At 40.2% G+C, this 119,632-nt stretch overlaps 1 protein-coding gene across 1 annotated transcript; it reads left to right on the top strand.

Annotated features, from left to right (window-relative positions):
• Positions 1–12,765: 12,765 nt before the first annotated feature.
• On the top strand, positions 12,766–101,919 carry LOC115379103 (cadherin-7-like). Its single transcript, XM_030079793.1, has 12 exons — positions 12,766–12,934; positions 19,371–19,937; positions 50,561–50,855; positions 59,852–59,971; positions 72,703–72,870; positions 76,122–76,309; positions 77,098–77,351; positions 78,561–78,697; positions 80,217–80,338; positions 88,120–88,237; positions 92,219–92,467; positions 100,034–101,919. The coding sequence occupies exons 2-12, from the start codon at positions 19,701–19,703 to the stop codon at positions 100,546–100,548; spliced, it is 2,403 nt and encodes an 800-aa protein (XP_029935653.1). The 5' UTR covers positions 12,766–12,934; positions 19,371–19,700; the 3' UTR covers positions 100,549–101,919.
• The last annotated feature ends 17,713 nt before the right edge of the window (positions 101,920–119,632 follow it).

Raw genomic sequence — 119,632 nt, forward strand, 5'->3', positions numbered from 1 at the left:
ACCCCGGGGTCAGAAGAAAATAAATCTAACCTGTGGGAACCACCACATCACTCACACGATCATGCATTTCTAAGGCGATACATGCTGGAATCAAGGGAAGGCACCAACCAAGAAGAATAGAGCAAACAATATGCATTTGATGTCCATGCTGAAAGCTCACACAATTTATCGATGTGGATTCCATTTTAAGGCTACATTAGGTAACGTCACACATCGATGGCTCCAAATGGCAATGAGTGGTAACTTTGAGAAGAAAAGGCTAAAACGGAGCACTGCTGGTGGAAAAACATCAAACCATAGAAAGGTGCACTTTAGTAGCGGGGTTATAAAACACGTCTCACAAAGAAATAAAGAAAAGACCAAAGCATTGTTGTTTGCTGAATTAAAAATGCCTTTAATAGAGTGGCATAGCTCTGCTGAACAAAATAAGTACAAATTCCATCAAGGGGTCATGAAGGCATGCGGCTGAAATGCATTAGGGGTGTTTATATGTTTTTTAATGTTCAATAGAAGTTCGGCAGTCAATTAATAAAGACATTTTCAACCTGTGGTTTGTTTTGAATGGGAAGTAAATGATTGAAAAAGTCAGATTTTGCTAATACTCAGATATCATACAACTAAATCTCCCACAGTAAGCTCATTTTTACCAGTCTTGCCAGTCCGTGATGCTTTACATCAAAAGACAGGGGCGGTAGGAAATAGTTACATTTACTCACATTACTATAAGTGAATGGGTTTTTGTGTACTTGTAGTTTTTGTCGGATTGGTCAGTAATTTTACTTTTATGTGTGTATGTGTTTTAGTGTGTGCGTGTATAGGTATAAAACTCAGTACATTTTAGTCAAATGCAATCAGCAAAGTAACAGTACTTCAACTTGAGTACTAATTTCCACTGCTCTTGCAACCAAGGGGACGAGAGAGGCAAAGACCTAATGTTTGTGAGAGTCGCTCTTTCCAGCCAGAGAGCTGCTCACTGCTGTTTAGGAGACAGTTTGTATTCTGTTTCCATTTGTCACATCCTGTGGGAGGAGACGTGTCCTGACCCATCACCGGAGTTTCATCAGGCAAATAAGAAGGGGTTTATTTTTATGTAACAGTATTGCCAAGTGCAGCTTAAAGTTTAAAAAGCCAATTTTGTCAAATTACATCTGACATGAATTAAGAACAGTGGAGTGGAAGGAGATCTTCCCCTCATTTTGTCACCATTCATCTCCGTGGTACATCAACAAATTACTGCAGGAGGTTGTGACTGGCTGTGTATACTCATCTCAGAGCAGCTGATCTACCTCATTGCCAGGCAGGGAGTGTTTGAGTGGTGTGAGTGGTCTTGCCTGGTTCAGCAGTGGGCATGCGGGTGCTAGATGAGCCATTGATCCTCCCCAGCAGGCTCTTCCACCAGGCGATTCCTCCACTCAGACACACCCCTCCCCCTCAGCATTGACTTTCTGCCATGACATACCGCTGTCACGGCAGGACCTGACATTTAATGATCCTCTGATGGAGTAACGTCACATTTATCACTTGCCGGCAGATGTGACGGAGCGGAATCTGAGGGGCAAGCACAGGCCAAAGCAAAAAACAAACAATAAGCCAGGGAGAGGAGCTGCACTCTGACTGACAGCAGGAGTAATTCAGGAGTAAAGTCCCCAAAATGACTGTGCAGCAATGTCTTCTGCAGGCGCCAAAAATAGGACAGATTTAGCCAGGACAGCCAGGAATTGCCCTCTTCGGGGGAAAAAGTCAAACCCTTGCAGTGAATACCTGGCATGTATTTCATGATGACACATTTTCTTCTTCTTCCTCTTCCTTTTCATTTCCATCATTATTTATTTTTGATTTTTTTTTTGCCCCACTGTCAGGCAGGTGCTAGGGATGGCTGTGTCGGCTAGTGCATCCTCCTGTTCAACACTCCAAGGCAACATATTTTCCAATATAATGGGCAGATTTCCATCAGATTTGGTGAGCAAATTCATGCTCCCCAGAGGATGGACCCTGTCGATTTTCTGTGTCCTTGTGCACTTCCACCAGGGAAATTTTTGGCTTGTATACAATATCTCTGTTTGGACAGATTGCCATGAAATTTGGTTAGGACATTTATATTTCCCAGAAAATGAACTCTTTCAGATTTGATGTGCCCATGACCTGTTGTACACAAGCTATCATGAAATGAAATCTAATTATTGGATTACCATATTGGTGAGTGTATTTATCCTCCCCAAATAATGATTCCTCTTGATTGTGGTGATTCTGTGACCGCTTTTCTCTAGAGCTACTTTTAAGCCAAAATGTCAAATTTGATATTTCAAAAATGTATTAATAAATATGATGTCATGTGGACCTTCATGCTACCCAGAGGATGAACCCTGGCAACTTTAGTGACATCATCAGAATCACAATCACACATTGATCCCTGACAGGAAAATGGGTCAGTTGTAGTTGCTCAAACTCCAGAGGGAAAAAAAAAAAAATCTCTATTAGCATGTCAAATTATGAGAAAAAGAAAAAGAAAAAAAAAAAACATGCATTAAGAATATGTGCATTAGAATTTGTGGGGAAAAGGGTGCATTATATCAAAAGATCATTACACTAGTGCCACCTTCAGGCCAAAATGTACAAATCCCCATTCTCCCACTACTTGTACTTGTACTAAGCCAGCAGGCACCAGAAGCGGTGAGTCTGCATTTGTTTTCAGTCGACTGATGCCATCGATAGCTTTTGAAATTAGAACATTTTAAACTACACAAAATTTTCAGCTAAACCTTGGCAGTCTAGGACCTAGCATGAAAGCACTTACACGGGCCTCACCTAAGTGCAGTCTGTGGGAATGGCAAAAGAGAGAATATTCAATAATAGATATGCTGAGTTCTTTTTTGAGAGAGATCTGTGTCTCTGAACACGAAGGCTGAAAAGATACATGCAGAGATACTTCAAGGATATTCCACTGTACCATCCAACTGAGATGAACTTAGCCCTGTTTCCTCAACCAAAATGCTGGACTGTCCAGAATGAAGCCCAGGTTTCTGGCACTAGGTGTGCTGAATATTAGAAATAAAAAAGGCTTATATTTTAAAGTGATAGCCTTACCCGTTGGTGAGTATAAATGCATCCCATGTGCACTTTTGCCTTAAGCACATGGTTGGACTTAGATCTGAAGGGAAAAACTGCGTTGTAAGTTAAAACAGCGACTCTGAGGTCGAGTAATTATGCGTCCCTCTCTGTGACATATCGCCGCACAAAAACTGCTTAACTAATTTTAACCCGTAAAAAAAAAAAAAAAAAAAAAAAGGCAACGAAGGGCACTGAAAGAGATGTGTTACAAAAGGCTTGAGGAAGACTTAATTAAGCCAGCTGCAGGAGTGGAGAAAGTGCTGAGTCCTGGAGACACAAAATATTTATTCATCAGCCCATTAATGTTTAATTCCTCTTTTTTTCCCCCTATTTTTAAAATGGGGGAGAATGGAGAAAGCTTTGAACATTTGACCTTATATGTAAAAGTGTAGGGTGAGACTGAGGTGCCTCAGGGATTGTCTTAATCATTAAGAACCAGCAGGGAAGGCATTCACCTACATTTACTGCAGAAATACCTGAACTAATCTCTCAGTGCTCTATTGAAATGGGCTGAGGCGCATGCAAATCTTATTTTTGCGGCATTCGCCATTTCCGTTTTTGGTAAAAAAAATTAGGGTTAAGCCAGGACATTCGTGGCGATCGAGTGAAACAACAGATATGTGAAATGAACCCTAAATTTGCATTTCCAAACCCACATGCGCAAGTGACGTCTTTCGACCAGATTAATGATTGCTTGACACAAATTAATACATTAAAGAACGCCGAGAGATTAAAGCTGCTCAACCCCAAGCAATATGCTCGTACAAATTATGCACTGTAAGGTTTACCAAATATCCTTCATGTCATACATAACGTTGCAATGTCGGTGGTGTTCCTCCAACCCAGCGAGACATGTCTGATGAAAGGATGGGGCCTAGTTGAGGAGGAAACAGTAGTGTGTTTGATTTGTCTGTAGCCTAATTACATGGCAACAAACGAGTTGCCAATCATGAGAATGCATTGTCTGGTTTTATCTCAGGAACTCATCAAGTCAACCCAATTAAAAGCTGCAATGAGGAAGACATCAGCAGTGAACAGGGCTCTCATTCAGTTAATTCATGATTGCCAATTAAAATAGAATACCGCGCAAAGTTGTAAAGCTGTCAGGAGGGCCAAGCTAAATTACCCTTTTCCACTTTGAATGATGGATGCTTTCATTGCTCTCCCTTATCTTATTTATTCTCTGGATAGAGGGGGGAACAAAAGCAGGAAACAGTTTAAAGAGTGTGGCGCTAATGAAGAAGGTGCCAGCTCTCTGAATATCGAGATCTGCCTGTGGAAGATTGTTTTGCTTTTCTAAAATCTTCACCTCTCAAACAGATTGGTTCTCTTAATTAAATTACATGCAGTGTCCAAGATCCAGCCTGCATTTTTTTTTTTTTTTTTTTTTTTTTGCTGCTCACAATCAAATGTAAAAATTAGATCCAAAGACTGGAGATTGCATTGGTTTGCAATGGATTCTCAGCGTTGCCGGTACTGATATTGATATTCCTCGCCATCATCTTACTTACATTCAGGTGCATTACAGTGTTCAGTTCAATAAAATATCATTGGACAGCAGCAGCAAAAGGGGTAAAAATGAAATAAATCAAACTATTATTTAGAAACTGCCTTCCTTAGGTGTGATTATCCTCTCTGTTTGCATCAATATGTTGCTTTAAATGCCATAAATGTTATCTGTCCACAAAAGTGAAAGTGAAGCAAGGTAACTTATCCTGGTAGTGTCTGCCGCACCATTAGCCACTGTTGCCATACTATTGATGGCCTAATTAAAATGTGTCAGCCTGAAATATGTCACATTTTTTAAAGGCTGAAATTGATAGCTCACATTAATTTCCACTTTCTCAAAATGACCTTTAATTTCACTGGCCAAATGTGGGCTTGTGTCTACACTGGCACACCCTCCTGTTCTAGGTCCTGAAACAATATGTCAAACCACTTTGACAACAACGGCTCTGCTCTCACAGAGCTAGCCAACCATTCCTCAGTGCGGGGCGTCTCAAAGCTCCAATTGAATTCAGCCTCGGTTTTCAAATATCCATGGGAAAATTATATGCCAACGCTTGAAACCTCCCTATAGAGCAATGGTCTCCAACTATTTTTTTTTTTCTCCGTGGTCCTTGTAACTCATCACTGATAACCCTCACAGCCCCCTTCCTCTTGCAATTTGCTCACTTTTGCTCTTTTCTGGTAGCCCGGCTTTTATATTATCCCCACGGGATTCTCTCTTTGTGAAAGGAAAACAACCCCTAGATCCAAAAGTGTCACTGTGGCAAGGTTTCCTTGAAGCAGCCAAGAAGAGAGTGATATTTTCCATTTGGGCTCCAGTGGCCAAGAGTTTGTACTCATTCCCAGGAGAGGTGCTCCAGAGGTCAAGCTCTTTGCAACAGATTAAAAGAGAGTGTCACTAATGTCACCCACCCGGGGAATCAATGGCACAGCGTACGAAATGAAAGCTGTGACGGACGCGGACGACCACATCAGCTCCTGTCACCGTGTGTCTGCTCAGAGCATTCTCTTCATCCTGGCAGCTGCCCAGACCTGAGGGGGGCCCTGTCAGACGAAGCCAGCATGGCCCCAGCACACTCCTGAACCATGGAGAACCCAGGGGGCTTTCTCAAAAAGGCTTACAGGGCCACAGACACCCAGACCCTGGCCATGGGCTCAATCAACTCCTGCCACTCTGGACTGCACTTTTGCTGCTGCACCACTAGAGAAGAGAGCTGACGGAATCAAAGGGGAACCCAAAGAGCGAATTAACTTTTCTCTTGTCAAAAGTTGATTTGATCTCACATGAGAAATCAAAGTGTTAAAGTTTGAAGTGGGGGAAAATTAAGCGAAAGAGAGAAGGGGAATCAGTGAGTGGGTAGGGTAGGGAATGTTCATTATGTGATGTGAGTTACCAGGCATGTTCATTATTCAGAGAAAATGTTGCTTTGCTCATATTGATAATCAACATAGCTCATAATTGCTTAATCTTTATTTCATATACTGATTGCAGCCATTTTTCAGACCAGGGATTTAATCACCATTTGTCATCCTTCTCCAAGCCTTTCTCTTTCCCCTTCATTCTCTCCCTGTGGTTTGCATAGATTCTCATAAAATCAAATCATAGTTTAGTACATTTATTGTCATTTCCATAGTGATGAATGTAAATGTTGACACGGGGACTGAGAGTATGTGACAGCTAGTCTTTAAATGCCTCTAAAGCTGTTTGTAAAATCATTGACAATTTGGGACAAATACAGTCTGAGAGGCACATGGGAAAAAAAAAAAAATCTCAAGGTAGACATGACACTTTATAATTATACTGTTACTCCTGAATGCTTATTCCATTATAAGCAGCATTAAGAAACATCATCGGTGTAACAAATTCAGGTATTCAGTGGTTGAGGATATATATTCAGCCTTGTTTTTCCATTTTGAACACAAGCTCTTGCACTTTCCATAATGTCTTTCATGTCGAGTTTTTTTTTTTTTTTTTTTACCTCGCGCCTTTTTTAAGCGATTTATTACTTTATATTCACTTTCCCTGCTCAAGAAGTACTTTTAGAAAAATGATTGGTAATGTATTTCGTTCTCTTCGCCCTCGACCCACTGACTCAGCAAGTGTTCTTGGCTCATACAATCCCATTCACATAAAAGAAGGGCGAAAAAAATTAACAGATGGAAAAGAAACTCCTGGAGTTAATGAGAAGCATTTGAAATATGCTCGATAAGAATAAAAGCACCCATACAGGAAGAGGAGCTGTTGTACTTTTCAGAGTTTTCCATTGCCTTCAATTACCGTGTGTACTGTCAACCCAGCTCATCTTTGCAGTTGTAATCCTATTTGACACTTGTTGGCTGATTGCGTCCATTAGATGATCTCTAATCACTTCCTTTTGTCCAGACCGGTTATTCATTTTTGCCACCCAGACAGACTTCTAGCACCGCAGGTGGACTGGATTCAGTTTGACAGGAGTGCATTTAATTTTCAGGATGCTTTGTGTGACACAAACACCACCTGGGCTGCTGGCCATGCTGTTTGTTTTCACCTGTGTCTTGCTAGAAGAATGAAAGGCGCTGCTTGTTTCCTTGTTACATGGTGGCCAGGAAACACGGTGGTTTGCTGAAGCAAACAGAATGCAGATGCTAGAGGTGTGGGAAAAAGGGATGGGGAAGGTAGAGGAGCAAGCAGATGAGGGGATGTGGGGATAACAAGCTCTTTGCCAACCAGGCAACCATGAGTGCTATTGCTCTGTTGGAGTGAATGCAACAGGCCTGAGTTTTTCAGCCTGACTACTGGAGCATGTGAACACACATCTCTCCCCCCATGGGAGAGGAGACTGTCATGACAAAGCCAATGCAATGCCTCAGTTTTTCTCTTTCTTTTTCACTGTCCCTACCCACTCCCCGTCTAGGTCCCCGTCTCTGTCTCGCTACCCAATCCTCATTGCTTTTCCTCTCATTTCTATCTTGTTTGTGCTTTCTCTCCCCCTTTTGCTCTCTTCCTCCCTCTCTCTGTCTTATAGTATGTAACACAAGGTGACATTCTTTTCCTCGTCTTTAAAATGGAAGAAAAGGCATCTGGGTGATATGTAGTCAAGGCTCGCTGTCAAAACCTTGCAGCATTTGTCACCTTTCAGACAAATCCAAATTGAAAACCCTGGTTCTTGAGGTAGAACAAATGAATTAAAATGAACACAGACACGTGCTGTTATGCAACTTCAAGCGTAATTGTTGTTGAAAAGCGCACGGTTTCCTTGTGAAGAAACTTATTTGGAAAAGGAGACTCAGGAGAGAGAGGGCTCGAGTTGCAAGCTGAGTTGTTCTTTTTTTTTCTAGTCCTAAGAGAGCCATAGCCCAAAAATGGAAAAAAAAAAAAAAAAAAAAAAAGATTAATTAAAATCATTTGGCAGTTAACGTACCACCCCCTCATCCCCATTCAAGCACAGCTATATCGAGGAAATATTGTGATGTACCACTCTGCCCTTTGCAATGTTGCCATAAAGTTGAAATGAAATATTTTCTAAACCTTTTGGGTAGATGGGAAGTTAATGGCAGCCACCAGCCAAACTCTGGTAAATTGTGGCCATGGCTGGTGAATTTATCTGTCAGAAGCCTTGGCAGGTAACGGGCCATCAGCACCATGAAGCCATGTGGACAACAGCTTGGCCGCATGCAGAACGCCTGCTCTACAAAATACTTATTAGCCTTGCAGATGTGATAGTATGGACTTTAACACCTGGTCTGCAATGACACGCCCCTATAGCACATGAGTATATTGTACTGACAGACTGGAAGGATGTTTCCTGGCAGCCCTACTCCCTTTTGTACAGATTTTGTGGGTGCAGATCCGCATGTGAATTGAGTGTGTACCCCAGGCTGCCATGGTTCTCCCGCTCAGTGACACACAGGCCACTGATGCTAGCAAGTTGGTGCGTCATTAGGATTCGGATCAGGATCCTGTCTCAGTCGACACAAACTGAGGTGAATGAACATGTCTGTCTGCAGCGAGACGTTTCTTTTTCACAACCTGCTGTGACAAGTCTGGAGGGGAATTGCTGAGAATGACCTCTGTACTTCTCTGTTATCTACACCCCTTCTCAATCTCGAGTATTTGCCTATAGTCCCCCTCCCCCTTAAAGGTTTTCCGTGCTGCTATTTCCAGAGGAAGAATGAATCAGAATCTCCATTTACTCATGGATGCGCTGTGCAGGAGTGATACTGCCTGATGGTATACAAAAGATGCCATGAATTCATGATAAACTTCCAGTAACATTGATTATTCACACAGATGCAGAGGATTGTCCTTGAAGAATGACTGTCTCTGCAGTCCTGGCAGCGAGTGTCACCAATCACCAAGTCATAATTTTGCTTGCATGCAAAATTGCATCGGCAAGCATGTCAACATTTTCAACACACTATATGTCAAGGAGGATAAAGATAATTTATATACAGGGAGGCTGCGGCCGGAGCAACTGTATAGGATGTTGCATTATCGCAACACAAGAAAATATGAGGAAAAAAGTAAAATATCTAAAAGGGACGAAGCTTTATAAAACCTGTTAGAGTAAATTATTCCAAGTCTAACCCTCTGGAAGTCAAGTTCTAAGCTGCAATTCAGCAAGATTGCCATTCCTCCCCCGTAATCTATTTAACCCTCGGGGGAACAGGAGAGGTATGGGCTAAATTAGTGTAATCTGAATGAGGGTTTCTTGAATATGGTGCTTCAGCCAGTGAGGGATTGTATCCGCCTCCAGCTTCTGTGGCCTGACAGACAATGAGGATATGACCATCAGAATCGATACAGCCAATCCCCCATGATTAGGTCATCCATTAGTTCACTTGATCTTTCGACCCTCTTACATTGCATCTGATGAAAATGTAATCGCTCAATACTTGCTGGATGATTAGTCTAAATCCCTGTTTCTCAAAGAGGAGGACCAGGACTGTTTTGATGCAGCTTATGCAAATGAGCTGGCTTTTGTATTGTGGTCATGGTGCCATCGTCAGAGGGACGTCAACTCTCCCTGGCCTTGTCCCTTCAACATCAAGGCCCCGCGCTCCCTCTGATCCCCGGCTGCCTATGAACTATAGACTCATGTTTTCATCTTGTGCTATGTAAAGCCACACTGGTCGAGCCTGGCTGTGGACACAGTTACTACTTTTATGTGTCTGAGCTCAATAATAACAACAATAATAATAAATAAATAAAAAAAAAAAAACAATTAATATATAAAACAAAATAAAAACAATTACAGGTTCTGTTTAACTTGTGTGCAAATGTCTTTTGCAATTAGGAAGCAGAGGAGCCGGGGATGAATTAGAACAAGCAGGAAATGGAATTCAGTTTGCTGATAAATCAAGATCGCCCTGTCAAGATCACGGTGTAAAAAAGGTCACTAGTGTTGAATCATTGCTCTGTGAGCCGTGACGCATGTGAAGGCCAGTGCGTTGCAGCAAAATCCACTCTCCAAAACGCAAAACCCTGGGCCAAAATCACACTGCTATATAAAGCAAGAATGTTTCATAATTATGGTAGCGTTCTTGTTTGCAATGTGACCGATTCACTGCTGTTAGGTTAGTGTTTTTACAGCCATGTTCTAAAAAGGTAACAGAGATTATGACAGCTCTTTTGCTATGAGCGACATGCTGCCTTCAAATGTCGATCTGGGAAATCAATATGTTGTTTAGAGCTGAAATTGGTCAGTCAATGTTACAATCACCGGTTTCCAGTGACAGTGAATGCTAAGTACTGGAAAAAATGATGTCAACTTTCATTTATCAGGCTTTAGATTGCTGGTGTATTTCAGCAATTAACATTACCGATCTATTTATCTATTTATCTTGTCGCTGCAAGTCCACAGATAATCTCACATAATCCATGCACTGCGGCAATAGCCAGTGACGTAAACACACCGTATAGTACCTACTGATATGTTAAATGTCACATTGTCCTCAAGGTTCTTATTTCATTATTGTTCCATAGGCTGGTGCTGTTTTTCTAGTTAGGCTGTGAACAAAAAGACCCATCAAGCGGTGTGTCATGGGGGAGCAGATAACTGTAGCCCAGGTGACTGGAGGTCAGAGCGTCTAGATGGGGGGTGCTGGAAGGGTGGAGAGGATGTAATGGAGGCAGGGCAGTAAATGCAGGGCTTGCCACGGGCTCCAGAGGGAGCAGGACGCGGGCCACATCACCTCAGGCATCTCCTGACCGCGTGTGATTGATGGGGAAGAGCTGACGAGCAGAGCTCCCAATGTCACTCTCCAATTAAATAACTCTCACCGCTGAACTGCAGCCTCCCCCTTCTGTGATAAACCTCCCTCTCCTCCTCCTCCCTTTCACCTCTCCCTCTCTATTAACACACACACACACACACACACCCTCTCCTGCACATAGTGTGTGGTTTCTTTAAGTCTCAAACTATCCTTTTAGTCCCCTGTTCTTATTCAATCCAGCTTTCAATGCCCTCCTTTCTTTGATCCGTTCTGCTTGTTGCCAATATTCGCCTTTAATTTTTCTGCCTTTTAGCTCTTTTCCTCCCTGCTCGAGTCTCAAACAACATTATTCTTTCCCTTTCCTCTCAGTTTACTGTAGCTTCTTCTTAACTTCCCTGTCCTGCACGTTGTGCCCTGTCTCTAATTTCAGCCTCTCTAACTGCTTTTCCAGGTATGACAGACAGAGGCTGCTCTTTCTATTAGTTTGGGTCATTGCTCCTTTCTTTATATGACAGCTCATAGAAGACAAAGAGCTTGGCAGATATTATGTATTCTAACCATCTCAAAAATGCAAATGACACATTGAAAAATACAGGCACGATAATCCACCAGTGATTCTTTACAATTGCTATGTTTGTAGTGAAATGTAATAGATATTTCCTTAGTTTAGCCACAATAAGAAGCTTGCAACTTTCATGCAAGAGGTGAATTACCCCTTGCATATTTTGAGAAATGTCCTCTTTGGTTACTCAGAGCATTTCTCTAATAAATTGAGATTTCAAACTGCTTTTATAACATTATGTGTAGTTAACAGTACACATTACATGCAGAAAACACAGTACACTTAGACACAAATATCTGAGTTTGAATTGTACTGTTAAAACTCAGATAGGCTTGGAGATAATAATTTTCTATTCTGCGCAAATGTATTATCAAGCCATGTTTTAATTGGAGACGGTGGAGCATACATTCACTGACACTAATTAGGAGTGTAGCTAATATTGGTTGGTTTCAAAGGTCTGTGAGCACAAACGTGCTGCACTTCAGAGGGGTCAGCCTCATGCTGCATTCTTTGTCGCCTAAGGAGCTCAGTTTGCACCTAATTGGATGAAAAACAAAACTTTGAAAAGAAGACCAAATATCTATGGGTCATTGTACAAGAGAATGGGGTATTTAAAAATTCAATTTAAACCATCTGAAATATGCATGGGAAACAAAATGAAGAAGCAATCAAAGTAAGTCATTATTTTATGATGCCAGTGATTAACGGTCTTGGGAAAATCACAAATCATCTTATTCTGACACTACAGCAGCATGTACTTCTCAGCACAAGGCTTAAATTTAATAACCAGGAGGACAAACCATTCATTTCCCAGCATTTTAACATTTGGCTTGAAATGAGTTGGTTCAACAGGTTAGGGGGCAGCCCTAAATTCCTCCTTATTGACTGTAGCAATATCAGATATTTTATTATTAGTCTCTTTTTTGTCCGTCTCCAGACAGGCAATCATATCACAGTGGAAATACCATCTGCTGTCAAAAACTTGGCAAGTAATACATGTTGGTTCTTCATTCTCTCTGCCAAATGCTGCATGTGTTTTTGGCTTGATCCATGCCAACTTATTTTGGTCAAACTATTTCGATAGGCTCTCTTCACTCGAGTTAGCAAGGGTTTGGCTCAGATGAGAGCATTTCCTGCCTCGTTTGGTATCCTTATTCCTGTGTGCTGCGAGTCTCTGATGCCTATGTAGAGAGCATACCCAAACCCTGCAGCTGGGGTTCCCTGCACAGAGCCAGCACTGCGCAGAATACGGAGAGAGAGAGAGAGAGAGAGAGAGAGAGAGAGAGAGAGAGAGAGAGAGAGAGAGAGAGAGAGAGAGAAAGAGGAGATCGGACTTGGGTGCTCACGCCGCATCACTGCCAAGGGTGCGCATTTACGCGCGATTCGATAGCCGAATTCCAGCCATCCCGGTTTGCGACGAGGACTAATTTCACCATGAAAACTTTTCAACTCCACCTTTTCACCATGGCCGTTTTGCGCTGTGTGATGCGCGGGGAAAACCTCAACTTTTGACATAAAACACCAGCGACATAGGCAGTGAAGTTATTCCATCCTCTTTCGGTGAGTAATTCCAATAGATTTCAACGCGCACTGAGTTGGTGCTGGGGACAGTTTCAGTGCTGTGTCGGCTCTATTCCCACAGTGCATCTCTGATAATTTATGGTCTACTTGGGTATTCTGTGCATTTATGTCCCGTCGCTAATTCTGTAATTAGTATTCCATGGACACGGGTTTCCTGCGGCGGTCGCTCACAGAGATGTTTACTGTCGGTTTTTTCATGTTGTGCGATTGCCATCATGTGCTGGATTTTCCACTCTCTCCCTGCGTGCCTTTTCCCGATTTATTTCTCAAAAGGCGAAGTTGAAAGGATGCAAAATCAATGTGTGTTAATGAGTCGTGCTGCTGCTATTTGGAAACAGCCTCTGTCGATTTTGGGAACAGGTGCGTCCTGCTAACTTTTTATCCGCATTTTGCTGTTGACAGCTAATGTACCGTGATAGTGATGATGAGACCAACAGGAGGGTCACGGGAGTCAGGGCTCCACGGGAACCCACGGCAGGCGATATGTGCTCTGCAAATAACATCCATTTTAGCAATGCAGTCAATTAACATATTGAGTGTTAAAATCTCAACAAGTGGAAAAATACTGCTTGGCTGAAGAGAAAATCGCTTCTCTAGTAAAGTTCTCTCAAGGATTTTCTAAGATCAGGTGCAAGTTTTTGTGTGAAGCTTTGCTCTGCCGGGTCACATTTGATAAAAGAGAAAAAATCATGAAGTGAAGCTGCATTGGATGAAGGTGGTGTTATCTATGTGTCAACTGAAAAATTAAGATTTTACGCATAGCAAAATGACTTCTTATGATTCCCTGGCAGGGTGCTTTGTTTTGCGCCGCGCAAGTGTCCGCAAAAACAAGCACCTTTTCAATTAAGCCTATTAGGGGAAATAGCTTCAGATTGCCCGCAAATCGATAAACTCCGCTCTTCTTAGTTAGGTGCACTTGCATTTCAGAAGCGTACGAGTCGAGTCACCGCAGACTAGGTTGGAGAAGTGAGTGGGATTCATGACTGAGCATTGTGTCAGACTCCGCTGTGAATTTCTTGGGAGATTATTCCGCCGCTGCAGGGACTGTGGAAGTGGGTATATTTGTGGCGGGGAATTCCACGTGGAATAACTTCTGGTCTGCGTTTAAGATTTCCCTTTTTTCATTTACTCCAGTGATAATTGAAAGAAACCCCATTAAACAGAGGCAATTAATGAGGACCGGTTTTCATTATGGGAACGTGAATTAAATGAATGATTGTCGCGTGAGATAGGGGGGTTCTCCTCGTGGCATGCATCAGCTGTTTCCTTTTTAGTAAATTAATCATTCATTTGCTGTTTGGGAGACAGGCACGGTTTAATTCTGCAAGTCCAGTGTGTTTTCAGAATTTTAATAAACACATTGCTGACATTGTGAATATATAGCCCACAGTGCTCACTCACTAATTACTATAAACCTGTGAATCATGCTGCCTCCTGTCTTGACAGACACTTAAAGATGGAGCTAGATGCCTCTTTACAGTTGCTCTCTCCCTTTTCCATGTGAAAGCTACACAGCGTTACTCAGCTTCACATCTGCCAGGATGCGAGGTGAATTCAAATTAACGCAAGGTGAGGTTTAAGAAGATGTGCAGGCGTGCATGCAGGGCAGTGGTTTAGTTGTGGTGAGGCGGGTGACCACCTCTTCATCCAGGAGGCTTGATCCCGGGTTCAAGCCTTCATGTCTGGCCAGCCGAAAAGGTCCTTGAGCAAGACAGTGAATCCTGTCCAGCTCCAGGGCTGCTGTTCACAAGCTGACCCTGTGCTCTGCTTGCCCCGAGGGAGGACAAACAAAAAGGGCATTTCCCCGCCAAGATCAATTTAGTGTCATGCTATCATTTGCAGTTGCAGATAAGTTGATATCTATGAAACCTGCTCATGTGGACCTGCACTTTCACAAGACTGAACTGGAGCCTCAGATGGATTTTGGCATATGAAGACTGCTATTCTGAAACACTATTTATCCATTTTAGGAAACAAAAGCATGTGAAGCCCATCATTCAGTGTCTCCCAAATATAAAAACATCGAGTCAGTACAATCCTTTAAAATGTATCATTGTGTGATCCATCATTTTCAGTCAGTCAACACAGTGTCAGTTTTCTGTACTTTGTTGCAAATGGTGGGTGTCTCATTTTGGAAAAGGAGAGGAAGAAGAGGGGAAAAAAAACTTCTTATATAGCCTGACACCCGGCGCCTGAGTCAGCCTTAATCTATGCGCTTCACATTGGAGAGCATCTTTTCATAAACATGCCTGTCTCTCTATGGATTCGACAGGATGGGCGGCTTATCAGCATATAACTTAAAATCTAGGCCGATGTGTCATCAGGAAAAAAAGTATGGGCCTATATATATACGTATTTCTGAACCACTCTATAAACAGGCTTGATGAAGTGGTTCAAGCAGTAATTGAAGTCGGTTCTAAAATTGTTTTTCGTTGACACCGTGTTCTGCCCTGTGAACGCTCTGTGAACCTACATAGTGACTGTGGAGAATATGGGAGAAAGGAAGCGTGTGATTGGTCACTAAGCACTGTAGCAGTGGTAATCCTGTTGTGAAACTGTCAAATGGGATTAAAATCCTCTGTGTGTAAAAGAGAGAGAGCGACACGGGGCGGGGGGTATCTTTACATCCTCATGTTTAAGGTACACTGTCACTTTATTCAGTGCCATCAAACTGACACTCTCCCCCACAATGGTGAGAGTATATACTTTCCTGCAGGATGGCCAATAATTGAATAAAGGATAATTTGAATTTTCCCAGGATAGGTTTTCAAAAGCCGGTGCTGATATTTTTGGACTGAAGTTAACAGAGGCTGATGTGTTGGTGCTGAAGTTTGATATCTTTAAATGTGAATCCACCCCTTGCCCAAAACAAATTCAAGCACTCAGTGTTTCCCCTTGAATTTTATTTTCGGCAGGGTGGAAAAGCCTCTGAAAACAGCATTTGGACTGTGGGACACCAAAACATTGAAAGCCAGACGAATGAAAGTCTGAAGTGGGTTAGCAGCTGCTTAAGGCAAGGTGACCCACCCCACCTATTCGGTGATAGAGGCAACTTTTGAATGCATTTCTGCCTTTGAATGAAGAACTGATTTTCCAAAAGAAGAAAAAGAAAGAAGAACAGTTTTATCGAAGAAAATACAAATCTAATTGCAGGATTTAGAGACTTTGTGGAGCTCTGGTCAGAGTGGAACCTCTTTCCTCTTGGAGGTGGACAGCTCTGACCAGTCAACATCTATATTTCATGGATGCTGGATGTTTTTTTTTTTTTTTTTTTTTTTTTTTTTTTGTCATTTTTTTGCCCCAGCCATCTAGGTCACTGCTTTCCTTTACATTATTCCTGCTTGTTCTGCACAGATCCAGCATAGTTGGAGATGTCAAGGCTCATTTTAACCCCTTCAGAGGACAACCATTTGCTTCTAGGATGATAAGCAACTTCCACAGACTTGAAAATCTGAGCCAGATAATCCATCCAGCCTCAAGTTTTCCTTCACTGTGCCTGAGCTGAGTCATGTTGTTGTTGTTGTTGTTGTCATATTCAAGAATTCGTGTGCAGTGTCTTCGTGACCTGTGTGTCCATTTTGCCTCCTGTTAATCATCTGACACCCACAGTAGGAGGGGGAAATAGATGTCTCTGCTGGGAAATAATCCCTGAAAAACATGTAGGCTTCCAGACTTTATCGTCACCTCTATGCTCTTTTACTTGGTATAGAGCAGTTAAAGGAAACTTCCACCCTAAAACATCAACATTAACATGATTTAAAACCCTGGATTAGTGTTTTCCATTGCGTTTCTGGTGCTGTTTTGCTATTGTTTATGTATTATTCTGCAGCTGACTAACCAAAAATGAATTCACTGACATCACTGGGTGATCTTTTCATCACAGCTGCAGTGATGTTTAGCAGGAGCAAAATTTCAGCAATCAAAAGCAAGTGTTAGCTGTCAGGTTTCAATGTCAAAATAAATGAGCAAAGGCGTCTTTGCAGTACTCACTAATTTGTGGCGATCCTCAACAAACATATAGGGAGTAATCCAGCATAGAAGAGGGGGAGCTTTCCTCTTTCTCCCATTGAAGCTCCATTGTGGCTGCAGCTGCTCTGTGTGCATTGTGTTTGTTTATTTTGCGGTACAATGAAATTACATCCTAAAACAACAAAATGGTGCCTGAAATACAGTGTAAGACATCAGTCCCTCTTTTAATACTGTGTTAATCTGTTGTTGGTCAGAATTTCCATTGAATTTCAAGGCAAGTTTGACATTGTGAGTATGGATTTCAAAAACTCCTCAACACTGGCAAATGATTAGAGGAAATGTAAACTGGATGTAAACGTGGGTTATAGCTGGAAATGACACCAATATCCTCTGTTAATAAAAGGCCAATACCAGCCTTTTCACACTGATAAACTGGCAAACGGCTGTACCTTGCTTTTGTATTGATGCTAACAACATTAATGTTCCCTTCACTGGCTGCATCCGACTCCCATCTCTCCTCTAGCGTTCAGGGTTAAGCAAAATGAGAAGCATTAATTTGGCTGCTTGGCTCAACCTGACCCTGCGCCGATCCTCTCTTCCCACAATACCACCGCTGCAACCTGCCTCCACAACTCGCACTGCCCTGCGGCCAGATCTGCTCCACTTTCCACCTCTACCATTAAATTGTCATGCAGAGGCAGTGACTTTGAATCAGTTTCTGTGTGTAAACGCGTGTGTGTTCATGTGTGTGCACGTATGCGTGCGCGCGATCATGTGTTCTAGCGTTTGTGCGTATGCTCAGTGTATTCCAGGTCATATTCAGAACACATGACGGTAAACAATGAATGTTCTCCGCGGCCTCATGGCTTCCTGTATAAAGGTTTGCCTGGTGGGGGTTCCAGTGCTTTCTGCACCTTGACTGGCAACAGAGAAAGCAAATAATTTCAGTAATTTTAGAAAGATCCCACTGAGACGCTGAATATTGGAAAGTAAAGCAGACTATCCTCATGAATTTTCATGAGTTTAACATGCTTATCACAAACAAAGTAAATTGTTGAATAAAAACTGTTATGAGGTGACACCGCTGTGGTTTATTTCTGTGCTAATTATCAACACTTGATAATGACTTTATTAAGGCAAAGTATAGCAAATCACTTCCAGGGGATGCAATGTTTGCTGTTTTTATTTTATATATATTTTTTTTTGTTTGCCAGGGGGTACAGAAAGGAAGTAAAATGAGAACTGGAGAGTCTGTGTGGGAAGAAAGAGGTCACTGTGTGCCAAAGCAATTATCTTCCTAGTCCAGGGCCCTGCCAATACTCTGCGTAGAGGAGAGAGAAAGAGAGGTCAGTCAGGAAATAAATATACGTGGTCAAGCTCTCGGTTTTTCAAGCGCTTGCCTTCTGAGGACCTCCAGGGGTTTTAGTGGCGTTTCTGACTCAGCATCATTCTGATAAAAAGGTATGATTTTGCTGCCGCACTCGTGCCTGCTCTTGTATGAATGACACACTCCTGTTTAAATGTTCCCCAAGCTTAATTATTTAATTATTTAATTAATTGATTGATTGGATTCTTAGCACCAGTCAAGTTAGACACATTATGCCAGTGATATAATGAAGTTTGTAGTTATTGCTAAACTCCTCAAGGCTGCCAGGATGTGTTGTGACATGAAGAACATTATCTGTCATAAGCTGATGCTTTTCTCCACTTTGACAAGTCTTCATGTTCTGGCATCTTGGGGAATCTGTCACAGCATGACGATGGCAGGGAGACAGATCCTCTTGCATGTGCTCAGCCGCGGCAAACAGACTGCTTGGAGTAGAGGTCAGGAGCACACGGGCCATCATGCTGCTGACAGCTCAGATTTATTTTTAATCTTGGTGATGAGAGCTTGCCACACAGATCATGTGGCTTGTTAGTGTTGAGTGGCGAGCCTTGCCACCGTTACTCTGTGCTCTTATACAAAGAAAATGTGACAAAATAATGACCTTGGTGAGGTAAAGCCCAGATAATTGGAAGGCAGCTGAACGGCGTTTGATTGTTATTCCGCACACCCACCGTTGTTTCGTTCAGTGTGAAATCTCTTTGCTTATGTGCATTGCAAAGCCAGGTCATTTTCCCCTCATTCTTGCTCTTATTAACATTTTGACCTTAGCCAGTTTTCCCTCACCATGTGTGTAGGTGTGAGTGTGTGTGCATGTGTACATACAGTTAGGGGTCCTGAAGGACATTATGTTGATTGCATTTACCATATTTACTGTCTTTTCATTTTTGACCAATTTCTTTATCATTGGTGAAAAATGTCATTATCATTGCATCAGCAAGCACATTACTTGCTGTCTAAAGTGACTGCGGTCACAGAGGCAATTTTGCTGACGGCACTCTCTCTCTCTTCTCCTCTCTGTCTTTCTCTCTCTTTTCTCTCGCTCTCTCTGTGTTCTGATAGGTGCCAATTATACAACCTCTGTGTTGAGGGCTCCTCTGTCGCCATTGACCCCTTTCACCGGCTTTAATGTCAACTCCCTGGCTCCAAAGTGGAGGGAATTACCCAACTTTTCGTCTACAATCAAGACAAAGGAAGAGCAACACAGCTAAACGCAGAGCTTGACTCTCTTTTCAGCCTGAGCACTCTTTTCAGGGTCTGTCTGCTCTTGTTTTCTGGTGAAACACAGGGTCAGGACTGTGTGGATAAAACCCTGAGGGTTTTGACATTTCCGCCTTTCTGTTTTTTATTTTGCTCCTCTTCTGGCCTCAGTGCCTTTTGGAGGGGGCCCAGATGATGGGGTGGTGTTGTTCAGGCGTGTGCAGAGCCGTGACTCTCCTGGCACTGCTGCTTCCCTTGTGGGAGAGGGGCTGCCGGGCGTTGAATCCCAGCTCTGGGGACCTGGAGAAGTCCCCACACTCTGATCCAGGCCCCTGGGAGGTCCTACACAGGCACAAACGCAGCTGGGTATGGAACCAGTTCTTTGTACTGGAGGAGTACACAGGCAATGAACCTCTCTATGTTGGCAAGGTAAGTGATATGTGACCGTTAATGTGTTCATATTAGCAGGGCTTAAGAATGTGTTATAATTACTTGTGCAAGGCAGTGCATTGCCATCAACAGCATTTTCCAAGGCTTGGTTGCCCTTATGCCCGCTGAAAATGCAAAAACAAGAAGTGATAAACAGACTCCCCCATCAATAAATACAGATGTTTTTCCTCTATTTTAGTGTTTCTGGTGCTCACTTTATTACAACCTTATATTAATAAACATACCCGCAACTCCTTTAACCATAGGGGCCTCCTAGGATCAGTGAGGCTCCAGCTTTTATAGCAACAACAGTGTTTTTCAGAGACCTACATAAGATCTATACAAACAGTTTAAACGACAGATTATGGACTGCACAGTGTGAGAATGCATTTCACATTTTATTATAGCCATGCAAAAATTTTGCCCTTTTTTCCCTCTTAGCTAAGCTACAGCTGATCGATCAAAAGAACACTGTAGAAAACTATGTACTTTGGCAGGCAAATATGGGGCCAAACCCTCTCCATAACATTTAGGCATCGTTGATATAAAATTACATGGCCAAAATGGCTCTGTGTCACACATTTTGCAACGCAAGATTGAGTAAAATGTACGTGAAATTTTTATATCCAGTACTCAATTACTTTAATCATACAAGCTGAAACCCTGGATATGCAAGAGCTTTTTTATTTTCTTGAATCAGATACAAATCTGTTAAGTTCCCCATTGTGCAATAGATGCTGTTAACAAATGCTTCTTCAAACTCAGCTCACATTAATGATATCACTGTACATTAGAACATTTAATGAAACAGCTAATTGTAATTCCCTGCTTTCAGCACCATTGTGTAAGTGGACAGCTCCTGCTCGGCGAACAGCTCTAGCATGTTCAGCGCAGGCCAGATGGGTCTCGGATGGGTCTCTAGATCCCTGTTATCTTACAGAATTTTCTGGTCTTATTATTAAATCAGTTTTCATCTTTCCGCTCATCTGCAGGATAATCATTCTCATCTGCATGTATTTGCTGGGTCTGCTCTCACAAGCCCATTTCCTTGCTGTCTCTGAACTGGATTAGTGTCTCCAGCTGGAATTAGGATACATTTGACTGTCCTATTGTTCTCCTATCTGTTTTGCCAGAGGGATGCTGGAGGAAAGCATCTAAATCAGAATGACCATATTTGTGACACAATTGGAGTTGAACTAAAGGTCATCTCTTGTCCAAGCGTACACAATATCTCAAAATAATGTTTTGTCTCATCTGTGTGTCTGTTAAATTTGTCTGCTAGGGAGCAACATATTTTTGTCTCTAAACATCGTTAGTCAGTTTCAGATGTTTTGTACTCGACCTGTGCTGACTTTTGCAACTTTAAAGAACATGGGTCAGCAGAACAGTTTACTCAGGGGTTTGGAATGTGAAGATTTCGCACATATATATATTTTTTTTAAATGCCTGTTTCTGATTGCTTTTATTGTTAGCGAGTCCTGAAAAACCTGACTGATGGATTACTTATTCATCTGAGTGCAGAGGTCTACCTATCTACATGAAATGCTGTCTGGAGATTATACAAACTCGTTGCCCCATTCTAACAGGTAGCCTTGCTGTTTAAAGTATATTTCCATTCATGCATATATTTATTTATTGATTTTTTTTTCTTTTCACCTGCCTCTATAGTGGTAGTTGCAGGCATCTCAGTCCTCTTGGGAAAAGGAAACAGTGCAACTGGCATGTAAATAGTCCGACTTTTATGATGGCTACATCTTTACATCTGACCTTATGTCCACGTTCAGTCTAACCCTTTCAGAAATGTGAAAAATCAGATTCATTTATTCCCCGTGGGCAATGCCTGCTGCCTGGGAGCTTGAGAAGCTGTCACATTATTTGTTCTCTGAGATCATAGTTGTCACATAGTGTGTTTGTTTGGTATCACAAGGGCATGCAGCTGTGAAGCCTGGGCGGGACACTCTGACCTCATGACTTAGTGTGAGCGACGTGCAAGGTCTTGCCATGTCATGAAGCTGACCTTTCTGGAAATGAACACTTTATGGAGCCTCTATAAAAAGAGATTTAGAGACATTGGACGCCTGTTTTTTTCATATTTGGGTCTACATTTTCCAGTTGGTTACAGATAAAAACACCAGAGCGGCATGGCCAGTAATTGCTTTTGTCAGATATACCGAGCCAGCTAATGTATAACAAACAATACAAATCTGTGTCCAAACAATGGCACAGTCACTGCACAATTTGGTCATTTGTTTGGCTGGAAGGAAAGGAAATATGATATAGTTGGTAGGAAATGGGAAGTCATCACTTTGGCCTGGCTGCTCCCTTTGCATCTGCAGTCTGCTTGGCTTTAATGCATTCTGTCAGATTCTGAATTTCACAACCAAATGTCTCATTATGCCTTGGCACTCTGCCTCGGGTAAGTGTACTGGCCTGAAATCAGCTGCAGTCACATCAAGCCAGTGGAAACATACATTAAAGAACCTCAAACTACACTGCCTCCACCGCAAATTGGTGACGTGCATATTTAAACAAGCGAAATGCTAGAGCAAGTCATCCACTTAACAAACACTTACTGGTAAACATGATGTGATTAACATTTTCTGCAGGGTATTCATGTGACTAAATATTTGCAAGTGTTGAAAAGTACCAATCTGTAGCTCGTGCTGAATTAGTGATGTAGTAGGCGTGCAAATTTGTATCACTTTCAGGAACAATTCAACTGTCATGTTCGAGTCTCCCTCGCTCTTCATTTTTTTTGTTTATCTGCCACTTCTCTTCACTTTATACTTGGGAATGACATTTTTCCCACTATTTGATAACTTTTATAGATTACATAACACATCTCCAGGAAGTGCTAATATTCTGCTAGGGACGTACGGTCTCTTTTTATGTGTTAGTTTATGTTTCAGTGACTCCAGAAAGTCACCCATCAGCCTCTGGGGCAGAGCGCTGCTTCATGTCATGGGATGTAGAGGCGCACAGCAGACAGAACCCTTGTGCTGAATCGCACTTATTTATAGAGATGTCTCCAAAATTGGCAGCCTGACTAACCATCCAAGTAATGGATGGACTTATTTTGCCTTATAATTCAGGCAGCATTCAGCCAGCATTAGCCTGAGCTGTGCCGCTACACTCACACGGGGATTTCTTCCAATACAACTGCAGTACCTTGATGGCAATGGAAAGCATCTCTTGAAGAAAGTCACTTAAGTTGCTGTCAAACCTTCAAATGTAACTGAAAGGTGTTCAGCTGCCTCAAACATTATAGCAGGAAGTTTGCATTATAGCATCAATTCACTATTTTGGATGTGTTACAGATTGTATCGCAGGATCGTGTAAGCATTATGTAACCGTATCATTTGTGACCCAGAGGCAAACGCCTGGTGTTCAATATGATAGTTATTCAGCAGGATATTTAGCTGGAAAATCATCCAACAACATGCATCACGGGCATCAGCAGTCCCACAGATAATTACACTCCAACGGACACGGACACAACACGCTACTACACGAGCTAATTCATTAGCATTCTGTTAGATGTTCACTGTCAAATGGGTTAGCATCGTAGTGCACAGGGCGCTACTGCAAAGGTCAGTCTGAATAGCATCCACTCGCTCTCACTGGTGCCGCAAACAGATAGACGCAGCTGGGGAGCAGTGAGAGCAGCATGTTTAGCCGGAGAAGAGGGTGATGCAAGCTGACAGGGGGGACATCATACACACGGTACCCAGGGAGAAGAGCTCAGAGAGGGGGGAGCTCATCAGGCATCCTGGGGGCCTCTGAGGTGGTGGGAAAGCCTTTATCTGATCCAGGGAATCAACGTGGATGAAAACAGCAGCATATACTAGACTCGAGGGTAGTTATCAGTGGTCTAGGGGAAAGGACAGAACAGAAACATTCTCTGCGCTTGTGTCCCTCAGTATCTCAAACAGAGACACAGTGTACAGTGCCGGGGCTGTAGTCAAGACAAGCTTATTGGAAACCAAGTCGTTTCCAGCAGCAGGTCCAGCTGAATTTGAGCGAAGATCCAAAGGGGATTGAGACCGACTGAAGACTTAGGCCAGAGCAAATTAAGATCTATACAGCCCTGACTGAACGAGTGTGTGCATTTCTTCTAATATAATGATGAAGGAATCTCTCAGGGATCACCACATGTGTTGATCTATCTGCTGTGCGCTACACCCTTCAACATCCAGTGAATAATTGCTTAGGAACTGCCTGCATAATACAGATCAGTACAGTGCAATGCAGACACGTAGGAAGCCTGTTACAGTCCATGAGATGAAATCTTCTATATTGCTGGTGGTTTTGGGTTAAAAAAAGAAACAAAACATCAAGAAAAGCAGCTGCTCCTTTGGCCCAAGCGATTGGGGCGCCGTAATTCAACTTAAAAATCGACAACATTTTGAGGAATGATGCATTTTGGCACTATGTTCTGGCCTTTAAAAGCATTACACTAATAGAGCTGGCACATAGCATCCCAGAAGTAAAAATTCCCATTCATATTTGCCATAGCAAATGTAAGAATTGACCATAAAATGTTAACCGTTTAAGGTACACTTTATACACATTATATGATAGTATATGCATCTCCAGAAGCGATTATTTTATTATGAGAGAGCTTTTCCCATGGTGACAAGAATGGCGTTGAGTGTGACGGTCTATACAGAGATGTTTTTGGTTTGTCACTGTTAGCATGGTTTTGAGTCAGATATTTTTGTTTCTTTTAGGTATGAGGAGAGGAGTATCAGCAGGGGGGAGGTTAAGAACGACTAGTTTTTTTGTCTCTTAAAATACGATATGTACACATTCTTGTCCCAAATATTCTTTTTTTCTTTTTGTTCAAATTCAATTTAAGTAATGTCATGATCCATCTGGTAGGGGGCTGGTGCCGCTCAAGCTGTGATGTTCTTGAAATACTGATTTTTCCAAAAGTCTGTGGGAGAAATTAACAGGAAAGCCAACTGTGTAACCTTAATGGGGGCCTTGCAATTAAAAGTCAAAATTTCTATCTTTGAAAGGCTCTTAGTCTAACACTCCGTGTAGCATTGACGCAAAACATACTACACACCCGTGTGTCCTTACAAATTACACTTATTAGTGGTACTTTGATTAAAGGAGGGGTCGATGGAGTTGGAAGCATGTGCAATGTACGCCCATCCTCCACTGTGCCTCCACAGGCACGACGTGCACTATTTCACTGTCAGGCTGCTGCCTGCTTCGAGTCTTGTCTCCTCCACATAATCCCTTTGTGGTGGGGAAATGTGTTTTTCCTCACATTTTATCCATGGAGCATGTATTTGCATTTTAAGTCGTCGTGTTCGTTTCATGAAATTTCGGGAGACCAGGCTGAAAAATACACACACACTGATTGGCCTGATGAGGACACTATAATTAAACGTCAGAATTTCAAACTTTAAAAAAGCCACAGCGGCGAGGCCAGTGGTCTGATTTCAATGAAATGTGGAGGGATGATGCATTACATTACTGCCTCCCCCAAGGGTAGCTATGCATGGAGACGGCTTGTTTACTTGATTAAATTTTTATACAGGTGGCAGGAGGCGCTGACATCCAGCAGTGACCGAGACCAAGACATGCCTGAGATGTCAAAAAAGTGGTTTCGGCTCTGTAATATTCTGCACTTTATGTAGAGTATTATAAGAACAATTTCCTCCGCTGAACCTAAAAGTTATTTCTCACAAGTGTATAGTCATAACAAGAGCTATTTCTCTCTTAGCTCTCCTAAAGTTATTATTTAGTGCTTACGTTTCTTAACTCTTCCTCTTTCCGCGACCACTAACCTCTTGGCTAGTTTCTTGAAATTTACAATGGTGATTTGGATGTACTATACATTGCGGATCTATAATACTCTTTTGCATGATGTAGCGATGTTTTAGCTCACTTAAGTATGGAGCTCTATGGGGAGTTGCGAAATTGTTAGAGTCTGTGTGTTGCTTTTATCTCCTTTTTTGTGTGTGTTTTTTTTTTTATCTGGATGTGGGTTGTTGAAGTTTACTGAAGTGCTGATGTATCGACTGTTAGACACCCCCAACAGGTCAGATCTTGAATAATTCAGGAGGGCTCCTAAGACTATGCTGAGCGTATAGACTTACTACGAATAACACCAAAGTTTTTAGATCTCTGCATTGTTCCGCTGCAAAATGGTTAACAGGTTTGGCCTGGAGACTTTTTGCAGGCTGTAACCGCGGCATCAAGCATTTCTTTCCATCTCAATGAATAATGTAAACCTGCACAACTCGGCTGCACAGCACATGTATTTGGAAGTGATCGATGAAATTTCTGCCATTTGTTCTTCTCAACCAAAAAAAAAAAAATAAAAGAAAGAAAAAAAGCTTTAAAGGAGAGTAGGCCGCCCATTCACCTTTAGCGATTTTGTATAACTTTATTTAGACAGCAAGATGGAACGCACAGAGACAGGGTCGGAAAGGCACAGGAGAGAAAGTTATGGCATCTATACAGACGCAATGGACTCACCCACTTTGGTGCATTTTTATCAAAATGTAATGAAGCATTATCGAACGGTGGTCATTTTTCTTGGACGGGACTAATTGCATTTCACATGGATTTAGTTTGTAATAAAAGCAGTTTGATCTAGGTGTATCAGGTTTTTATAGCGCCTGATACACCGCTAGATTGGAGGCTTGAGGCACTACAAATGTTTCCTTAAAGGAACATTTCAGGCTCATGGAGCTTTGCTGTCTTTATTATTTCCCTGCTCCACACGCACTAAGAGTGCTGCTCGCTGCATCGAGCGCGTTGTGAGATATTAACTCAAAACGTTGCCTGCTGCTTATAGGACCCCGTTCAGTTTTTACTTTAATCAAAACTCAATCAAAAATCACTCTGACAGACATTTTTGGCGATCTAAAGCAGTGGTTGAATTGCAGCTCTGGTCAGCCTGAAGCTCCCCCCACACACACATACACACACAAACACATACACCACTTTTTTTTTTTTTTTTTTTTGCCTCACCAACCCCCACATTTTCCTCCAGACATTTGCCATCCAGCGGATAAGGGGGACCCTCATATGTAAAACCAGGGACGCATTGGCCACCTCTTACTGTAATTAAATTCAGCCATAATGAATCATAGCCCCTAATCCTAAAACAGGCTATATTTCCGTTGGGAGGCAAAATGACCTACATGCGGTAGAGAGGCTATTGCTATCGCTGTCTTACCTTGCTTACACCCTGAAGCCGTATCAAACACACCCACAACCTCATTTTGAGCAGCACTGAGAGCACTTGATTAGTGCGGCATGCAAATTTTTGCCCATCATTCTTATTCATCTGTATGTATCACAAAGGACATAGCTCTGTTTACCAGAAGCTTATATTCACTGTTGCCCCCATCCAAGAATAATTCAGCCACCTCCTTCGAATAATCCTGTGCTTCCCTTATTTGTGAATTAAGCCTTGTTGCCTCACCTACGAAAGATTCATAGCATCGGTCGTGTCAAAGTTTGCGGCCACTTAGTAATGTGGTCAGGTCCTCACGTTGAACTTTTTCTGTTTTATTGTTTTCTCAGCTTATGTTTTGTGGCTAGTAAATTAGACGTGCAATAGCTCATTCCTCTGTGGAAACATGGAAAAGATACTGGGCATAGTAATACGATGCAATTAGGGGTATTGTATGAGCCAGTCACTAGACTAATGTAGGTGATCCACTATAGTCCCTCTGTACCTTTGCACTCCAAGGTGTAGTTTATCACATGGAGAGCATGTTGGCCGCGGCCCAACATACTGTCACCAGTTTATTGTGTGCAGCAGGAGAACGCCGAGGTAATGTTTACTTTGTTTTCCTTTTTGAATGGCAACAGATACAGAGGGACTAGTGCACCGGGTGCGATGAATTTCCCACACTGCATTTTGAATTGTGTGAAAGAGTTGGTTAATTAAGATTTTTATCTTCCTATCCCATGTTTGAAACATTATGTGGAATTCATTATGTGTGGTCTTTTTTTTTTATTTCCATACACAGAGTCACTCTAATTGTATCATAGAATGTAAGATTCCAGCTTTTAATTCCAGCTATTATAATTCTAGCTGTTAATCACAGGCCCCACTATCAATCATTTGGCACTGGAACACACAGATTTTTCACAGTTGACGGGACAGAAATTGCTCAGTGTTTCTTGGGTGCTTATTCTGTCTTGGAGCTTCAAAAAAAAAAAAAAAAAAAAAAATACATATACATATACATAAATAGATATATAGATACATACAGATATAGATATATAGATATGGCAATTTTATTATGTGGCCTTTAGAGCACACATGCAGATTGTTTTTGTGAATGATGAAAGCTGGTTTCAGTGCAGGCCAAGGAAACTAGGGTGTATCATTTTGTGTAATTGTATTTCATTCAAAGCACACGTCCTACGACTAACTGCTTTGGTAATTAATCTGAATGCAAGCAGTGACCTTAAGTGCTCACTCTGCTCATATGAGAAATAGACATAGCTCAACCAACATAATTGCTTGATTCAGAAATGGGATGCTCCACTGAGAAGAAAACCTGCCACCCTGATTACTGACTCCAGATAACTGAGTTTGGATACTGTGGCTAAGTTTGATCTAGTCAGGATCAGGACTGTTTGAGCCCAAGGCTAATTCATGGAAATATACCACAGTAACGGCATTGGAAAGAGCTTGTGGCTGAATCAATTCATTTGCTTTTCTTTTTTTATCCCCTAAAGCACTCATTCAATCTCAGGGACAACAGGGAGAAGCAGAATGTATGTTGTGCAGAAAATGTTCGGCAATATGTTTACTGTTGTGTGGGCTTGTGAAAGAAAATTCATGTTATTCACATAAAATATGAGCATGGCCATGACTAACCACAAAACCCATTTTGTCTTTTCCCATATAAGCATCTAATGATACATGATCTGAAAAATCACATTATTTAAGTAAATGTGGTGTAAAAAATGATTGTCCTGTCTCTTTGTCCTTTCTTTTCTCGCTCCTTTTTTTAAAATTTGTTTAGCCTATTGAATTTAACTGAACTAAACTTAATCTTAAAAATATTCTCTCACTAAGATGGGAGAGATATTAAGACGTACATATCCACTTTCCACAAGAAAATGTTTTTGTGGACAGCACATTGTGGTGGCTTTTTCCACCGCTTTCTCGTTTTAATAAGCTATCTCAGCTGCAAATAGTGAACCTAAGAACTTCAGCCTAAAGGTGACAATTGGTTACAGTCAGTGTTTAATACAAACTACAGGTGTAAGACCAATTATTTTTCTTTGCGTTCAGACCAAAATTCATTCCTTTTCATTCCTCTGCCAGTGGATATTACTTTGACACAGCCTAAATTCGGTTGAATGCAGGGCTCCAAAGAAGTTGGAGAGATTTCTGTGCAGATATCCTGTTCTTGGAACCAAGCCCATTCATTTTCTATGGAGGAGATGAGTTCATAGTCTGACAGTATTAAATTATGCCAAGGGGCTAAGGCTATGCAAAGACTATGGGATGATTCAGAAATGGATTGGGCTATGATCTAAGGTTGTTATTGAGTTCGGCTCCCGATATCCCTCAGAATGAAGAATGAAGTCAGGAGAGTGATTTGCTCTTTTTCTTGGGCAAGACTAAATATATTCACTACTGGAGGGATTGTGTACACATCAAAAGTCTTCCTTCCCAAAGGCCCTCTCATGTTGGGGTTTAATAAGGTATTTTATTGTTTGAAGTAGTACTGCTTGTTTGAGTTGTTTATAATCCCTTTGGATCGTAGCAGCACAGTTGGCAGTGTGAAAGAGATGGCATTATCCTCATGTTTTCTTTTCTGTTTCACAGGCGCTAGGCTTCAGTAACATTGTATATTCCAGGTGTGCTTTTTATATAGTTCTCCCCCCCCAAAGAACTAAATGGAGGCTGGAGTCAGAGGGTTCAGGATTCGTATTATATACTTCAGTGTCAGGGGTGGGCTGTGGACATTGTTGTCTGTTATGGCATGTGGTTTTTGCACAAAGCGCTTTCCATGAAAATAACAAGAATTCCGGGTGAAGGTAAAGACCTGTTTCTTCAGCTGGAATGTGTAAACAGTTCTCTTGTAATGAAGAGCTCACCAAGGCCTACAAGTAATTAAGTGGAAGATCACGTTTACTGGAACAATTTTTGCAGTCCAACTGTGATAGCATGTATTTGTCACTCTGGATTTTATGTAAGCCCAACATATTTTATGTGTTTGATTTATTGTGACAGTGATTTTTTCCATTTACTATCGGATAAATAGGTTATATAATGAAACTGGGGATGCATTATTTACTAGGACTGCAGCTAGAGTTTACCAAAATTACTAATGAATACCTTTCAATAGCCCTACAGCGAAAAATTTGGCATTGATACAAGAATCATTCCACTCTCGTCAAAGTCCAACAGAGCAATGTGTCAAATTTTTCAAGTAAACTCACAACACATCTTGTACTTCACTGCGTGGTGAGTTGAAAAATGGTTCACCTTTCAAACGGAATGACAGTTGACAAGCGCGCACAGCGGGGAAGATGTGGTCCAGCTCTGGATGTGCAGACGTTTTGTCCACAGCTAAAACTTTTGAGTCAAAATTTAAGGCAAATTGAACAATGAGTCTTTTACCTCAGAAACTGTGTGATGTGGATAGATCTTTGTTAGAAAGAAGGAAAAAAAAAAGACTTAGAGCTAAGTGATAATTTAATATTCTTCTTTACCATTTTTCAGAGGAATCATACTGTGATAATATTAGATATAGTCACTGTATGAGATATAGTAACACACATAATGCTGTCTAAATTACGCACCAAAACTCTGGAACACCTTACCCAAAGACATTAGAGAGGCAGTCTCTCCTGAAATCTTTAAACAACGCCTAAAAACGTATCTTTTTAACCATGCCTTTTTATAGTATGACTTTTACACAACATTTTAATCAATTTTAAGGCATTTGTATTCTTATTCATGTCTGATTTTTAGCTGCGTTTCCTATGTTTTAATGTAACACACTACCTCTTATTTTTCTCGTTTTTCCCCTTTTATTCCTGCTGTTGATGTCCTCAATTATTTATTATTTATTTGTTATTTGTTGTTTTTATCTATCAGAGTGTATGTATGTGTATATATATATATATATATGTATACATATCTTATTTTTATTCTTTTTATGTCAAGCACTTTGAGCTGCATTCTGTATGAAAAGTGCTAAATAAATAAAGTTTATTATTATTATTATTATTATTATTATTATTATTATTAAACTGATGATAACACCAACACTTTTATTTGAAAATGCACAAAATTACACATTAAGTATTTTTAGCAATATTTCTTTAAAATTTTGAGTTTTGTTTGACATTACACCCTACCTTACCATTCAGTTCAATAGGGGATTGAGCATTCATTTCATCATTTATTATCCTGGAAGTCTGCCATCACGTGGAGGCAGCAAGATGTGCTAAGGCTGTGACTCAGGCTAAACAGGGTCAGTGGATGAAATGGGAGAGCAGCATGGAGAAAAGGTTGAATCAGCTTCCTGCTCAGAGCAACACTACAACATCCTTCCCTCACCCGAAAACCTCCTGAGTGAAGATCCGTCCTGCCCACTATGCTCAACTCCAACTACCCTCAGACACACTGGTTGTAAAGTGAGCCTCTCCCAAGGCAGGTATACGTGGAGACACAACCAATTACTCAAACGCCTGGCAACAACAACTAAAAGAAAGAGCTATGAGCAATGCCTTGCCCTCCAACACATCAAGCGCACTTCTAAGGATGCCTTTTGTCTGAGAAGGGGAACAGGGACAGCGAGGACCTCCTCCCCTGACCGGGAGTGGTCACCTAGAGCAAGCCCGGGACTGGGAAACACTGATGGATGTAGGTCAGCGGCTTATAGCCCTATCCCACATTGTCACCACCACCCTATGATCAGACCTGGTACTCCGTTCCAACACCCTGCACGCCGTCTACCTTGTGGAGTTAACACTACCCAGGGAGGATGCTGTTGACGAAGCAAATTAGAGGAAGAGATGGAATTTGAGGCAGAATAGAGAGGATGGAAAGCAATGGTTTGCCCTGTGGAGGTTGGCTGCAGGGGTTTTATTTCAACATCCACCATCAGGCTGCTCAGAGAGCTGGGAATCCACGGACAAGCCCCGTGCCAGACCATGAAAGAGACATCACAGACTTCAGAACGCCGCAGCCAATGGCTCTGGATCAGGAGGAAAGATCCCAACTGGGCCCCAAGATGTTAGGGACCATACACCCGGGTGTGATCAGCCTGTGGCGGGCCTGCCTTAGAAGAGGGTGTCTTGTGAATAAAAAGCCAAAACACCTGTTGACGCTAAGGCACACAACTGAAGATATGTCCCTAACGTCTGATGGAGGTCACCACTATCCACTAACATCTACCGGTGGCTGTCTTCACTCGTGAAAAAAAGAAATCCTTGCATATCACGATTGTGATTCCATATCGAGACCTACTTTGACTCATGTGTTTGTAGAAAACATTCTACGGAGAATTACTTGCTATTTTGCAAGTCGGATTTCTCGAAACAGCTGCAAAGAATGCGTGAAGGCCAGCTGTAGGGGTGACAACAATAGCAATATCTATTGAATATTGGCTGAAATAGGTAGTGCATGTCACACTATGGAATTGATTTTCAGTTCTTTTCTATAAGGTTGTTGTATGTTTCTTATGGAGAAGAGACGGAATAATGCATTACATGTATGAGGATTGCTGTGTATACGCATTAGCAAGTGCTGACTGTAAGCGGCAGGCTGAGGAGGCCTTTGTCTCTTTTTTTCCACATAAATGATCAGATGCTTTTTACATTACCCTCCGTCAGTAATTGCAGAATACAGTCTCCTGCCTGCCAGTAGTTATGAGAGGATTAAAATATTCTACACTTCATTAAAGCACATTCACCAGACAAATATCAACATGTACAGTTGGCTTATGCAAACCGTGGTCTGGGGTTACTGCATGCTCGAGAGAAAAAGCTAAAAAGCGCCTCTGGTTTCTCAGTTTTTATGAATTTCTGACATTCATACTGGGTCTGATACTGAGCATACACAATGTAGGTGAAATTTTTCACCCTGTGGAGGTTGGCTAACTACAAAAAACTACAAAAAACTACAAAATAACTACAAAAAAAAAAAATATTTGTAGTTATTTCTATAAACAATGTGTTTTGTCTAGATAATATCAATCAGAATGTCACATTAATGGGCTAATGCTTTGGTGATGTTGGCTTCTGTGACAAAATTTTGAATTTTGGATTCAGGAAATATGTTATGTGAGGCATTACATACAACACTCATTTTTTTTTTTTTTTTGGGGGGGGGGGGGGGGGCTGCCTAGAAGCATGGGCCTATACGGCAATCTGTCTGTCAGAGGTTAAGTTTCAGTGACCCTATGACCTTCCTTCTTTTGCCACCAGATTTTTCAGGAATGACATTTATCTGGTTTTGTAAGGGCTCTATTTTTGTGCTGATATTAAAACAGTATTAGGCACCAATGAGGCTTAACACTGGCGAGTTGCATTTCAGTTCTGAGTAGCAATTTCATCTGGCGTTAAAACTTTTTTTTTTTTTTTGCCATTTTCACTGTTTTGTGATCTTCATGGTCAAAACTGAAGTTGGCAACACTGTGATGAGTGGAGTGGCACTGCTGGCAGTGTTTCTTATGCAAATAAGTGGCACTGTGCAATTTTGGTGTCACTTTGGTATTAATTCTCACCTTTACCTTCGCCAGCCAAAAGCAGGTCTTAGCAAAAGCAAAGCACGCTATGACAGAGGCGCAGTGGCGCAGACCTCTCCAAAATCCACAAATGACCCACTTCATGAATGATATGCTTGCTTGTTTCCCACTGATGTAAACTCTCCAAGCAAGAGAAATGACTACTTGCTTGTCAAAACTATGATTTTAATTTGATAAAGGCGATAATAACAGTAAAGCTGGAATGATTGCTTGGTATTATAGGTGTTGAAAATTGCAAAAATAATTTGGGCACACCCCGGAGAGGATATTGCCTAATGTATCATGAAAATAAAGCTGTTGGCAATGTAGCTGCATTTTTAGGCCTGTTTTGTGTGGCGTTTTCCTTATTCCTGCAGATATACGGCCAGACACAGAGATTGAGATGTCATGTTGCAATATTTTGAGTGCAGATACAATAGTGTTTAACAGCAGAAAAACTCTCAAAGATTGCTAACATGAACTGTAAATGTCAAGTCCCTCAAAATAAGAGAGAGTGTTTCTCTTGACTCACCATTTTGGAGCAACATTCAGCAATCAATAGTCGTACAAGAATAAATGCATTGTAGAAGAGGCAGCGATTCAGAATAAGCTCCTCCAAAAAAACAGATTGTGTTTTTAGCAAACTCCATCCCTTGCTCAGAATATAGCTACCACCATAACTACTGCTGCTGCTCTCCACCTCCAAAAAAAAAAAAAAAAAAACAGCTGAATGTTGTAAGCTTAGGCACATCTTTTTTTTTTTTTTTGCAGATGTCAAAACGCATTTTGAGAAATTTAGGGACTCAGTAACTGAAGCAGAAGTAGATGGGGCAAGTTGAGAGAAAGTGGATATACACCCAAAAAAAAAAAAAAAAGTAAATTGCAACAATTCATCACAAAATAATTCTGAAATGCACTGTACACAGATTGATGGTTTACAATGGCGCAAGAGTGTGTGAGTGAGAGAGGAATTTTCCTTTAAGTGTTTTAAAGTTGTGCCTTCTGAGGCCGCCTGTCTCTCAGCTGATGGGACTGATAAATTGCTTTATTAACCCGCCACCACAGTGTGTCTTAGCGGCCCCGAAGACGAGGAAACTTCACAGCCTCATCAGAAAACCTCCACACGCCTTAGCTATGACTTTTACTAAAGGCCACTTTCAATAAATGTCAGGCCCCAAACATTGGTAAACAGTTTTAGCTCTGATCAAATTCCAGAGGGGTGGCATACATGGTGAGGTTGCCATGCCTGTAGGATTACAAGGGTTTCACTTCGGAAAATGGCACATTAAACAAATGGAGCGTTTCCCACCGGTGACGGTAGTATTTATTCCCCACCACTGAGGAGTCCTGCCCTTTCGCTCCTCATCCCGCCACTGAAGAGTCCTTGTCTTCTCCGTGTCGAGGACTCCTGCCTTTTCCACTCCGCGTGCCGGCGCTAATGAACACTGATTTTTCATTCCAATCACAAACAGCAACTCCACAAACGGCCATGTCAACTAAGCAAGGAGCATGAGCTTCTCACAAGAGACTGAGGCGGTGATTTTGCATGCTCCCAAAGCGAGTGAAGCCCAATTGTCTCCCTACTATTACTTTAGTAGTGTCTCTACTTTATCGTATAGTAATATTGTAGTATTGTGGTAGTATAGCCAGCACTCGTATTGAAGTTTTTACAAAATCCTTTCCCACAGGGATTTTTTTTTTTTTTATCCCAACACAATCTCAAAAAGATGTGAAATTAGCACAATCTCCACAAATGCAGATTACGTTTTGTGGACAGGAATTGTGGGAAGATTATGTTCCCCCACTACAAAAAAAGATTGTGTGACAATAGCACAGATTGGACACAGCGTTTCACGGCATTGCCTGGTGAACAGGCACGTGCACTGTTTCTCAAAGTGGGACACACGGGGTTCCTCGAGGGGCAAAATGAGGAATGGTTTAATTTCAGTTGACTTTAATTCGATAGAAACTGTTAGAATGCGATAAATAAATGAGTAAATAATGTTTTTACTCTCACCGTGTTGAATCTATTTATCAGTGCTCTAGTATGACAATCTCAATCACTCAATCGTTTAATACTTACCGACCAAAATGTCTTTTTGTATCAGTAAAATCACTTCAAATGAGGCTCTGCAGCTCAATGAAAGCCAATTTGAACATCCACAGCATTAGAAAGGTTGAGATCTCCTGGGTTAGCTAACAGCAAGGTTTAGGCAAGTACAACAGCTTTGGCTATGATTAAATGTAAGCAAAATTTTGGCATCAGCATGCATTAAAGCAACAGATGAGAGGCATTTTGAGTCACTACACGAGCAAATCTGCACTAAATTTTGTAGGAGAAAAGAGAAACTAACATAAAACCAACGAGAATCACCGGGCTCCAAGTCTGTCTCTCATTTACTGCCATTATTTTTCTCCCCTGTCGGCTCCACTGTAACTGTCAGTCTTTGCTCGTACATCACTTTTTGTCAGTAACTCTTATTCTATAAGTGAAAGTAGGAATTTAAACATGGTGCTGTCTGTGTCCGAGAAACTCTTGACTTCAGAAAAGAACATCCATTTTTCTCAAGTTGACACCGCGAGCAGCTCTGAAATTTACAAGTCGGAAATGCTAAATAAAACCTGTTAGGGAGCACGGTCTGTAACCGCTTTTTTGGACGGACAATTTCAAGATGAATTTGACTGTGCTGTGAGTTTCCTGTTTTCAGAAAGGACATTTATCATGATTTTTTTTAAGGCCAGAAGTAGGTACTTGGGAGGAGTGTGTTGAAAGCAGCACAGTTGTACAAAGTTGAGCTGTAGACTCACAAGAAATGACCTAAAAGCTCAAGTCAGTAATGCAGAAAGTAAGGGCCTCTTGTCGCCAACGACAGGGGTGGGAAAACAGTATGCATTGTTTATGTGGGGGTCGCAGTTAAAAAAAAATCATACATGTGCTATATATATTTATAGGTCACCCTTTGACGCCTATGCACTCAACCTCCAAACCCTTCCTTCCCACTGTGTTGCAACTCTTGTCTCCACCACATAAATCTTCTTTTTTTTTATTATTATTATTATCATTTCACTTTTCGTGTGGAGTGTATGTTATTTGCAATTCACAAAGTTTCGTGAAACTGGGCTGAGTTTTTCACCTCTTCACCTTCTTCGCAGTGGCACTCATTTGTTATTTCTTGCGTGTCTCAGAAGTGGTGACTTTATGCAGACTTAACTCTGAGTGGGTAGATAGCACAAGGATCCCCTTAATGTCTTTTTGAGCCAAGTGAATGCAGGCAGTTGGCTTTACACACTTTGCTGTGTTAACATAAACAGTCTTGATTTGGACAGGATAAGCTTTATTTTAGACAGTCATGGTGGAGAGAGACAGGAACGACAGAGAGGGAGAGAGAGACAGGATGACATGCACACAAGGGTCTGGGCCACTGTGGCTTATAGCCTTAATATTACATGGTACGCGCTCTACACAGTGAGGCACAGGATGCGTTTTCAGGCCCCATTTGCACGGGACGAGTGTTACCTGGGGACCTCGTGATGTAGAACCCCCCCCCCCCCCCCCCCCCCCCCCATCTCTGAGTTTTGCACGGGATAAGCAAAATCTGTTCTTTACTTCAATTTACTGGCATTTTCCTCCAGGATGTGATTGAAAATTAAGGTGCTCCACATCACTGAAGGCATTTGTAGTGAGCCTGTTAGAAAGATGAGAAAAATGTCCCTTGCTGCATGCTGCCGCATATGGCCTCCATCTCGGCGTCTTTCGAGATTTCGCTCCTCTGATGGGCTCGCCCTCGCTCTTTCTCCGAATGGGTGTCCGAATTTGAATTTCCACCCAAATTTGCACCCAGAACTTTCATTTGTAATTTCCACCGCAGGCTCCGTTATTCTCGATCGGGAAATTGGCAGAAAAATGATGCAGGGAAAAGTAAAAAACTAAAGCTAAACAATGATAATTACGTCCCCAAATTACTGAGATGTCACTTTGCACAGGGACTAAAATTATTAATTACAAAGTACGAATATGGCCAGTTCGCACAGGATTAAGATCACAGATGACGTCTCCAATTAATACAAATTTTTTGAGGTCTCCAGGTAACACTAGTCCCATGCGAACAGGGCTAATGTCTGTAAAGTAGTAATTATCACACAACCTCTGTAATGCATATGGCGTCTTCAGACAGGATAAATCTCAGTAAAAACAGATATGTTATGTGGTTACTGTTATTCCATTAGTTACACAGTATAATATATGCATTAATAAAACAATTACAGCAATTTATACAGATATGGAGAAACTTTTTAGCCATAGTCCTCCTGTTGCCAAGTATGAAAATAATGAGCCTATTGCCTGCTAGAGGAAATGAAAATATGCTCTGACAATCTGACAAGTTGATCGATTTATGAGCATCTTTTGATGGCCTAGATTTATCGACAGCTGGATCATATTTATGAACTTGGGCTGAGAAGAAGCTCCACAAGTTCCTCCTCCACTGTCATTTTAATATTAAACAGTAAAAAGTTAGAAGTGGTGCGATATTTTATGAGGATTCGCACAGGATTTGTATTAACTGGAGTTATTTTTACAGAGCGTTTGCCAGGTAAAAGACGCCGGCATTTTTACTGACCCGGGAGCGCGCGGTCCGTAAAAGTCACTGAGATGGGGAATTCGGACGGGACTCGAGTAGCGGAGACCCTCCGGTAATTACCCCTCTTCCCCCCGTGCAAACTAATCCCATCTCAATAGAGCTTTAGAGTCTTACGCGGTTTAGTGGTGCAAGTCCCTCGCTCTTCTTTTTTTTTGTGTGTGTGTGAATTGCATGTGATGTTGTAATAAAACCATAATTAAAGTTTTGATTTGCATGCTCAATATTTGCACTGTTCATTCTCCTGTTTTTTTTTTTTTTTTTTTTTGTTAGTCACCTTAATGTGTGCATGTTAGGTGACTGAAGCTGGAGGAGGAATTACTGATACCATCTTCGTCAAGTGGTCACTTGAATGTGCCTAGAAATAAGAGCACCCTTCAATGAACAGGGTTTTTAATCAGAATAATGTGTGTCAAGCTCTACTGGCTAAACCTGTTTGATGTAGAGAGCACTTAAAAAAAAAAGAAAAAGTATAAACAAAACATAAGCGATTGTATTTCCCTGTGTTCCATTCATAAATACGTTAATTATGTGGAAATAATGTTCATCAAAAACACTTTAGGATGAGAAGGGAATAGAGGAGCTGAAGTGGTGATGAGTGTGTGTGTGTGTGTGATTTGCATTGTTTCTCTTCTTTCACTTGAGGTATTTGTTATGGAGGTACTGTAACCTTGCCTTTATATTAATGGGAACAGATAAACCATAACATGAGCGGTGAGGATCTGGAACATAACGGCAATTTGTCTGCAGTATGTTCTAAGTCTGTCAGGGGAGATTGTTTGTTGACGCAAAAACTCAAAAAACACGCAGGTTTTCATATTTCATATTTCTCAGCTGTTTGAAGTTACTAGATACTTGACTGTGTTCCACTGAAAAAAAAAAAAAAAAAAAAAAAAAAAAACACGACCTGCATTTCTTCAGCCGATTTTATTGCATAGAGACCGTTCCACAGAAGTAGAGGGGAAATTATTATTATACTATTATGCTGTCTTGAAAACCGGTGATTATTTAATCTTATCTGGGTTGAAAATGTATGTGTGTGAGTGCATAGTGGCCTTATTGCTGGTACGTATCCTCTATGGAAAAAATACTGGTTTCATTTTGTCCTCCAGAGAACAGTCGTGGGGTGTGTTCTCACTATTCTGCTCTTTTCAAAGTGCCAGAGCTTTTTTTTTTTTTTTTTTTTTTTTACATTAAAGCCAATGGGGAGCGGCTGCAAGACAGATGGAAAGCAGCCACTTTGGAAGGGCCTGGCATCTTTTTTGGCAGAGGAGAGCGCTTTCTAAAGTTGAGAGCAGTTCAACTCTTTAGAGGAGACCACACAATGTGGACCGCTGTTTTTTGTTGGTTGACTAATCGTGAGGAAGAGGAGGCCGGGCTTCGCCGTACGTAGGCAGCCGAAGGTTTATGACAGCAACAGCAACCACAATGAAAATGCACAAAATGGCAAAAAAAAAAAAAAAAAAAAAAAAGAGCTGGTTGTGGTTATTGTTCTGAGCGAGCAGGGAGCTCAGTGACTCTGCTGATATTTTCTGCTACTTTTTTATTCTAATTTTTTTTTTTTTTTTTTTTGACAGTTGGGCATGAGTACCTTTTCCTGATAGTGGCAGCCGATCATTACGGAAACAAAGTGTGTGCTTCATTTTAAATTGTTCCCAAAAAAAAAAAAAAAACTTGGCCAAGTCACCATTTCCTATAAAAGGCAGCGTTGTGCGAGTGAACCGCTCATTTAGAGTCAAATTTCAAAAGTGTCAAAAATCACTGCCAGTCCAAATTTCATTCAGAATCATTTAATAAGCGAATGCACACGGCACCTTGGATGAATCACTGAATCCTGGACTTTGAAAAGGACTCGATGTGCTTTCTGAGCTTCGACAGGCTTCAGTGTTACTCATAATGTGAGACAGGGCCGTTTGAAGGCAACAAGAATTACAGGCAAATTGCCATTGAGGCATAACTTGAAATGTTTTGGTTAAATTTCTTTTCATTTTTCACGTTATTTATGTTTGTGCACAAACTACTAATTTCAAAATCATTGAGTGTCCATTTTGTGAACAGTAAAAAATACTAATGATAAACTATGTCTTGTTTTTTTTTTTTTTTTTTTTTTTTTTTTTGTCAAATTATGCCTGATACAAGCCTTAAAAGTACAATCTGTATGCCAACCAGGACCTCAAGTTAATTAGTACCCAGGTACCATAATTTTAATTTATCATTTTAATTCTCCACTGTCTTGTCATTTTGTATTATTGCCTTATACTGAGCCTCTTAATTATTTGTTATATTGACCAGACCCAGCAATTAAAGTGGAAAAAAATAACATAAAATAAAATAAAATAAATAAATACATAAATACATAAATAAGTGCAGTGAGCAGGTGAACATAAGGAATGGCAAAAGTAAGTGTTTCATTTTGAGTTTCTTTTTGTCCCTGAGGGGAGTCTAAAGACCTAAATTCCCCATATTTGCATTTGGCCATTGAATGGATCATTTATCTTTCAAAGAAAGTGCACACACACACACACATACACACACTCACACAAACACACAAGAACACATGACCGACTATTTTTGCCTCACAGCATAAATATATATCACACTGACACTATTTTGTTGATCTGCAGCCCAACATGAACTTTGAAATACAATTCAAATTAGACCTGATTAAAAAAAATGTACATATTTCAGTTCTGGCACAATCAGACTCTTTTTGGAGTCATCCTTGACACACATGTTAATTAAAGACATGCAGGAGTGCCTCCCAAGCCTTTCAATCTGGTGCTCCCCTACCTTTTCTGGTTTGCCAGCCTTGCCACCATGCCGATTTGTCATCCACATCAATGAAAGTAATCAAGCTAGCAATCAGCTTTCACTTTTTATTTTGTGTGTGCAGGAGCGTGTGTGTGTGCGTGGCATGCAGCTGCCCTCATCATGGAGATGCACACAAATGGAAGACAGGAATAGGCATCCCTTTCAAAGTATTATGGGGGAGGGAATCAAAGCTCTTTTCTCACAAACAGACTCCTTAGATTCAATCGTTGCGACGACCTTTTTTTCATGTGCAAGTGCACACAGCTGAGAACTGACAGCTCATTGACAGACACTTCAGAGTGAAAAAGTGTACTGTGAGAGAGGACCTTTATTTCCATATGTGGCATACAAGAAGCTTTCATTGCATATTACACCTGCACTTATGTACAGGCATTACCCCTCATGACCGCAGGTTAAACTGTAGTTAAGACAGAAAAGCACGGCATAGCGGACAAATCATCATCATATTGAGAAAACCATGAACCCCTTGTCTCATCCTTTGACTAAGACTCATGTTTCAATCAGGGCTGCAATTTCACATTCATGTGAATGCAATACCTCTCCAGCTAATATCATATTCTGCCCACGAGGAAACGCAAGCTCCGGTGTGAATTGTGTTATCCTTTTGTCTTTGTTCAAAATTCAGTGAGGAATTCAATAAAAATAAGTATTAAGACCATAAAATTATGCATTTGAAATTTTAAAAAAGCAAATCAGAATCGGAATCCCTTTATTGCACTGCAAAACATCTCCATCGTAACAAGTCATTTAATATTGCATTCTGTTAGAGTCTTGTTTTTAATAAAACAAGGATGAAAATATGCCAGCGGGATGAGAAAACCTCACTTGTTTCCAATGGTAATCAACATGTTTCCAGAATTTGCATGAATCAAGTGTCATTTTTTTTTTATACCAGTGGACTGCCTTTTTCTGCCTTGTTTCAGCATATTTGTACCTGTTCCCAGAAAAAAATCATGAAAAAAGTGAAACTGCAGCGAAAACAGATGGAAATATGTCACCCCACTGGCAGAGATTTGCACTTGTTTTAAGAAAAGCAGGATTTTAAAGCTGATTATGAGACTTGTTGAAATAGAGTTGTGTTGCTGCTGCTGCTGCTGTTGTTGTTGTTGTTGTTGTTGTTGTTGTTGTTGTTGTTGTTGTTTTTGGCTTTGTACTGTAACTCCACAAGACTTTGTTTTGCTGACATTGGTGCAGACACATAGTGACAACCCATAATGAGCAAAGCTAATACAAACCTGGTAAGACCTCATGTTAAATGCAAGGGGAAAGTACAGCTCACATAACAGGCGACGGGCTATAAATATCCCTTTACACACGCACGCAAGCATACAAGCATTTTTTTTTCTGCATTAGCAATTTCGACTGAAAATATTAAAGCCTATTGTTGTGGTTTTTCACATTCATTTTCTCCATAATGGCAAGGGGGCTGCATCCCTGCGGTATTACTGTATGACACAGCCAAGGCAGCTGCAGGTATGAGGAGCTGTCTGATGGAGACAAAGTGTATAAATGGCAATCAGAATTCTGAAAATCATTTCTGACTTTGATTGAAAGCCGATTCGCTCGTGTGAACAGCAGCCGTGCGAGAGAGAGAGAGAGAGAGCAGTGAACCTTGCCTTATCCCCGCCAAAGCTGCCTCTATGTACTGTATTTTCCTATTTATCCTCTAAAAAGAGCCATCTCCACATGCTTTGTACCGACTGTCAAGCCATTATACACACGGTACACTATTCGCATCGACTCACCGGTCTACTAAACTGCCTTTTAACTCAATTTGGATTGGCTTATTCAGAGCAGAAAATAGAATTTCTCCTTACTTAATTCAGTGCAATGAATTACAAAACACAGCATGCTGTGAGTGTTTGAAATTTGAGTTGTTTCTCTTGTGTTTACTGCTCTGTCTCTATGTATACAGCACACTATAGCACTACAGTGTGGCGTAAAGTGAGAGTGTAAATGAAAAATAAAATTAAAAATGTCAACGCTGCATGATGTGGAATATGGTGGACATATTCAGCTTTTTGTGAACGGTGAATCAGAGATGTAGCAGTGTCAAAAATATCCACCTTAATAAGTCGTTGAGTTCCGTATTCAGTGTTAAAATATAAGTTTCTAGACAAGTGAAAAAAAAAAAAAAATCTGACACGAGAGTGGGAAAGTCCGACTTGTTTCTAGTGCTAGTCAACGTGTTTCCTCTCATTTCTTGAAGCAAGTGTCATTTTCTTGATACTATCTCGGTGCTATTGATACTCATCAACTTATGCTGCCATGCTTCAACATTTTTATATTTATTCCCAGAAAAAAAAGAAAAAAAAAAAAGAAAAAAAAACTCCTGAAACCTTGGAAACAAGATGGATTATTTTAATTATGAATGGATTATTATAATTCTTATAACCGACATATTTTTTTTTCCCTTCTTGTAAGAAAAACAACATTTTAAGGCTGAGGTATGAGACTTACTAAGAGGTTTTGTTTGCACTGTATACATTACTGCACAACATGAACAGCATAAAACTGACGCGCACCACTCAATTATTGACTTTGAAATCATCACTTGTTGCAAATGATCTGCTACCATAATTCGCTCCTCAGTGTAGTCATAACAGAAACTGATTAGCATAATGCTTCGAGTCCCAGAATACCGCACTTGTCTCCGGTAATGACAGGTTTCTCCGGAATGTGTTCTGAAATACACAAATGACATATTGACATTAGACGCGCATTGCAGTAAAGCTATAAAAGAAAATATCCCTGTCTACCTGCGTCTCATATCTGTCTGTCTTTGTTATTTTTTTAAATATTTGACACATTATCTGTCTTGCAGTCATTATATTGAAATAGGGTGATTAGGAGCAAACCAGTCAGCAAACAATACAGTGTAATAGGCTTTGTGGAATAGCTGGAGACAAAGTGCACTTCACTGGAAACATCCATGTTACAGTAAATCTTCTAATTTGCTTCACCAATTGTGGGATGTGGTTTATATAAATGTGTTTTATACTCATTATGCCTTTAAACCCTCTCCGGGATCTGCCTCGTCACAGGTCATTTTCCTGAAGCATTAACTTAATTTAACACGGTGTTATAATTCCACCTAAAGAAAGCTGCGCTCATTTGCTTGCCATGTAAGCAGGGCGTGTGTGTGTGTGTGTGTGTGTGTGTGTGTGTGTGTGTGTGTGTGCACGCATAGGCGCAGTGTTGCATTTCACAGAGTGCATAGGCTCCCATGCATCCGCGCACACACACGCCGCATAATATGGTGGAGTGAGCGCGACTGTTGCTCTGCATAGCAAATGAGACAGGATGGTGGTCACTAATCCCACACCTCCCAATTTGAAATGAAAGAGGAGAGGCAGGCGCGCCGAGCAGAGCACCAGGGCTACTCACCAGAACATGGCCAAGTGAATAGATGAAAAGCCAAGCATATCGGCCGCTGATGTCTGTGGCAGCTGCACTGAAGGCCCTGACTACGTTTTTAGCTCTTTTTTTTTGTAGCAGAATGACCTGTCTTCCCCGCCTGTGCTGTCGTTCCTTCATGTATGTTTTATGCTACAAGTTGGGCAGTCTATGAATTTCCACTGATATCCTTAGGCACTGACTGTCAAATGAACGCTTTGTATGCAATATATGCATTTATATAATGCATACAGAATATATTTATATATAGCGTTATTGTTTTTTTTTTTTTTTACCCTGTGAAGAGGATTATTCCGTGTGGGTTTCTCTTACATCGAAAACAGGAAACAGTGTCAGAGTGCACAGGCCTCTTTCCTTTAGATTTTATTTTTGGGGATGTTTGTGATACATGCTATCATCCCAGTGGAAACTCCATTACGCTCGTCTGTTCGAACTGCACTGTGAAATATCTCGAAGGCGATTGTTGATTAAGGGCTCTTGAGCAGCAGTAGAGGCTGTTTGGGGGTTGTGGATCCAGTATTGCTCACAGGTTGCCTGTAGGTATGGACTTTGGTATCCAAGTTGGACTGTGCACAGTCCATTGAATAGATTTTTTTTTCTTCATATATATATAAATATATATTCTTTTCAAGAGAGAGGAAAATACAAAGCTTGAAACATGTGTCTTGGGGTTCATGTCTTTTTTGTATTCTTTTTCTTTCATTTTCTTTATTTCATTTGAGGCCTCTAGTATTTTTCTACTTTCAGTGTTGAACAGAGCCAAGCCAAAATGGATGTAAAGAGGCACAGAATAGAATTACACACTTTCCAATACGATTTTCCACGTTGCACAGAATGGCGAAAATGAGAATTCACACACAAGACCCATTTGAAAAATTGTGTGGTAGTTACTGTGATAGGACAAGCCTGTATTAGTAGGCATGTGATGGGTTTTTTTATGCTTTTTACTCATATAGTTTTGCTGCTTTTTCTCTTGCTACAAGGTAAACAAGCAAACACAAAGCTAACAGGCTGGTCCCCGGAGAACTGTCTGCATACAAAGTGATGATAAGTGTCAGCATTGATTTCAGAAGGGTTTATGCTCAGATACCACACCCCTTCTCATACCCTGGGTGTGCCTTTAAGACACACTGCTGTGCGACGCTGTGCTGCACGCTGTGTTCTTCTCACCTCAAGGGAAGCAGAGAAAAGAATTATAGAAGAGTATTTACATTTTTGCAAGAGAAGCAACTATGGTGCTCTGTAAAAGTAATAAGACCAGAAACTTCAAATACCACCTGAAAATGAGCAGTGACGGTTTTAAAATGGGTTAGATTAATGAGAGAAAAAAGTATTTGACTAGGGTATACTTTTAATAAGCCCTGCCAAGCCATACATATTTTATGTAGTCCTTGGTGTTGATTAGATTTGGAAATGAAATATGGGAAGAAAGTTGCTTCACTGTAGTGTGTCCCTCCTCTGCCAGGCAGAGAGCAGGGAATGGTGTAAGCCAAACAGTTCAGTGAAAAGACTACATAGTGCGCTCGACCCCTGACCCTGCCTTGCATGTTTTGTCGACTGCCAGCTTTGTCCTTCCTGTCCATGGTATTTACCGGAAACAAACTGCCACGGATGGCTTGCTCAAGATTAAATGTTGACTTTCACTCTCGCTGACAATTTACCTCAAGTTTGCTCCTGACAGCAGGAGATGGTGAATAAACATGGAGAGCTCCTTAAGAGTGGCAGCATATGCATGCAGAGGCATGAGGATGCAACCGATGCAATCATTATGCGCCCAACTTGGCATTCATCAACCGACTGATGGATTCAATTAATAAAAGACCTCTGGTGTTGTAGTCTCTGTTCAATACATACTGCTTAGACACAATCCAACACAATATCGTGGCAATCATTCCCCACCCCTGCTGCATTGACTTGGAAATTGAAATAACATTGGTATTTATCCCATGATGGGTTGTTGACATTTGCAGATACAATGGAAAAAGTGTTTCACAAGTACAAAAATAAATGGCTTATAATACGCTTTGTCAACGCTCCACACAATGGCCATCAATAGAGACCAGTATTTAAGTGTATAGCAGAGAATATAATGCTCACAGACTCATTTATCCCTTCTGTGCACGCATTCAAGACAGGGAAAAAAAAATCTTGTTCAAACATTTGTGCATGCTTATTTCCTTGGTAAACATTTTCTGCACAGGGAAAAACTGTCAGTCAGAGCAGTTGTACTATTTCTGTCAGCCTTGGTTTAGAGTTAAGGATATTAATAGGGATGTACCAGAAGTTGGTAACATAGGGTTTGACAACACATAAATTTGACTAAATGCATCATGTAGTTCAGACTCAGCTGCAAAAATAAAAAAAATAAAATAACATAAAATCTAAGAAATGACATTCAGACCGGTATTTTCTTTGTCACTTTGTTTGAACAGTAGAGAGCACAAGGCTAGCAAGTTTTAGTTCGGGTCATCAGCCCTAGCTGAACTGGAGTAGGCAGCAAAATAGACTCAGGCAAAACATAATGATTATGTGGAGATATTGAACTGTAAACCGAATATTTTGTATGAACTGTGAGCTGAATGTTTCTTTACATCCCTGACTGTTAACCAATCTTAACAGCATATTATACAACTGGAAAAAGTCCTGCTCTGACAAAACAGCAGTTTATCTATAGAGCAGTTTCCAAACAAAAACTGGACCGCTGGCGTTTTGAAATCCCTTTTATTGCTTTTACACTACATTAAATGCATCAAGGCTGTGTGATATTGTTGTTCCTGCGCATTATATTCCCCAATAGCTTTTGCATACATACCTATGACCCATACATCTGATGCACAGACAGCCATACACCCTACACACACACACACACGTATACCATCACATATAGTAAAGGAACCCCAACCTTGGACTTTCTGGTTAAAATAACTCAGAAATAGCATCAGAATTAGCTTTTTGTGTTGAAATTGGAACCATACAAGTTATCTGTAAGTCCATTTTCAAGTGGGGAAACTATAATGGTGACCAAAATGTGTCCATCCAAATTTTGTTGTAATTGCACCAGTGGCAGCGATTTTGAAAATATTATGCTGGGTAAGGAGTTAAAATTTCTACCTTTGAGACAGAAGTATTTACTTTTGTGAATCAATAATAGTTTGGAAATGTTTTTTTTTTATGTCTCATCTGTCTAAAACATGATGACATACTGTAAATGAGAACCTTCCCATCAGTTGCATGGCGGTTTTTGTGATCACTCCAATTATGCAGCACATTGATGTGATGGACGGCCATCAGAAAGCTGTGACCTTAAATGGGAACATTCGGAGCTGTTAAACTGTCATGGTGACGTGAAGGGCCCAGAGAGCTTCAAGTGTTCTTTCTCTCTTCAGGGTTGTTCAAGGATTCTTTTCAGGAGTCACACTTTGAGCACAGGTCTTAGAGTCAACTTCAAAACCCACTTTTAACTTGTGATTTGCACTTTCTAGGCTAAGACTCTGTCATATAAGTGGAGTTCTTGCGGTGACAGCAAAGGTTCAGTGGAAGATTTTCCTCTTATTTGTTTGTCAGGCTGTATATCCATCTGTATGGTACATTATAACAACACGTTAAAATATGAGCTTTTTTTTTTTTTTTTTTTAAGACCATCCCAGTAACTAAACCCCATTAGCATAGTGGGAGCCCAAACTGTTTCAGCTGAAAAAGATACAGGTTTGAGCTCTACCACTATTTGGGTCCAGTGCTGGTGCCAGACAGGGAAGGATGGCAGGTGTGGCCATCAGTCAGGTTTGGCATCATGTGGGATTTGACTAGGGCTGCAGGGCTGCCTCCTGAAAGTCAACAATTTAAATCATCTATCACAGACCCCCTGCGGTCGACTGAGAACTTTGTGGCGAGCAGTCATTTAGTTTTCCTTTTTTTTTTTTTCTGTTCTCTTTTTCTTTTAAAGCCGGTCAGTGTGTATTGCCGTACCACAGTAAAACAGATAAAATATAGCCTATTGTGACAAATCACAACATGTGGTCACGGTCAGAGCACAAACAGACACACTGCAGGGTTCCTATACCTGTAGGTGTTGAAACAGCAAAAGGCTATATTGTCTTAATAAGGAATGCTATGCTCAGCAGGTGACCATAGTATTCCTAATTATAAATAGTGATTCTATAGTTTTTCAGTGGCATTGCACCTGTTGAAAATAAGAGCATGCAAGAGGAAAAAAAATCTCAGGGAAAAACTGAAAAGACTGTGAATTTAGAGCTGTTTTTGGGCCTATGCTGTTTCATTTGCTTAATAATTTGTTTGCATTTTCTGATGTTCATTTGACCAGGCTAGACCAGACTATTTATTTGACCCACTAGCAATTAATATCTTTGTACAGCTGTCTTAGATTTTATAGATTTTAAATGCTTTAATATGTTTGTATGACCCTGTTGCGTTTGATTATGACTGTGATTGCCTCAGTTAATATTAACAAAGTGGATCAACACTGAAACTTGTGCCAGTACATTTTTTGACTGCCAGAAAGACTAAGAAATTGAATAAATTACCTAATAAATAACTAATTACTAAATACAGAGCAGGGGAGGTGAGGGCTGGGCTGACATGGGCTCTTGGTATTCATCTTCAGTAGCCAGTAAGCTCATTTGGTATAGAAAAAAAATGCATAAATTTGGTTTCCCCAAATGATAGCAAGAGGTAACTTTGAAATATTTGAGCTTCAATACCCAGAAATCATACAAGGTGTCGTCAGCAAACTGCACTCAGCATGCTCATGTTTACCAACTCGACAAGTCTATGATGCCTTATACCAAAGGATACCAAAGGGATGAGAGAAGCAAATAATCTAATCCATGGGGAGTCCAGCCTTCTTTGGCAGCATAAACTTGCTGCTATTTTAGACACAAATATTCGTCCTTAAAGGGGAATTCCACCTTAACCTTGTTCAAAAATGGGGATAGGTGACTTGCATTGCGCTTGTGATGCCTTTTTAGTGATTATGCTCTTTTTCCGTTCATGAACTTACCACATGCACATAGTCAACAGCTGCAGCTACAGTGGATCTCACTGGAAGACAGATCTTCTTTATTGAATTTATCCCTGAATGTTTGTGTAACAACAGTGAGTCAACAAAGAAGCCCTTGCTCATTTATTTTTGGGTCTTTACATTGAAACCTGACAGCTAACACTTGTTTTCTTAATTACTTTTTCCCCTCGTTTACATGCCACTGTAACTGTGCTGAGAATATCTCCCAGTGATATCTGTGGATTAACTTCTGGCTAGTTAGCCATGGAATAACAACGATTTAATATCAAACCAGAAGATCACCCTCAGTAGAACGCAGATCTCCCCCTTTTCTGGACTACAGGCTACCCTGTGTATTGAGCAAAACTCAGGAGACTCAGCAATTGTGCTGTCAAATAGATTTCAGATTACAAAATAAATTGCTGTATGATTCAAATGTAATACGCTTGTTGACAGATTACATCAGCCTCTGACACTTTTTACAGTGTTTTTCTCCCATGTGTCTGCTCGGTGTTCTGTTGATTGTCTTCATCAGCAGTGTATTTTATAAACTCGCTCAAAAAACACAAACACACATCCCAGAGCGAACAAGGCCACAGTTGGATAAATATTAGGCTGATAGGCTCAGTTGTTTTCAGTCACTGCAACAGCATGAGGTTCTTCATCATACAGTCATAACTCTGCACAAAATATTTTAGGCTGATATGCCAGGTAGTTTGCAAGATTAGCTGGGGACAGACACACAGACATGACCAAACACATCATCTCCTCCACCAACAAAATGACACTTTTTAAATGATTTTAAGCCTAAAAGTTTCCTTTAAGTTCTGGTTCATCCCTCTTGCTGTGAGCAGAATAGTGTCCAGACCTGACACCACAACTGTTTGGGCAGATATGGCAAATATATGAGGTCTCAAGTAGGGGAGAAGGAATGCTCTTCTCTGTTGACGTCTTTCACAACGATATGATCTATTTCCCTCCCAGCTACACTCAGATGTCGACAAAGGAGATGGCAAGGTGAAGTACGTCTTATCTGGAGAGGGCGCCACATCCATCTTCACCATCGACGAGAACACAGGAGACATCCACGCCACGAAGCGCCTCGACAGGGAGGCGCAGGCCTACTACACCCTCCAAGCTCAAGCTGTAGACCGGCTCACCAATTTACCTGTAGAGCCCAAGTCTGAGTTTGTGGTCAAGGTCCAGGACATCAACGATAACGAGCCAAAATTTCTGGATGGACCATACTTGGCGGGCGTACCAGAGATGTCACCCCTAGGTAAGCCTGTCTTGCATCTAACCCCACAATCTGATCCTTTTTTTTCTGTTTCTGTCCATCTCCTTCCTTTCTCAATATATTCATCATCTTTCTCTCTTACTATCACTTTTCCCTAACATACCCACCGCTCTCACATCTGCACTTGATAATTTTCCATCTCACTGAATTTGTCTTCATCTCTTCCACTCTTTAGGTCATCGGGGAAATTGTGAAGTTTGCAATATTAATTTGAATCTAGCATGTTCATTTTGTAAGACTAAAGAGTTACTAATCACATAGGGTCACATTGAGACTGTGTAAAGTTGCATGGGACCTACACTGACATTGGAGCAATTCCTATTCCAACTTGGACTACTTAGATGTTGGGAATCCCTTTACCTGGGCATAGATCTATTCAAAAGTTTTGATTTTGTTTGTTTGTTTTTTCCCCTTCCTGCTGGTACAATGGTTGAATTGTTCTCCATTTCATCTCTTTCTGCAGAGGTTATACTTTTGGATACATTCAGTTCAGTTTTGTGTAGGATGATGGTGCCCAAATATTGAATTGGCAAACACTCTTGGGAGATTAATTGAATAATATACTTGGCAACATTTGAAATAACTCTAGCTATATTTTTGCTGTAGTAATTCACTTAAGTAAATTTTGTGGTGTTTAGCTTGTTTACCTAATTGTGGAGCATCCTCAAATTGCTTTTAATTAAATTATTATGGTCAAACTAGTGTTGCGGTCTAAATCATACTCATATGGCTTTGGAATTAAGAGAATGAGGTGTATTGGAGGGTTTTGCATGCATAAGGAAAGGATGCAGAGAATGGGTGGAAAGATGGACTTAGTTTCCCATTTCTGTAATGTTCAAAGTGGAATTCAACAATGAAGTCAAACTTTTGAGTGTGTATTTTCCACATATATCTGTTTTGTATATGCTCCTGGAGGAAGACATTGCATCAGAACCCATCTTTAACCGGCTGCTTCTTGCTGCACGGTGGTCAAAACTTCCTCCAAGGTTTTGAATGGGTCCTGCTTGAGCTCAGAAAGCAAGTAAATGCAGATTAGTTACAGCAACATCCAGAGGCCATTTGGGCTGAGGTGTGCGTGAGCAGGTGCATGAGAGAGATTGAACTTTACATTTGGAGTTTGAAAAGTGGTATTTAAAATATCTCAGGCTTGTCACAGTAGATAATGCAGCCTTTTCACACCGGAGCATGCAGTCAACAGATGTATAGAGGACCATAGGTTGAAAAGAATGTTCTGCACATTGTGTTTTGCAATGTCGCTTGCAATAAAACTGTATTCACTGGTTTCAGTTCAAGGACCCTGATCAAGTTATCTTCCATGAGGTTATCTAGAAGGTCCTTGCACTAAAATGCTGTTGCCAATATATACAGTTTTATTGGACGTGTAGTAGACAGTGTGCAGGGGGTTTGACACAATAACCAACAAGAAATGGGTGGTGCAAGGCGTGATGACAAGGCCTTGCCCCCTCAACCCTTTGAGAGAATGAAAACCATAGCATGCTTCTCCTGGCTGAATGAAAATCAGTACAACGGGGTCTTTAAGTCACAATCTGTATATCATTGTGTTAAGGTAGATATAATTTAATATACATATTCATCACCCCAAGTATCCTAGCAGATCTCTCCAGAGTCAGAAACAAGGTTTGAATCGTGCCTATAGGCCATAGAGCCGTTTTTTTTTTTGTTTTTTTTAACAACATACACTGAGTCCTTCGTCCCGGTAGCCAGTTCTTGGAGGTAATTGCCCACCAAAAATGTCTGTCTGGATTCTTTTCGACACAGTTGCCAGTGGAAGGATACAGACAAACAAGTATCTATCCATCCATATTTGTGTGGCTTATCTGGGTCAGAGCTGCGGTGACAACAGGACGGCTGCAGCCCAGAGGTCTTTTTTACTTAGAAAGTTCCCTCAGCTCCTCCTGGGGGATCCCAAGGCACTTCTAGGCATGCTGGGAGATGAAGTCCCTCCAGGGTTGCTGTAACTGATGAAATGGAGGAGATAGAGCCAAAGGAAACTTGAGTTGTCAGCAGGCACAAAAACTCCATTCACCCTTTCCATTTGATTAAAATGTACCAATTTAAAAATGCCCACATTTTTTTTTTTTTTTTTTTTTTTCAGGCTAAAAATTTTACAAGATGTATTTTCTTCTTCTGCGAGCTTTGTGAGCTGAGCTTCTGCAATCAAGTAAAATGCAGTATGACAAATTACGCTGTCTTCAAGGAAATTAAAGTTAGGTTAAAACTGAGTCATGATCCAGGGTGCTTATCTCGCAGTTGTGGATTTTTGATGTAGACGCAAGAGGAGAAAAGAAAAGAAAGGAAAGGAAAAGACGAAAAGAAATGAAAATAAAACAACTCAGATCATGTATTCTAATGACGTTCTTGCATTTTTCTTGATATTACAAAATCATGACTAAAAAGTCATAAAAAAGAGATGTTATGCCATGATAACTGAATAATACGTACTGGCAGTTTGGAGTCTGGCAGCCCATCCTGTCAGAATGGGAGATGTAGATTAATCCTCAATTTATCAACTTAAAATTCATGTTCAAATATGCAAGGGAGCGAATAACAGCCGTCACACAGCACGTGGCTGACATTGTCTTCCAGTTTCAGGATTAAGAAATACGACAGTCGTAAGCACATTACACCTCAGAACATCCATCAACATCAGGAACTGAAACTGTTTCCACATCTCAGCGTCATCACCTCGGTACCTGGAAGGTGCAAGACACCTCCAGAGATGCAAATTAGAGAAAACATGGGTGTGTGTCGGCTTTTTTTTTTTTTTTTTTCTTGATACCTTGCTAGTTGAAATGAAAATTACACCAGGCATACAGGGGCAATGGGAGTCTTTCCAGGCCAAGCAGTGCTTTGCTCACAACATAGACACAGAGATCTCCGAAGGATTATGCAGCCTACAGTCAACGGGGGGTACAGAGCTCAGGCTTAAGGAACCAGAGGATTAGAGTACAAGGGCTTGGAGTCTCGTGTCCAACCAGAGATAAGACAGAAACTCCACACATCAACCACAGAGGAGGATGCGTTCACACCATGAGCACCGAGCAGAAGCAGGGTCACCCTTGCCAGTTTATTTACTCAGCCAGCTTCTCTGAAGGTCTTCCTCTCAAGTTGCACGAACAACATGTGAATAATGCATCCCTTTCTTTGTAAATATCTGCTTAGAGCAATTATCAATGCAGTAAAGAACAGGGAAGGGCCAAGCACCTCTTGTCCCCAATAATTCCTTTATAGATGTCTTTAAATCATTAATGGTCACAGCCCTGCACCGCTGATGAATGGGTTCAATTTAGAGGAAATCATGAATTTAATTAATTAAAGTAATTAGAGGCAGTGCTCGTCCGTATACATGGAGACCTTATGGCCCGGGGATCTCTGAAGGCTTTTGTCTTAATCACAGCGAGGATGTCAAATAAAAGACAAGGGAGCTTGAGGACAGTCGGAGGTGTGACAATCCTGAGCTTTGGCTCTCTCCCCCTGCACAGAGCGGGGCCCAAGGAGCAGATTGAGGCCTCATTACAAGCATAGAGAATGTAATGTCAACCCAAGGCCACCACTCTTGAATTTACTACTCACCAGTCCTTTATCCAGCTGTCATTGTTCTTGTCTAATTCATGAGCCCTGAGATCAAGGATGGAATAGTCATTTAATTCTGGAAATGAAAAAGGTGCTTCAGCTTAAGTGATAGCCCCAAAAAGACTTATGCCGTTGAGAAACAATTGATCTAAATTATTTTTTTTTTCTTCTTCAGTGTTCAGTTATGAAATGAGTAAAAAAAAAAAAAAAAAAAAAAAAAAAGAAGAAATCTGGAGTGCAGCTTTGAGTTAAGTTGATTTGTTTGTATCACAGAAAGTCACATTTCCACAGCAAACACAGCAGGCAGTCTGTCTGTGAGCAAGATATCTCAAAAAGTTTTGAACGGATTTACATGAAACTTTGCGGAAAGGTTGGTCCTGCGCCAAGGAAGAGTTGATTAAATTTTCATGACAATCAGCCAAAAGATACAACGAGGAGAAACAGAAATGCGGCTATGACCATGTGTGCACTTTGCCTCATTCACCTCAGCACCATGTTTTGGTTAGCTGACGCCAACAACTGCCATAGACACCCATGTTAAAACTCCACCATAAAAATACTATTTCCGTAGCGCTGAATAAAATGACATACAGGTTGCACTTTAATAATTTCAAAGCCGTTATTAGAAGACTTAAAACGCATTTCATTGTCACTGTTTACATGACATAAAATAAAATGAATGGAGGCGAATGGCGTCTCTGCCGAGCGCACCGACCCGTCTCGTTGTCGCAGACGTAACACAGCCAGCACAGGTGGCTCGGCTGATTTTCATGTGAGCATATCAGATCCGAACGGAGACGTACCGCGCCGTGGCGACACGTCTACTGAGCGAGCGCATCTTCGAGTAAACTTTTTTTTTCCTTGCATAAAGTTTTGATGTTCATTTTCACTTTGCAATTAAAAATAAATTGGAATTCAACTTGAAGTAATAATCCCTGCTTATCTGAGACGGGGGGGAGCAGGTGTGACTGCATGTGAATATAATCAACTTAATCAAGAGTGGCAACGTTGAATACTCATCAAGGTGTTGCAGAGTTAGTGGGTTTAAATGCAAGACTTTTAATATTGCTTTTTATAGATATGCACAGTTGTTAGCCATGCATGTACAATGCATTTAATTTTCATTTCAGCTGAAAGTAAATCACAGACTTGGTTTAGAAAAAAATATCCAAATAGCCATGATTTTTTCATTTCAAAGCATGTGTAATTTATCATAGAACAAAAGTGGTAAACTGGGAATTTGAATTCATGAAAAAAAAAAAAAAAAAAAAAAACTGTTTAAATTTTGAATGTGCATGCTGAGATGCATATTGTTCTTGACAGGTGGATGCAGCTTGTATATGCAAGTGGCTGAAGAATACGTGTCTCCCATTCGGATTAGGCACGCCATATTTATTTTCATTACCGCCAGATGACAGTTGCTCACCCAAGATACAGAATTGATTAGGAAATCCTGTTTTGTACGTATCTGCCGGGAATAAATAAAAATGTGAAAATTTGATCCATCACATCAATGAAGATGGACAAATATTGAAGTGACAGGGACAGGACAAATTGAGCAGCAGACGACAGCCTCGTGGAGCAGAAAGAACCTGTTCACATTTCAGGATGTTCATCAATTTCCTGACACGCAGCTCTTGGCGCCTGCCTGGTATTATTTGTGACCTTTCATTTTGAAAATGTTGTTGAAAACAGAGTATTTCTTGGAATAATGTTAGATCGCCAAAGTGGCTGATGATAACCTGTTGAGAGCAACCAAGAAATAATAAATATTAAAGATTAAAATCTGCACTGCATCCAGTTCTTCATTGAATGACAAACTACAGCCTAGGCTACTGAGCCCTTGTGTAAAGTGATTTTAACTATCATCCTGTAATAGAGATTTAGTAGTCGCCTGAGTTCTCTTTCATATGGAGTCATCCTTTGACCTTGGTGGTTTAAACTACCTGTAATATAACCTGTCATGACTAAGAGGTGATGATATAATCTAGGAGTCCTTCTAAAACCAGCCTGGTGATAACTTCTCCAGCTCCACCATGCTATTTTTCTATTACATTGTTCACATCCAGGGCCAGAGCCTGTTAATTCTGCTTTATGGCTGGAATGGAGGACTCTAATCTTCAATTTCCATGATCACTTCATTCTGTAAAAGCCTGTAAAATACATCTCATGCTAGAAAGTGAGAATTTTATTAGGGTGTTTGCCTCAAAGTAAAATATTGCCTACTTGTAAGACAGCACTTTCCCTCATATGCTACAGTATAAGCTCAAGCTTAGCCAGAGATGTGTAGCTAGCAATTAAAGTGAAATATTCAAGCATAAACCAACTATTCATCTGACTATGCTCAACTGGAAAAGGCACACTCATGGAAAATGATGTTTTTCATTTCAAGGTTACTTCAACAACGTCTATTGATAGTGGTGATGGTCCAAGTGCGAGACTACTGTGGGCGTCAGCTTTAAGACCAACACTGACGTATAGTCTAACACAAAAGAGAGAGAGAAAAAAACTCTCATCCATAATGGATGTTTGCAATGATCTCAATGTTTATTGAGGTGTTCATTTTGCCTACAATGCTAGAATGGCCTTCCCTCTCTTAACCGACTGATGTATTTTCTTTCCTTTGCCACAGCTCAAATTAGCTGGCCGGCAAGAAATTATGCATCTTTTCAATGAACCCAGATGGAGCAACCAGGCGGTGCGGTGCCCCTACTATCATGAAATACATACTGAAAGAGAAAATTGTGTGATTGGCTCTGATTGCTAAATAACGTCTCACTAAAATATCTAAACGCTGGCTTTCCTGCCTCACCTTCCAAGACACAGCTATCAGCTTAAGCCACATCAAACATGATCACTCTGCAAATGGAGTAAAATGTAAATAAGGCCGACAATGGTAGGTGACTAGCTGGAGGCAAAAAACTGGGGATGGGACGGTATCATCACATGGAGCGATAACTGGTGAACCTCTTCCATACCAAACAAGGCAGTGTGCATGCATTTTACCCTCAGTTCTGGGCTCACTTCTGATGTCGGCTTCTTTTTTTTTTGCCTTGGAGGAAGAGTGGGAGAGGACAATACTGTACTGCACTGCAGATGACAGGAAATTATGTGTTCAAGAAGCATATAATTATCAATCAGTCCAAAAATTTAAAAAATAAAAAAAAGTAATGACTCACTGAAAAAGTGTGGGTGCTGGCACGGTTGTCAGTAAATTTACATCCCAATTTAAAAAAAAAAAAAAAAAAAAAAAAAAATTAAAAAAAATATGGCGCATGTGTAACATAGCAATATTATCAAAGACGACAGGCTTGACTGTGATTTGGGCTGTGAGGTTGACCTGTGAATAAGGTATTTGTGGTAAGCATCACTGCACTGTAAATAACATTAAAGAAACCAACGTATTGTGACCTTTATACATATATTCTGGCTTTCCTCTTCGTCTTCGTGTTTTATGGCAGTTGGCATCCAGCTTATGCGTGCATTACCACCACTATTATATCTTTTATACAGCTATTATACATATACGATTGTTTTTATACAATATTCTCTGTAATATGAGACTCCTTAGTTACTTACTTATATATTTGTTTATTGCAGGGCTATTCTGAGCCTTGATCTGCAGAGGATATTTTGGTGTAAAGACTTATTCTATGGATATGTATATTCTGCAAAATAGCAAACAAACAAACACACAAATAAATACATAACTGCTGTTTCTGGTATAATAAGACTTGACTTTTCTCTGGCTTTGGTCATGACTTAATCTGGACCTCATTTGGCTTGGAGTTTTCCTGTTTTTTTTTTGTTTTTTTTTGCTCGACTAATGTGGTGGTATTTTAGAAAAACAGTCGAAACCGTTGCACTACACTAACGGTCCCGGTCCATTTTCTTACAGTGTAGCAGAAAATATAATCGAGACAAAAGCTACCGAGAGGGAAATTGGACTGAACTCCGCTTGGAACAAACTTTATCAGCATTCGAGTCGCAGCACCTCATAGTTCTCTGTTAATGTGGATGTAACTGATCTCTACAAATTGCTCTTTACTTTTTCAGCTATAATGAAATGCTTTGCTAGAATTTGAATTTCTAGAAAAACAAAAACAAAAAAAAAACGTTTATTGTTTTTACCTGTTGGATTTTTTTTTTTTTTCTTTTTCTTCCCAAACAGTTCATTAAACCCAAGCAATTTGGCACACACCGTGTACTGGCACTTAAAGTTAAACAACACTTCAAGTGGTTTATTCCAGAGATACTGCCACAAGATTAAAATTCTTACTCATGCCTTCAGACATCATTTTTGTTTTCATTGTTTGCGGTTTTCCTCCTACAGATCACTTATCAACAGCTTTTCTGCTAACTTTAGCCCGTGGACCCTAAATCAGTGGCTGATTGGGTTGCCATCTGTGCATGCAAAAGAGGCACTTCACTGAAAATATATATAGATATATATAAATAATGAAATAATAAGACGAATATTTTTATAAAAGGGACTAACTTTGATCCTCCCAACAGTATACTTCACAGAAACTTTGGGTCATAATATGCTTTAATCTACATTATTTTACTGAGCTCTAATTAGCACAACACAAAGATTCAGTGTCCTCCAATGACATCGCTGGAGGACAAATTCAAACTCATTGACTCTTGATAACTCTAAAACCAAATGGAGTTGGGCAAAAAATGTTTATAGTTTTGGGATGAGTGTGAGATGAGATACATAATAATTCAGCTTTGTCTCTGTTTTTTTTTTTTTTTTTTTCCCTTTTGGTGAAGTGCCTGTTTAACATGCACAGATGGGTTGCAGAACCCATTCGACTGCTGAATTAGGATCAACAGATTGATGTTACCGGAAAAGATGCTGCTAACTGATCTGCAGGAGGAAAATGAAAACAATGAAAACGAAATGATCTCTGAAGGCAAGAAGTTGCATTTTAATCTTCGTGCGCCATGCCTACAAATTATGGCAACAACTAAAAGCGTTGTTTGTTTAGGAGCGTCTGAGGCTGAGAGCCAGTACACAGCACATGTCAGATCTTCTGGCGCCTCTGAAGGTTTCAGGGAGCTGTTTGGGAAAATAGCTTAAAACCTGATGAGTTCTTTCATATACGCTTTATATGAAATTCAAGCGAAACTAAAACATTGCAACCACATATGAAGCAATCTAGAGCCCAGCACCAATAAACAAAACAGTGCAATTACTAACGATTAATAAGGTTATATTTACATCACATTTTCCTTGCATTTCTCACACTTTTTTTTTTCTGTTTGAGTGGAATCGGTCACACGTTCTGTTGATATGCTGACTGTTTCTATAATTAGCTCGCTTTGGCTTGGATTGTGGATGTTGTCTTGGAAACTAATGAAAGGACGCCTGCTTACAGGAACCATGGTAGTGCAAGTGGCAGCCACAGATGCAGATGACCCCACATACGGGAACAGCGCCAGGGTGGTCTACAGCATCATCCACGGCCAGCCCTACTTTTCAGTGGAGCCAAAGACAGGTAGGTACAACAGGTACATCACCAAGAGACCGTCACTCTCCCCTATTTTCACACTCCATAGTGCAGTCTGTCTATTTACATAGTATATGTGTGATTTATGTAGCTTTCCAGTCATCGACACACTGTAGCCACCCTCAAGGAGTACAAATCAGTGGTGTATAGATGCATTTTGCCAGTATTCTTCAGAAGGAAATAGTTCCTAATGAAACTCTTCGCCCCTGAGGGCTGTGGATTATGCCGGGTATCTGTATCATTGTTTTTGGAAAGAACTGCTGCTATGGAGTTTTTTTTTTTTTTGTTTTTGTTTTTTTTGCATGTCCATTTTATGATTGTTTTAGCTCCATACAACCATACCCATACAGCGCTTTTGTACCCAGGAGCTGGGAGACGAGCAAACCTTTCAAAATCACACAAAAACTATCTGGATCGCACTCAGGCTAAGTGGGAAAATATATTTTTGCTTGTGTTTGGGGTGAACTATTCCTTTAATGTATGGCTATTTTTACAGTAGAATCTCCTTCAAGTTGAATCTTCAATATTTTTTTTTATTGATTTGATGCCGGGTTAGTAAAGATAGCATCCACAGAATGCAGCTGACTTCTAAACTGTCATGTGGTGCAATGTAGATAACAGTAATAGAATTAGAAAGCAGAGTAAAATACCCTGAGCAGAGGGCTGAAATGAGGTGCGAGATAAGATGTGAGTTAGTTTGTTGACTTGTAGAGTGTTGTGTACTGAGAAATGCAGCTACATCTTCATCGCTGGCTCATTAGCCACTGCCCTGCTGAGGCTCGACTACTCCATGCAAAGCGCTCTCGGAAGAAAACAGAAAATATGGGCCATCCCATAATATTGGGCTTCATTCTCCATTTTGAGAGCAACACATACCCACATGCTGAGACTTTATGAATGTGGTTCTAATTCCTGAACTGGAAAGAGCCACTGCAGTGCAGTCAGTTATTTTTCACACTCAGACAGCCACTAAAATAAGAGGGGTGTTCGACAACAAAAACATTACAGTGACCTGTAAGGTTTGCCATAAACATTCAATAAGCCTAACCACTGGAAGAAATTGGAGCACTCTAGAAAAAAAATGAATTCATATGACAAGAAAGGAATTACTTCATACCGCATTGACTTTATTGCTGTGGTGTCTGTGGAGCCGCAGGAAAGGTGTCATGGACATCGAAATTTCAGCACACTTAGCTCTAAAGCCTGCACAATATTCTGAGATTCCTCTGTTGTTTCTCGTTTTCTGGAGACTTTTCCAGTTTTCTGCAAATGACAACTTTTACCAAAGATTTCATTGGTGAACATTTACATGTTTGGGTGAACGTTTGCATGTTTTATCCACAGTAAATGAAGAAGTGCTTCATGTACGCCCTGCCAGCTCCAAAGGGACTACTCAGAGGCTGCAGAATCTTTGATTTAAGTGGAGAGTTCCTCCTGGTTCTTCAGAAGCAAAACTTCTGGGGGCTCATTAACGTGTTAAAAGACTCGTATCACCTTACTTAAGATGAGATCTTCCAGAGTGAGCATGCACATCTTTGAAGCAATTACCCTGAATTATTATTCCGCTTTTAACTTGTGAATTTGTGTCTGTTTCCGTTCCTCTGAACTTTTAAACACCAGGCAAGATTTTTATGTAATAATCCAGTCGTTTTATGAGCCTTAATCACAAAGTGGGGCTGCAGCAGAGAGCAGCACCCATTCCCTTAATTAAGACCCTGAATACACCCTGTTTGATCAAAAATTTAATTCTGGTGTCAAGTATGCGCACTCCTATAATCAGAAGTGACAAATTAATAATAAAATTGAGTAGTGTCAGCTAAACAGCTTTGTGGGGGCTGCACTCACCATCATGTTTTGTGCCGTTCTCATGCCTTCTAGGGTCTAACTTATATTATTTTTGTTTGTTTGTTTGTTTGTTTTAATGACCAATTCTGACTCTGACTGACGCTGACAACAGCTGATATTTGGTGCCATATTCAATAACTTCAAAAGTGAAAGTTGCCATGCAACACAAGTAAGCAAACAAAGTATTATTAGAGCAAATCTCTTTAATGAAATGGTTGAATAAACAAATTGAACAAAGAGAATAATGCAAACGCAAAATAAAAAGATTAGAGCGATACTGTCAAACAATATTAAAAGTGTAAAAAAAAAAGAACTAGTGAGTAATGTCTTTCATATGAGCAAAGGCATGACATGCTGATATTGGATGTTAAAAAAAAAAGGCAGATTTTGGCCCAATATATCAGTGAACCTGTAAATCTGTCTAACCCATAGTTCAGGGCGTCTCAATGTTTTGATGGCTGAGGGCCAATTTAGGGACCCGACACTGGATTGAGGGCTGCCCAAGAAAAAATAAAACACAAAGTAATTCTAAAACAAATCTTTTCTTTTTAGCCTATTCAAGACTAAAAGTCATGCAATTGTGAATCATCATCATCTGTGTTTTCCAGTGGAGATAAATAATATTTTCTATTATCCTATTTTGTCTGTTTGTAGATGTTTTAATGAAAAACGCGCATGCATGGAAATGGTTTGCAGCCAGTAAAGTAAAATAGACACAATTTATAGATAAAGAGGCTAAAACAGATTTGTGAAAACTAACTACTATACCGGGCCATGTAGTTTTGTGCTCCGTGAACAAATGAACTTTTATGACTGGTATCATCACAGTGTTTTATTTTAACTTCCTTGTGCATTCCATCCACCTGCTTGCAAATCAGGCAGATCACTTTATCTAAACCATGAGGTACAACAAAATAAGAGTTGCTCCATTTCTCCTGAAACTTCCTCTTCACCTCACTAACACAACTTTTTTTTTTCTGCATGGTGGCCCTGGCTCCTCTATCTCACTAACCAGCTAAAATACCTGCAACGATGACGAAATCTGTCTCACAAGTTGCCTAGTTTGCCTTGCAACCATGCCTAACTTGACAGCTTAGTATGGGGACACAGTTTTTCCATTCTTAAAAGCAAAGTACTCTGTGATGTAGGATGCACAAACTGCATGGGATTAACATAAGGTGGGCATGTCTGCAAAGAGGAGACCTGTGGGTGCCCATAGGACCTATTTCATGCAGATATCTGGAGGTCAAAGGTCAAGAGCCCCCTTTGAAAATGTAGTATATCGTTTGATGTGGCCCCAGTATCTTCACTCAGCATTTTCACTCTCTGTTGGCCGAGGTGGAGTTGAAGAGGTTAACTCATCGCAGGTTAACCCACGGGCAACAATTTGTGAGCACCTGCCCTAGTTCCTTCAGGGTAAAATTATAATGGTTTGCCAAATTTTTCTGCAAGAAATTTCAAACAATCACCTCTTGTTAATGTTTGCAACTATCAGTGTGCAAAGTTGCCAAGTGTACTTTTAATACTTCCAAGCACACAGGTGGAGTCAGTCCTCTTGCTGTAGAACAGTGGTTAGTTTATTAACCTGTCAAACAAGCAGGAACACACACAGACACACCACACAGCCTCCGGGCTGTCGATATAACCCCTCTGCCCGTCTCTGCCGGACCACAACTGATTATGCCGGGCTCCCTTGCCAGCCACGTACAGGGTGATTGGATCTCATGGTTATGAAATGCAATATTGGTGTCAAAATGAAATGGCATGGATGGCCATCAGAGAGGTGTGACTCCACGTGGGATTTGATGCAGGGAAGCGTGAAGACATGCTCTTTGGCAGGGGCGGCCCAAATAACCCCCTGACAACTCACTGTAAGAGGAGGGCTTATAAAACAGTAACCTGCGTGTCAGGGGAAGAAAGTCTTTACTGTCGACAAGTCCCTGTCGCTTCAGAGTTTCTTGAGAATGTCTAAACAGTGGTTTCTCTTATCTTTTTATTGAAAGACTATGGGTCAGAGTACTAACTGAGATAAATCTGAGGTTGTGTTCACTTGATTACCTGAACACTATGACTGTCCTGATACTGATCGCTATATTATTGTATTCCAAGCCATAAGAGCAATATTATGCCAACTGATAATACTAAATATTCAATAATTTCTGTTTGTATATACTGTATTTCACCTACAAGGGACAGTTGGCCTTTGTGGACACATTTTAAATACAGTTTAGTGGAATCTTAAAAAACAGCAAAAAAAAAAAAAAACAAAAAAAAAAAAAAACAAGCAAATGTCTCACAAAATCAGTGAAATTGAGAAGCAGTGTTTTTCCTGTCAGTTTACACCCGTAGCCGTTCAAAAGCAACTGCCTAAGGGAATTGAAATCTGTGCCACTGTTGATTTGTTTCTATTGGTTTCTTGTAAAACCAACATCTTGTTCTGTTGTCAGCATTAGCACGGTAGCACCTTAGTACCTTATTTGTTTGCATTCATTCTTCTGTGCTTCAGATGCCGTTTTTGGACTGAAAAATGGAAGCCAAAGACAATGCAGCTGTGCATCTGTAATTAGGTGTTGTACTGAGTGCCAGTTATTCACTGAGTCGTTCACAAGCGACTTATTCCATTTAACTACATTTATTCGCTATTGTCAGATAGTTAAAGCAGCCTGTTCAGTGTGTATCAACTCTTACTTTTGCGGCTTTATATATTTAAAGAAAGTAAGGCTGTAACATTAAGAAGCAACATCAAAAAGAGAAGAACTAACAGCAAAGCCTACATTTATCATGAGGTGTCTGCGAAACGATTCAAAGACTGAGTCGAGCACAGGACTGATGGAAATTTCACTGCTTGCCTCTGGCCGCTCAATGATCTTAAACAAACTTTGTGAGATCGCTTGAACCCATCAATGAGTCTCAAGTGAGACTTCATGACACCAATACTAATCAGAGCGAGAGCAGACATTTACTTAAGTGATGTTCAACCAGCATGTCTGTCCCTCAGAGCCCCCCCATTCATCTCATAGCATGTTTTTTTCGTCTTTTTTTAATATATAAATACAAGGGCCATCCAGCTCAATGAATTGAGCTCATACTTTTACAACATCGAATGACTTGTTTTTCATTAGCTAAGTGGACTATTTGAATCCCAAGGTTGACTTTTCAAAAGCTTTAATGGGTTATGATTGCTTAAGTGGCCTGTAGTAGGCCTACTGTGCTGCATGATATCCTGTGCATACTGTTCATACTGAGAAAATCAAAGTTATCTTGATCAGCACGGTAGAAAAGAGAGAGCACAATAGGTTTTGTCATATTTCTTAAGACATCCATGTGCTAAAAGGGTTCATGGCATCCTTAGATCCTCAGTGACAGGCCGTTAGATGAAGACATCGTGGCACCACTTTACTTTTGCTCATTTCCTGTTACAAAACAGTTCAGTGAGGTGCACAGGCGACTGGGCTGAAAAACACCAAATACAGCAATACACAGGGGCCAAACAAACTGTGTACCCTTCAAGATTTGTAAAATGTCTTGCTGGATCACACACGAGGTGTTCAATTTGCTTGTGTTGCTGTAGTTTCTGGTGCGTTTGTGTGTATGTGTTTATTTATTGCTTTGTATTGGGGGGATTATGAATTGGTTTCCTTCTGTTCACCCTCCCGTTTGTTTATTCAGTTATTTGTCCATTTGGTCATGAATCCTAAACAATATATTAAGACACAGCAGATCGGATTTTCACAGAACTTGGAGGGACAATGCCTCACTCTACTGTCATGCTACATTTTCAATATGACATTGACCGGCCCTAAGGGGGCGCTACATTGTTTGTTTAATCGTCCCTGTGTCACATGTAATATCTCTGACACCAGCAGTGGGATGTTGACAAAACTTGGAGATATTATTGCTGTGCTCTTGGAGACTTTTCCAAATTACAAATTACAATGACTTTTCCAAATTACATTGGCCCCAGAGCTGCAAAACAAGGGGACTTATTTCATACTGATTGGCCGTGAGGGAGCCTGCACCATTTCTAGGGGATTACATGTTTACTGCCGCCTTTTGCATGCTGTCAGTACCGTGCATCTTGCAGAGCACACCAATGCAGTGAAGCGCTACCTTTTCGACAGCAGCCCAGGATTGAGCGTTGTGGGATGAGTGTTGTGGTTCTGTCTTTGTAAGTTACTAATTAGTCCCATTTGCTACACAAGCCTGGGCCATAGGAGAGGGTGACTTTGACAAAGTGCCTGGGCTGAAATACACTCTCCAAGCTCTGCACTGCAATACTGCACTGGCGATTAAGTGGCAGAGGGCTAATGGTCAGGGGGTGGGGGAGTGTGGGAGTGGGGATGTGTGTGACCTGGTGTTAGGGGGGTTGCATCCTGGCTTACTTTAGTATAACAAGTCTCTTTACTCTGGTTCTTAATCCCAAATTGAATCTACAAGGTGCCCTTGGGAAAAGTACTTAATCCTGAATAGCTCCAATAACATCCAAGCAATGCATAATGTCGGCAAAATACATAAGTTGCTGCGCTTAAAGGTGCTCAGTTAAGACAGCATTTTGTAATATATCTTGACTGATAGCATGTAGTTTAGTTTGAAGGTGAAGCCGAAATGGTAATGCAGTAAGGAGTGTGTTCTAATTGATGGCAGGCTCAAGGAGGTTTGAACAGCTGCCTCAAGCCCCGCACACCTTGGCGATATGGCAAGTCTTTCAGAAACAATCACTCGCACGCATTAGCGCTGCTCAGCATGCATGCGTACTCGCACACAAAGTCTGGAATAATAAGGGAAGAATTTAGTTCACGGAAAATGCCAGGTGCCTGAATGGAGGAATAATTACATTCTGAAGGGAGTATTTAAGATGTGACACCGCGTGCCTCTGCGTGTGACACGGATATGACACCTGAATACGACAGGCTCTTGTGGACAGACTGAACTTTGTCTATTCTTGCTCCCCTGGTCACGCGGAGGGGAAATCTAATTAAAGTTGAAATACTCAAATAACGGAAAAGGCCAAGTCCAATCCTTGTGTACTGTAAAGCTGCTCTTGTCACTCATCCTGTGTGATACTGAGATGCCGAGGTCAGGGGGAGATGGGTTTCGCTGTGATCTGCCTCTGATTAAGATATTAGCATGACCTTTTGAAAGCCTTGCGTCTTCTCCTAATCTGCACTGATCAACATGTTTTTTTTTTTTTTTTTTTACTCTGCCCGCTGCTGTAAAAGTGTGTATTGTTCCCCTGTATAAGCTTCTTCTTGTGTTGACTGCACTGACTAGAGAACATTACAGCTGAAGGCTACATATAAATCTGGCTGCCTCCTGCTGTTCAGGCAGGTAATATAGAGATGGCTGTTCTATATATATATTTTTTTTATTCTAATAGGAAACAGCACATACACTTATGCACACACAATCACACACACAGAGACACACACACACACACGTGCACACCTCCCTTAAGCTTAGTATAATAAATGGATGGACCCTGTGTACCATAACATGTTCGATGCTTTCTTTTTTGTTGTGTGCTCTAACGGTAATGTCCTAATGATGCATTTCAGCAACACAGGCTCAATAATATGGCAGGCAGAAAGGCTCACAAACACCGTGCAACATATTCTATACACATGGTATTTCTATACTACACATGTTCTTCTGTTTTTCTATACTATATGCTTTTCGTCTGTGCTATAATTTTCTTCTGTATGCTTGTGTCTGTGCTGTGTACTGCAAAAATCTTTAACCGGACAAATCAACAACAACAATCTCCTATTAAACGCTAAAATCTTGCTTTCTCTTAAAACAAGGGAGGAAATCTGCCAGTTGGATGAAATAATCCCACTTGTTTCCAGCACTAATCAATTTGTTTCCAGAATTTTCTTGAAGCAAGTGTGATGTTCTTGATACGAGTGGGCTGATCTGCCTTATTCTGCCTTGTTGTGCCATGTGCTTCCCAGGAAAAGCCCTGAAACAAAATGAAGATGCATTGTAAACAAATGGATCACTTTACGTTATCCCATAAGTTATCTCATTCTCCTGAAATAATTTTTCACTTTAAAAAAAAAAAAAATACATTTTTGCAGTGTTTATTTTGGTGTTGTTCATGTGTATGCTTTCGTTTTTGTCATTTTGACAAATTCATAAACTTGTGCATATGACTCAAATCTGCTTTTACATTGCACTATCTGTTATTATCCAGCTGGGAAGCCGGATTTGACTCCTCTGCTGGTCTGACTAGTCAACCGGAGGACTGTAGTCAAACCTAAGTTCCCCACTGCCAAATAATGAATGGTGCAGTGCTTTTGAATTTATATACATTTAAGCACATGTAACAGCAGATGTGTGTTGCATGTAGAAATTTATGAGCGTGTTGAAGTAGAACAAAATATGAGCAAAATGTATAGCCCAGACCAGCACTGCTCAACTGGTCTAGTTTCAGGTTGCACATTTGTTCTTAGTCATCAAGTTACGGTCCGTGCAAAGCCAAACGTATGGGACCCATTAAACTGTAGTTTCTAAAATGAAAACTGCAGTAGTCCACAGTGCTTATAAAATTAAAAAAAGGCCATTACAACAGCATATAGAGATTAATTCAGACCTCCAAAACTCAATTTTATATTTTCAGAGGCATACTACTGTTGTGAATCTTGCCAGCTTCCTCTCCATCAGTGAAGCTAGTATTGCTTATATTGTTGCAGTGTGGAATGATGCATCAAAATAAAAGCGCTGCACTGGATATTAGTTATAATTCAAGTTTTTGTTTGTTTGTTTTTTTTTGAAAAAGTGGACTTACCCACGGTCCACTCAGAAACAACCTGTGATCCACTGTTGGACTGCAGCCCACAACTTCAGAACCACTGGCATAGACATAAGCAAACACAAACACACAAATATAGAATGTAGCTTAGACATTAATGTGCAGATAAACATAAAAAATGTTTTTGAGCATCGCAGAGCGTATTCACTCCAGTGAATCTTTCTGCTATATGTGACCTGTGTTTGGAGCATGATGCTTGAAAGTCACCCAGTATAAACTACCTGTGCTGGAGATTTTATTCCCTGATGGTATGGCCTGTTTTGTGTTATGGGATCCATTCCCTGTGAGTAGAATGCCTGGAGGTTTAGCAAATCACATACTGCACCATTCATGTTTAAGTGTTCATCACCTTCGTCATTACCTCTCATAGCTGCGTGTAGGGCCAGAGGCTTCTTTCAAAGTCCACAATTTTATTTCCTCTTCCCAAGACAAATGTCAAGGATCTGGGCTTTAGCAGGCTGTGTGGCCCACCCGTCTGCCGCCAGTGGTGTGGAGACAGCTAGATAAATGCATGGCTACGATGCGTCTGGCTTGCACCGGAGGCAAGGAGTCACGGCGTGATGCGAGGCCGTGCCGTGATAGCGACAGAAGGATTTTAATCATTGCCTCTCCCCAGGAATGACACCAGCGCCGCGCGGGGTAACAGAGATAGAGAGCGAGGGGGGCTGGCACCCAGCAGACAAACAACAGCCTCGCAACATAGCCGCGTGGATTAGCTGTGTCGCTCTGTGAGAAATATGTGTGCTCCTGGCCAGGCGAGAGGAGAAACACATCGCTGTTTTTTAGTGTGCCGGAATAAGGATTCATGGCATCATTAACCACAGCCAATATCTCTCAGGCTCCAACACACCAAGCTGATATTAAATAAGTATATCAATTGTGTGTGAAGCCTATCTATGGTTTAGTGAGAGTATTCATTTGTCTCACTGCTGGCTGCACAAACTTAACATCTTTCCTAGTGGGTTTATTTTACCTTTTAGAAGCCGTCCGTTGTAACTGTTTTTTTTAACGCAACCATTACCCAACTTTCTCCTCGGCTTTACTTTTCCCCTATGTTTAAAGGTGGCTCTTTCAAGTCTAGACCTGCTTGTTTTGTCCCTATGTTGATGTCGTACGGAGTAGAGAGCAGGAAAGTTTTATTTTGTTTGTGCCTAGCTAGTATTAAGGGACCCCTGTTGGATTGAAGGCTTGAAGTAAGCTTTCTGGTGTAAGTCAGTAAACAGGGTTCACAGGTGTCACAACAGCAGACACTGGAGCAGCGCTGATGCTCTTTAATTGGCTACAAGGTTACACTGTGGGAGAAGCAGCAGAAAGCTGATGAATGGATAGATGGAGAAAGGATACAGGGAGCAGATGGATGAATACTCACATACACAGCACGGAGATGGATGGTTACATTTTCCACATGAAGGCATCAGGCTTTAAAAAAAAATGAGCTGACATGTTTTGACTTTATTGTTGAGGCTTAACTAAAGGAGAGAGAAGGCAGCAGTGCTTTTCCCCAATGGCACATGACAACGTCCCACTGTTCATTATTTAGTGCAGTACCAAAATGGCATGTTTTGTCGAGCAACCGCAAAAGATTATTGCTTTATTGACCACCGTCATCCCACTGTAAGCCCACTGGCAGGGACTTTGGATAAAGAAGTGGACAGCTCAGTATAATTTGACTAACTGAGCCGTTTAGTTAGACCAGCCAATAACAGTTTTCAGCAAGAGGGGCTTCAATGGCACTGATAAAGAAAGGCGCACAGAAACAATTAAATACTTAATGGGACTATTTATTTTCAAGTACAACATGTTGACAGTCAAAAGACATTTTGGCATATTCCTTCATTTTTCTCTTGAAGTCTTTTGACCCACTTTTCTCAATCTGTCCTCCTGCCTTTGTTCCTGAATTGAGCTTAATTGCAAACTCTTGTGTGTCTGGGTTGTGTGTGTGTGTGTGTGTGAGTGTTGGGGGAGTATGTGCATGTGTGTGCTTGTGCTTTTATCCTTGTCATTTGATCCTGCTTGAGTTGTTAGACCTTCGGTGTGAGGTTTTGAGCATTTTTTCGGAGCAGAGGTGATTTGGGCTGGTTTATTGTCTTCAGAGGGCTTGTTTAGGATTCAAATTCAGATTTAGGTTAGTGTAAACGTTTAAGTTAGGCATGTAATGACAAGGGTTAAGGTAAGAGTTAGGGTTTAGGGACTTAATTTACTTGGTGGAAGGTGTTCATAAGCAGCGGATGTGTGTGGAATTTAGTATAAAAATAGCACACACCCAGTGAGGAACAAACTGGTGATGTGGATTTGTTCATGACTGCCAAAAAACAGATGTGCACTTCATCCAAAAAAAAAAAAAAAAAAAAAAAAAAAAAAAAAAAAAACAGGTATTCACAGTAATTAAAAAATGGTTGGCATACAGTTCATGCATTGTAATCTATTGTATTTATTTATTTATTTATTTATTATTTGCTGTTTTCATTTTTACCCTACTTCAAATGAGCCTTTGAAGACTGCAAACATTCTTGGTAATTCAGGGTCTCAAACAACACAGTCCCTGTCAAGGGCAAAGCTTCCTGAAAATTCCACAATTCATGTAATGAGCAAATAAGTACATTTTTTTTCCCGTGCCCCCTGAGATCGGACCTCAATTACATGTCAAATTCCTGTGTAATTTAAAGGATTATAAGAAAATTTTCAGGTGCCAACTATAACCAAGAGCCCCTCTTTGATCTGCTTCATCAGGCTGTGAATGCGATAAAGCAACTAAAAGTGATTCATTTATTCAAGAACTATGTGCTGTGGCTTTGCAGGGTCCTTAATGAGTAATCTTCCATGTTCTGTAGGAATCATTAATAAGTGCTTTTTAATGAATGAAACACATTGTGTGGCAAGTCATTAACTTTGAAAGCAACAGTGATTGCCTTTGAAGGATTAGGCCACTTTTCTTTGCATTTAAATGTGTTGTGTTAATTTTTTCTGGAATTATCACCTTTTGTAGTCAAGAGATAAAGTTGTGATTATAAAAAATGCCATTAATTGGGAAAATCTGCTGCAAGCAATTTTGTGATTATGCAGCAACTTGACACAAGCTGTGGCATAGTGTAACACAGGTGTAAACTGACTGCTGGAGACATATAGCAATCACTAATATATGATAGTCGGTGTTGTTACACATGGATCAATTATGACAGGGGGACAGACAGGTAATGGCTTCCCTGACAGCCAGCATGTTGCTTTATTTGCAATCAGTTTTCTGACAGTGTCTTAACATTAACCGCATCATGTGTCAGGGTATCAAAACTATTTGTCGTGACAGCACAACAATTTAGAGGGCATGTCAGGCTGTTATGTAAGTGAGATACCAGTCTTTTTGCACACACTGCACGAATCATAGATGATACAATCAAGATTCAAAAGATTAGTTCACCCAAAGTGCAAATAAGATATTTCCCCACTTACCCATAGTGCAATCTCTCCATCCCAGGCGACTGGTGAGGCTTCCAGTCTGCCGCGATCTTCCCTGTTTCTCTTCACTCCCAGTGAAATGGAGCTGGATAGGTATTTGTTTATGGTGCTCAAACTGTCAAAAATGTATGTGGAAAAATTCAACAGCAACAGCTTTTTCCAAAAACAATGAGTCGGGTACCTGACATAATCCACAGCCATCTGGGGCAACAAGTTTTGTTGGGAACTATTTCCTGCCAAAGAACACCGGCGGTGTATGTATCTATCCGCCTCTAATTTGTACTTGCTGAAAAACTCCGCAGCTGCAGCACACTTTTTGACATGTAGAATTTTTATGATTTGAGCTCCACAAATGAGAACATATCTAGCCTCATTGTATTGGGGTGAAGGAGGACAGGTACGATCACAGCACACTCAAAACCTCACCAAATCAAACAGAAACTATTTAGACGGATAGACTGCACAAGGGATACGAAAATAATTTTTCTTGGATATTGGCTGAACTGTTGCACTGAATTGATATTGCTACTTAAAAGACAGAATAGTACTTATGAAACACATTTTTCACTTGTCACCCTAAGCATCTCTCTCTCTCTCTCTCTGTTTCCAGGCATCATCAGAACAGCGCTGCCCAACATGGACCGGGAGACCAGGGACCAGTATGTTCTGGTCATCCAGGCCAAAGACATGGTCGGCCAGATGGGAGGCCTCTCCGGCACGACCTCTGTCACTGTTACGCTCACCGACGTTAATGACAACCCGCCGCGCTTCACTCACAGTAAGGCTTCATTCCATTTACCCCTCAGGAGATAGATTGAACTGTATGTTCCCTGTGCAGCTACTCAGCAATCAAAGAAGACCCTCTCTGTCTTGTCAGTGCTTCTTTGTGTGGAAAGTGGGGTTTTGAAGGACCATTACCATCTGAAGAACCACTTGAACCCAGGAAAACCCAGGATATACTAATGTTGTCAGTGAAGTCTTTTTTTTTTTTTTCATGTCATTGCTCTGGCAACAGCAGTGGCCAGAGGCATTATGTCTTCGGGTTGTTCCGAAGTCCCTCCCACTGTCCGTCCGTCCGCCCGTCCGCCTGTATGTCCATACATGCATCCGTCCATCCATCCATCTATACATCCCATTCTTGGGAGCTTGATATCTCAGGACTGCTTTGAGGGATTTGGCACTCTCAAATTTGGCACACATGTCCAGTTGGACTCAAGGATGAGCTGAGATTTTGGTGGTCAAAAGTCAAAGGTCAAGCTCACTGTGAACCCATTCTTGTAAACGCGATATCTCAGAAACGCCTGAAGGGAATCTCTTTGCATCTGGCACAAATGTCCACTCGGACTCAAGGATAATGGTCAATGGTCAAGGTCACTGTGACCTCACAAAACACATTTTTGGCCATTACTCAAGAATTCATATGCCAAGATATTAAGCTTCAGGTGATTATCATTGCACCATGTGATGAATCTCTCTGTCCTCTGTAAAATCCTTTGTTTAATCTCTAAGTGAAGACAACATGTTTCTCACTGGAAATTATTCACTGGAATCACACATCATTATGGTGAAAATTTCCTTTTAGCCCAAAAATACACATAATACTTATTTAATACTTAATTAAATTCCTTCAAATGAGTCTTGACAGATATGAACATGGACATATATATCTACCTTGAAAATAATTGGCCTCAGTCTAGTAGTATAGTCCATGTTTTTCATAAAACAGAAGCAAAACATATTCATCAATAATCCTCATCACTCAACCACCTCCCACCAATTTACCAAGGTTATCGTAGCCTCATTCCTAACCTTGTTAACATTATTCTCTGCACATTTACTGCATTGGTATTTTCAGCAAATATTTTGACTTTTATGGTGAAATTAAAATACAGCTTTCCTGCAAGGTGTGCACCTCCCTGCTTTGCTCCTCATCAGAGCTGGGGGCTGCTATGGTGGTGGATACCAGGATCAATCAGGCTCCGTTTTTTGTTGTCAGCCTATTTCACGGGCTGCTAATGGGTTCCAGGCCGAGCTTTAGGATTCAAAGGCATGCAGTGCTTCTCATGATAATCTGAAGCTCCGGCAATCGGTTTACCGCTGATAGCCTAGCCACTGCCCGGCCGTTGCACTCACCACTGGACTGCCATGAAGTCAAGTCAATTTGCCGGCCCCCAGGGGAGAGAGAGGTTCAAGTTTGCACAACAAGTCATCAATGCCGTTTTAACCCAGTGCTGTCATGCTGGGAAGAAAGAGACTTTGGAGGAGTTCTTGGCTTTGCCCCTGCTGTCGCCCTCGCCGGGTCATGGGTCAGAATCGATAGACCATTACAGAGCATCAGAGCTGATAGAGTCCAGAAGCTATAGCTAGTCCTTGGAAGGGAGGAAGGGAAAGGAGCCAAGGTTAGATGCATGAGTGGAGAGGTTGGGGGAGAGGGGCGGGGGGAAAGATGTGGGTGCAGGGGCGAAAGGGAGGGAGGAAAGCAATTTTTTGGTCTTTTAAAGAGCTGCTATTCCACGGCAAATTAAAAAGCCATTACAAAGATTACACGGCAGCAAACAATGTCAGGCAGATTAGCATTTAGACGGCGGTTGAGGGAGACACTAGGGTGAGGAACACAGAAAGGTCTGGTAATGAGCTCTGCCATGGTGATTGGGGAGATTATGATTATGAATATGATTCCCTTCTTTATTCTTATAAGAGTTTTTTAAATCCGAAGGTTCAGACAAAAGCTCAGGGAACACAATGGAGAGTTTCTGAGTAATAGAATCTTTGAGTGGACATTTCATCCCGTGAAGTGTACCATGGGGATCTAAGCCCGACTCTTGTTCGCTTTGGTCAAGCCATAACCCCGCTACATCCAGAGAATGTTCGGGAAGCAGCATACATTATAATCCCTCTGCAAATCCATCAGAGTTATCAAATATATTCTTTCACCCGTAAAACAAATACTCTAAATTCACTATCAAACAGAATTGAAGAGCATCTTGCTTCCATAATTTAATGTATTTCCTGCTATAATAGGATACTGGGGCGGGACATAATGTGGAAGAAATCATTGAGAAGTGCAAGCTAATAGGATATCAGGGAGAGAAAGGCAGTTTTATTTGATGGAGGGGACAGAGGGTGAAGATAGTTGCAAAATTTGTGATGGTGTAATTAGTTGGAATTTTCATATTCACCTAGTGGTAAGTTATCAGCTCATCACTAGCGGTGCATAGTTTCCATCAACTGAGGGTGATGAGATTTATGGGTCAGACCAGGCTCCAACCAAAGCATCAATGGAAGCTAGAAAATGGCTAGACCAATCAGAAAACCGAGAAGCTGCAGTGTGCTGAATTGGAAACCAGAAACAACAGAGCACCAACAGCCATTTTCCTTACAAAAACAGCAACAAGAATCATGTGCCGACATGCTAACAAGCAAGCGATATGCTTACCAATACCCTTGCTTAGTTTCACCATAACAGTTGCTGCTGTTTGTCTGGTTGTATGAGAGCTCTGACACTCTCATACTGCATCATATGTTTCATTCATCTGGCTGCTGCTGCTTTTCCAAACAATTTGAACCGGATAGTGCTCAAGAGTACAGCGGCAAGAAAATCAGAGTATGGCTCTGTGAGGCTATAAAAATACAATAAAAATGGAATTTTTCATGTTGTTTATTATGATTTAAAAAATAAGCTGATGTGGCAAAAAGTCTGTTTTCATTTCTTTATGACTTTAAAGTACAGGAAAGTGAAGAGTGCAGTCGTTCTTTAATGCACTGATGTTATCTTAATTGCATATTACATGTGTCCACTGCAGATTCCACAGACTAAACTGCAGTATGCAGCACTATCTAATGGCTTTTTCTTCCATGTGTGTCACTGCTGCTGCCTGTCTCTGTAATGCAACATGAAGTTATTGAGGAACCACAGAGTCAAATCAAAGCTGCGGTGTACAACAAAGCCCAGCTTCATGAAGGTGAGCTGGTACAGAAATAAGCACATCCATTATTACTATCCGCTCCTGTCCTACCTTCTTTTTGCAGAGAATTATCAGTACACAGTGCTGGAGTCGCTGCCGGTACAGTCTGTGGTGGCCAGAATCAAAGCGGCTGACGCTGACATAGGCTCCAACGCAGAGATGGACTACAGGATCATGGATGGTGATGGGCCTGGCATGTTCAATATCACAACAGATGAAGACACACAAGAGGGTGTCATCATCCTTCTCAAGGTACAACACCAAGAAAAGAGGGGGGAGTAGGTGCCAAATATGCCATAGATTTATTAATAACTTTAATTAAAGAGCAGATCTTATTTTTGATGTACAAGGGCTAAGAGCAAATGTTCTACATTTCAGGATTTTTAGAGAATTTGAAATGGTCTCCTCACTCCGGAGAGGTGTGACAGCTTGTTGCTGTGGTTCTTTTGTTGGCCACAAGCCGTACTTTGTCAGATGGTACAATTTGATCTTTTGTTAGTTTTGCACCAACCTCAGACAATTACAACAAAGAAGAGAGCCATCGACGATGAAAGTGTCACATCAATGTTCTTCTGCTGTATATTACAGGTTACAATGGGGAGTTCAATAAGCCAGACAAAGTGGCATGTTTCAAAAGCATTAATTTTAGAATTGGCTTTCACCATGTTGGCCGCCTTTCTTAAAATCAATAATATTGCTTTTGCAGCAAGAAGTCAATATAAAAACATCAACAAATGATTTTGTTTAAGTCTGTGTGTCAAGTTATACAGGGTCTTAGAAATCCACGGCCATCACTGCTTTCAGCCTCTCAGCAATGACCAAGGCTAGCATGAATAACCCCACACATGCTGCACACATATGTTTAGCTTTGCATTTACAGTGCTACACATGTGGAAAAGCCATTGAGTGTTGAAAGTTGAAATGGAAGGTCAGAGTTTTGATTGCTGTGCAGCACCTCACAGTGTAACTCTTTGTGTCACGAGGAAAGTGGCAAGAATCTCTCACATCGGTTTTGTGCTCTCCCTGTCTCCCTACACTAGCCTTTAGACTTTGAAACAAAGGGCAGCTTCTCTCTGAGAATTGAAGCCACCAACAGGAATATTGACTCCAACTTCTTGAGTGCGGGCCCATTTAGCGATACAGCGTCGGTCAAGGTGACAGTGGAGGATGTGAATGAGCCGCCGGTCTTTTCCACACCACTCAGCAAGATGGTTGTGTCTGAGGACGCCAAAGTGGGCACCTCCATTGGGAGAGTCTCTGCTCATGATCCAGACACTTCCAACAGCGCCATCAGGTACTGATAATTTGTTCACCGACCATAATGTTACAAGCAATAAATCTTGTTGTTGCCTCAGCCACTTACACAAGTGGCTAATCTCTCAAATAGCCCCTGCGCTGTTAATTCACTTTACATTCAGCAAAATGGAGAAATCAAATTTACCAGAGCCGTGTGTTAAAGTAGAAATGTACTGTGAGATTCTCAAAGGAGCCAAATAAAGCCTCCAAACTCCTTAGTGAAGACTTATAAGTTTATCAGCAGGTTAATACATTCATCTACTCCACATTATCTACAAACACCCAGAAACTGTAGACTCTCGAAAATGGCCACTTCCCATGTGGCTGTGACACAGACGGTGCCAGATGGTGGGAGTGCTAAGGAGTGCAGCATTTGCAAAAGTGAAATGCCATCTTGAACAAGAGAAGGGCATTCCTGCAGGAGGGTCAAGGCTCAATACTAGTGCCATGGCATTTATGACTCAAAACAAGCACTCAGATTGCCAATCTGTGTGGTGTCGTTCCTGAGATCCCCACTCATTATGCATTAATTGAATGAATACTGTATGGTATTCATGGTTGGTCTGTTAGGATTGTTAGTAATCTTAATCAGAAAATCAAATTACTGCACCATTGTGGTTGTAAATTGCCTCTTTTTGCTGCTGTGACTGTTATCAGCGTCTGCAATATATTGCACTACATCTGTTGAAATTAAAATTATTGTGGAACTAATGCAACCACAAGAGTCAAATTACATTGCAATAATACCCTTTGGATGTAGGCTAATTGAAGTCGTGTTTTTTCAACAGAAATATGAGTTGCTGTGTATACTGAAAGGGCTTCTTTGTCTTTGCTAAGAGAAAAGTGGACAGCCTCCTATTTTATCAAAGTTTAATAGGGATTATTTTCAATCAAGCTGAAAAGTTTAACTAATGCACATTTCTGTTGCATTTTTAATTTAAAAATAATTATTCTTATTCCGTTAATTATATGTGTGCTATTCAGACATCTAGTTCAAAAATGCTGTATGAATAATGAAATGTGTACAAACACAATTCATTAATGGCTGATTGAAGCTTTCATGAATTGTAAATCTTCAGTGGGAGACAAAACCATGACAACATTTCTACACAAATGCCACAAAAGAAATACTAAAATGCCATATCACTGCCAGTGTCCTTTTTTCTAAATATTCATTGGTTCTGTCTGGCTCTGTGTTTGTGTCCAGGTACTCCATAGACAGAAACACAGACTTGGAGCGCTTTTTTAACGTGGACGCTCTAAGTGGGGTCATCAGCACAGCCAAGCCTCTGGACAGAGAGGCCAACTCTGTCCATAACCTCACTATCTTTGCCATCGAGAGCCGTAAGTACACTGTAGCACCCACTCAGACCTGCCTGTCCCGCTCAGAATTAGCTTTTCAGTGTCATTGTTAGGATGAATTTGTATATGAAGCATTATCGTCCTTTCTGGCCTGTCATCTGGATGAATCACCACCGCCACTCCCCTTTCCATCAGCCCCCTGTGCTATGCCAACAATACAGTGAGGAGTTGTTGGGGTCGTGGTAGGGCTGTTGGGGAATGTTAATTCACATGCAGGGTGGTCGCTGTGACCTCCAGGTCTCCCTGAGTGAGGGGACGAGGTGCTGACTAAGGTAAGGTGCTCTCACCCACGGGTGAACTATGTAAATGTGATGTGGAGAGGTGCCGCATTTGTTTTGTTCATCTCTTGGCGGCACCAAGGACATGATCCTGTTTTTTTTTTTTTTTCTTTTTTTTCTTTTTTCTTTCTCCTCTCTATCATTGTACAGTCAAACACAGTGGACAACAGTCATTGGCACACAATCCACAGAGCGCTCGAGACAGCTGCATCACATCACATATGTTCAAAAAGACCACATGTCAGCCTGGCAGTTCCTCTCCTATCACATCTTCAAACGGCGTATAGAAGTGTATTCTTCTTCTTTTTTATTTTTTTCAAAAGCTTTTTTTATCACTCTTTACTTCAAAAGATGCGTTTTTATTTACATGTAGCAGCATACACACACGCTATTTGGTTGATTTAAGCGTGCACTTGCTAGATATAGCAACAAAAGAAGGCAGCATATAATAATAACCATATCAAATGTCACAACAGTCCCTCATGCATGAGGTACTGGCTTCTGACACATAGTGACACTTTGGCTCTGTTTTTTAGCTGAAAACATCTTTTGAGTCTGTGGACTGGCAACAAAAATCCACTGCCCCATATGCCTTATGACAGTATTTATAGTAAATGGGTTCTTTGTGACTAAAGAGGGTGCACAGTCTCTTTGGTTGAGGGATGTTGTGCATTTGAGCTGCAGTCACTCACATTTCATCCACTCTGCACAGACCACGCCAGTGACAACAAGTCTGTGGCCCAAGGCACCATGCGTCCTTTTTATCACCATCAAATCAGCCGGCCCGAATGTCAGCACGTCATCTCTCGTCAGCATGGCGGCAATGCCAGGCTAAATCATCATCTTGTACTCAGACGCAGCCATTTAGCCATCAGTGTGTGTCAGGCAGACAGAGGCGCGAAGCCCGCTGTGCAAGATGGCTTGTTCGTACACGTAGCCTTTCCCCACAACAGCCCCTGCACCAAGTGTAATCACTTTGGCTGATCCCTGCCAGAGTGGGTAAGGATGCCAGCTGTTGGGAGAGTGTTGCATATTTCATTACAGCAGCACTTTTTGCTCCACCTTTGTGATTAATTAAAAACATATGAGACAGATCAATATTCCATAAATTGGCTGAGTGCATAAACACAAAAGTTAAAGTCGAATTAAAGTGTTTAAAAGAAAGTTTGCTTGAAAGCCATGACACCGATGGTCTCTATCTCTCTTTCTCTCTCTTTTTTCAGAGGACCCAGCCCAAATTGGAAAAGGCATCACTCTCATTACCGTGCTGGACATAAATGACAATGCCCCGGTCTTTGCCATAGACTATGAAACGCTGCTTTGTGAAAACGCCATGCCAGGACAGGTAAGTTCCAGAAATGGCTCTGCAGTTGGTCCAACTTCATTTCCCTTTTCTTTCTCTACACTCGCTTGAAGAGTGCCTCACAAAGGCAGCCTGCTGTCTCTCAAAGCCATTAAAAGTCTTTCTTGTGCCTCAAAACAATTCCACAATGCACCTCTCCACTTCAGAGCTTGAGGTCATTCCAGGGAGATAGCCTCATTAGTATGAGTCACATCCTCAAGATTTAATAGCAGGTATTGTAGGTGTTATCGTTCATTAGAGATGTTACTCTCATTCCATACTGTCAATGCCAACTAAATTAATGGCAGTGCTTGACTCTGCCTGTGGTCTTACTCCACAATAATATAATAGGCTAATATGATATTTCATGCTGGGATGGAGTGGTTGTCTGCACCAGTCTGATTCTTCATTTTGAAGCCCTGTGTAATTAGACGATCACCGTGGAGGGCACTGGTGCAGAAAATGCATCACAATATCATGCAAACAGAACAAGAGAGATTTCAGGGCTTGGGAAATTTGGTTCAGGAGAGGCGTGTCAGAAGCTGTAGCCATGCATTGCATATTCCCTGTGTTTAGCATTTGGCCTCATTGTTGCTAAATGACTTGTGTGTCTGCAGTGGCGATTCGTCTACTCTTGGCATTTGGAAAATACAATCAGAGGCGAAGGGTAAAGCAGGCGTGCAGAACTGAATAAGTACAATTGATCAGAATGATGCATTGTATTGGAAATGGCTATTAGGCCCTTTTAAATATGTTATTTGCATTCACATTTCTGAGTTGTTTGTCACTGTGCTCCTTGGAGGGTGTACAAGAATAGCAAACGATTTCATTTGCAAAAATGAGAGTGTATATTTCATGTATGTTTTTTTTTTTTTTTTTTTTTCTTTGTGCATTAGGCTTGACCAGAGTGTGGCTCTTTGTTCGGTAAGGTTACAGAGCCTCACAGGTATATAGCACCTCTGCTGCATTGGGTGTTAGTGGTATTTTTATCTTTCTTATGCCTTTTGTTTGGAGCTACCCAAGGTGAACTACTGTGTATATGCAGCATGTTGGTTGTATGCAAGTTCATCTGAAATGAAACATCCCACATTTTATGGGATTATTCATAGTTTATCTATCACATATTGGACTTGAGGCGCACAATATCTGCTTAAGTAAACTTTTTTTTTTCCTATATTTAATTCCACTGTTAGTGGAAACATTGCTAGTATAGGGATGGTACTATTGTTTAATGTCTATTTTTGGGTCTGGACACAGCCAGTTATCCTCCGATGATTGTTGAAGCCCAGTGATATTGAATTTACAGAACTCCTTGCATCTAGCCCATCATCCATCAATATAACCTGACTCTGAAATCCAACAGATAATTTGTACATTTCTTCCCAGTAGCGCCTGATAAATTATGGCACAGAGACAATGGCAATACTGAAACAAAGTCATTCCCTACAATCAAACTAGTCCGCAGGGCATAGCAACAGCCATGGCCCATGACAGCATCATCAGCAGGAAAAGGTACCGCAAATCTGTAATTACTCAGCCGAACCAGACAGATTGCTTACTCAATGCCAGTGATAGCTGAGCTGTTAGCTTCCCCAAGGTGTAGCTAGGAGCTACTGTGCTATAAAGTTAGGAGCTGCCGGTGACGAAGGCCTCTGTCCTTTCAGTCGGCCCACAGACACACAGGATTCAAATTCTGTTCATCGTCCTGAGGGAGAGCAAGGATAAAATGAGTTGCTATGGCTAGGAGCTAGTGCTAACATGCAAATAGCCAAGCCGTGATCAGCATTTTAAAAAGGTTGTGCGTGTGTGTGTGTGTGTGTGTGTGTGCGTGTGCATGCAGATGTTTTCACTTCATAATTTTATTCAACTGAAATGCTCTTTATAAAGAATTTCTGGATGAGAACATTAGACCCATTGCCTTTCTCTCTCATGCTTAAGAGTTTCATGCAGGCATTTAGCCAATTCAATCATGCCTTTGTTTTTATTACAGGGTGAAATTAGTTTGCTTTCACATGTTGCCATCTCCCTTATCTTATTGTTAGAGTGAATGACTACTAGAGACTCGCAGTACTTCCCAACTCATCTTATTTGGATGTTTTACTAATTTCAATTTCTATTGAATGCGGGTCGAATATAGCCTTCTGTTTAGGCATCACTGAAGACGACCACAGGGATTGCAGTTTCAGACTGAATAATGAAGTCGGGCAAAATGGAAATTTCATGATGAAATTTACACCCCAAAACACATACAGAGCAAAGGAAAGGAGAAAGGTTGACATTTGAATGCGAAAACACCATTTGAATTACAACTAGCTGTCAGCTGTCTGTTAGCAGACAGACTCAGCGGACTCATAACCTGTCAGATGTACACGCCATCCCACCGCCTCCCTGATTCCTAATTAAAATGTTCCTGTTATATATGTCCAGGAGTAGCAATCAACAACAACTGGTTGCTCTAACTGCATCAGCTCACAAGCAGCCTCTTCCCAGTGAGCGTTGTTAAAATCTTAGGCCGCCCACTGGCTGTCTCACCCATTGGCTTATTCACAGATGCGACAAAGATGAAATAATAACATTTGCCAGTTGGGGCCAGGGTTGACTCTGTGGCTCTGTAGCATAGATTAACAGGGAGCATAGGGTTGGAATAACCTGCCATTTTTCAGGCCTAATTAAGGCCGTCTCGTGGCACTGGCTCTCTCCAGAGACGCCACTTGTTACGGATCATCGGTGTGTCTGTCTTCTGCCATAACATTAATTGATATTATGATGGGGTAGAGGGGGCATGGGCGAGAAAAGGGGGGGGCACTTTCTACAATCACTTTAGTGTAACCATTACATCCATGAGTGGAGTTGGCATTCTGCTGCCCCGAGCCTGCTACCCTGCCCCTCCCCTCCTTCATCCAGCATCCCCAGAGAGACTCAGCATCACCAAGAGATTTGTGAACATTCGGTACCTCAAGAAAAGTGTAGTAGTTTAAACTGACTTGTATAAAAGCAGATATTACACTCCTTTACTCAGTACCACCTTCTCTATTGCCACTAACTCGATTGGAAAAATGGCTATTAATCTTAAAAACAGCAACCAAAAATGTTTTCACAACTTCAGCCCTACTCCCAATTATCAGTTTATTATGGGTGTTGCATCAAGGTGGAAGATGAAAACAAATATATCAAGACACCGGGGATGCATGTGGCAATGTAAGCGATAAAAAGACGGCACAGGGAAGAAATTTAATCTCGAATCTCACCAGGAAATCACTTTAGCCCCAGCAATTGAGGCTTGTCAGGATCACACCGGCAGAAAGGCTCGGCACAACGAGAAATCTCAGCCACTGTTTTAGATAATCGATACACAATGAGGGAACTGACATATAGAAGAGAAAAGAGAATGAAAGATGACATTTGTTGGATGGTACAAATTGATTGCCATCAAAATTAACGTGTTTTGTGTGTGTGTGTGTTGTGTGTGTGCATGTGGAGATGATGTGCCAGCGGGCGATGTTGATCTGTGGGAATACGTAGGTGCCAGTGTCATTGATGGAAGTGATGTTTTGGGTGTTGATGTCATAGGAAGCACAAGTCGAAGGGGTGAAGGGTGTGAAAACTGCAGACTCTACCACTTCCCTTGTCAACAAAACCCCTGGTGAAAACTGTCATATCACCATAGCAATGGCAAGTGCCACCAATTTGGTACCACAGTTATTTATACTTTTGGTTCGACTGTCTCTTGCTGGCTTGATCTCACTGTGTGACTCATCTGCCAATTGAGTATCAAGGGGCTCATGTAAAAATATAGCAGTGAAATCTTTAGAATGATGTTTCTCACCAACACGTAAAGTTAGATCACTTTGTCATTATTTTACAGTAACCTTTTGTGCAAATGATATATTATATACCTAGTTGTTTTTGTACCAATCCCTTAGCTTTCTATAAACTAAGTAAAGGTCTATCCAGTTAAATTTCCCAATTTGACCGGGGTAACTGGGATAACTAGTTAATCTGCCAGCGTTTTTCAAAATAATCAAAATGGCAGCTGAAACCTCATGGCAGACATTGTGAGTCCTACAGAGGCAAAACTGTTCAGCGTGACCAGAGGCGTATTAGAGGCAGGTCTCACATCTCATTAACGCAATCGGGCTAAGCCTTAGATTTTAAAGGGAATATATTGAATTATTATAGCGCCCCCTCCAAAGCAATCAGTATCATTCTTTGTGTCCATGCAGCAACTAACCAGGACTAACTATGTGCCAAATGAGAAAAAAAAAAGTTAATGCCAGCTGAATGCATAATATCAATAATGACAATAATAACAAGAAGTAGAGTCAAAACTGACAGTTTTCATTGTTAATTAATCTTTTGATTGTTTTTTTGATTAATCAATTAATCATGTCAAAAGTGTAAGCATCAAAAATAATTACAAATATCTATTACAAGTTACCATATACAATACCATACTGTCCTCTGACCAGCAGCCAAATCCTCAGTTTTCATTTTATAATGATATGAAACTAAGAAAGACAAGCAAGCATTTGTGAGGCTCTAGCCAGCAGTTGTTGTTTTTTATTTATTTATTTTTTTTATTTATTTATTTTTTTTTTTTAGTGGATAAAGTACTGAAATGATAAATTAATTATCAAAAGCAAAATAAGCAGTGGTAAATCAGTGAATGGCTTCAGCCACTGAGCCTATCAGAGCAGAGTTGAAGAGCTTGACTCCTACCTAGTGCAGTCAAGCTGTTCAACTTTGCTCTGAAAAGATAGTTTTATTCAGTTTTATTGAATAAAATGCCCATAGTGCCTCAGCCTCTGTGATCTTTGTTGTATTTTTTCATTGTATTTTATTTATTTTACTTATTTATTTATTTATTTATTTATTTTACTGCACTTTTTTAGTCTGTTTTTAATGTGGTTTTATTGTTTTATCGTGTTATGTGTGGCTGTTTTATGTGGTACTATGGTATTGCACTTTCCCTATGGGGATTAATAAAGTTTATATCTATCTGTCTATCTATTTATCTATCATATGAGGTTGTGGTGAGAAATAATGCAGCTGATTGTCTGTAATGATATATTAGACACTTTGGACAATGCATTGCTTATAAAGAGATTGAACGTTTGAGGATCACAGCTGAGCATGGCAAAGCAAATCAATAAATAAATAGATAAATTAAAAAATTACTGAGCTTAGGTATTTCTCAGATATTGTTGAGATTATAAAGAAATGCCCTCACAGTTTTTGCAATACCAATGTAATGTGCGTGCGTGTGTGTGTGTGTGTGTGTGTGTGTTTGTGTGTGTGTGTGTGTGTGTGTGTGTGTGTGTGGTGTGTCACACTGTGCTCTAAAGCCACAAATAGAGACGCCTTCGTCCTTTTATATCCTTTTGATCTGACATGTAGGCGAAGGTGAACTGGAAAAAAAAGAACTCAATTCTGTGATTCATAGGACTCTTCAGTCTTGCTTGCGACAGGCTCCGTTCTGCTGCTGCTGCTGCTGTTAATGTCTTTCGGAGAGAATTTATGTCTACATCCATGCCTCTCTCCTCCTGTCTCCTACTCAACCCATTAGAGAATTTCCCACCGAAGATTCTCTGGAACGCCTTGCATCAGAGCCACACTAATGAAAGGCATTATACATTACAAAGTGTTTGATTTAAGGATGATTTACAGGCCTTTCCACAGCAGCGAGGAATGGGAACCTTCCCAGAGATAAGCTTAGGATCCATCTGCAATATTGAAAGGACATCAAAGGGTTCAAATTGTGTATAGGAATCATCGTCCGTGTAGAAACCACTAAGAAACCACTAAGAAACATCTCTATTTCACATCTCAGATCTGAAATTTGCAGCAGAGCAGAAAAGGCATGCGTGTTATTGTGATGTGAGAATAAATGGCAGCCTCCATGATATGCCCCAGACTCCAGAGCATGCATACATGTTTAGGTGCTCAGTTGTTGCTCCACCTGTCTGATGCTGTCTGAAGCTGTGTGATCTGTCTGCATACATGACATACAGCCAAAGTGCTCCTGAACTAAGACAGATTACCTTTGCATTGCACGGTTTCCGTCCCTCATATAGACTCCACTTGCACTGGATACCAAATAACCGGAAATAAAAGTACCTTACGATTAGTTTCGCCAAAACAGAGGAGCCAGTGTTTTCATTTTGTTAAGAAATGGAGTAAAATATTCATGAATTTTCACTCTGTCTGCCAGTTTAGATAATTGGCAGGACGTCGTTTACCACCTACACCAACTCCTAATACCTGACAGCTTGTAACCAGCAGCATTTAATCACAGTTGACAACTGATAATCCATGTCTCAGTACTGATGGATCATTGGCTTTTATTTTTTCTCCCCTTTTTTCCCACTTTGTTTTTGTCTTGATGTTAGATGCAGAGCCGGTGGGGGCTGGGATATGTGATAATTTAGTGTGAATTGCTTTTAAGAATCTCTTGGATCCCGTCCATGGGTGTGAGTTGTCACAGGGTTGAGTTTTTAGATTGCCTACAAAGGATTCAGAAGGCTTGATCTAAATTTATAAGGACATCGCTGCAGTAACACCCACTTTGATGGCCGTCGCCGTGGCTATCATTTGTCGTCCATATGGCATGTTTGTGTGTGATATGTTTCTCCTGTACAGTATGTCCTGAGAGACAGAGTGTTTTTTTTTTCTTTCTTTCTCTTGCTGCAGCTAACTGCTGCTGCTCGGAGGACCCTGGAATTAACGCTAAATGTTTTCCATATAGCCCTGACTAGAGATAACTTGATTTTCAGATACTGCACATTTGCATAAATATTACGTGCGTTGATACAGTATATGCTAGTGGGTGTAAATAAATTGGTTTATTTGGTAATGCAATTCCATGTGTTTTCTTACATTTGTCAACACTGCCATACAATAGAGGGAATATGGGGCTGTTCTCTAGTCTTGGCTTCACAGGCAAAATAAAGTGGGCTAAACAAATAGCATTCACTTGTTAAACTCAGAAATATGAATGCTTGTCTTGCATTGCCCCAGGCAAGCTATGAGCACTTCTTATCACGAGTCATTTTCATACTTTGAATAATGAAGCGGTAATGCCTGACTGCATAGCCAATGCATTGATTTTGAACAGCATCAGCTTAACAATATATTCAGTGAACTGACCTGACTCTGCATTGATTTGTTTTTGACGTGATAGTCTTTGACTCTTTGCAGGCAGGTATATGAGATTGAGCTGTTAATATTGGAGGAAGAGGAATGCATCTATGCATTAATACAATATTGACAGTTATTGCTCGGTGTGTTCTGGCCTTAGCGCTGGGACAGAGAGCATATGACAACAGGACAATGATTTGCTTCACACAGAAACCACTTCCCAGTGCCTTTTTAAGTGCTGTATGTGAAACAAAATCTCATCCCTAAAAGGCTGCCAAGCTCTTGCCAAATAAGCACTTACATCAAGTGATAAGTGATGTAAAACCATAGCCAGCATTATAAAACAAATCTTTTCTATAAATCAGAATCAAGTTGGTTTTCTCCATTTTACTTTCACCATTGCGTGGCCTGTTAAGACAGATTTATGCTAGCATGTAAATACATCCACGCCAGAGTAAAAGCGATACATTCACATGAGGTTTGAGGGCAATGTTTTCCTATATATGGATATGGTAAGACACAAAACAGCGTTTGGTTATTTCATGCACACAGTTTAAAGCTTGAATTAACTCTGAATCAGCCAGTGAGTTTGGATGAAAAGCAAGTAAACCAATTGTAAATGCCTTTTTGTCTCCGATTGCCCGCAGGTGATCCAGACCATCAGTGCCGTGGACAAGGACGAACCTCCGAGCGGTCATCGCTTCTATTTCGCCCTGGCTGCACCTGTCGCCGGCAACCTCAACTTCACTCTGCGAGATAACAAGGGTGCGACTCTCTTGCTCCTCTACGACTGCCTTTGATTCCTTGTAAAAAGAACAGAAGCTTCGAATAGGAGCTTCCACTTACCTGACCTTGTTGTAGTCCAACCCTTTGGTTGCGACACAGCAGTGGGTTGAAATATCAGTCTTTATAGTTATTGAAAGCCATGTCGAATCTTTCCAGCCCACATTCATTCATCCATTCATTCATTCACTGATTTCATGTATTTATTTTCCACTCAATAGATGTACTGCTTTCAGTCAAATGCACGTGGATACACCCATCAATTAGTCATCTATTCACTTGGCTATAATCATAAATGTCTATAGTCCTGTCGAGCTCTAAATCTTAGATCAAGCCACTTGCATGGAAGTGTTATCTAAAAATGTAGAATTCCTTTGAGAGCCATGTTGGTATCTTGAATTAGAAGACATCATACCAGATGAAGTCTGAGACTGGGTTTAATTCAGTTATTTTATACATTATATGCATTTTAGCTAAAACTTCTATTCAACATTGACAAGAAGTGCAATAGATGTCACAGCACTCTTGCAGCCCTGACCCAAGTGTTTTTTTCACCCAAGATAACCGGTCACTTGTCTTCAGGACCCTATCAGTGGCAATGGATTTGGAATTGGAACCTAAAGCCAATTCAGCAGTCTTTAGCATTGTTCCAAATGACCATCCACTTATCAAATTACTGCATCCAGATAGAAGGACATCATCACCTTGCTTGTCAGCGAATTTGGTTACACTGAAAATCTTCAAAGCCACTGGAAATTTGCCTGTGGATGAGTGAGTTTTTTCTCTACCTCAAACAGGAAAAACTTAAACTCACACTCAGAGGATCCACTTAGCTCTTTTACTCCACCTGGAGCCCAGAAATTCTTTGTCTTGAAAATTTAAAATCCCTACTTGATAATCCATGAATTTTGATACAGAAAAAAACACACTTGTCACAGCCCTGCAAATTATTCTAGCAGTTTATTAACCTCTTTATTTTTCAGTTTATTACTGTCATTATTAATGTTTTCCCCCTTTTAGATTATGATTATGATCCATTGTGCTGTTTGGAGGGGTGGGGAGGATGGAGTGGGTCAGGAATAGTTGAACGCCAATGCCACACTGAAACTACTGGTGGCGCTAGAGGGAAGGTCACATAGAACCAGGTTTCATCTGCTAGCCAACATGAATGTTGTCAACAAATTTCACAGTGATCAACCAAACAGATTTTGAGATATGCTTTATGGAACAGAACACACGGAGGAAAGTGAAAAACAAAAGAAGGAAACAAACACAACAGACGAGAAGAAAAGGAGTGCCGATAGTAATAATGATAATAATAATGGCAAGACAGACCCACAGAGACTTCAGATGACTCTTGGAAATCTCACTTGTTGGGGAGAATCAGATGGTGGGAGGGAGATAATTCAAAAAATTAAAATTCATACAAAACAACTTTAACTTAACTTAAAAGTTTGCAGCCATCCAGGATTTGATGTTTTAAGACAATTATTGAAGTCAGCTAGTTTGTTGTAGTTATTAGGCTCTAGGATGAAGTAGATCTGTGTGAAAATAAACAGTGAAAAGTGAATAATGTGGCCTAGTGAAAGCAAATAGATGGAGAAGAGGATTGGACCCAGTATGGAGCCTTGGGGGACACCACAAGAGATGGGGGCTGAGGAAGAAGAAGAGCAGCCATAGAGAATGCTGAAAGATCTGTGGGCTAAATATGAAGAAAAACAGTTTAAGGCAGAACCAGAGAGCGTTATTCTCAGTAATGCAAGTTCAGTTCTGTGCAGAGCTCTGAAACCAGACTGGAATTCCGCAAAAATGCAGTTTTGAGCCAGATGGGACAAAAATGTCTTTTTTCAAGGATTTTAGAAAGAAAGGGGAGGTTGGAGATTGGTCTGTAATTATTGAGGACTGAATGATCTAGATTCTGTTTTTCGGTGTCTGGACAACTCCATGTTTGAAAGGCTTGGGAACATGGCTGGTTTCCAGGGAACTATTGATAATTAAAGTAATGCTGGGGCCAGTGATGCCTATAACTTATTTGAAGAGTTCAGTTGGAATAATGTCAAGAGAACATTATGAATATTTGTCACCATTTTTCAGTTTTTTTTTGTTTTTTGTTTTTTTAATAAAATGGGAGGACAAAAAGAGAGAAAAGGGAATCTCTAAAAGGTGTTTGTCAGAGTTTGGTATGGACTATTTGCTGAATACTTTCTTCTAATTTTAGCCCAGCAGCAATGTAATTGACACTCTGGCCATGGCTCACTCGGGCTCTCTCTATCAGCCCTGTATCTGGACACAATCTACTTGGCAATCTGACTCAGAAAAAGTGAGAATATGATGCCCCTGACCATGCTGAATGTGATGAAAACCCAGTGTAAATCCTATTTTGCAGCTGTTCATTAATACTGAAAACAAAAACAAGCTGCCTTTCCCCTGCAAATGGTGCATATCTGGGGTAATTCAACCTGAGCAGCAGTCTAATATTCCTAACTCTGGTTGGTGTGATGTGTTTAGATTGTGTTAGTTCATGCAATAACATTAACTTCAAAACAAAGACTGAAAATTACTTTTCTACCATAATTATTGGAGCACCCATGGCAATGAGTAGATGAAGAAAATTAGCTTCCCCTACACATGTGCATATGCCTTTGCATATCGTGTTCAAACACACAGTAATTGCTCTGTCGTCCGTTACCTCAGTGAATTTCTGCTGCTTTTAAAAACTTGTCCAGTGTTCACACGCTGGATAAATAATGACTTGCGATGAAGTATGTTCTGTTTGCTGGAGCTCAGCTAAGGCTGTTAAATCTCAGCAACATCAAAAGCCAGGTTGTGCCACAGCTCTCTGTGTAGATGTACACGGTGAACAGGATGTCTAATGTAACTTTTATTTTTTTTCCCAGGTTAAGGGCAACTTGGCCAGAAAACATTTTTGATAGCTTTGTCAAAGAAAAGATTCTCTGTGAACGTACCATGTATTTGTGCTTAATGGTTTGCTTTGCTTTGTGATATTTAGAAGGGTGCCTGCCCTGAGAATAGTCGGGAAACTGTGTGAAACAATCTGAAGTGCAGCGAAGTTCATATATGATGGACTTGCTCCCCTGTGTCCCTACATCTTTGGCTGTTTGTTGCACTTTACATGCTTCACTCAAGTGTCCTATTTGGAACAAATACCTTGGACCATTACTGCCAAGTAATAGACACAACCACATTTCAAAATGGACAAAGGCATATCTATTTAGCATTTGAAAGGTGTTGTTTTAAAGTGATTTTTTCCACTCTATTTTCTTCAACGCATGTTTTTTTTAGTTTTTTGTTTTTTTGTTTTTTTTGTCAAAACATTCCCCTGAAATTGATCATGTAGCAATTACAAGTGAATCCAAGCTTGTATTCATTTTTCACATGGTTCTTAGACGGTTCTCAGAAGGAACAGTAATTTGAATATCACCTGAAAAAAGGGAGTTATCCTTCAAGGCTAAAGCTACATTTCAATTGGTACTGCTCCGTTTGAAAGTGCAATTCAATCCATTGATGTACTTGTCTTAAAACGGCTTTTTAGCTGGCATAATAGCACATTGTTCTTCTCTCCCTCTCACCCGCTCTCCCTCTCCCTCTCTCTCATAAACTCACATTTCATGTAAGATTTCACCATCAAACCAAAGCTGTTATTAGCCAACAGGTGGTCCAGACCAGGGAGCGATACCATAGCGTGTGATATAATGAATTGTGTTAATGACACCATCTGTTGATGTTCCTACTTTTAATATTTTAAATTCACTTTAAACGGCACAACCAAAGCACAGCAGTCATCACAGAACAGAAATAAATAAACTCGTATTTCATGTATAGGCAATTTATTACTCGTTTGAAGCTAGTCAACTTGATGTGCAAATGAAATCTTAGCATTTTTATAGAACTTTGCCACCACGTTCTTCCATGTCTGACTGAAGTGCATGTAATGTTTTGCAGACAACACGGCGTCCATACTGACAAAGCGAGGTGGTTTCCGGAGACGGGAGCAGCCTGTGTACCGGCTGCCCGTGCTGATAGTGGACAGCGGCAGCCCGGCTCTCAGCAGCACAAACACACTGTCAGTGCGCGTGTGTGACTGTGACTCTGATGGTGTGGCCTTGTCTTGTGGAGCAGTCGCCTACACAGCAACCGGCCTGAGCACCGGCGCCCTCTTGGCTATTCTGGGCTGCATTCTCACACTTCTGGGTAAGATCCACCATGACCCCGGTGTCAGCAGTATAAGTGCTTCCAACAACAAGTGGAATGAAGCTACTAGAGGAGGTTGGAACAGGGGCCAGACTGATACATCGGGCTCGCCTCGTGTTTTAATGAAAATTGGATACAGACCCTGTCAATACTGCAGTTTGTTGATTACATAATTTGCAGATATAAATGAGCAACTCTGCATCGATTTTCTATGGGAAGGCATTAACGTGAATTGATTTTAATGTGACAGTTTGATTGGATTTTGCACATGTACGCATGGATGTTTTATTATAATTAAACATTGAATTTTTTTTATAATTATTTTAAATACCTGAATACATGACGATTGCCATAAAATATGGGTTATTGGCAGCTTCTCTCTGAATATGTTGTACACTGCAAAAAAAAAAAAAAAAGAAAAAAAAAAAGAAAATCCCCAGAAGTCATTTGTCTCTTAATCAGTGTTAACATCTTGTTGTGAAAAAAATATGCCAGTGAGATGAGATAATCACACTTTTCTCACATAATGGTATCACATAATTAACTTGTTTCTGTATTCTGCTTTGTTTCAAGATATTTATACTTGTAATAAGAATAAAATAAGAATTAAAAAATGAAATAAGTGAAACTGCACTGGAAGCTAGTTCATGCATTTGAAACTTTTTTTTTTTTTAAGAAAAAAGATTTTAACACTGAATATGAGACTAAACATCCATATCTATTTTCTTATTTTCTTCCTTCTTCTCCTTAAATGGATGTATCCAAGTACTTTTTTTTTTTTTTTTTTTTTAACGGGTAGAACAATGGCCAGGTTTGCATGGATGGAAGAGAAAGAGGGCACAACAGATAGATATAAATGTAAAAAAAAAAAAAAAAAAAAGTTTTCTGTTTATTCTCTATATTTTGATGTGTTAAATGTGAAACGGTGTGAAAAATGAATATTTGTCAAACATTAGTTGGCACGCTGATGTGTGTGTGTGTGTGTGTGTGTGTGTGTGTGTGTGTGTGTGTGTGTGTGTGTGTGTGTGTGTGTGTGTGTGTGTGTATGTGTGTGTGTGTGTGATTTTGATCGTAATTGGACTAACAAGGTGGGCTATTTCTGCCGTTCAGAGCCAAGTCCATGTCGGGTGGATGTAGTGCAATAGCAAAACCGTGCCTCAGTATTCCCAGCTTGTTCACATTTATCTCTGATGTTATGCATTCCTTAGGCAGTTGCATGCGCGAGTGCAGCTTCACTAAAACAGACGAGTATCCTGACTTTGTTCTTGAGTCAGGTGTTTCACCGCTCAGATCTGACGAGAAACATCTTTGCCTTCACGGCTGTCTCGCGGTGAACACAGTCGTGTAACTTAGCTCGCCCCGACTCTGAAACTGCAGTTTAAAATGTGCAGAAATGAAATCCGTGAGAGAGGCCCGCAGTGTTTCTCCTGAAGTACTGTAATGAAGTACAATTAAAGCGCCTGTGTTTAATTTGAGCGCGCATTCCACTAAACCTGAAAGGAAGATCCTATTTAGACCTGTTACGTTGAAGGAAAACGTTTGGAGCACAAAATGTGATCAGCCCATGAACATGCCGAATTGAATTAGACAACTTTAAGATAAACCAATTAAAACGAGTGGAGCAGTGTCCACAGACCACTGAATCCCTCCACTTGAAGCCCCAATCTGTAATTACAGTACAGCGGTCTTTGTTGAAACACTGTCGGGCGATTACTGGCTTTGTTCACAAACTGATTCATGCGAGGACACCGAAGACATTTTTCGCACTCTCCGTCTGATTCACCAGGCCTTTGATCCAGGGATTAACCGGATATGAGCACTATAGATTTTTGCATTTACTTCATAGCTGTAATTTTTTGATTATATTTGCCCAGCTCTTAAGGAATATGTGTGATCATCTCCAAAGTGTATTTGCCCGAAAACACCTCTAAAACGCAACAACGTGAGGACTTCACTGTGAATTCAGCGTTTTTTGGTTTTTTGTTCATACTTAATGTTTAATATGAAAAATTTGACTTGACTAGAAACATGAATGAGAGACTTTTGCCATTTTAACATAACCATCAGGGTATTCCTGCTTTTTCTTTTCCTTTTTTTAAACTATTTAATATTTATGTTGAAGTCTCCAACAAGTTTTTCAAACAGCACATCTCCACTATGATTTCTTTGCTGTTTGAATTTCTGTGGCAGTCAGCTCCTCCGGCATTTGAGCACAGAGGAGAAAAAAAAGAAAGAAAAAACAGTGTCATAATATGGATTTTCATTGAGAGAAAAAACAATGCCTGGAGGCAGTCTGAGAAGGTGATTAGATTTTAGATTTAGATATTTTCTAAAGGGCATATCATAATACTTTTCAGCCAATTTAACGATTAATTACAATACCTAGTGAAGTCATAGAAACCAAAAAGTATGAGCTACTTTATCTCAAGGACACAGGCTTACAATGCATTTGTTCTTTGTTTCTCTTCAAGTATTATAGTGTGTGGTAAGATACCTGTAAATGAGAATTCATTATCATATACTAAATATGATGCAGCACTGAACCGTCACCAACAGTCTGCATTATTGCTCATAAAAATCCACATACAAAGCATTACCCTATCAGGGCAGAATAACAGTTTCATGCTTTGGTGATCTTCACTGAAAGTTGAGCAGGATCCAAATAGTATATACAATAACCGAGATTAGTTTTTTTAATGGGGTCATACTTTGCTTTTTATTCCAATCCCCTTGAAGTTTGCCTCCTTTTATTGTGAAAGAGAATACTTTCTGTGATAAATGAAAACTTCAAAACGCAACAGGGGGGGAAACATGGCCGCGCAACCCTGACCTCAGCTTCGCAAATGAAAGCTGGCTCTATCCTGCACGGCATGGCCTCAGGCCACAGGCTTAGAACAAATGGCCTCTAGTTCAATATACCTCCAAGCCGCCTTGTGTGTCTGTTTATGTGTGTGTGTGAGTGTCCCTGGCTGTCTCTATCAGTCTGTTTTGCTCAACTGGACCAGCCTCTTTCCTCCCTTCCTGTGCTGTCTCCTTTTGTTCTGTCTCCCGGTGCTTTCTCGCTGAACATATCCTTGCCCTGTCTAGGAGCCCCTCCTTCTATCTTTGCATTAACAGCCAATGCACAATCGCTCTGCCCATTCCTTTATTCTGATCTTCCTTGATGGTCTTCCATCAAGACCTCTTTCAATCTGCAGGTAGCAATTTGGGCTGTGATTGTGCATGATTGTATTGTTTTGGATGAGAAAAGAGCCAGAATAAGACCTATGGTGTGTCTCTGTGCTGTCACTTTCAGAAATCCTCCAGCCTCAATCCTCTCTCTCTCTCTCTCTCTCTCTCCATCTCTCTCTCTCTCATCAGGTTAGAGGAACAGACACTTCCTTCAGCACCACTGATTCTAGTTATCTGTCGTCATCACCGAGTCTAATAACTCTATTGCATATTTTGCATCGAGAGCACTTCAGAGTACCACTACTCCACCAAGTCTTATTATTCATCAGTTGTGCCCAAGAAATTCACTCCGCAGGGTTTATACACAGTCTACTCTATTCACCTCTCCTCCACCTGCCTGCCGTCCCACCAGCCGGCTTTTTAGCCATGCAGTGTGTTTGTAGCCGAGGCGATTTATGCACATTAACTGTGGCTCCATGTATTCATAAGCTAAGTGGTCATTAATCATGGGTTGATATTTTTAGATTTAATTGAACTTGTCCTCTATTCCTTGCAGTAAAATGCCTGGGCAACGAAAAAAAAATGTTTTATTTGCAAGTGTCAGTTAAGGGATATTTTAATGATACAGTCACTTTTGGATGATACAGCCAAACTACTGAGACAAATCATTATCTTGTTAAGATCCAGTGCCTTTTTTCCTCGTACAGATCAGGTATGGCTCATTCCTCCAGAGGGCCAATTAGGACATTACGTAGCAGTCCAAAGCTCCAGCCAGTTATTTCTCTGACTATTGCTTCTCAGAGTTATTCTATATATCTTCCTGTCCAGTCATCTTTTCTTTTATTTTTCTGTCTCTCTTCTATTTTATTCTTCTGTCTGGGTTAGTGTGTGTGTTGTCTGTGTGTGTCTGTGTGTGTCTGTGTGTGCATGCGCGCGTGCATTTGCACATGGGTTTGGCTGCATTCAGACAGCAGGCAGACACAATTTGTCTTATTTTTAAAATCTGATCCTGAAGAATGACTGTCCACATTGTAATTATAATTGCCAGATCGGGTTTGTTTGCTTAGACAGTGTAATTATTTATTTCTATTACAACACTGGTTGTCAAGCGACTGAAATATGAATTAATTAATAAATGCTATTTAACCATGCAAGTCAATTAAGGACAAAGCATTATTCAAGATGGAGGAAAAAAAACAAAAACAAAAAACAAAAAAAACAAGCCAAACTATTGTCCTCTGTAGATGCTGCAGACTACCTGTGAGTGACAGCTAAGCATGTTATAGCGCCCCCTTTGTAGTGCAATTGCAAATGTCAGAATGGACCAGTGAAACATGTTCTGCAAAGATATTGTACACAATGACTGGATGGACGTCTTGCATAAACACTTCTCTAGTTTCATCATGAGGGAATAGAGGGTTGGCATAACCCGAGGACACACAGCACAATAAAAACAGGGGGTTCAACCATGGCATGAAATTTCTTGAAAGTCATGGAATTTTGAAAGGTCTTTTCTGGACAGGGGAAAGTAAGGGAGTTATTAAATTCCCAGAATGAGCCATGGCATAAAGGGGAATTCCATGACATTTGTCGACCTTTATAAAAAAATTAAAAAAAATTAGAGACTAGGTATTTACCGAACACAATTTTAATTTCCGCTGTGTTGTGCTCATTGTGTCATGTTCCCTTTCTCTGCAGAATAAAAAAATATATGTTAGAGGCAGAATTAGTAGGCTGAGCTGACTACTCGCAGTGAGGTTTTTTTTTTTTTTTTTTTTTTTTTTTAAATTTCCTAGGATGGTGAGAGAATTAAACTCCCCGCCCAAAATATAAGGTCACCGTCCTAAGAAAAAAAACTGGCCCGGCAGCAACCACCTGTCCAACAGAAAACAGGCCAACACCACATCACTCTTCATCCTCATCCTCTCCCTCAGTGCCACACACTTCTAGGGGGTCATAAATGATGATTTGTTTGGAGGGATTATTTTAGTATTTTTAATTAGGAAAAATCATCTCAGTCTGCCTTTGATAAGACCTCTGAATCTCACAGTTTGGTGCAGAAAAGAGTTGTTATGTTTATACAAATCATGAAAAATCAACATTTTAGTCATGGAAAGTCATGGAGAAGTCGGAGGATTTTACATGTGACGTTGAGTGGGAACCCTGAAAACAGTAGTGATAAAAAAAACAGTGAGGAAGCACAGGCATAAACTAGATGGACACGCATTAAGGCTGGGAGACAGTAAACAGTGTGGCAAGTAACAAATACAACAGACACCGTTAATTAAATTAAAACATGGCAAACATATGGAGGCACTGATAGAGACGTTAGTCATTTGAGCTTTTAACTTGGGTGTTTTACTGGTGCCTTTTCTGCCTTTGTGTGTGTGTTTTTTTGTTTTTCTTTTAATGATGACACTTTTGCAACGTAGCGGAGGACACATTCGTTGCAGAGAACATCAGCAGCGGAGGTGATCGGTATCTGTCACGACGCTGAGGAGCCGTGAAACCTCTTCATTTGCACAGGCCGGCAGCGGCATTTTCCTGACGACTCTCCTCCATGTCTGTTCTCTGCCCTTCTTGTCGCACTCTGTGCCATCAAACGTGTCACGTGCTGAGACACCAAAAAAACAAAAAAACAAAAAAAAAAAAAAAGAAAGAAAACACTTGAAATCTGATCTGCGTTGGCCCGCCAAGTTGCATTTCCCGGGTCAAACAAGGTGCGAATATAGTTTTAACCTGATCTGAAAAGACAAGAAAAAAAATTGGCTTCTGTTTATTGTGCGCCGTTCAGACTTGAGAAAAATATCCAGATTCAAAATTGCTGCCTGAACTTAGCACTTGCCTCTGTGTGTCGGTGCTATTTGGTGTGTCTACAGTATGCATTCCCCATCCCTGTGTTATCCCCATCTTTTTGAAAGGCTTGGAGAGTCGCCGGTGCTATCAGTCACACTATCTGTTTTCCACCTCTCTTATCAGTTGTACTGCAATACAGAAACACTGGGGGTGTTGTGGGTGACAAAATGAGTGAATAATCAGCCCCAGGTTTGACAGAAACACACAAGGCTACAGAGAGCAAGAAAAATTACTGTAATGAGAGAGTTCATTACAATGATGCATGATGGTGAGGAAAGGACAGCACAGAAAACTCACCTTGTTCACCACTGATTGCGCTTGATGGATCATTGAAACAATTCCATTACAGCAAAAGCTAGTATAACACTGAACTCATCTCCTTTTGTCCTGTTCTCCATTTATATCAGCGGTGTAAATGTGTCATGAACAGTATTGTGTCACGGTTGCGTATTTGCTGAACTGTCCCGTTCGGAGATCATTTCTTACAGGCCACTTGGTACCTGGTACAGATAGACTATTTGTATGCTCGGCCATCCACCTGCACACCCAAGTAGGACGTGATTGGATGTTGGCCAGCTTCCAGACTGTGACGCATCGTGCCTGCCTTCTAGGCATTAAACCCTAAAGAGCTTTGCTGGAAAGCACCGAGAATATTCTATTTCAATGTGCCACTTTGTAATTCACTTTGGAGAAGCCCCACTGAATCGAATAGAATTTGAAATGACTTGAGCTTCTATAATCAGAGGAAACAATCTTGCACAGAAATTTTCGGCATTGTGTGTCAAACCACAGGAAAAAAAAAAAAAAGAGAGAGCAAGATAATCAGTGCTATTAGTGATAATGGAAAGACCGGTCCATATTTTACAGAAAAATGGTTGACTAGAAATACTCCGAGGTTTGCAGCAGCAGAGTAGTACCAGTCACCAAATATCCAACAGAGGGCTACTCATTCATCAGGGCTTCCTGCAGCCTTTCATGTGACACTGCCTTCCTTCCACCTCCTCCATTTGCTCCCTTATTAGGGGGTGTGAAGTGGTGTTTGCCTTTGGTTCCTGGGCTTCTATCTCTCTAGCCCGCAGTAGCTAGATGCCGCGAAGGAAAAGAAATATGGGCCCACGGAACGATATTTCACTGGCACCAGCATGACATTGATGGATAGAGGATCATTAGACATTTGCCAGTTTGCTTGGGCGTAGAGTTATTTTCAGCAATAATGTATGGGAGGGGGAACAGGGATTGGAGGAGGGGTTCTGCTGTGGCCTCAGAGGGCCACATATTCCAGTTTGGTGAAGTTTTCTATGGGTCTTGAAGCTACATTACATGCTAAATTACGTTCTAGGTTTACAGTTGTAATGTCCAGTGCAATTTGTAAATCATTGTCTTTGGATTGATATTGTTCTCTACTTTGGGTTGGAATTTATAGTGTGTTCTCATCCAGAAGCATTGTCCCTTTTTAATCGCTGTGATCTTCCAGCGCAGAGAAAGCACGTGCACATTCTTAATCACCACTTATCCTGAGATCTCTCCGTTTCTCTGCAGTGATGGTTCTCCTAATTGTGACAATGCGTCGGAGGAAGAAGGAGCCTCTGATCCTCGAGGAAGAGAGGGACATCAGGGAGAACATCGTCCGTTACGACGACGAGGGCGGGGGAGAGGAGGACACAGAGGCCTTCGACATGGTCACACTCCGCAACCTGAACGTCATCAGAGATCCCAAGGTCCGGCGAGACGTGACCCCAGACACGCCCACGTTCTTTCATTACCCGTCGGCCTCTCGCCCGGCCTATAAATCCCTGCCAGACAACGTGGTGTTCCGAGAGTTTATTTGGGACAGACTAAAGGATGCTGACGTGGACCCGTCAGCTCCCCCGTATGACTCTCTGCAGACATACGCTTTTGAAGGCAGTGGATCAGTAGCAGAGTCACTAAGCTCACTGGAGTCACTAAGTACAGACTCAGAGCAGAACTATGACTATCTCAGCAACTGGGGACCACGCTTCAAAAAGCTGGCCGACCTGTATGGCAACAGCGACGGCACCAGTGTCTTCTCATAGCCCCTTAATGTCTCTCTTAACATTTCTTGGACTCAAAGCTAAAAATTAACGAGAGTAATTTACTGTTGAGAAAATGAATTTGTCTGCCGTAGTGCAGTGAAGGAAAGATTCAGTGAAAACAAAAGTGAGATTGGAAAAAAAAAAACAAACAAACAAAAAAAAATAAATAAAAACGCTTTGACTTCAAAGGTTTTGGTTTGTTTACCTCCCTTGTATGGATTTTCAAAAGCGTGACATGGTGAGTTTTGACACCGACTTCAAAAGTGACTTGACTGTGGAGGAAACCTTGTGCGCAAAAAGACATTAAAGGTTTCAGATTTGGGCTCAGGTCCAGCCATTGACTGCAGATTGCATACATGTTGGAGTATTTTTATGGGGAGGCACCTGTCTTTTCATTCCAGAGATGGGCACAAGCCCAGCACTCTTGCTTTGATGCATTCCTTTGCTATCTTTGTGCTAAAAAAAAACATAAAAGTTTCTCCTGAAGTGCTCTGTCCCCGGCGGCTAATCAGTAGTCACTTGACTATTCATTTGAAATTTGACAACAGTTTCTATGTTTTTTGGGGCAAGGGGATGAGGTAGTTGGGAGGGGGGGTGTTTTTCATAGACATTTATTAAAGAGCCACATTATTCATGGACTCAGTCATACCTCTCAACACTATAAGAAAAGTCTCAAAGTACAGTATAAACACGTACTTAGTTGATGTGCTGAGGAAGTCATGTGACGACAAGATGTGCAAAACAGAGAAAAGAATGACACTCTTGTTAGTTGGACATGTCTGCTGGGTGATACAGGAAAGCATACAATTTCTTCTATTATCCTAACAATACATTTTGCAGATGTTGCAATGTGGTGTTTGTCTGAGTCTGTTTTTCTTCAGCCTTTCTATTGCCAAGTCCAATGTATGATTTCTGAGGTGTAAAATGTCAGGATTCTGTCGCTCCGCTTCTGTACGAAGGCACCGGGAAACATCGACTCCATCGGAAAGCTTTGCTGAGGGATCGGTCCTTGTGCAAGATTCATGCAACGTAGACTCTAGAAAAAATAATTTGTTCCTGAAGTGACAGTCATTAGGGTGGAGTGGGTGAAGTTATGTAAGTAAATGAGTTTTGCTTCCGTAGTTTGCAGAGTCCAGCATATATTGTCATTCAGAAATGTCGTTGGCAGAATAAAATCAATGATGCCCATGTTATGTTTATTGATGGCAAAGGGCACACTGTATGATAATCATATTGTGCAGATTTTCTTCTCTTTTTTCAGCTGAAACAAATTATGTTACAATTGGGTGTCAACATGTAAATCAAATATGTATTATTTATTTTGAAGAGGCAGAATTGTGTGACTGATGTTTTTATCCCTTTTGCTGAAAATAAATGGACATTCAGTTCTTTAAAAGACTGCAGGGATTTCTTTCAGTGCTTCTGGAAAATAAATAAGCAAAAAATTGGTCATTGTTTCTGACAACAAACTATGGAAAATAGTCAACAATGACAATCCGCAGTTTAAAACATGGGCCTTCATTTTCTTTGCATTTGGAGAAGTCAGGGAACCAGATTTGGAGTTAGAGAAGGAGAAAGAGGCAGGCGCTAAGTTTTCTTTTTGTTTTATGTCTCTTTTTGATAAGGCTTTGTACTTGAAAAGCTTGATGGAGACAAAGCGGCCCGCTTTGCGCTCTGCATAGGCATGTGTGATGAATGGTTTTCACACTGCTGGCCTTCTAAAAAGCCTTTTGCAAGTTAGCCAGGCGTTCCTCCTGCAGTCGGGTGATGCTCCATTATGGCTGTGTGCAAATACTTCACCACCAAGCACTGATAATCAAGCACCTATTTTGTTAGTGAACATATGTTTAGGTGTGTGCATGTACACCACTTGATGAATATTTAGTACCCTCCTGCTGATGACACTATCTGCCATTGGCCCTTAAAGGAACAGTTCACCCAAAATGCAAGGAAAGATAATTTCCCCATTGCGCAGTCTATTCAAGTAGTTTCTGTGTGAACTGAACATTTCCAGTCTACCACAGTCTTCCATGTCTCCTGGCACTCCAGTGCAATGGGTATGGGTATGGATGGGTATTTTTTTTTTATTTATTTATTTTTTTTTTTTTGCAGAACTCTATCTGTCAAAAATTTACATGTGAAAAACTCAATAACTCTTTCCAAAAACAATGACAAGGATAGGCAAACTGTACCCATCCAGCCCCAAACTGTAGTGGTTTTACAGGAGACAGGGGAGCAGGTGGCAGACTGATAACCTCACCAAATCCCATGCAAACTATCTGGATGAATAAGCTGCACTACTAGTCAGTGGGAATTTTTATTCATTAGATGAATTGTTTATGGCAAGCCGTTCAGGAAAATATTATATATATGGAATGAAAGTCTGAATATATGGAATGAAAGTCTGAATATATGGAATGAAACTTGAATATTTTGAATGAAAGTCTGAATATATGGAATGAAACTTGAATATTTTGAATGAAAGTCTGAATATTTTGAATGAAACTTGAATATATGGAATGAAACTTGAATATATGGAATGAAAGTCTGAATATTTTGAATGACACTTGAATATATGGAATGAAAGTCTGAATATGGAATGAAACTTGAATATTTTGAATGAAAGTCTGAATATTTTGAATGAAACTTGAATATATGGAATGAAAGTCTGAATATATGGAATGAAAATCTGAATTTATGGAATGAAACTTGAATATTTTGAATGAAAGTCTGAATATTTTGAATGAAACTTGAATATATGGAATGAAAGTCTGAATATATGGAATGAAAATCTGAATTTATGGAATGAAACTTGAATATTTTGAATGAAAGTCTGAATATTTTGAATGAAACTTGAATATATGGAATGAAAGTCTGAATATATGGAATGAAAGTCTGAATATATGGAATGAAAGTCTGAATATTTTGAATGAAAGTCTGAATATTTTGAATGAAACTTGAATATATGGAATGAAAGTCTGAATATATGGAATGAAAGTCTGAATATATGGAATGAAACTTGAATATTTTGAATGAAAGTCTGAATATATGGAATGAAACTTGAATATTTTGAATGAAAGTCTGAATATTTTGAATGAAACTTGAATATATGGAATGAAACTTGAATATATGGAATGAAAGTCTGAATATTTTGAATGACACTTGAATATATGGAATGAAAGTCTGAATATGGAATGAAACTTGAATATTTTGAATGAAAGTCTGAATATTTTGAATGAAACTTGAATATATGGAATGAAAGTCTGAATATATGGAATGAAAATCTGAATTTATGGAATGAAACTTGAATATTTTGAATGAAAGTCTGAATATTTTGAATGAAACTTGAATATATGGAATGAAAGTCTGAATATATGGAATGAAAGTCTGAATTTATGGAATGAAAGTCTGAATTTATGGAATGAAACTTGAATATTTTGAATGAAAGTCTGAATATTTTGAATGAAACTTGAATATATGGAATGAAAGTCTGAATATATGGAATGAAAGTCTGAATATATGGAATGAAAGTCTGAATTTATGGAATGAAAGTCTGAATTTATGGAATGAAAGTCTGAATATATGGAATGAAAGTCTGAATATATGGAATGAAAGTCTGAATATATGGAATGAAACTTGAATATTTTGAATGAAAGTCTGAATATATGGAATGAAACTTGAATATTTTGAATGAAAGTCTGAATATTTTGAATGAAACTTGAATATATGGAATGAAACTTGAATATATGGAATGAAAGTCTGAATATTTTGAATGACACTTGAATATATGGAATGAAAGTCTGAATATATGGAACGAAACTTGAATATTTTGAATGAAAGTCTGAATATTTTGAATGAAACTTGAATATATGGAATGAAAGTCTGAATATATGGAATGAAAATCTGAATTTATGGAATGAAACTTGAATATTTTGAATGAAAGTCTGAATATTTTGAATGAAACTTGAATATATGGAATGAAAGTCTGAATATATGGAATGAAAATCTGAATTTATGGAATGAAACTTGAATATTTTGAATGAAAGTCTGAATATTTTGAATGAAACTTGAATATATGGAATGAAAGTCTGAATATATGGAATGAAAGTCTGAATATATGGAATGAAAGTCTGAATATTTTGAATGAAAGTCTGAATATTTTGAATGAAACTTGAATATATGGAATGAAAGTCTGAATATATGGAATGAAAGTCTGAATATATGGAATGAAACTTGAATATTTTGAATGAAACTTGAATATATGGAATGAAACTTGAATATATGGAATGAATCATTCCATAGATTCAAATTTTCATTCCATATATTCAAGTTTCATTCCATAAATTCAGACTTTCATTCCATATATTCATGTTTCATTCCATAAATTCAGACTTTCATTCAAAATATTCAAGTTTCATTCCATATATTCAGACTTTCATTCCATATATTCAGACTTTCATTCAAAGTACTCCAGACTTTCCACATTTTTTTTCCACGGCGCACCGGTGGCCGACTGGATAAGCGCATGTACAACAAAGTAGAGCGGAACTGCGATATCCTGGGTTCGAACCTGGCTTGGCAAGCCTAGTCCTCCTTCCACGCAAAAACTAAAACTAAAAAGCCATTTAACAGGCAGATGACATTTAACCAAAGGGGACATTCAAGCCTCATTTTAATGCAGCTGTCAATCACTGAAGACGTATCTCACATCTTTTATATACTTGACCTGATCACGTTCAGGCACAGATTATTTAATTTTTCCAGCGGGTCCGAGAGGGTCGAGCTCCGTTTTGGTGGATAAATCAACCAGTAAAATTTCTGTGGTGTTCCTGTTATAACTGCAGCGCGAACATTCACGTAGTGGCCTATGATATTTCTATAATAACTGTATCGCGTCTATAGTGAATAGAAAGAATGCGTTTAATCGCGCCGGGGCACAAAATGTAAGAAAAGCTGGCGCCTCCGAATTGTATATGGAAGAAGAAATCCTGCATACTGTTAATACATATTTTAGAGACCTCCCAAAATTTATTGCATCATGTTTTTAGCGGAGTTCATGTGTTATTAGGCTAAGGGAAGATGAGCTCCTCCTGCCTCCCCTGTCGTTCCCACCCTCCAGGTAGACAGTTTGTGTTTTTATTCATTAACCAGCTGCTTTATAGCCGACCTGCACTCCAGTTTGCATTTGGCCCACCAGCATATTCAGACTTTCATTCCATGTAGACTTTCATACAAGTTTCATTCCATAAATTCAGACTTTCATTCAAAATATTCAAGTTTCATTCCATATATTCAGACTTTCATTCAAAATATTCAAGTTTCATTCCATATATTCAGACTTTCATTCCATATATTCAGACTTTCATTCAAAATATTCGAGTTTCATTCCATATATTCAGACTTTCATTCAAAATATTCAAGTTTCATTCCATATATTCAGACTTTCATTCCATATATTCAAGTTTCATTCCATATATTCAGACTTTCATTCCATATATTCAGACTTTCATTCAAAATATTCGAGTTTCATTCCATATATTCGAGTTTCATTCCATATATTCAGACTTTCATTCAAAATATTCGAGTTTCATTCCATATATTCAGACTTTCATTCCATATATTCAGACTTTCATTCAAAATATTCGAGTTTCATTCCATATATTCAGACTTTCATTCAAAATATTCAAGTTTCATTCCATATATTCAGACTTTCATTCCATATATTCAAGCTTCATTCCATATATTCAGACTTTCATTCCATATATTCAGACTTTCATTCAAAATATTCGAGTTTCATTCCATATATTCAGACTTTCATTCCATATATTCAAGTTTCATTCCATATATTCAAGTTTCATTCAAAATATTCAGACTTTCATTCAAAATATTCAAGTTTCATTCCATATATTCAGACTTTCATTCAAAATATTCAAGTTTCATTCCATATATTCAGACTTTCATTCCATATATTCAGACTTTCATTCCATATATATAATATTTTCCTGAACGGCTTGCCATAATTGTTCCTTTAAATCTATTTCTTTAAGGAGACATATGGAGTACCCTGTTTGTTTGAAACAATGATGAGAATGAGGAGATCCCTGGTGTGGTGATATGCTGTCTTTGGAGCTGTTTGAGGTGAATCTTTAATTTCGGTCCAAGGGAATTATTTTAGCATATTTTTTTGATACTTTCAAATCAGTTTTGAACCTAGCTGGCAATGATCTAATAAAGCCGCAGTACTCAAATCCAATCTCGAGACAAACTTTTGATGTCTTGGATGTCTTATGTAGGTGCCATGCCTATTTTGATTGAGATGTGGCTTGATCTTGGCAACATGATATTACACTTATCTAACATTATCAAATACATTTTTCTCCAACTAATTCAGCTTCACTGATTTTGTCTTTGTTAATCCTTAAAGAACTCCAAAAGGGGATATTTCATTACACTAGCCTCATTGCTCATTTGGTCCCCTCTGTTGATGTGACAGAGGTGGTATTGACTGCGGCCCTGTAACCTAAAGCTTAGAATTTGCTCAGTGATTTTTGCTTCGTGTCTGAAAATTTACAAGCAAATCAGACAAAACTGCAGCTTTATAACAATGTGTACACAACTGACAATTCAAGCACGCTGGTTCTTCCATTTTGACATATTTGAATCTCCAGCATCACTTTTGTCCATGGTATAAATCTCACGCAGTAGATGAACCATGCTATGACTGAAGAAGTGTGATGCAACGTGGCAGACCAGGGACTCTGGATGTTGCTGTATCTCAGCAGCTCTCACAGGTTCATGAATACAATTGACAGTACCATAATTCACAGTGATGCAATAGATTGCAATGAGCTTGTTATGCATCTTCACTTGGGCCGGTAAATATGTCGTCTCCTTACAGGTATTGACATAGTTTCCAAAGCTTTGAAGATGGCAAAAGGAAAACATCTGAGAATATTAACTATGAGTCAGGAGTAACCAAGATAACCATGTGTGCTCATTATAATGCAGTTCACACAAGCCTACAGGAACTCTGTCTTCCCACTCAAATTTTCACAGGTTACCATACAAGATGGCCACTTCCATAGCCTTTACAGATTCACAATGATTATCTCGGTGAATTTGAAATTAATTTAAAAAAAAAAAAAAAAGAGGAAGAGAGAGAGAGAGGGAGAGAGAGAGAGAGAGAGAGAGAGAGAGAGAGAGAGCGAGAGCAACTGGCAATGTGCATATGAAAAGTTCCAGTGGAAGACTAGGAGGATGTTGCATTCAGCTGCAAATCTGCAATATTTCCTTGTTAACAATACCCAGGAGAAACAAATGCTCTTAAAAAAAAAAAAAAAAAAAAAAAAAGTGAGAAAAATAATTCTCCAAAATTCTCTTCTTCATTTTCAAAAGACCTTATATATATATATATATATATATATATATATATATATATATATATATATATATATATATATTTACTATTCAAATTCTGTATTTTCAAATTTTGGAGCACCACTGTTTCCTCCAAAACCATTTGTGGCATATAGATATTCAGTCAAAATGTAAAAAAAAAAAAAAAAAAAAAAAAAAAAGCATAGGTTTTAGTGGTATGTTTATAGAGATTTTTCCAATGTTTGCTTGTGGGTTTCATATAGATGTGAGCTTTTTTTCCATCCGCAATAAAGGGGGTGGACATCAGCTCAAATGTAGACATCTGATGTAAAATCGAGCGCTGATAGCTGCTGTAGCTGTCAATCAAAATCAGCAGAAAGTGTCTTAAATGCCTGCTGCCTGGGAGTACTTATGAGCAATCAGGGACCCTCTGCTATCAGGGGCTCAATCTGGACCTCGGCTGATTACTCGTTTTGGCCCAACAGCCTATAGGCTAGGGAGGCCTTGGGCAGTACAGACACTTCACTCAATTCTTATCATAACCATGCATCATCAACAAATTGCCCTGACAAAGAGGGCCCATTTTGAGAGACTCATGCCGAGATGAGGAACACGCTTTTCCTTAGATTGTCTGCTGGAACATTGCTAATAGAGTTTGACCTCTTGGTTGCCTGTTAAAGAAATCATTTTCTGCAATAGCCTTTTGGCACCATGTGCAACACAGGTGTCTGCAATCATTTATCACGCAATTATTCTCTTCTACTTATAGTCCCCTGTGAATAATAATATTAATACTTTTATACTATCCCCAGGATCTTATTTCCGAATCAAGATGGTTTTTAATAGCCGTCTTTGACCATTACGTTTTATGTGAAAGATACATTTAAGAGAAAAGGTTTTATTCTATTCTATATAGTTTTCCTCCAAGCGCCATGGTGTAATCAGTTCACCCAGTAAGTACAAACACTTTTTCATGTGTGGAGAGATAGCCATGTAGTTGACCACGTAAGATTAATTCATTATGAATATGGCAGATTAGGGTGGCTTACTTCCTTATTAGATATACCTTCAGTGTTTAAGTGACTTACCCCAAGTGTGTGTTGCACTCTTCTCCTGCACAGAGGCTCAGAAATGGGTTGAAATATAAGCTTAACTCTAAGCCAACTGGGGAATAAGTCCTCACTTATTTATGTATGTGGGTGAATATTTATTTCTGCGATTACCCAGCATGAAACAAAACTCCAAAGCAAGTCTATCTGCCATTTTTTTCCTCTCACAGAGAAAAAAAAAAATTCTCTGCTGGCCGTCCATCCTGGGGTGCTTGTCGGTGGCAGAGAAATGGGGCCCCGGCTTTAGCATCAGCTGGATGACTCCTCTCTCCTCACTGGTCCTTTGAAAAAGAGAAAAGGAGGGAAAGGAAGATCAAAGGGCGTTGCAGCACCATGTTTTATTCTCTGTCTCTCTCAGCAGTGCTCACAGTTCTTCTGCCTTCAGCAAGAGAAATGTCAAACCTGAGGTTTGTGTACTCTATAGTTCCACCCAAATTAGACTGGTCCCAGACCTGGGCAATATAAATAATTCTCTTGAGAGGTATGTGTGTGTGAGAGTGCAACAGCTTGCTCCCTGAGTGCCTGGGGAACACAAGGAGCACAAAAGTAGGTCAAAGTGGCAAGATTGGGGCAATGTGGAATAAATGAACAGATTTGAATAAAACTTGAAGAAAAAACATAATCGATCTGTATCTCTGCAAAATGGTCAGAGTTCTGGTTTTTGAAAATGTAGGAAATAATTGTGATTGTCAGGTTCAGCAGCGCCTTAAGTTATTTGTGACTTTTATTTTCTCTTCTTAAAAGGTAGATAAACAAGATAATTGAAGAAAAAAAATAACTCGTTCCTCACCATCAGTGATGCTAAAGATATTTTACAGTTGTATACAATTAATTTGCACAGTTCACTGCCTGACATAAAGTAATTGGTAGCTTTTAATTTGTAAGAATCAGCAATCTACACAAGTTAACTATTCCTGTTCTATTTCTAGAGTAATATTTCTTGCTTCAGAGAACATCAATAGCTTGCTTCACCCATGACAATGAAAACTTAGATTGTTATTCTATAGGAGCAAATTTATATTCTCATAGTTCCCCCCTTTTAACTTGTTGCAGGAGTTTTAAGCTTTGAAATCTCAGGACAGAGAAAACTACACCCCTATTACATCATCAAACTCCGTCGCCTTAGATGGTTGAAAGAAAATTGTATGAAGCCCTGTTCTCATACAAAGCAAAACAGTAAGAAAGAGTGGACAGTCCACCCACTCCAATACAAACCTCAGTTATCATTTATTCCACGTCAGTTTTGGCAGAATTCCCCTTTAAACATGTGACTGCAAGACCAATACAAAGGTTTGCAAGCTTAGAGCAGTGCTATAATGATGAATTAAAGTAATTAGAAGATGATGCACTGAGGCCCTCTCTAGTGATGATTGGCAAAAACATGTCAGAGCAACATCAGCATTAATGAGCCATAATCGACATAGGCCTAATTAGCAGCGCTTTGTACTTTTACGTAGGTTTATCATCATTAGCCAAGCCTGGCTTGATATAGCACTGAATATGTGGGTGGCATAAGTGTTTGTTTATCATGTAGACATGGAAAATAGTTACATGCAACAACAGCATCCTGTTGAGTGTTCCTGTAGGCCTACTCTGCCATCGGGAGTGGCTTCAGGGCTAATTAGATCTCAAAAGACTCTGGAAATTGTGGAGAGAAACATGTGCATACTGAGACACAAGCCAATTGTGAGATAAGGAATTTTTAAGGGTTTGTCTTTGTGCATTGTTATTATACATTACACATGATTAATAGCACCATCTATCAATGGGACCATTAAAACCAATCAGCAAAAGAAGAAGAATACCACGTCCAAGCATTTTATTGCATCGTTGTATTTAAATTCAGGTCACTGTTTGTATTGAGCACTGATTCAGATGGTATTCCGAGTCCAATAAAGTACATATCTCCAGTTTGAATGCATCGTTGCAGACGCCGTATATTTCTGTATGGCATTTCTCACTCTGTTAATCTTAGGATGTTTGTCTGACAAAATTAATGAAGGCATTCATCGGTCATGTGTTCTGCCGTCGACTCATTTCCATATTTTTATATTAAACAACGATTCCGACATGAAGAAGCAGTCAAGTCCCTGCTTAATAATTCACTGACTGTTGTCCTTTTTCTATTGTGATTTCAAGGTGTGACCATGCGGGGTTTATTTTTCTAATAAAACCGAATGGAACAATGAGAGGATGGAATTATCCTGGTTGTATTTAATTGAGTTTGACCAGGTCCCTGCTCAGTGTCGGTCTAATCTCCCCGCAGCACTGTAGTCTCTCTCCCAGCGAGACAGGGGAGGCCGATAAACTTTGAAGCTTGCGCCGAGAACCTGCTCACTGCACCCTCTGCATTATTCATGATGCAGGGACTAGAGCATCTTCAAATGGCCTGTCATTTCCTTTTACCCTCCATCACAATGGCCATATGCTGCAGACACTAGAGAGGGCTAGGGAAAAGCAATCCGCTGCTAAGCCTAGCCAAACACTAATACATACATACTAACACATATATTGCCAGGTAAACCCACACTAGGGGATATGTACAAGTGGGGAGTTTGGGAATTCAAAATCTGCTGGGCATATTTCAGTCGTGTGCCATTCAAAACTCACCCGCTCCTGCTGTTTCCATCCAGTGTAGATACTGCTGCTAAAGTAAACACGCTGAGGATGATATCCCCACAGTCCTGCCAAACAAAAGTTTGCGCCGGTGACGAGAAAGTTCTGAAAGAACACACACAGGGGAAACAATCACAAGTTTTCAAGTTCAAGTTTGGTGACATTTTGGAAAGATCACAACTGCGCCAACATGATTGATGTGATTAGAAATGGAAGATGGAAATCTCTAGCTAGAGCACTGACTATGGGTTTGCCATGAGGTAGATCTGGGCAACAGGGGCAAAATCAAATATCATAATATATTTGACCTAATATGTTAATATTGATACTGTAGGGATGACTATAGGTGCTTTCACGGGGTTTGTGATAAATAATTATTAATAATGTGGATGTGATGACCAAGCAGGTAAAGCCAAATAAAATTGCATTCTTTTACTGTAATGCAGACTTTAATATCATGAAAAGACATCGCTTGAGCCATATTGTGACGTAATGATACCATGATATCAATATATTGTCAATACCACCAGCCCTCCGGCGAGCCAGTTTATTGTGTTGTTTGTTTTTTAAACAAAGAGTTGAGCAAACAATGGAGGAGTAATCATTGTTGGAGGATAAGTTGCATGGCCTTCACTTCCTCACTCCTTCCTCAGATCGGTGACATTTTGTCAGCCACCCCAGAGTCCTTTCAGCATGGCGTTCCACATGCTATTTGTATTTACAGAGTTTGTTTGTGTGACAAAACCACACAAGGCACGTCCCTCAGAGGTAATTGGGATTGCCGTCATTTGGCCTCCCTAATGTCTGCCATTCAGCATTAACATATCATTAGCTCTTTCTGGGACCGTTCACTCAGAAAATTAGACGTCTCCGTAGACCTTCAGCTCCATCAATATGGCAAACCAGTTGACACCCTTTCTTTCTAGTTCTCTGGAGAGAGAAGTAAGAAGTGGAGAGTGAATGGTTGTGGGAGTAAAAGTGGCATTAGTGCTTTTGGATTCTTTTCATTCGCTCAATTTTGTCTTTGTGACGCCAAATTTGCCCGAATATCATTCATTGTTCGCGATCAATGCAAGTGACATTTTCTTTGACCTTCACCCTAAAAATGGTGATTACAGGTTGCTAAATGTTATAAATCTGCACATGGTTACTGCATACGTTCACCTGAGATGGTGTTGTTGCTGATTCTTTGTATGTTGCTGTAAAATCCTGTCCTTGTTGAATGGCTGCGATGAACCGCACTGCCTTGATACCTAATGACAAAACATCTGGCACATTGTTGCTTTGCTGTGATGAAACTGCTATAGCTGAAGCATTTACTCTTTGTAAATACCTTGTTTTGACACCGATAACGGCATAAAGACTGACTTGTTTTTCTATGTCACGCTAAATAGGTATCTCTTGTAAAGTAAAGTGGTTCATCTCCTAGATAATTGGAGATTAAAATTAAATCAGCAGCATAAATATAAGTGAAACATGGGGCGGGAACATGATGGATAAACCCAGTGGGTCAGAGCCCGAGGCCTCGCTGGGCGGTGTTGTTGGCACACTTTTCATTTTCTTCTCACCTCTAATGTCGCTCTTACATAAACATTTCAATCCCAGAGACACTGTACTATTTATTATAATTACATTATTTCTATCAGTATAAAAATAACCTCATCTCATATTCATGTTATAATATAGGACAAGGATAAAATCTGCCAATAACATGAGATAGTCCCACTTTTCTTCCAACACTAATCAACTTGTTTCCAGAATTTTCTTGCATCAAGTGTCATTTTATTTATTTACTAATGGGCTGATCTGCCTTATTCTGACTTGTTCAAAAATATGTATACCTGTTCCCAGAAAAAAAAAAAAAAAAAAAAAAAAAAAACAGATGAAACAAGTGAGATTAATTTATCCTGATGACAGATTTTTTTTTTTTTTTTTTTTTTTTTTCATTTGTTTTAACTTCTTCGGCCCTGCCAGTCAAATCAGTGGGTTCATCATTACTGTGTAGCCACACTTTGTTCAAGCCCAAAGAATTTAAGTTATGGTGAAGATCCAAAGATACCAAATACGTCCACGGAAATGCGTCTAAAATGATACATGAAGACACCTAGATATTTTCTATTTGATGTAATGGTATATCCATAAAACAATAGCAGCTTGGTCTTGAATATTTCACTCAATATTAGTGAGATGCAGCTTCAGTCAAGCATTGCAGCCAGAAGATACAGAATATGTATAGTGACATACTGAAGAATTTTTTTTGTAACTTTTTTGTAAATTAAGGGAAAATCAGAGTCTAAGAAAATCAAGATTTTAAGGGTGAATATGCGACAAATGAGTTGTTAGGATGGCAGTTTGTGCAGCATTAGTAGAAGTAGTAGACGTTGTACAGTAGGAGGATAAAAAGGAAAAAGAGGAAAAGGAGCTACTGGTAGTAATACTAATTATAGAACTAATAACACTAGTGAAGCTACCATTACCAGCATGTTGATAGTCATAGTATTACTGTTATTATTCTAATGAACTGGCACAAGGAAAGATCAGAGCCACACAGGGCTGCTTTTATCAATCATATCTGGAAAATAAATTCAAGGCTGCTGCATTGCTGGCAGCTAAATCAAGATATCTGGATGAAGGACAAGTGTGGACTCCTGATGGGCAAAACAACACATGTGAGACCATGAGTAAATATTTCCCATAGATAGCCATTACAGAGCCAGTGTACAGTGGTAAAGGCTGTCTGATCCCTGCTGGTATGTGTTTCATATTCAGCAGACACAAGGAAGCTGATCCAACTCCCAGCATCCTGCAGGACACAGATCTGCATTTCCTTTGCACTTTGATGAAGCAGCAGCCAAGCTGTCCGCCTCCATTAACAGCCCCTCTGATTTTACACAGTGTACTGACAAGTGTGTGTGCGTGCTCGCGCGTTTGCGTGTGTGTGCTTGTGAGTATTGTGCGTGTGTATGTGCTTGTGCTTGTGTGTGTGTGTGTGTGTGTGTGTGTGTGTGTGTGTGCTTGTGGGTGTATACAGTAAATATTTGTGAGTGCATGCATATGCTTGTACTGTTTGGCTTTGTATGTGTATGTTTACGCAGGTTCAGCCTTGAACTTGGAGAAAAGTTTCATCACCAGGGCAGCTTGAGTTTCTTTCTTTTCTTTTCTTTTCTTTTTTTTAGGATTTGTTGACAGGCTGGAATCTGTTCAGTGCAAGACAAAAAAGGCCCCAACAAACATACACAAATATTAAAGATGCATCATCTTGATCATGCTTGCTGCATGTGCTGCATAAGAATCATTAACTGGACTTTTTTATTACAGTTTTGTGGCAATATCTCATCTGCAATGTGTAATTATAGTAATATGTCCATGCTATTTCTGGGTGCACTACTTTCACACAGATAAGTTTAGTTTAAAATTCGAAAACATGCTTTGCACAGCTTTCACAGCTTTCACAACCTGAAATAAACAAAGTAAATAAAGTGTTTACAGCTTCAAAATGAAAGTAAATGTCTGTTAGCGGTGTCACTCTATTAATCCTTTCAAAATTTCCATTTGTTACAGGATTTCTCAGACACGTTTTTGCTCTAAAAAAAAAAGTTAAAACAGCCATTTCAACCATAACTTCACTAGTGGTTTCTTTTGAAGAAAACTGTGATTCATCTTTGCTTCTGCCTCCTCACCGTGTCACACACATAAGACCCAAAGCAAACAAAAATTGCTTTGTGAGCATGTATGGATAAAACTCCATAGAATCAGATATTGTGAAACTTTACAATGAGCATGCATTATCAACAGTATTCCTGCATCTCATAGTTCATGATATGTGTAGTTTTGATGTCAATATTTGTTTTTTGTTTTTGTTTTTATAAAGCACTTTTACAGTTTTACAGTAAAACACACTTTGATGGCTGTGATAATAGTTTTAAGAGCATGAACTTTTGTTTGAAGAATGTGTCAAATAAACTGAGAGACACTGTAATTTGGAAGTGAAAACATGTATTTAAATTTTATACTTAAGAGTCAAAGCACAAAGTAACTACTGAGGCAACACTGTTTCAACTCGGGATGGAGATTTGAGCTTTAATAGCTGCAACACTACAACAAAAACTGGATTAGTAACAGTGACTGCCTTATGTCAGTGCATCATCAAGCTCTAGAAGAATATTCATTTATGCATGCATTCATTCATTCATTCTCCATTCCCAGTTGTTGCTATGCACGTTTCACAGGTGGTTGGAATTTTTTGCCAGTATATGTTGCCCATCACATTGGCTGGAAAAGTATTACTACTTTAAACTGTTTACACAAAAAAAAAATGTTGAAAAGAAGTCTATAAAATTATGGTTAAATTTAGCTCAAACCAAAGGTTACGATATTGTAACCCTAATTCTAAAAGCAAGGTGGCGCCCCCTACTGGACTCTTTGGTAGTAGCTCTCTCTTGTTAGCTCTTGCTCACTGAAAATTTGCATTTACATTGCCAGCAGGTCAGGATTTGCCTATGAATGAGTGGGCACCCCACACAGTGTGTAAAACATCTGCCAAACCATCTTCAAAAAGCAGTATGGGAGTGTCAGGGTCCATAGGTAGAGGGTTCCCCCTGTGCTTTGAGAACTAGGGTTACAATCTTGTAACTTTCACCACCCTGGCCAGCTACAGGTTAATCACTGCCTTTCTTCTCCTGTTTTTAAATCTACTTTTCAAGGTGGGTAAAAGCAGGAAACCAATCTGTCCCCTGTTAGACCCAACATGTAAAAACTCCAGGGCCTAGTATAGTGTGTGAGGTATGCACACACTCGTAGGCACATCCTGATTGGCTGACTACATACATGCAAATTTCAATGAGCGAAGCCACAAGTATGATTGGAAGAAAGCTATTACCCCCAAAGTTGAGCAGAGGGCAGAACACCTTTCACACAATGAATGTTAAACATAAAAATCCCAAAAAAATCAAAGTATAAAAGCTTATACAGGATGAGTTTGGAGCTGATGCTTGCCTATCAAATTTGTCTCTCTAATATCCTAAGACTTTCCATAGCTTAAGGGCATATAGTTGCAGAATGCAGTTTCCCCATTCTTTGTAAGGTGGAGGTTAAGAGACTAACAAGACAGTTTTTGAGGACCTGAGGGCTCATGCAGGAACATAAAGTACTACGGAGTTTGAGGTATAGGCCAGGGTGCAGCCATTAAGGGCTTTGTTAACAACCAAGATAACTTCTATCCTAAACACCGCTGGTAACCAGTGATATTAAACCAAGACTGGAGTGATGTTCTCCCTCTTCTTTGTTCAAGTTAAATGCCTCGCAGCAAAATTTCTGAATTAGGTGTGACCTGTTCACAGACTAGGGAAGCCAGTGAAAAAGTTGCAGTTATAGTAGTCCAGTCTATTTGAAATAACAACATGGATAACTTTTGCAGCATCATCTCCATCATGGAAAGCACATATTTTTTTGGAATATCAAGATGACAGAATGCTGCCTATGCTGGCTTACTTACGGTGAGATGCAAAGTTTAAGGGCTAATCTGGATTTATTGACACAATATGGTATAATTTGCTTGCAACTGGTGATGTCAGCTCACATTTTATCCAGAGCCGAACCCTATGGTCCAAGTTATAGCAAACTGTTCGATGAGTTGTTAAATGAGTAGCATCAGGGGCAGCTAATGGTTAATATCTTAATACACCGAGAAAAGCAAAAATGTCAAATGTAAAAATAAGCTAGTTTTAAACCATCTGCAGCAAAACGCATCAACAATACACACTATTTGGTCAAAAAAATAGTTCCCAGTACATCAGGGTTTCATTTGTTTTGGACAGTTAGCCACAGCTCCAACCATGGTAATCCGCCCTGGAGATAATATTCCTGCACTGATATCTGTAGTAACACTCAACTCATGTCAATAAATCCAAACTTTACCTCCAGGTCAGATTTTAAAATGACACCCAGGCTTACCTCCTCTGCAGAGAGTCCGATTTCCATGTCTACTGCTTTGCTATCCAAAGCTTTAAGCAAAGTAAAAATAGTTCAGCATTGTCTTCAGTCTCAAAAAAAAAAGAAAAAAAAGAAAAAGAAAATGCCTACCCTTCCACCTATTTACTGAAGATAAGCAGGAAGACAGAGAACCTAAGACAGTTGACATGATATTGACAAGACATTTGGTATAATTGTGTATCATCAGCGTAACTATGGAAAGTGGCATTGTGCTCTCTGACGACATCACCTAGTGGAGGCATGTGCAATGAGAAAAGTGGAGGCTTAAGGCAGCTAAGAAAGAAAGAAAGAAAATTTCACTCTCAGCTGATGCATATAGATTATGCATCTATAGATTACCACACAGGTAAATGTAAATGTAAACCGTTACAGCTACTTTTATTGCCATACTTTTTGCACGGTCACATCACTCCAGTAATGTGTCAGTGTAAACATATCAGATAACTCAAATACTCAGAGTTAAGGGTCTGCTAAATGTCACAGCAGCCATGTCACAGCCATGCAGAACACCGATCCACACAGCTTGAAGGGCAGGACAAAAAACATTCAGCATCTATTTTCCTCTTCGATGATGACGTATATACACAGGATGGTTAACTACGATAAATTGGCCAGAAATTGGTCAATGAGTTCAGACGCGCTTGTAATGTGGCTTAAATTGCATGCCCTTTCATTCAGGGGAACAAACCTCCTCAATGTCAGTGCACTCTCCCACATGTTGAGTGCTTAGTTTGCCATGCAGTACAAGATCTCTGGGCCTGTTTAGTATTCACCCACTTGAGTTTCCTAAAGGTTACCAAACCTAATTAGACATTTATGCAGGATCTTCAAAGGTCCCTCCGTTATTAATGATGTGCTACTTCTGAGGACTGCATCGATGGCTTTTTTCTGACTCAGAGAGCACACCCCTCACAATATGCGCATACACAATGGAGACACATTGACATCCTAAATCCAGAAGAGACAGGTGGTTGGCTGATGATGGTTATTAAAACTGCTTATGTACAGTAGCAGACTTAAAGACATGCACACACACGCGCACACACAGGCGCACACGCACACACACACACACACACACACACACACACACACACACACACACACACACGCACACACACACACACACACACACACACACACACACACACACACACGCACATACACAGCACTTTTCTGTAAAACGATTCAGAATGAAATGACATCCATACTGGGACTGTGGCCAAGGCGGTCAGCTGAGGCTACTGTAAAACAAACATGGACTTTTCTTTTCAAAATAAAACCAAATGTCGGCTGAGTATCATGAATTCTGCTGTATGTGACACCAATACAACAGCAAAACTAATGTTTTAATAAGACTATAACTTTTGTCCATCAGTTGCTCATGTCCAGTATGTAGAAATCATTGTGGAGGCAGAGCCAGGTGACAAGTAGCCTCTCCTTGCCCTTTAATGTGATTAACTAAATGCGACTGGCAAATTATTTCACAATTACGCAGCCGTGTTTACACCAAGGCTGAGCACCGCCCAAGGTAAGTATAAATGACAATATATCGCAAATAAAATTACATTTCCATTTATTATTTATATTTGGACCTTAATCAATTATGAATGACAGCTAATTAGTGGAGTGGCAGCACCATTCCTCTCCTCAGTGTCAGCCTCCACTACATGTATGTCATGCAGTGTGGACATTGACAAAAAACCTCTCACTGCTTTACAGATTTGGGTGTCTTTTAGCTGAGGAGACTTCACTAATCACCTGTGAAAGTGTATTCAGACAGCGGGTATGTGTGTCTTCGGCTGCGGCTGTGCGCGTGTATGTGTGTGTATACGCCCATCCGTGTATGTGTGTGCAAGTGCATGCGTGCATGTGTTTGATAATAATAAGGCAAGTGAAAATGAAGAGGAGCTAAACTGTGTAAGTCATTTCTCATTTCCCTGCTTCGCTGCATGTCAGAAGAAAGCCCTGCATTTTGAATGATGGCTCAACAA

Source organism: Myripristis murdjan, chromosome 20, assembly GCF_902150065.1.
Source record: "Myripristis murdjan chromosome 20, fMyrMur1.1, whole genome shotgun sequence".
NCBI lineage: Eukaryota > Metazoa > Chordata > Actinopteri > Holocentriformes > Holocentridae > Myripristis > Myripristis murdjan.

Bases quoted from the DNA above. Each gene is read 5' to 3' on its own strand.
- LOC115379103 (XM_030079793.1), top strand. From the start codon at position 19,701: ATGATGGGGTGGTGTTGTTCAGGCGTGTGCAGAGCCGTGACTCTCCTG. The intron at 76,310-77,097 runs GTACAACACCAA...TCCCTACACTAG, and splicing joins GTGTCATCATCCTTCTCAAG to CCTTTAGACTTTGAAACAAA. The intron at 78,698-80,216 runs GTAAGTACACTG...CTCTTTTTTCAG, and splicing joins TATCTTTGCCATCGAGAGCC to AGGACCCAGCCCAAATTGGA.